The following is a 129,792-nucleotide window of genomic DNA, read 5'->3' on the forward strand; positions in this document are numbered from 1 at the left end:
AGAGGGCTATAGAGAGTGAGAGGGAAAAATAGAGTAAAGAGAGAGAGGACTAAAGAGAGTGAGAGGGTTAAATAGAGTGAGAGAGCTAAAGAGAGTGAGAGAGGGGAAAAGCTAAAGAGCGAGAGACTAAATAGAGTGAGAGGCTAAATAGAGTGAGCAAGGGCTAAATAGAGTGAGAGAGCGAGGATAAAGAGAGCTAAAGAGTGAGAGGACTAAATAGAGTGAGGCTAAATAGAGTGAGAGGACTAAATAGAGTGAGAGGGCTAAAAGAGTGAGAGGGCTAAAGAGAGTGAGAGGGCTAAAAAATAGAGTGAGAGGGCTAAAGCTAAAGAGCGAGCGTTTTAAATAGTGAGAGGACTAAATAGAGTGAGAGGGCTAAATAGAGTGAGAGGGCTAAAGAGAGTGAGAGGGCTAAAGAGAGTGAGAGGGAGGGCTAAAAGAGAGAGCGAGAGGACTAAAAAGAGAGTGAGAGGGCTAGAGGGCTAAAGAGAGTGAGAGGGCAAGAAAGTGTGAGGGCTAAATGGAAAGAGAGTGAGATGGATAAAGAGAGTGAGAGTGCTAAAGAGAGCGAGAGGGCTAAAGAGCTCAATAGGGCTAAAGAGAGTGAGAGGGGTAAAGAGAGCGAGAGGACTAAATAGAGTGAGAGGACTAAAGAGAGCGAGTGGACAAAAAAGATTGAGAGGGCTAAATAGAGGGAGAGGGCTAAAGAGGGTGAGAGGGCAAGAGAGAGTGAGAGGGCTAAATAGAGTGAGAGGGCTAAATAGAGTGAGAGAGCGAAATAGAGTGAGAGTAGTAAATAGAGTGAGAGAGCTAAAGAGAGTGAGAGAGCTAAATAGAGTGAGAGGAGTAAATAGAGTGAGAGGGCTAAAGAGAGTGAGAGAGCTAAATAGAGTGAGAATGCTAAAGAGAGTGAGAGGGCTAAAGAGAGTGAGAGAGCTAAATAGAACCAGAACCGGAATAGAGAGAGTGTAATACATTTAGAATAATCGACAGCAGGCTGGCCATTAGAACCATCTTACCCAACATGCCCTTGCTTTCCTCTGACAGACACATGTCCTTCTCTGCACTGGGCAGCACAAAGCCCACCACGAAGATCTCCACACCGTCCGCCATCAGCGCCAGCCCCAGCACAAAGTACAGCGTCCACTGGAACTTCCCATGGCCACACTCCTGCAGGATGGTCTCGTACTGCTGGGCCAACTCCTCCTGATCCTTCCTCCTCTCTGCCTCGAACTGGGCCAGGTCCCTGATCTGAGCTTGGGGGGCAATCCCGTCCACCGGTACCGTTTTTCCGGACTCTGCCCGGGGGATTCCCTGATACTCGCCCTCGTAGATCTCATCGTCTTCGTCGTGACCTTCCGTGGAGTCGCTGTGGCCGCCCTCGTCGTCGTTGGCCCGGCTGTCGTTGCGGTAGTAGCCGTCGCCATCTTGGCTCTGCTGCACGGGGTAGTCGTCATCGTCGTCCTCTTCCTCGAAGCGCTTGTACGAGCGCTTGGTGTACTCGTCGGCCATTTTGTCCACGCTGCGGCCCACCTTCTTGCCCGCCTGCTTCTTCACCACCTTGGCAATGTCTTTGGCGCCGCGGATGAAGTCCTGCCGTCCGTCTCGTCCATAGCCGTCGTCCATCTTGGCTCTGGCGGTGAGGTTGGTTGCTGCTAGGAATGGGTGATTTCAGGAGTGGCACAAGAGCATGGGTGTGAACTGGGGATCTCTGTGGATCTGGAATTCAGCACCACGGACAGCTCTTCTATCAGCTACAGCCAGAATATTTTCCTCCAAATTGAGACCTGGAATGAAAGAGAGGATTCTGTTAGAATGGCACCTCCAACAGTGTAAAGAAACTACGCAGCATCAACTGTCCATCACAGTTCTCACTCATTTTCACTCCAACTTCCAATCAAGAAATACAAACGATGGTGTTTCCATACTGTTCCAATTTTCACAAGAGTATACACCTGCGTCTGTACATGACAGCTGGCCGGGCACTTTAATTGGGAGGATGGGCTCATAATAACGGCTTGAACGGATAAATGGAATGGTATCGAACACATCAAACACCTGTTTGATACCATTCCATTCACTCCATTCCAGCAATTATTATGATCCGTCCTGCCTCCTGTACTGCACGTGCCACAGAAAGCCAAACTCAAGTGAAGTCAGTAACCACATGGAGGTTCTCAATACCTGTATTCATTATTCTCAGCCCACCTTATCAGACCCAATGTAATGTCCTTAATAAGTGGACATGGCAGCTTTAAGTAGAAAATGACAGAAGAGCTCTTGTTCAAACTCAGTGGCCTACATTGATTGAGTCCCAGTTATCTCATTGGTCTCTCCCAGCCCATCCACAGGTCACAGCATGGCATTTCCAATGGCTCTCGGCTTGAATCAAACCTTCAAGGGAACATACTGCTACGCTGACGGCCCAGTTAGGAGCACTGCAATTACATTTGTTCCCAGGAAGTCTATAAAGAGACATTATTACCTCCTGTCTGACAATCTGGAGAATGGGGTGATATAAGCCTATATGTCTAGCAGGTGAATGCGTTAATACGATGAGCTACAGTAGGCAATTAGGTAACACTACCAGTTTCTTTTGGGAGATAGCTTAGTCCTTCAGCGATATCACTTTAAAATCATCTTGTGGAATTCAGTGAACTGATGTGGCGTGGTAATAATGTTTTCTTAGTATGTCTAGTGTGGTCTAGTGTGGTCTAGTATGTGTCTAGTGAGTGTCTAGAGAGTGTCTAGCGAGTGTCTAGTGTGTGTCTAGTGAGTGTCTAATGAGTGTCTAGTGAGTGTCTAATGAGTGTCTAGTGAGTGTCTAGTGAGTGTCTAATGAGTGTCTAATGAGTGTCTAGTGAGTGTCTAGTGAGTGTCTAGTGAGTGTCTAATGAGTGTCTAGTGAGTGTCTAATGAGTGTCTAGTGAGTGTCTAATGAGTGTCTAGTGAGTGTCTAATGAGTGTCTAGTGAGTGTCTAGTATGTGTCTAGTGAGTGTCTAATGAGTGTCTAGTGAGTGTCTAGTGAGTGTCTAGTGAGTGTCTAGTGTGTGTCTAGTGTGGTCTAGTGAGTGTCTAGTATGTGTCTAGTGAGTGTCTAGCGAGTGTCTAGTGTGGTCTAGTACGTGTCTAGTGAGTGTCTAGCGAGTGTCTAGTGAGTGTCTAATGAGTGTCTAGTGAGTGTCTAGTGTGTGTCTAGTGTGGTCTAGTGAGTGTCTAGTATGTGTCTAGTGAGTGTCTAGTGAGTGTCTAGTGTGGTCTGGTATGTGTCTAGTGAGTGTCTAGTGAGTGTCTAGTGTGTGTCTAGTGAGTGTCTAGTGTGGTCTAGTATGTGTCTAGTGTGGTCTAGTATGTGTCTAGTGAGTGTCTAATGAGTTTCTAGTGAGTGTCTAATGAGTTTCTAGTGAGTGTCTAGCGTGTGTCTAGTATGGTCTAGTATGTGTCATTTGAGTGTCTAGTGAGTGTCTAGTGAGGTCTAGTGAGTGTCTAATGAGTGTCTAGTGAGTGTCTAATGAGTGTATAGTATGTGTCTAATGAGTGTCTAGTGAGTGTCTAGTGAGTGTCTAGTGAGTGTCTAGTGAGTGTCTAGTGAGTGTCTAGTATGTGTCTAGTGAGTGTCTAGTGAGTGTCTAGTGAGTGTCTAGTGAGTGTCTAATGAGTGTCTAGTGAGTGTCTAATGAGTGTATAGTATGTGTCTAATGAGTGTCTAGTGAGTGTCTAGTGAGTGTATAGTGAGTGTCTAGTGAGTGTCTAGTATGTGTCTAATGAGTGTCTAGTATGTGTCTAATGAGTGTCTAGTGTCTAGTGAGTGTCTAGTGAGTGTCTAGTGAGTGTCTAGTATGTGTCTAATGAGTGTCTAGTGAGTGTCTAGTATGTGTCTAGTGAGTGTCTAGTGTGTGTCTAGTGAGTATCTAGTGTGGTCTGGTATGTGTCTAGTGAGTGTCTAGTGAGTGTCTAGTGTGTGTCTAGTGAGTGTCTAGTGTGTGTCTAGTGAGTGTCTAGTGTGTGTCTAGTGAGTGTCTAGTGTGGTCTAGTATGTGTCTAGTGAGTGTCTAATGAGTGTCTAGTGAGTGTCTAATGAGTTTCTAGTGAGTGTCTAGCGTGTGTCTAGTATGGTCTAGTATGTGTCATTTGAGTGTCTAGTGAGTGTCTAGTGAGTGTCTAGTATGTGTCTAGTGAGTGTCTAATGAGTGTCTAGTGAGTGTCTAGTGAGTGTCTAATGAGTGTCTAGTGAGTGTCTAGTGTCTAGTGTGTCTAGTGTGTGTCAAGTGTGTGTCTAGTGTGGTCTAGTAGTGTCTAGTGTGTCTAGTATGTGTCTAGTGAGTGTCTAATGAGTGTCTAGTGAGTGTCTAGTGAGTGTCTAGTGAGTGTCTAGTGAGTGTCTAGTGTGTGTCTAGTGTGTGTCTAGTGTGGTCTAGTATGTGTCTAATGAGTGTCTAGTGAGTGTCTAGTGTGTGTCTAGTGTGTGTCTAGTGTCTAGTGTGTGTCTAGTGTGTGTCTAGTGTGGTCTAGTATGTGTCTAATGAGTGTCTAGTGAGTGTCTAATGAGTGTCTAGTGAGTGTCTAGTGAGTGTCTAGTGAGTGTCTAGTGTGTGTCTAGTGTGTGTCTGTCTAGTGTGGTCTAGTATGTGTCTAGTGAGTGTCTAGTGAGTGTCTAATGTATGTGTGTCTAATGAGTGTCTAGTGAGTATCTAGTGAGTGTCTAGTGTGTGTCTCGTGTGTGTCTATTGAGTGTCTAGTGTGTGTCTATTGAGTGTCTAGTGAGTGTGGTCTAGTAAGTGTCTAGTGAGTGTGGTCTAGTGAGTGTCTGGTGAGTGTCTAGTGTGTGTCTAGTGTGTGTCTAGTTAGTGTGGCCCCTTGTCCACATTTCCTTCCCTATTTTTTCCTTTTTCTCCACTCATCTCAGCCTTTCTCTATTACCCTTCTCCTTCCCTGTCTTCCTCCTCTCTTCTTTCTCCATCCTTCATCTCTTTCCCTCTTGTCATTCTCACCCCCTCCTCACGCTCATTCTCTGTCACTCCTTCCCTATCTCTGTTTCTCTCTCTCTCTCTCTCTCTCTCTCTCTGTTATTTGTGGGTAAGGATAATTGGTTCTCAGCTTCACTCTGTTCTCTCTGTTTTGTATTCCTCTCCTCGTGTCCCTATCGGCAACACTAACCTGACTGGGCTGTGCCGTTTAACCTCCCAGAGTCTCTCTGCTCCTGCTAGTCTCCAGAGATAGTAGGCAGGTTAAACCTTGACCCGGAGAACAAGGCCGACAGAAAAAAGGCCAGTCTAAATCTGGCAGCTGAGTGGTCTGCTCTTTTCCCTGCACCTCTGTCACCATTAACACGCACAGGTCTGTCTAATTTGTCTTACAGAGGAATACAGCAATACAGCCAAGGGAAACAGATGCAGTCAGATTGTCAGATTACTATACAGTATCTTTAGAGAGAAAGTGTGCACACTGTTCATTGAAATCCCAGCACAATATATAGCCCAGACTACTATACAACCTTAAAATGTGATGTTTCTTTAGTGAATACTAATTTGATTATCTCAGAAATGTGACTGTATGCTGTTAGTTTGATAATAACACCCATCTGAAATGGTGGTGTGTAGGAGACAGTGTGAAGCTGATCCCTTGATAGAGTGGTGTTGGTGCCCACTGTGGCTGCCTAGTGCTATTGGATTCTCTGGCCCTTTGAAGAGGAGGAGACACAGCAGGAGAAGAGAACAGGCCTCAGGGAGGATCCATAGACCATAGCTGAACCCAATGACCATGCACACACTCTGAAATACTGTAACAGTCCCCACCCTTCTTTGGTTAGTGGCCCCCCTTTTATCTGTTTTACAGTGCTCACTATTTTACAGTGCTATTTCAGCTAGTACCTGTTAGACAAGGGGTACTCTCTGGTGCTGTGATTCAGTACCTGGTACCTAAAAGGCACATACGTAACTACCAAGTCAACTGTGTAACAGGCTACTATTACAGCCTTACCAAACGGACTACTTCCTGTACTGTATTAGAAGTGTCCTGGTTAAGTAGCATGAGATCAGATGGGATAGAAACTGGAGGAGATGAGGGAAGGGGCTGGGGGGGGGAGCAGCTCACACAACAGACTGGCAGAGATCACTGAACCCAAAGGTCTTCTGGGAAGACTGGGTTTCCAAGAAACACTCACTTAGACTGAAAATGAACCCCGGAAACAACAGCCGCTATATCAGTCATCTATGACCTCTGTCTTTTCTACCAAGTCAATATAGCGTGGCTATATACAGGGGGTACCGGCCATTTGATTAGATGTTCAGGAGTCTTATGGCTTGGGGGTAGAAGCTGTTTAGAAGCCTCTTGGACCTAGACTTGGCACTCTGGTACCACTTGCCGTGCGGTAGCAGAGAGACAGTCTATGACTAGGGTGGCTGGAGTCTTCCTCTGACACCGCCTGGTATAGAGGTTCTGGATGGCAGGACGCTTGGCTGCGGTGATGTACTGGGCAGTATGCACTACCCTCTGTAATGCCTTGCGGTCGGAGGCCGAGCAGTTGCCATACCAGGCAGTGATGCAACCCGTCAGGATGCTCTTGATGGTGCAGCTGTAAAACCTTTTGAAGATCTGAGGACCCATGCCAAATCTTTTTTTTCTCCTGAGCGGGAATAGGTTTTGTCATGCCCTCTTCACGACTGTCTGGTGTGCTTGGACCATGTTAGTTTGTTGGTGATGTGGACGCCAAGGAACTTGAAGCTGTCAACCTGCTCCACTACAGCCCTGCCGATGAGAAAGGGGGCATGCTTGGTCCTCCTTTTCCTGTAGTCCACAATCATCTCCTTCGTCTTGATCACATTGAGGGAGATGTTGTTGTCCTTGCACTACACGGTCAGGTCTCTGACCTCCTCCTTATAGGCTGTCTCATCGTTGTCGGTGATCAGGCCTATCACTGTTGTGTCATCGGCAAACTTAATGATGGTGTTGGAGTCGTGTTTGGCCATGCAGTCATGAGTGAACAGGGAGTACAGGAGGGGACTGAGCACGCACCCCTGAGGGGCCCCCGTGTTGAGGATCAAATCAAAATCAAATTTATTTATATAGCCCTTCTTACATCAGCTGATTTATCAAAGTGCTGTACAGAAACCCAGCCTAAAACCCCAAACAGCAAGCAATGCAGGTGTAGAAACACGGTGGCTAGGAAAAACTCCCTAGAAAGGCCAAAACCTAGGAAGAAACCTAGAGAGAAACCAGGCTATGAGGGGTGGCCAGTCCTCTTCTGGCTGTGCTGGGTGGAGGATCAGCGTGGCGGATGTGTTGTTACCTACCCTTGCCACCTAGGGGTCGGCCCGTCAGGAAGTCCAGGATCCAGTTGCAGAGGGAGGTGTTTAGTCCCAGGGTCCTTAGCTTAGTGATGATCTTTAAGAGCATGATGGTGTTGAACTCTGAGCTGTGGTCAATGAATAGCATTCTCACATACAGGTGTTCCTTTTGTCCAGGTGTGAAGAGGGCAGTGTGCTGAGCAATAGAGATGTCATAATCTGTGGATCTGTTGGTGCGGTATGCAAATTGGAGTGGGTCTAGGGTTTCTTGGATAATGTTGTTGATGTGAGCCATGACCAGCCTTTCAAAGAATTTCATGGCTACAGACGTGAGTGCTATGGGTGGGTAGTCATTTGACAGGTTAACATAGTGTTCTTGGGCACATGGACTATGGTGGTCTGCTTGAAACATGTTGGTACTACAGACTCAGACAGGGAGAGGTTGAAAATGTCATGAAGACACTTGCCAGTTGGTCAGCGCATGCTGGTAATCCATCTAGCCCTGCGGCCTTGTGAATGTTGACCTGTTTAAAGGTCTTACTCACATCGGCTGCGTAGTACGATTCAATCTTAGTCCTGTATTGATGCTTTGCTTGTTAGATGGTTTGTCGGAGAGCATAGTGGGATTTCTAATAAGCTTCCGGGTTAGAGTCCCGCTCCTTGAAAGCTGCAGCTCTACCCTTTAGCTCAGTGTGAATGTTGCCTGTAATCCATGGCTTCTGGTTGGGGTATGTACGTACAGTCACTGTGGGGACATCGTCATCGATTAACTTATTGATGAAGCTAGTGAGTGAATTGGTGTACTCCTCAATACCATCGGATGAATCCCCAAACATATTCCAGTCTGTGCTAGCAAAACAGTCCTTTAGTTTAGCATCTGCTTCATCTGACCACGTTTCAATAGACAGAGTCACTGGTGCTTCCTGCTTTAATTTTTGCTTGTAAGCAGGAATCAGGAGGATAAAATGAAGGTCAGATTTGCCAAATGGAGGGCGAAGGAGAGCTTTGTATGTGTCTCTGTGTGTGGAGTAAAGGTGGTAAAGGAGTAAAGGTCCCTCTGGTTGCACATTTAACATGCTGATAGAAATGAGGTCAAACTGATTTAAGTTTCTCTGCATTAAAGTATCCAGCCACTAGGAGCGCCACCTCTGGATGAGCGGTTTCCTGTTTTCTTATGGCAGTATACAGCTCAGTGAGTGCGGTTTTAGAGCCAGCATCGGTCTGTGGTGGTATATAGACAGCTACGACAAATACAGATGAAAACTCTCTAGGTAGATAGTGTGGTCTACATCTTATCATGAGATACTCTACCTCAGGCAAGCAAAACCTCGAGGCTTCCTTAGATATCGTGCACCAGCTGTTGTTTACAAATATACATAGGAATTCGCCCCATGTCTTACCAGAGGCTGCTGTTCTATCCTGCCGATAGAGTGTATAACCCGTCAGCGGTATGTTATTAATGTTGTCGTTCAGCCACAACTCTGTCAAACATAAGATATTACAGTTTTTGAAGTCCCGTTGGTAGGATATATGTGCTTTCAGTTCATCCCATTTATTTTCCAGCGATTGAACGTTGAATAACAGTACGGATGTCAAAGGCAGATTAGCCACCCGTCGCTTGATCCTCACAAGGCACCCCGATCTCTTTCCGCAAAATCTTTTTTTTTCTCTCCTGCGAATGATGGGGATGAGGGCCTGTTCGGATGTTCGGAGCATATCCCGCCGACTCATTAAAACAAAATTCTTCATCCAATTCGAGGTAAATAATCGCTGTTCTGATGTCCAGAAGCTCTTTTCGGTCATAAGAGATGGTAGCAGCAACATTACATACAAAATAAGTCCCAAAGGCTTCCATTAGCAGATACTGTGACACTGAAACATGGTTGCATGTCAAGGTAAATTATTTAGATTGCATTGAATTGCATGTTAATATTCTCTACATATCATGTCCTCTCCTTGTTCGCTGCTGGGCTAATATAGGCCAAAATATTGTATGCGGATTTGCTTCATCCACTTCACATGGTAAAGTGTGCATTAGGTGCTACCAGAGTGGTACATAGAAACCTGATTTCCATATAAATGGCAATGAGTGAGATGGCCCCTACTGGCCCTTGAAATCCCTGCCTCTGAGTCAGACCCTATCTGCTGGCTACAGATGTAGGATCTTAAACTGATCACATTTTGTTGCTGAGAATTTTCCTGCACAGCATGAAATGCAAACTTGTAGTGTATTTGAGTTTTAAAACGGCTTTTAAAGTTTGTGTTTTCCACTTTGAAATTTCAGACTTGATTTGCCCTTACGAAAAAATGTATCAACCCCTACAAAAATGTCCATTAATGAATTATAATCCGCATAATAATTCACATTTCCTGTTGCTGTAGGATTACTTTCCTGCTGTAGCAAACTGGCTCAAATTAAGATCCTATATCTGTATGGCACGGGAATCCTGAAGCCATTGCATTTAAACCAGGGTCCATTGTACCACAAGCATCTTTCATGGAAGAGAAAGCACAAGAGAGACAATCTTCCATTCCTACTGAACAGAGCTTGATGTGCAGGTGGGAATATGAATTGTGGTAAAGCCAAAAGGCAGAAGCACTTGAAAAACATAAGGAGGTAAATATGAAATGGAAATCCTCCTGTAGGACCTTTGGCAGGTGAACACGAGCAGACATACAGTATGCATAAAACATGAGGCTTGCTGTAACAAGCAGGTTTCCCAGGAAGGGAACAACCCTGTGGTTGCATTACACATGGAGTTAGTGCGTAAAGAGGAGGAAGCTCAAGAATAGTTCTATATGCTGATTTGTATGCCAGCAGCCTCTCTAAGAAAACAACATTGAATACATTGAATCATTGCATACTTTGACAACAGTATATTCATTGGCAATGAGATTGGAAATGTGGGCTGAGAGGGAATCCAATGAATCCATGTTGATATGAATTATTTTCAAAGAAGAGAAAATTATATCATTTGAAACAGACAGATAATGTTTCAGAATATGTCGCCATGCAAAAAAACTGTCCCTTGTGCCTGCCTGTATTGGTGGAGGAGTTTCCTGCCTTAACATCATTAGTGGTTAATGGGCCATAGTTTACAAGGATCCTTACACAGAATGACTCTGTTGGGAGCTGTCTGCTTTGGTAAGACATCTCAATCTAGCAACCAGAGGACATATTTCATGTGTCGTCAGAGAAGATGAATGAGGCCCTCCCAGAGGACATATTTAGTTCTGTGTTTGGATAAGAATGCGTGCCACTAAAACAGAAGAGTAAAAGCTGTATTAAACCTCCCCCACTGAAATATAGTTACTCCTTACTCCCAAAAGGTCTAACCTCTGCTCCTGATCTTTAATAGTTTAAAAGGGCTATTACTCACCTACCCCATTCTAGAGACCCTGGTGTACCTTACTTTAATGGTCCACTGAGCTAGGCTATTCTGTAAAAGAGCTGCTCCACAACGAAAAGCATATTGTATCATCTCTTAGCAATCCAAGATCTTCAGTGCACATAAAACCGCCCACCTCTGCTCTTGGTCTAGAAATCTTGATCTTCACACAGCGCCTCAGTCAATCTTCTATCCCTCTCGGAGACACCAGCCGGTTGGCTGGCTGTCCTTTGTCTCCATGGTCACGACTTCAACACCAGGAGCCACTCACTACTAAATGCAATGAGCTAGCCATCACCATCAGATTTCTCTTTAACCATCCACCCAACTGATAGATATGAGTAGGTACAGATAGGCTCTTTAGCCTGGAATAATAAACCATTCTCTACTTGAGAGTTATGCTGCATCAAGTATGTGGCTGTTAGTACTAAAACAACTTGAACTAATCTGTGAGTCATGATGTGGGCATTTGGCCACAACAAGACAGCAAATCCGTTTGGAAATATGCAACAACAAAGGGCTTAATATACGGGATAAACAGCAAGAAAGTCGATAAGATAACAATGTAATGAGTTATTCCAAAGTAAAGCACATCTCCCATTGGGCCTGGCATCTTCAATGAAGTGTAAATTGATAATAAATTAGGTGTCCAAAGGGAGCCGGACCAAAACCCAGCTGTCGTTTGCCAGTGATGAAAGACTTAATTATTTAAACCTATTTCCTTCTAGTGAGCTGAGAGGATGCCAGGGGGTCAGTGGAGCTCCTCTCTACACCACACACGAAACCGGAACAGAGCAGCAGCTTGCTCACAATAAAAGAGAGCAGAGAGAAACAGGAAATAACCTACCCTGAAGCTAAGATAACGCTAGCTAGCACGTTAAAACTGAGGCAGTGCACTAAAGCGGAACAGCCTTTTGCTCTGGCTGAAGCTACTGTATTTGCTTAACTTAAAAGGCACTACCACGGCTAAAATACAGCTAGTAAATTTAGACTCGAGCACTGGGCTAGGCAACAGTCAACCGCTGAAATTGTGTGGGTCAATTTCCAATCAAATCATTGCGAATGCTAAGGAGCATTTGCTAAATGTGATACAACACTGTCAATTTCCACCCTAAAACCATTGTGCTAATAGTAATGGAGGAATATATGCCAAAGTTAAAGACAACAACAAGTTCAGACAGTTCTGTGCCAGAAGGGTATGTCACCATGGCTTAAAACAATTCTAGTTTAGTGCTAATGCTACCAGGGCTATTAATCCACCCAAGAAAGTTTATGAGTTGGAAAAACGATGTATGATAAAGAGAATACTAGAGACATAGGCCCAACTTTATGTCATGCAGTATAGGCCCAAATTTATGTCATGCAGTATAGGCCCAACTTTATGTCATGCAGTATAGGCCCAACTTTATGTCATGCAGTATAGGCCCAACTTTATGTCATGCAGTATAGGCCCAACTTTATGTCATGCAGTATAGGCCCAACTTTATGTCATGCAGTATAGGCCCAAATTTATGTCATGCAGTATAGGCCCAACTTTATGTCATGCAGTATAAGGTGTGAGACAATCAATAAAAGTCACAAGTCAATGAAAACAGATACAATGGAGTAGGCCCTATAACTCAATATAAGGCTTGCTTGCACAGTACAGTTGTCTGGCTGGCTGTCCAAAAGCCTTGTTTGTTTAATCACAGTACATGAGACCCTACATACCTTTTGGTGTATAAATTTGTACAGTAAGCTGTATCGATCTTTGTGCACAGTGTCTCCCTCTGTTCAAACAATGGAGTAAGGAGGGAATATGATGCTTCCGTTTCAGTCGACTCTCTCTGACTCCTCTGTTTACAGTTCACTGGAGCACAGATTGTCAGTCACTCTGCCAAGGACAAGAGTCAAGATCCCGTTACAAAATGGCATGAGTGGCTTGGGGAGTCTGTCAGTAAAAGCTAACTGTTGTCATATATCCTACTAGCAAGAAAACCCTTCCACAGAAAACCCACAACTGTGCTGAATAGGGACACTTCAATTTAGCCTTTGGCTACACTTGGATAAGCTAGGTGAATGTGCATATAAATCGGTCATTTAGATCCACTTCAAACAGATCTCCATTTGACAATGTGGGGTATATATCCACCAAAGAGAGAAATGCATGTGATAAAGGAGTGACATTTTATTCAGCGGAGGCTTTATAAACGTTTAGCGGAGACAGTGTTGCCGGGGAGAAGTCAGCCAGTAATGGAGTAAGAAGATGGATGACAGTAGGACTAAAGACACCAAACAGAAAGATAGTGCACTGTGTAGACAGGTCTCTACTCTCCTACTCTAATCATATCCTCCTGACTAAACTGTGGTTTGATGAAATCCCACAGATTCTGTATGTGGTAAGACAACTCAATTTACTTCCACGAGAGTATAGTTTGCCTCAACAATATAGTATTGTTTGGCTGTCCAATACAGTAGTCTGGCAGGTGCTTACATGAACTAGCTAATCAGGAAGATTATCCATAATGCTCTGGATGGAGTTTACAGTAAACTATGATTTGAGGACAGAAGAGTGAATGAGATTGGCTCTTCATGGATGTTTTGATCTACAGAGATTTTGTGACAGGGTACAAACAGCAGGGCTTTAGCATTGTGTCAAGGTTACACCTCTCTAGGGATGCATATACAGTTGAAGTCGGAAGTTTACATACACTTGGAGTCATTAAAACTCGTTTTTCAACCACTCTATAAATGTCTATGTTAACAAACTATATCGTTTTGACAAGTCGGTTAGGACATCTACTTTGTGCATGACACAAGTCATTTTCCCCAAAATTGTTTACAGACAGATTATTTCACTTATAACTGTATCACTATTCCAGTGGGTCAGATGTTTACATCCACTAAATTCACTGTGCCTTTAAACAGGTGGGAAAAATTTAAGAAAATGATGTCATGGCTTTAGAAGCTTCTGATAGGCTAATTGACATAATTTGAGTCAATTGGAGGTGCACCTGTGTATGTATTTCAAGGCCTACCTTCAAACGCAGTGCCTCTTTGCTTGACATCATGGGAAAATCAAAAGAAACCAGCCAAGACCTCAGAAAGAAAAATTGTAGACCTCCACAAGTCTGGTTCATCATTGGGAGCAATTTCCAAACTCCTGAAGGCACCACATTCATCTGTACAAACAATAGTACGAAAGTATAAACACCATGGGACCCGAGAAGAACGTACTTTGGTGCGAAAAATGTAAATCAATCCCAGAACAACAGCAAAAGACCTTGTGAAGATGCTGGAGGAAACAGGAACAAAAGTATCTATATCCACAGTAAATCAAGTCCTATATCGACATAACCTGAAAGGCCGCTCAGCAAGAAAGAAGCCACTGCTCCGAAACCGCCATAAAAAAGCCAGACTACGGTTTGCAACTGCACATGGGGGCAAAGATCGTACTTTTGGAGAAATGTCCTCTGGTCTGATGAGACAAAATAGAACTGTTTGGCCATAATGAGCATCGTTATGTTTGGAGGAAAAAGGGGACGGTTTGCAAGCCAAAGAACACCATCCCAACCGTGAAGCATGGGATTGGCAGCATCATGTTTTGGGGTGCTTTGCTGCAGGAGGGACTGGTGCACTTCACAAAATAGATGGCATCATGAGGAAAATGATGTGGATATATTGAAGCAACATCTCAAGAAATCTGTCAGGAAGTTAAAGCTTGGTCGCAAATGGGTCTTCCAAATGGACAATGACCCCAAGCATACTTCCAAAGTTGTGGCAAAATGGCTTAAGGATAACAAAGTCAAGGTATTGGAGTGGCCATCACAAAGCCCTGACATCAATCCTATAGAAAATGTGTGGGCAGAACTGAAAAGTGTGTGCGAGCAAAGAGGCTTACAAAACTGATTCAGTTACACCAGCTCTGTCAGGAGAATGCACCCAACTTATTGTGGGAAGCTTGTGAAAGACTACCCGAAACATTTGACCCAGGTTAAACAATTTAAAGGCAATGCCGCCAAATACTAATTGAATGTATGTAAACTTCTGACCCACTGGAAGTGTGATGAAAGAAATAAAAGCTGAAATAAATCAGTCTCTCTACTAATATTCTGACATTTCACATTCTTAAAATAAAGTGGTGTTCCTAACTGACCTAAGACAGGGAATTTTTACTTGGATTAAATGTCAGGAATTGTGAAAACAAAGTTTAAATGTGTTTGGCTATGGTGTATGTAAACTTCTAACTCCAACTGTACCTCCACTTCTAATCACACACTCTTTCTCTCTCACCCTCTCTTTCTCTAACCCTCTCTCTCTCACCCTCTCCCTCACCCTCTTTCTCTCACTTCCATGTTGGCGCTCTGCCACCTCATCCAACTACAGATGTCTATAATAACCCCCCCGTGTAGGTGTGTGCTACACTGTCATCACTCTAAATCACAATTGGAAGCAGACCGCCTTCATAAAAGGACATGTTTGTCTCAATGATTATAGACTGGACCTATAGGTTGTTAATTCCCAAGCATAATAGGGTGCAAACAGTACCATCTGCACATTATAGAACAGGTCTTTTCTGATGATGACACTTCAGATGATAGATGCCTTTTGAATTTAATAAGATAAGAAGTGTCCTTAGTTACAACCCAAAACAGATCAGGTCACCACCAATGAAGCCAAAGCCACTATCAACTCTCATTGGTTGTGTTTACACAGGCAGCCCAATTCTGATATTTTTTTTTCTAATATTTGGTCTTTTGACCAATCACATCTGATCTTTTCACATCAGATCTTTTTCAGAGCCAAATATAACAATAATGTGCAATTGAAAACCCACTTGTTCTTACATCGGTTCAAAATACCGCCTTCAACAAGGCAAAAGGAAGTGTCCTTTCCAGCTGTGGATCAGCTGTCGGTTGGCATGATCACATATCTTCCCTTGAGCTATGCTATTCTGGTGAGAAGACATGCTAAATGTTACAGCATATTAACTAGAACTTCCGAAAAGGTATGAATGAAATTAGCAGAACATAATAATAAAATTGATCAGAATTGGCCTGCCTGTGTAAATGCGGCGGCCATTGAGGATGACTAAGAGGTAACATAATAGAATATTTAATGGAAAAGCTCATCAACACCAAGTTACAGTACAATACTGCAGAGAGAGAGAGTGGCTTGGAGTCATCAGCAGCCTTGCTATAATCATCAGAAGTGTAGCTAAAGCAGCTCAGCTAAACTGCAGCTCCAGTGCATTATGACTCGTGCCAGTAATTGCCTGCTGATGTCCACTATTAATAAACACACAATCAAATGTGAATTAAATTGCTGGGAATTTCCGCATATATGATTTGAAGTGTTATGGTCCAAATGAATAGCAATTGGCTTCAGATTTACTGTACATGGTGAGGAGAGAAGACGCATGGCCATGATTAGTCATGGGGAAAACCATCAATATCCTTTATAGGTAGCTGCAGTAATCTTCATCCCTGTTTCTTCACTACCTGGGTAGGCCGACAGTATATTTAATTATAAGCTGGGTGGTTCGAGCCCTGAATGCTGATTGGCTGACAGCCATGGTATATCAGACTGTATACCACGGGTATGACAAAACATGTACTTTTACTGCTCTAATTACGTTGGTAACCAGTTTATAATAGCAGTAAGGCACCTCTGGGGTTTGTGGTATATGGCCAATATACCATGGCTAAGGGCTGTGTCCAGGCACTCTGCGCCGCACCTAACAGCCTTTAGTTGTTGTATTTTGGCCATATACCACACCCCCTTGTGCCTTATTGCTTAAATATACCTCAAGCAGTATCCAATGTATCAAGTTTCTGGTTGAGCCATATTTTCACACCATACTCCCAGCAAAACCTTGGCTTGCCTCAGTGTCATGTGTGCAGAGCACTGCATGTTGGGCCGTGTCAGTGCGGCCCACTCACTCCTGGCACACGTCTGGTCTGTTTGAAGTGATCCCCACAGGGTCCAGTCAACAAACCCCTATGTTGGCACCATTCTGTCCACCATGGTGAAACACATACACACTGAGGAGGATGTGTATCTAGTCAAGTCCATTTGATTGGGCAGTATTCTGTTCAACAGGAAGCACATAACCCCATTACACTTGGATAGGTATTACTATCAATACAGGTGTGTGGACCATAATCATCTCCAGTGTACAGTACACATCGAGCGAGAGACCAAATTCACAGTCTTGTGAGTGTCTTTTTTGCTTTCTATAATTTCCTCAATACCAGAAAGCGTGTTAGTGAGGGGGTAGCAAACAACATGGAATACAAATATCTCAACATCTGTTTGTAACAGACTAACTGCAATGGAAATATATGTCCTTCGAGAGACTAAATATTGAACTAAATGAGGAACCAGTGGTCCAAAACTAAAGATCCTATGAATATACTGTAGAATGCTCCTGGATGTGTGAAATGAAAGTAAACGTGTTTAAATTGGTTCCCCTTGGAGCGGGTGAGGTGCCGCTCTGAAAGACCAGACAAACCAAAACCTTTTCACTTCTAATTCGAAGAGAAAGTTGCATGAGTTGCAGTTTTGAGAATACAACATGATAGACTAGACAGTCTGTCTAGGTAATAAAGTCATTGCCCTCAAGGAATAAGTCTAGGTAGACAATAGAGTGCTCTGTTGAGGTAAGGCAGACAGGTAGAGAGCCTTGGAACTCCCGTGAGGACATACATACATGCTCGCACGCACGCACTCACACACACCTTTTAATTTGATGTCAATCTACCACAAACTGCAAAGAAAGGAGAGAAAAGAGTATCATATTTAAAAAAGAAAGTTGTGAAAAATAGGGAAGGGTGAGGTGAGGTTGTTACAGTAACTTTCAGAATATGATCTACTTAGATAGCTAAGTTATGACTCAGTTCCTTTTCCTCTCTTGCCGTAATTCAGATGTCTGCTGCTCTGGTCTGAGAGTCCAGGGGTGGCCTGGTATGGTCGAAACATCCATCAGTTATTGGCTGCTCTGGGGTAAGTGTGCAGGGGTTGCCTGGAGCGATCAAACACCCATCCATTATTCATGCCTGGTTTTCTGGGCACAAGGACAGGATTGCAGCGGCCAAGTCATCCCTCAATGATGATGTATGTTGAAAGTTTCCTCAAGTGTAGTTGCACAAACCATCAAGCGCTATGATGAAACCGGCCCTCATGAGGACCGCCACAGGAAAGGAAGACTCAGAGTTACCTCTGCTGCAGAGGATAAATTCATTAGAGTTAACTGAACCTCAGATTGCAGCCCAAATAAATGCTTCACAGATTTCAAGTAACAGACACATCTCAACATCAACTGTTCAGAGGAAACAGTGTGAATCAGACCTTCTTGGTCAAATTGGTGCAAAGAAACCACTACTAAAGGACACCAATGAGAAGAAGAGACTTGCTTAGGCCAAGAAACACGAGCAATGGACATTAGACCGGTGGAAATCTGTCGTCTGGTCTGAGGAGTCCAAATTTTAAACGTTTGGTTCCAACCGCCTTGTCTTTGTGAGACGCAGAGTAGGTGAACGGGGGATTTCTGCATGTGTGGTTCCCACCGTGAAGCATGGAGGAGGAGGTGTGGGGGTGCTTATTTAGAACTCAAAGGCACACTTTGTCAGCATGGCTACCACAGCATTCTATAGTGATACGCCGTCCCATCTGGTTTGTGCTTAGTGGGATTATCATTTGTTTTTCAACAGGACAATGACCTCCAGGATGTGTAAGAGTTATTTGACCAAGAATGAGAGTGATGGAGTGCTGCATTAGATAAGCTGGCCTCCACAATCACCAGACCTCAAACCAATTGAGATGGTTTGGGATGAGTTGGACCGCAGAGTGAAGGAAAAGCACCCAACAAGTGCTCAGCATATGTGGGAACTCCTTCAAGACTGTTGGGAAAGCATTCCTCATGAAGCTGGTTGAGATAATGCCAAGAGTGTCCAAAGCTGTCATCAAGGCAAAGGGTGGCTACTTTGAAGAATCTAAAATCTAAAATATATTTTGATTTCTTTAACACTTTTTTGGTTACTACATGATTCCATATGTGTTTTATTCATAGATTTGATGTCTTCACGATTATTCTACAATGTAAAAAATAGTGAAATCAAGAAAAACCCTTGAATGAGTAGGTGTGTCCAAACTTTTGGCGGGTACTGTACCTAGAAAGAGACTCAAAGGAAATGTATTTCTTCATTTGATTACATTGTGTCACTGCTGCCTGAACACTGCACTGGCTAGACCCTCCTGGGTTGGGCATTGCAGGGTGGAGGTATACCTGAGAGAGGATGATGAGAGGCTGTTCAGCAGGAGCAGCAAACAGAGAGTAGACAATATCTATTTATTTAGCTGTTCCTTTCTGTCCAGCTCCAATGCCCATGTTTGGATGTGCGTAAACACACTCCTTTCATTGCTCATATAGTAGCTCCACTTAACCAGACAGTATGCCTGGTTCTGCAGAGAAAGAGAGAGAGAGGTCCCCTCTGGAAAGGGCGCAGCCCAACATGAGTCACGTCATCACTGTCATCATTCCCTGGGTGGAACCTCAGTGTGCGTAGTCAACCTGGGCTCACTACAGCAGTCGGCAACACCATGTCAAACAGCATGTCATCCCAGCATCCATTTTAGTTCCCCACACTGCTATATGGATATTCAAAGAAAAAACAGCTGTGGATGCATTCCCAGTGCCTATAATGACAAAAGTCATTATAAGGATCTGTGGAAGTTGCCCTTGCTACAGAATAGTTGAATATACACAATATTGTACTATTTGAGAGGGCTTCTTCATGTCAGTTTTGAGAGGCAACAAGGGAATGAAATGGGTGATATATGCAGAGGGAGACAACTCAATGAGCTTGTATACCCTTCAACGATGTAACAGTCCATAGGTTTTAACAGTACAGTACTTGAATTGGATGTTGGTGGTATCCATGTCAAGGGGAACTACTTTGTACCACTCCTGTCCACCTTTAAACAGAGGCTCGGATTCTCTAATAGAAGCTATTGGCATTTGATTATACCTACTGTAATGCCTGAGTTGTAATGCCTATGTATGAAATAATAGATATGTAGAGGGTTTTTACCATTTTTATGGTCGTTTCATGACTCATAACAACAATGTTTTAGTTAATCTACTGTTTCAAACGTAGCAGCAGGTGTAGATGCTAACAAAATGATGCCCGGCTTTGAACTGAAATATGAGAAAATCGTGACTATGTGTGTTGGATTTGACAATTGTGAAAGGTTGGAGAGGAAAGTATAAAATGTCCTTGCTGGAGAAAGAATCTTACGAACAGGAAATTGCACACTGCAGTGAAACACCAGAGAGGAGAAGGTGATTTCTCTAACAGAACCCAATAATATACTGCAGGGATTATGGGAGGAGAAGATTATGATTCTGGGGACTGGGGTACTCTCGATGCAGATATCCTCACCACTGCATTCTGTAGAAACTATGGCAAGCTCTCCATTCTCAGTGTTATGCATTGGCTTAATACCATTTGTTGCTGTTGCAAATTTAGCCCATGTGAAGCATTTGAAATTGCTACTATACAGCGACAAGGTTTGCTCTTGTTTTCCTACTGCGTGCACTGAGGCTATTTGTTTTGCTACCGCTTTACAGTTTGGTTTACAACATTACATTCCTCTGAGGTAGATACCCCTTATGGCAGATTAAAAGCAAATGTGCTGTCAGTGGAAGACGGATGGTAATGTGTTTTGAGAACTCCGTCGAGACACAGAAAAAATGCATTGATTATCTCTCAGTTGTACAGTCAATCTATAAGAGAGTAGAAATGTAAAACACGTAAGTATGTATTTGACCGATGGACTGTGTTTCTGGGTCGCTAGGCGGTGATGGAAGTGGACTGTCTAAATTTACCAACACCTGCACTGATCAAGTGATCTCAGCGATATGTATTGGATACTGGTGGATGAGAATGAGTTGAATGTCTGTGTTGCTGGTCCACAGGCTATTTCAGACTGTTTTAGGGTGTGTTATGGTAATGCATTAAGCCACAGTGCTCACAGTGCTCACAGCCACCGCCGGAGTCAAGTTGTAACTTGTGACAAGGCTCATCTTTGAGGACAGCCCAGAGTACACCCTAATCAGCAGAGGTAGCAGGCAGAAAATAAGAACACCAAAATGTCCAGCTCCCTTCCCTGTCATCTGGCTAACTGTGGAGGCTGGAGCTGCTGTCGCATATCCATGATACTCTCCCTCTTCAATGGATAACCTCCATTATATTGTTATTGTACAATTAGCCCAACTCTCCCTTAGTATAGCCACCCAGAGCTTGATCCAGAGCCCCTTGTGTCTCAATACTTCCCCAGTTTGTCAAGCTTGCGGGTACTTGATGTACTTGATTGTACTTCTGTGCCACATCACTGCTCAAGGAGCCCAAACAGCCACTGTATTTAATGAATACTGCCTTTAACGCCACTTTACAACTGGCTCATCTGGCCTCAACGGGTTGTTGAACAAGCACAAGCAACAGAGGGAGTAATATCAAAACTTCAATGAATTATGCATTGAAGAGGAATGTATCATCATGGGCATGACTGTAACTGTCGCCAACCTGAACTGCCATGCCATTCTCAATGTATTCTGTTTGACTCTGTACTCTACAGTACACACACCTTTCAGAAGTAATCTCTCAAGGTTACACTACAATGAGTATTGCAGCATCAGAAGAGTAGTGAATCAGCCAAGAGTCTCACGGAGGAATTACTGCAAGGTTAGAGAAAAACATACATTTATAAACTCAACCAAAAAAGAAACGTCCCTTTTTCAGGACCATGTGTTTCAAAGAAAATTCTTAAAAATCCAAATAATTTCACAGATCGTCTTTGTAAAGGGTTTAAACACTGTTTCCCATGCGTGTTCAATGAAACATAAACAATTAATGAACATGCACCTTTGGAACAGTTGTTAAGACAGTAACAGCTTACAGACGGAAGGCAATTAAGGTCACAGTTATGAAAACTTAGGACACTAAAGAGGCCTTTCTACTGACTCTGAAAAACACCAAAAGAAAGATGCCCAGGGTCCCTGCTCATCTGCGTGAACGTGCCTAATTGGCTGACCACACTGCTCGCGTCGCAAAATAAATTTAGGAATCTATGTTATTCAATTATTGCACCCACACTGCTCGCGCGCGCCAACGAGCGTCTGCGTTGCCAAGGGCTAAAATATAAGTAATTCCTATTTCTGACGCAGATCGCGCTGCAAGTCCTGCCTCTCCCATCTCCCCATTGGATTATAGAAGCAGGTACCCACCTGCCATCTCCTCATTGGTTATACCCACGTGGGTAATTGAAAGACGAATTGTATTGCCGGTTGTCGTGGTAATACTATGAAAGTTTAGATGCCAATCACCATATAAGTTCAAAGATGAAAAGGCTTAGAAGGAGGGAGAGAGATGACTAGAAACGATTCAGTTGACCGTTTTATGCTTGGACTAATTGTCGGAGTAGTGCATTTCAGGTAAAATAACAACCTAATGTTTATATCCCAGGACAAATTAGCTAGCAACAGCAAGCTAGCTAAATAGGACAAATTAGCTAGCAAGTGCAAGCTAACTAGCTAAATTGCCAAAATGTTTAATGCTTTTCGACCTGTCCCCAAATGAATGTCATTGGTTCAAAGTTTGTTTTGATATTTAAACCTGCATGTCGTGATCGCGTTTGGTGTGACAACATAAATTTATGCACGATGGGACACGATGGGGCACGCACGCAGCCGGTATGGGTTCCGTGTTAAGTATGCTGCAAGGAGGCATGGGGACTGCAGATGTGGCCTGGGGAAAAAAATGCAATGTCCGTACTGTGAGACCCCTAAGACAGCGCTACAGGGAGACAGGACGGACAGCTGATCGTGTAACAACACCTGCACAGGATCGGTACATCTAAACATCACACCTGTGGGACAGGTGCAGGATGGCTGCCGAGTCACACCAAGAACACAAAATCCCTCCATCAGTGCTGAGACTGTAATAGGCAGAGAGAGGCTGGACTGAGGGCTTGTAGGCCTTTTGTTAGGCAGATCCTCACCAGACATCACCAGCAACAACGTCACCTATGGGCACAAACCCACCGTCGCTGGACAAGACTGGAAAAAAGTGCTCTTCACTGATGAGTCACAGTTTTGTCACACCAGGGGTGATGGTTGGGTGATGGTCGGGTGATGGTCGGATTTGCGTTTATCTTCGAAGGAATGAGCGTTACACCGAGGCCTGTGCTCTGGAGCGGGATCGATTTGGAGGTGGAGTGTCCGTCATGGTCTGGGGCGGTGTGTCACAGCATCATCGGACTGAGCTTATTATCTTTGCAGGCAATCTCAACACTGTGCGTTACAGGAGAGACATCCCCCTCCCTCATGTGGTACCCTTCCTGCAGGCTCATCCTGACATGACCCTCCAGCATGACAATGCCACCAGCCATACTGCTTGTTCTGTGCGTGATTTCCTGCAGGACAGGAATGTCAGTATTCTACCATGGCCAGCAAAGAGCCTGGATCTCAATCCCATTGAGCACGTCTGGGACCTGTTGGATTGGAGGGTGAGGGCTAGGGTCATTCCCCCCAGAAACGTCCGGGAACTTGCAGGTGCCTTGGTGGAAGATTGGGGTGACATCTCACAGCAAGAACTGGCAAATCTGATGCAGTCCATGAGGAGGAGATGCACTGCAGTACTTAATGTAGCTGGTGGCCACACCAGATACTGACTGTTACTTTTGATTTTGACCCCACTTTGTTCAGGGACGCATTATTATATTTATGTTAGTCACATATCTGTGGAACTTGTTCAGTTTATGTCTCAGTTGTTGAATCTTGTTATGTTCATACAAATGAACACGTTACGTTTGCTGAAAATAAACGCAGTTGACAGTGAGAGGACGTTTCTTTATTTACTGAGTTTATATCTGAGTCACCAACAGCCTTTGCAAGCTACAGCAGGACTTGATTGACATCAAGCATAACAAATGAAAGGGAGGGTAGTAAATACTGTGTCACTATTTGGCAAGCACTGTAACCCAATCCATAGGCCTAGTCAATTAGATTATAAACTGATGTAAATCACAAAGCATCTTCCAATCACATATTGATCTTAATAAATAGTGTGTTAACCAAATAAAATAAACATATATAGGCTATCATTCTATTGGTAAAGGCCATATTGTAGTAAAACCTATCCAAGGTGAGAACACACGGACGTAACAGTGATTGTGAATAAAGCATTGTAAAAGAGATAGGTAGGTGTCAATTGTTGTAAAATAATTTTACAATCAGATCGAATATTTTTCCCAGAATGCCTTTTCTATCAGGCCAATAAGTCAATCAGTAACCGTACCCTATCCATTCATAGACGCTGGGACAACCAGACGTTGCCTTCAAAAATCGACCACATGGGGTTATGTGTCATGTTTTTTAATGGCAAGGTCATTGTAGCAGAACTAACGCCACACTGCAATGACATAGAAAAAAAAATATTTCGTCAATTCGTTTAGTCCTAAACTAGACTCGTTCATCTACAGGTTCACAGAGCGCAAGGTCATTTATCGCGTTCTTCGCGTAATGAATAGGTCGCAGCCGTTTATGCCACTTCTTTTAAAAATTCAAAATAAACAGTCTACATATAGCCTATGTTAAAAACATTCACTGATGCTCAACAGTGTGTGCAGCCTATACCTTATAGTTCAGGTGAATATATCCAACCATCAAATCAAATGCAAGCAGTCCAGAATGGTGAAGGGGCGAGGCGAAGGTGAGAGTCATTATGTAAATCAACTTAACCATAAACTAAACTATGGAAGAGTCTTCACCACTATACGTACACCAACTGTCTATATTTAGCCAGGTTATGTCATGCTTGAGAAGAACTCAGTTTTCAATAGTAATAATGGCTAAGATGTGATAGCGCAGGGATGGAACTGGGATGTAGGTTTACATTATTACGCACGAGGCCACGGCTCAAATTTGGTGGCTTTCGAAATGCTATTCGTTCTTTGGAGATATGTTGTTTTTGTTGTAGAAACAGATGTATATCACGTGTATTTCACTCACAAACGTCGACTTCTCCTCTGTCTCTTTCACTAACAGGCTATTAAGGGATAGGGTGGGGGGTCATTTTCTATCGGTTGTGCGTTCTTGCTATCGCTCAAAATAACATCGGGAGCTCGGCGTGGACAGCCGTGGGAAATTATTGACTAGGCTATTTAACACAATTATTGCATTACTAGCCTAAATGCTCTTGATAAACATCGAGTATGACGAAATAAGCGTGAAATAAATGTAACCAAGACTTATAATCATCCTTACCTTTGGTAGAAAAGGTTCGCGTTTTTCCACTTGACCTTATTAATTAAGTGTATTTGTTTCTTCAGGTTGTCACTGTGTTCAAAAAAATATAAAGATGTTAAAATCCGGTCTATGAAAATTGTTCTGTGGTCACCTTCCCAGTTTAGAATACAACCTAACCCTGTTATGTGCACAAGGCTGACGTGGTACGACAGCGCTACCCTACCACACAGCATCCTTCTTGGAGCATCCCCCTCCTCTCGAGCATCCATCCCTCTCCTCTCGCGTACCCCATTCTCTTCAGAGAGGGGGTTCCTCTTTTGCTCCAGTGTGGACGTTAGAATGTCAATGGAGCCGTATGCTGTTTGTGACGTGGCATTCATTAATTCTTCAAACCACGGAAGCATTTGAAGACATATTATGATATAAGGGTTTTTTCGTTTTTATAGACGCTATAGATTTCTTACCAAACTGATATGGATTCGACTTAGATTTTCGCCATAATCACCAAATTGTTGAGGCAATGATCTGTGCACGAGATGTCTCTGTCTACACGTGCTGCAGCTCGTGGCTATAATTGACCATGAAAAATGATACTGTTTGATATGGATTTGGATGACTCAAGTGTTGTTTTTAATTAAAGCAGCACTGGCTTGAATTTAAATGTGTAAATCTTGTGTAGAACTGTGCTTTTAGGTATTTATTTTGGGTGTCATCTTGAATACTCATTAGGCTCAGTATCGACTTTAAATTAATACATGTGCAATAAAAGACTGATAAATCATTTGGGAGAAGTAAAAGGTGTAACATATTTTCAGGAAAGTTATTGCTGTAAATTAATCTGTAAAACTGAGATGGAGACACCTTACCACTGTGCAAACCATAAATTATAACACCAAAATAGACCAACATACACTACCAAACTGTACACTGCACCATACATCAAACCCTGATAGGCCTACCTATTGCCATGCCAACTGCAGACCCTCTCCATCATGATCTTATCAGACCAGATGAGTCCCTGGCCTTTAGCTTCAGGCCTTACTATAGTCGCCCACCACAGTCTATTTCAGACATGGCCAGCTGCCATTTGGACAGGTCCTACAGGCTGGTATCTATTGACCACAACAGTCCTACTCCTGTCTTTTCCCAAATCTCTGCCCTGATTCCACATTAAATTAGCCTATACCCTTTAATTCACAAAAAGTGAGAAGAGTGATTGATTGAAGCTGTCAGAGTGACAGGTCACATGACCATGATGTTGATGGGAACAGGACATCAGGACATCCCATAGTACTCCTAACCTCTGGTGCGCTAGCTCAGTCCCAGTTGGATGCTCAGTGCATGACTGGCATTGTTAGAATAGCTATATGGCTTCTCTTACACTCTTCCACCCACCCTGGCTGACATATGTGAAGAGTACAGTGCAACGCATCACTATCTTCCAATCATTTCCAGCACGGTTTGTTGGTGAGAGATCTGATTGGTCGGGGTCAAAAGTCGACAGATTAAAACTGTCTTGTTATTTAATCAGCATTAATGTGAGAGAACTGCATTAGAGCTCCAAGTGACTTCTCACTCGTAGCACGGTCCAACTTGGAAAGCATACTTGAAAAGCATACAATTAGGGTCAGAACAGAAGTCAGGAAATGGAACTCTCAGGGTGCTGTGATACCATCCCAGAATTCATTAGGGAGGCCATGCTGGTTTTAATGAAACACATTAAAAGATGTTTGGGGAAGTTGTGGTGCCTATTGCTACAGTAAACAAAACATGTTTCTATAAGGTCTTTATATGATTTTCATGTTGTGAAATTGCATGTTAACAATACTGTATTGAAAAGTGACCAAAATCTTATTTCCGTTACTATCTATAATACTTTAACTAAATTCATATTAAAATAATACTATAATCACTGTATCACTGCAACCACACACAACCCTGAGTAAAATGATAATCCTATATTGCAGTAGGTGCTTATAATGCCATACTGTATCTCACCTAGACATCATTTCCACAGATGGTCCAGACTCCAGTGTAGGGAGGCGCAACACCTATCCATGCATCACCCTCAGAGGAACCAGAGGAACAGCTGCACAAATTGCCCCTAAACCAGTCAGCAGATGGCTGGTGTGAGATCCACATAACTGACAGAAAAGATTACAATCTTAACAAACAAATGTGCTTGAAAGTTAACACTGCCCAGGCTAGGTAGCATTTCAAGTGGCCTACAATAGAATGATCTTCATTGCTATTTGCATCTATTTGACTAGTATTTGCCTGTTATTACATTTAATTTAGAAAAATATAGGACGGCATCATATCTTTGTACAATAACAAAAGTGAGCCTAGCCAGTGCTGGTTTACCAAGAACACCTCATTTAATTACAAAGAGATCCAATTTCCTGAGCACAATAGTGACATCATGGGCCAATATTACTATGCATTTCCTTCCCTGCCCTATAATTTCATACTTTATGATAAACATATAAAACAAATAATAGAACACTTGCATTGGAACCACTCTTTTTTTTCAAACATGAAGTTAAAACCATCGACCACAGCTGACGTTAAAACTCAGTGGGACAGTAAGACTTGTCAAAGAATGCTCAGGTATGTATCGCCACCCTGTGGCTACCTTGTGAAGTTATGTCTTCATGAAGCGATTGCCGCATCCTAATGACCCGATATTCCACATGAACACATGGCCCATAAAGAGAAAAACCCTATGCGCGTTTGAAGTCAGCATTAAATGAACGTATTGCTATATGTCGAAACGCCAAGTGTAACCTATAGACTTTCCATGTATGATAATAAATAACGTTAACGTCAATATCAACGGTTTTCATCGTTTTAGTCAAATCCAGTCTACGTCGTGTGCGCTTTTAATCTATCCTGATTACTCCAGCTGCTCTACTTCGTGTTCAGTTTCTGTTCGCGTGCCGTGAATACCTGGTGTCAATGTAACCTACTCTAGTTAGAGGAACATTCGAAAGCAATTGCCATTGTAACGTTATTAATTTTCTCTCACTGGAACTGGTACAACGATACTGCTTTATTATGCATTTTGGATTTGCCTAATTTCCATATTTAGATAGGGTGGTTTTAAAGACAACAGAGAGTGTAACATATGAAATAAGACCGACGCATAGAGGATGTGCCCCAGAAACCAGGTCGATGAAATATTGGCACTACCATGAGAGGAAGCGGTATGGACCTTTTATGGAGAATCTTAGCGGCTCTGAGCTTCGATTGTTTTAAAGGTTCGGCGTCTTCACAGAGGTGAGTGTGAGAATTTCATCAAATTTTCCCACAGGCAATGACCATAATTGTTTAATATCCCACAGTTTTTATGCCATTCTATATTACACTGAACAAAAATGTAAAGGCAACATGCAAGAATTTCAACAATTTTACAATTCATGTAAGGATATCCAGTCAATTGAAATAAATGATTTATGTCCTAATCTATGGATTACACAACTGGGAATACAGATACCTTAAAGGTAGGGGTGTGGATCAAGAACCAGTCAGTATCTGGTGTGACCATCCACACATCTGTCACAAAGTTGATCAGGCTGTTGATTGTGAAATGTTGTCCTCTTCAATGGCTGTGCGAAGTTGCTGGATACTGGTGTGAACTGGAACACGCTGTCATACGTCGATCCAGAGCATCCCAAACATGCTCAATGGGTGTCATGTTTGGTGAGTTTGCTGGGCCATGGAAAAACTGGGAAATTTTCAGCTTCCAGGAATTTTGTACAGATCAGAGTGCTACACATTATCATGGTGAAACATGAGGTGATGGTGGCGGATGAATGGTAAAACAATGGACCTCAGGATCTAGTCACGGTATCTTTGTGTAATTCAAATTGCCATCGATCAAATTCAATTGCATTTGTTGTCCGTAGCTTATGCCTGCCCATACCATAGCCCTACCGCCACCATGGAGCACTCTGTTCCAAACATTGATATCAGTAAACTGCTTGCCCACACAATGCCATCTTCCCGGTACACTTGAAACCCAGGATTAATCTGTGAAGAGCACACTTCTCCAGCGTGCCAGTGGCCATTGACGGTGAGTATTTGCCCACTGAAGTCGCTTACGATATCAAACAGCAGTCAGATCAAGACCCTGGTGAGGACGACGAGCATGTAGATGATCTTCCCTGAGACCGTTTCTGACAGTTTGTGGATAAATTCTTCAGTTGTGCAAACCCACAGTTTCATCAGCTTTCTGGGTGGCTAGTCTCAGACGATCCCGCAGGTGAATAAGCTGGATGTGAAGGTTCTGGGCTGGCGTGGTTACAAGTGGTCTGCGATTGTGAGGCCGGTTGGACGTAATGCCAAATTCTAAAACGACGTTGGATGCGGCTTATGGTAGATAAATTAACATTCAGTTCTCTGGAACAGCTCTGGTGGACATTCCTGCAGTCAGCATGCCAATTGCATGCTCCCTCAACTTGAGACATTTGTTGCATTGAGTTGTGTGACAAAACTGCACATTTTAGTGGCCTTTTGTCTCCAGCACAAGGTGCACCTGTGTAATGATCATGCTGTTTAATGCTGTTGGAAACTCTTTGTTAAACCAAAGCATATCATACACTATATATCTTACTGAAAATGCAATGATATCTGCAGGTATGATATGTGTTCTATTCAGGGTTGCTGAATGATAGTTTCTGTACTTATATGATTCTATTACATACCATTTTGCCACACAGCATTTGTTTGGACTAAATTGATTTTCAAGATTCTCAGAGTACCACACTGTACAGTCTATACACCCCCTACCTTTGCAATTCAGCAAACACCTTGTCATGCCTATTCCTGCTCCCTCCCTCAGGCGCTTGACATCACCGGTCTAATAAACACCGGCCCTAGCAATCCACATTGCGCAAACCTGCTCACCATCGTTAAGCACACCTGGACTTCATCACCACCCTGATTACTTTCCCTTCATATAGCCCCCCGTAAGCCTCAGTCATCAGGCAGTATAGGTTTTGGTCACGTTCAGTACACGAATCCTGTTTTGTATTTTCTTCATGTTTATTATTATTAAACTCACCTTCTGCGCCTGCTCCCTGATTCCCTACATATACGTTACTCACCTCTTACCCAGAGTCCAACCCTTAACTTCTCATCCCCTCTGTAGGTCTCCAGGCAAGCTGAGCTCCAGCCAGGCAGGTAGTCTGGAAAGCAGCTCCCTGACTGGCTCGCTCTCCTTGGGGCCAGACCTGCCTCACTGCCAGTGCTGCATTTCCTACGAAGCCCGCCTGAAACGCCTGTCCTGCGGCCACCTCTACTGTGACCCTTGCACAGACCAGATTGTCAACCTGGCCTTCGAGGACATCGAGGGCCTCTCTGATTACCCCTGCCCCATGTGCAAGTCCCTCCGCAAGCTAGGGGACCTGGGCCCCCCCTCTTATGGGTACCTGGGGACCCCCTCCTTTGGGCCATGTGGGACCCTGAAGCAACAGATGGCTAAAGAGCATGGGAGCAGGTGGGGGTAAAACTGAGGCAGTTTATACTGTACATCAAGGGGTGTGGGTAAAGAAAATGCATGTTGTCCCCTCTCCAGATTAAATACCGTAGGAACCATTTTGTCTTTTCAGTTATGTCTTTAGTGTTTTGATTTGAATATTTTAATGCACTGCCTTTCACTGAGATTGTGATCTGGTAACATGTGGTGGGGAGTGGCTCTGTCTTTCTTCTTTGTGTAATATGGTGGTGGAAATGAAACTTATGGAAGTGCATAACATTACAGATAAAGTCCATTTGTGTGCCATAACAAGAGTGGTTATTGCAGGGTGATTAAGCCAGATCAAAGATAAATATTAGATGTTTGTGTCAGAAAGTTCTTTATATTTATGTGTACTGATTATTATTACTAGACATTTGCACCTTATTTTTTATTTTGAGTGTACTTACAGCTTATGCATTTTAATTTAACTGAATTGTACAGTGCCATACTAGTTTTAAAGTGTTCAATATCATATCGTAAATATTTATTTTGCTAAAAAATAAAGTTTGTGAATTGTATTACTCTGCTTGAAGACTTGAATGATTGCAGTACATCATCATCTGGTCATCTGGAGTCCACGGCATGAAAAATGTGTCTTCCAGAGCTTCCTGTCCTCCATTGTGATCTCTGGCCTGACTTTTCTGCAGAATGGAATATGTTCCAGGATTCATCCGGTGGCATTGAGGAGTATACTACCACATCCGTCATTGGCCTTCATTAATAAGTGCATCGACGATGTTGTTCCCCAAAGTGACTGTACGCACATATCCCAACCAGAAGCCATGGATTACAGGCAACATCCGCACTGAGCTAAAGGCTAGAGCTGCCGCTTTCAAGGAGCGGGAGTCTAATCCGGGTGCTTATAAGACATCCTGCTACACCCTCCAATGAACCATCAAACAGGGAAAGCTTTAATACAGGACTAAGATCGAATCCTACTACATCGGCTTTGACACTCGTTGGAGGTGGCAGGGCTTGCAAACTATTACGGATTATGAAGGTACCCCAGCCACGACCTGACGTGAGCATACCAGATGAGCTAAATTACTTCTATACTCGCTTCGACGCAAGCAACACTGAACCAATACTGAGGGCGCCAGCTGTTCCGGATGACTGTGTGATCCATAGGTGATGTAAGACCTTTTTTAAACAGGTTATCATTGACAGATTACCAGGGCACATACTCAGAACATGTGCTGACCAGCTGGCAAGTGTCTTTACTGACATTTTCAATCTCTCCCTGACTCAGTCTGTAATACATGTTTCAAGCAGGCCACCATAGTCCCTGTGCCCAAGAACGCAAAGGTAACCTGCCTAAATGACTACCGCCCGGTAGAACTCACATCTGTAGCAATGAAATGTTTTGAAAGGCTGGTCATGGCTGAAATCAACATCATCCCGGAAACCCTGGACCGACTAAAATTCGCATACTGCCCCAACAGATTCACAGATGATGCAATCTCTATTGCACTCCACACTGCCCTTGACAAAAGGATCACCTACGTGAGAATGCTGTTCATTGACTACAGCTCAGCGTTCAACACCTGCGCTGCAGGCATCTTATGTGACCCAGGATTCACAGCTGTAAAGTGTGGTGATAGACTGCTTGATAGACAGCAACTTTGGTGTGGAGGTGGAGATCCCTGTTTTGGAAGACCGAGTTTCCTGAAGGCAGTTGATGCTTTATCCTATTTTGAATTGGTAGACCACCTCTGTCTTGGTGGTGTTGCTAGACGGTCTCATCCTGCTATAGACCCTCACAGCCGCTACAAGGACAGACTGAAGGTCTTTCAGAGTGTGGCCACGAGCACAGTCATCAGCATACTGCAGCTCAAGTACCCACGCCGTCAAAACCTTGATGGTTGCTTGGAGCTTTCTGATGTTGAATAGGTTTCCATCCAGCCTGAAGTCCACTGCAAACCCGCTGCTGTCCTCAAGCACATTATGGAGAAGCTGGTTGACACACAGGAGGAAGATGTTAAAGAGTACAAGTGCCAGCACACGCCCCTGCATACCACCGATGCTTACTCCAAAGGGCACTGACTCGCCCTCCTATGGCCACCCGAGCCATCATCCCATCATGGAACTGGCAAAGGATGTTGACAAATTTATCTGGACAGCCAAATTTGAGTAGAATGCCCCATAGTAGTTCCCTGTTCAGTGTCGAAGGCCTTGGAGAGGTTGACAAAGGCAATGAAAAGATTCTAATGTTGTTCACAGCACTTCTCCTGGAGATTCCGTGTGGTGAATATCATGCCGACTGTACTCCTGTTCTTTCTGAAGCTGCTTTGTGACTCTGTTGTTTACCAGCCTGTGTAACATCACCTTGGCCAGGACCTTGCCGGCTCAGCCAGAAGGGATATCCCCCAGCTGTTGCCACAGATGGATTTGTCACCCTTGTTCTTATAGATGGTGCAATGTTGGCATCACGCCACTGTTGAGGGATAATCTCCCAGTCCCAAATCTCAGTGATGTACTGGTGGAGCTCTCTGGTGCAGGAGTAACCTCCCTTCTTAGGTAGCTCTGCCGGGATGCTGTCAGCACCAGGAGCCGTATTGTTCTTGAGGGAAAGGATAGCTGATAACACCTCTTGGAATGTTGGCGAATGGTTGAGGTCTTGACTGGGTGGATGGACAGGCAGTTCTTCCAGGATGGAGTGGTCAGTAGGACAGCTTTGATTGAGTAGTGCTAAAAAGTGGTCAGCCCACCATCAGGATATGGTTTTGGTCCTTCAAGAGATTCAGACCATCAGCTGTTTTCAGGGGGATGATTGAGTGACTTCTAGGGTGAAGATAGAAATTGTGCATGTTGTTTTTGTCGGCCGACATTTGGATTTCCTGTGCCTTATTCATCCACCATTCGTTCTGCAGAGCACACAAGGTTGTTTGCACTTCCTTGCGCGATGCATTTGAACCTTTTATTTAACCTAGGCAAGTCAGTTAAGAACAAATTCTTATTTACAATGACGGTCTACCACGGCCAAACACTCCGCTAACCCGGGCCGCTTGTGCGCCGCCTTATGGGACTCCCGATCACAGCCGGTTGTGATACAGCCCGGGATCGAACCAAGGTCTGTAGTGACACCTCTAGCATGCCATTGATGGTGGAGGGTAGCAGATGTGTGGCTGTTGAGAGTAGCTCTGTGTGCTTTGCGCATATTGTCCAGTGGGGTTGTGATGGTGACAGTTCTCATCGAACCAGTCCTGATGTTTCCTACCTCTGTTGCCAATGGAGTGGGTCGCTGCCTGATCGAGCACTGAGCTAATAGCCACTTCAGGTCCATGGGGTCCTCTGCGCTCAGAAGAGGCTAAGTCTCCCTCAGCCTTTTAGCGAGAGGGCGAAGGAACTCGTCCCTTACTGCAGCTTTCTCAAGCCGAGTACAATGCAGAGGCCTCTTACTGGACTTCTGCAGGCGTTGGGGGGACGTATTCTCACCTGGAGTTTAGCCAGTATCATACAGTGATCTATCCAGCATTCAGCACCTGTAACAGTTTTACTTCCGTCCCTCTCCTCGCGCCTACCTGGGCTCGAACCAAGGACCCTCTGCACACATCAACAACTGCCTCCCACGAAGCATCGTTACCCATCGCTCCACAAAAGCCGCAGCCCTAGCAGGGTAAAGGGACTACTTTGTCTCAGAGCGAGGGATGTCACCGATTGAAAAGCTATTAGCGCACACCCCGCTAACTAGCTAGCCATTTCACACTGGTTACACACCCCTCATAGTATGTGTCAGCAGGACATCATTCGTGTCAGAATGTCTCACTATGACGTAGTCGATCAGGTGCCAGTGTTTGGAGCGTGGGTGCATCCATGATGTTTTATTTGTTCTTCTGCTGGATCAAGGTGTTCGTGAAAATGAGATCCTGCTCTGCACATAGTGAGCAGTCTGTTCACATGGGCGGGGCCTCTGAGTGAGCAGAGTGGTGTTCTTCTGACAAACCGTTCTTTCATTAAGAAGCTAAAAATTACATTTAATCTTCTCACAAATAGTTTCATATTGCACAACAATTCCATGTAAATCTGATAACTAGAATGTGTAGATTTTCTGAGATCCAGTTTATTTCGTCCTATCATCAGTAATCATGTCTCAGACGCCAACTGAACTGACATCATATTCATTATGTCCCAACGCATATTTTCAACTGTTTGAAGTTAGCAGTCTCGTGCCGTTCTCATTGACCTGGCCAACACCATGCCTACCCAGTACTCCACTCCATATCCTGTTGTTCCATCCCACCCTAGCGTTGAAGTCACCCAGCAGAGAGATTTTGTCATTCCTGGGGATGTGGTGAATGGCCACATGTAGTGACTGGTAGAAGCAGTCCTTTTACTCATTTTCAGATGGTAACGTTGGTGCTTATGCACTGAGAGGAGTAGTAAAACACATCTTGGCTAGGGGGATATGGAGAGACATGACTCTTTCACTTATGCCGACAGGTGTTTCGGTGAGGCTGGGTAAAAGGCTGTTCTTAATTGCCAGTCCCACACCATGCTGATGTTGTCCACCTGGAGAGTAACTTTCCAAAAGAAGGTGTAGCCTTCTCCCTCCTCTTTCAGGGAACCTTCATCCAGGTACCTGGTCTCGGGTGCCAATGATGTCAAATCAAATTTTATTTGTCACATACACATGGTTAGCAGTTGTTAATGCGAGTGTAGCGAAATGCTAGCGCCTTAGTTCTGCACAAATCAAAGCTGTTCTCTGATAGGGTCTATCGCTATTATCATCAGTGTCCAAAAGAGTTTTGATGTTCCATGTCGCCAGTTTCAGGGGAATTATTTTCGTTAGCATTTTTTGACTGCTGAGTAGAACTCCTGATAGGTGCGGGAGCCTATCCAGGATGGAGCGAGTGCTCAGTCACACAGGGGTCTGTCAAGAGCAGCTGCCACTCAAGTCCAACTGTTGGCGACCATAATAGTCATGTGCCGCTGGCGTGCATTGGTCTAATTAAGGGATCCCGGTGCATTCACTGCTGCCCCTGTCACCAGACACCCCAATGCCACCAGACTTTAGTCCGGTTTCCAGTTGATGACTTCACAGAGGTCAGAAGTGGATACCTGCGCAAAGGAAGCTATTTAAAGTGCCACTGATGGTGCACAATCCCCAACAGCACTGCTTCACTGTAGGTAGGTGAATTCCAGTGGCAAGGAGGAAAACCCAGGATGTCCGGTATCTTCCACAGCTGGAGGAGGCTGCCAGATGCCCACCTACCGCTCACCTCCAGCACTCTACTTTTCTCTCAGGGTGTGCTCCCCTAGCCTTTGTCGTACCAGACTAACCCACAAGGCAGCAGAGCAGTGGTTGATGGCTGCCAGGACGTGTCCACACAGAGGTGGGCCTGTACAGATGCATCTCTGCATTCCACTGCTGCTCTGAGATCCCCTGCCGGTTAGCCTGGAGTTTCAAGACAACCAGCTAACTGGAAGGAGGTCACAGACCTGGCAGTGTGGTGCCACGACAACAACCTCTCCCTCAATGTCAGCAAGACAAAGGAGCTGATCATAGACTACAGGAAAATGAGGGCAGAGCACACCCCCATTCACATCGACTGGGCTGTAGTGGAGTGGGTTGATGGCTTCACGTTCCTTGGTGTCTACATCACTAAGAACCTATCATGGTCCAAACACACCAACACATATTCCCCGCAGGAGACTGAAAATATTTGGCATGGGACCTCAGATCCTCAAAATGTTCTACAGCTGCACCATCAAGAGCATCCTGACTGGTTGCATCACCACTTGGTATGGCAACTGCTTGGCATCTGACCGCAAGGCGCTACAGAGGGTAGTGCGTATGGCCCAGTACATCTCTGGGGCCGAGCTTCCTGCCAAACAGGACTTCTATACCAGGTGGTGTCAGAGGAAGGCCCTAAAAATGGTTAAAGACTCCAGCCACCCAAGTCATAGACTGTTCTCTCAGCTACCGCAACGCAACCGGTACCAGAGCGCCAAGTCTGGGACCAAAAAGCTTGTCAACATCTTCTATCCCCAAGCCATATGTCTGCTGAACAGTTAATCAAGAGGCTACGCAGATTATTTGCATTGACCCCCTTGTTTTATTCTTATTTATTATATTTTTTTGCCCTCACTCTTGCACAGGCTCATTGTACACTCACTGGACACTAACTACACACTACACTGACACTCCAACACACACATGCATATTGACACCACACACACATTCACACTCACTACATACGCTGCTGCTACTCTGTTTATTATTCTATCTGCATGTACATATTACCTCAATTACCTTGACTAACCCGTACCGTTGCACATTGACTTGGTACTGGTACACCTTGTATATATCCTAGTTATTGTTATTTTGTGTCACTATTTTTCTGCAAATCTGCTTTGTTAAGGGTTCGTAAGTAATCATTTCACGGTACTGTCTACATGTCGGCGCATGTGACAAATATTAGATTTTATGATTTGGTTGCCAGAGGATCAGTTCACTAGCAGGGGTGTCCTTCTGCCTGTAGACATGGTCGACTCAAACACAGCAAAAGCAAGACTGCTTCCCCAATCAAAGCCCTGGATTAACACAGAGGTATGCGCTCAAATAAAGGACAGAGCTACCGCACACAGGGCTATCGCAGCCAACCCAGAGGCTACGACTAAGGACACATGTGTACATGAAGTCCCACTACGAGTCATCAAACGGGCAAAAGGACAATATAGGAACAGGGTGGAATCCTATAACACCAGCTCTGATGCATGTGGCAGGGGCTACAGTCCATTACAGACTACAAAGGTAGACCTAGCCGTTATCTATCCAATGTTGCCTCTCTACCAGACGAAATCAATGCATTTTATGCACGCTTCGACAAAAAGAACACAGGGCCCCCGCTATTCCAGAGGATTGGGATGGTGGGGTCTCATGCTCTCCGGGGCTGAGGTTTTTAATCTGGTCAACACTTGCAAGGCCAGAAGGTATTCCAGGGTGCGTTCTAAGGGCATTCACAGACCAGCTGGCAGGCATCTTCATGTTCAACCTCTCCAGTCTCTAATCCCTACATGTCTCAAGGTGACCACCAACATTCCTGTTCCCAAAAACTCTGAGGTTAACTTCCACAATGACTACTGCCCTGTCGCACTAACATCTGCAATCATGACGTGTTTTGAAAGACTGGTCATGGCACATCTCACCTCCATCATGCCAGACACCCAAGACCCACTCCAATTTGCATACTGCCCAAACAGATCTACAGACAAGGGCAATCTCAATTGCCCTCCCACCTGGACTAGAGGAATACTTGTGAGAATGCTGTTCATCGACTACAGCTCAGCGTTCACACCATAGTGCCCTCCAAGCTCGTTATATCAAGCTTGGGACCCTGAGAATGCACACCTCCCTCTTCAACTGGATCCTGGACTTCCTGACGGGCTTGACCCCAGGTGGTGAGAGTAGGCAAAAATACCTCTGCCACGCTGACCCTCAACATGTGGGACCCCACGTGTGTGCTTAGCCCCCTTTCTGTACTGCCCGTCTACCCACGACTGTGTGGCCACACACAACCAACTCTATCAAGTTTGCTGATGACATGAAGATGGTAGGCCTGATCACCAACAGCAATGAGACAGTCTACAGGGAGGTTGTCAGAGAACTGGCAGGGTGGTGCCAGGACAACACCTCTCCCTCAAAGTCAGCAAGACCAAGGAGCTGATCGTGCACACCCCCATCCACATTGACGTGGCCGCAGTGAAGAGGGTCAAGAGCTTCAATTTCCTCTGTGCCCACATCACTAAGGACATATGGTCAGCAACGCCTCTTCTCCCTCAGAAGGCTAAAACGATTTGACATGGCCCCTCAAACCTTTACAGCTGCACCATTGAGAGCATCCTGTCTGTATCACCATCTGGTATGGCAATTGCACTGCCTGCAACTGGAAGGCCCTACAGAGGGTGGGGCGGGGGCCCAGCACATCACTGGCGGCGAGCTCCCATCCATCCAAGGCACACATGCCAGGCGGTATCTGAGAACGGCCTGAATAATTGTCAAAGACTACTGCCACCCAAGACATGGACTGTTTTCCATGCTCCTTCTGGCAAGTGGTACAGGTTCTTCAAGGCTCAGACTAACAGAGTCCGAAACAGCTTCTATCCCCTATCCATAAGACTAGATGGCTAACTGGTCATCCCCAAAGCCAACACCTCCTTTGGTCACCTTTCCTTCCAGTTCTCTGCTGCCACTGACTGAAACTAATTGCAAAAATCACTGAAGTTGGAGACCTATATCTCCCTCACTAACTTTAAGCATCAGCTGTCAGAGCAGCTTACCGATTGCAGCAGCTATACACAGCCCATCCAACCAACTACCTACCTCATCCCCACATTTGTTTTTCTGCTCTTTTGCACACCAGTATTTCTACTTGCACATCCTAATCTGCACATATCACTCCAGTGTAAATTGCTAAATTGTAATTACTTCGCCACTATTGTCCTATTTATTGCCTTACCTCATTACTTCATTTGCACACACTATACATATTTTTCTATTGTGTTATTGACTGTACGTTACTTTATCCCATGTATAACTGTTGTTTTTTTCCGCACTGCTTTGCTTTCTTGGTCAGGTCGCAGTTGTAAATGAGAACTTGTTCTCAACTGGCCTACTGGTTAAATAAAGGTAAAATAAATAAAAAAAATGCTCTCCTTCTCCCACAGACAATGTACACTGACTGCCCATTCACAGGTCTCTACCCACTTTGATGTATTACTCCATTACGCTGCTGTCCATTGATTTCCATTACCATTAGTATTTATCCTGCTACTTGTCACTGTTACTCCTGTTTACATGTCTATCCTACCAGTCACTTTTCATGTAAACACACCTCAACCACTCCAGTACCCCTGCACATTGAATACTGTAAATACTTGCATTCTCATTCTTACTTGTATTTTTTTTTTATTCTATCATCTGTGTATTACTTTCATTACATTTTTGGAAAGAGCTCTCAAGGTAAGAATTTAACTGTACTGTTGTGCATGTGGCGTATAAACTTTGAAACTTGAAAGCAAAGATTTTATGAACTTATAATACAGTTTATTAATCAGGATCCTAACATGCTGATACAAAAAAAATATGTACATCTGGCAAATCATTTTGTCATTCGTACCAAAACAATTAAATATATAATAGTGTATAGATACAGGAAGTAGGGTTGCATGCAAAAAGGGACTTTCATTTTCTCTTTGTATAGCCAATGCCATTAGGGAATGTGATGGCCTTGTGTTTTTTCCATGGAAGACAAGAGCAAAAGTACTGGCATCAAATCCAAAAACTCAAACAACCTGATATTCACTAACTGATATCAAACAGTGTGCTGTGATATTCAAAAATGAATATTTACATCCCTTGAATAATTCAAAATGCTCTTGGACTGAGGCATAGGAATGACTGTAGGTAATGGAAGAGTGAGGATGTACACCAATGTAAGTCATATATATATAACCACCTTCAGCCTTTATATTTCATAATAAACACGAGACATTTCAGTGAGAAATACATTGTATGCCAGCCAGAAACCCTTTCATCCGATGTCACACAATACAAGTACTTCTCTGCATGTAAATGCTAGTTTTGTATAAACACACAGTACATCCCTGTAGCCTGAAGAGTGTTACAGTATATGGAAAACATGCCAGTGTATTTGCTGCTTAATATTCACATCATGCAAACAACAATCTGGCTGGACTGAGTAGCCCAGTCCCAATAGCTCACTGGGCTTTGAATGAAATGACGCATTTAGAAGTCCTTGACCTGAATGCTAGCTGCATACGAAACTAGCAGTCAGGACAAGTCGTGAAAAAAATACACTATTGAAAAAAAAAGTAGCTTACCTTAAAAAAAGCTACATATAGAAGAACCAAATAAATGGAAATTATAAATATGAACCATCAGAACTTATGGTTTGCACAATGACACCATAAGGGGGAAAAAAAGAGTAATACTCATCTTGGTCACGACCACTTAAGAATGTATCGTTAAATATTCTGAAATTCATACGCAACCAAAGTTGGTCAATAATACTTAGAACTCTCAATAGAGATGCACAGACCATAAAAATAATAGCACTTTTACAGCAATATTAACTGACCATGGTCATAATCTGAAAGACCGGGTTATGATACGGAGTTCACTACTAGCATGCAAGTATAAAGATATGGGAACAGTATCAAAATAGCTCGTGCCCTAAATTCCAGATCAAATTTACTGGACAAAATGCCTGGAGTTACAACTGCATGTTTGTTTTGTGTCGCCAATGTCGGTCCCTAGTGTTTACTTGGTGAACAGCCCTCTGTATTTTTCCTCTCAAGGCTGAGTTGGTTTTGGAACTGTGGGTTATTGTCACACAAAAGGAGCGAAGAGTCAGGACAACAGTCCTATTATAGCTGTCTTTTCAAGAATTAATGTTGTCACTCAGCTGAAATCACTATTCTAAAAACGGCTGAAGTCTGATCAATAGAAGTATTTGATTCCATATTTCAGCCAACGGCTCATTGTTTGTGCTCTCAGGTCATTAGCTTATCAATCATCATCAGCCCTTATTCATTTTGGGTATTAGCTTGCTGCTTTTAGAAACACCACAACTTTCTCAGGGAATGCTGACCAGACCATCAGTTTGGTGTGTCATATTCAGTAAAACAGACCATTTGATACAAGTAAAACAATCTTTCAGAGACATTTCAAATACTATTTGTGCTTTGCACTGCTCAATGCATTATTACTGCAGTTTAGTCTCTCCTCCCTGCTTAGTACATGACTCTCCTCATCTTGTTATGGCCTCAAAGCCCCTCAAACAGGCCTTGACAGGAAAATCCCATCAGGTTCCACCCAGAGATCAGGTGTCGGGGAAGGAAATAGTCTTGGAGGGTGTGTATAGGTTCTAGAGTGCTGAGCCAGGAGGAACAGTTTGTACCATTTGTGCTAACTGACAGCGGACACCCAGAGCTCAGGAACCCAGTGAAGTACCGTTGCTCTTGGGCAGCTTGGCATTATTATTGGGTGCGGGGAAATAACGCTGGTCTGGACGGGACTCTGAAGAGGATGGGTGGCCAAACAGGAATGTGTGCTTGCTGCTGTCTCTGGGGCCAGGTCTAGATAGAGGGGCAGAGGAAACTGGAGGAACCATGGGTTGGAGGTTCAAGACAGGGGGCGTGGTTCTGGAGACAACCGGCCCAGGGTGTCTGCAGGCTGGGAAGAGGAAGGTGCTATTGTTGGTGTTCTGGTTGAGGTTGGAGTCTGTCTGACGGGGCTCCAGGGTCTTGGCTGGGACTGTGTTAGTGGGGCTGGAGGCCAACGCCAGCTTGTCTCTAAGCTGCTGGACCTCCCAGGCTAGCTGTTCCACTGGGTGCTGGGTGGATGAGGAGATGGGGTGGGAGAACGCCTGAGGACACAACATGGCCAGGGTTTATGTTAGTTTATGACACCATCATGACTACAGCCATCCATGAGGAACTAATTGCAGTTTCTGATGTGACCAGCAAAAATTAGAAGCTTGTCCAGTAAAACATATAAAAATATTAAGTTTGATTTCTTACTATATTTTTTATGCAATACCTCTAGTTGAAATCCTTTTTCAGATACCGAGTTCAAAGTTCATTTTGATCTCCCACCTACATACCAGTAGAGTAGGCTATTATAAACATCCCCATGGCAACAGTGTTCTAGGCTCTGTATAGTAGTGAGAATGATCCTCCTTCCCTATGTACCTGAGCATGAAGAGCCCCACGGAGGTAGCAGTCTCTCCACACACCTAAGCAGGGCCCCAGGAGCAAGGGCAGCAGAGGCTCATAGGGGTCCAGGGGCCCCTGGAGACCCGATATGGTGGTGGTGTGGCCCTGGGGGAGCTCTGTGAGGGCCCAGGCCTTCAGAAGCCTCTCCAGGCCCGGCAGGTTCTCTGAGGAGGACCCCCCTCTCCGGTGACTCTTCCGGTAGACGCCTGAGCCCCCTCCGCTGCGCCAGGGCAGGAGGTTAGCAGAGCAAGAGAAGGAGCCCCTGGAGAGCAGGAACACAGAGCCTGGTGCGCTGTCACTCAGCTGAGAGAGGGAGGGAGAGAAGAAAGAGATAGGTGGAGATTAATACGTTTAAATATCCCTTATGTACCTTAAGGGTGGCAGCGTTGGGCCAGTAACCAAAAGCTGGCTGGCTCATACCCCCGAGCTGACAAGGTAAAAACCTGTCGTACTGCCCCTGAACAAGACCCACTGTTCATAGACGGTCACTGAAAATAAGAATTTGTTCTTAACTGACTTGCCTAGTTAAATAAAGGTTAAATTAAAATAAAATATATTATGAAACATGTTGCAATACTGAGATCTACCACACGGAGGTGCAGTGGGCTTGTGCTCTTCCCTCATCATGGCCATTAATATTTGTGTGTTTGTGTGTGAGCGGGGTGGCTTTTGTAAGACAAGAGCTCATTAAAATAGCAATAGAGTTACTAAGCACTCTAACATGAATGATCAAATGCATGATTTGCATTTACATTGTGCTTTTCACACTCCTAGCGTCTGGCTGTATCCCCCATAACAACATCCTCTCTCTCCTACCCTGTGTGCCTCAGGGTTGGTGTTGAGGTTGCCGTTGAATAGGGGCTGTGGCAGGGCGGGCAGAGACACTGGCTGGGTGAAACGTTCCCGTCTCTGGCTGCTGTACTGCAGAGCCCAGTCCCACACAGGGGGCAGAGGAGGGTCTGAGGGATCCTGGAAGGAGCCCCTGGGTACCACATCTCTCCAGCCGTTCACTGGAGTGTAACTCTGGGATAGATTCTGGGAGAGACAATAAGGGATGGAGGAAGAAGAGGTGAGAGAACAGTGATTCGTCTGATTCAATCTGAGCTCATTCAAGAGTTATCGTTGAAGACAATCTGAGCTGATGCATGTGTGGGATTGAAAATGATGTGGACTCGCCTCGCAAATCAACCGCTTTAATCTAAGATGGTTTACAGAATTACGACTTTGAAACAGTTATTTCCAACTTTTTCCATGTTAGCCTTGGGTAGCATACCTACAGTGTATCTTGTTTAGTACTACAGCTTCAGCATTAGCGGTGGTGTTGCTAAACAGTGGCCTACCTGTGAGCGTTTGCACCTCTCCCTGTGGCAGTTGGCCAGAAAACTGCTGAAGAGGGGCAGGTGGAAGCTGTCATGGAGGGCCAGCAGGAAGTCCCCTGTCAGCTGGAAGCGGGACGGGTACTGGACCCACAGCTGCCACGCACAGTCCAGGAAGAGCAGGAACACTGGTGCCTAGTGGGGACAAAACACAGGGTTAAGAAAGATGGGAGATCACCACAGACAAATGACTGGCATTAAACGCTGTGTCCTAATGCAAATAGTTTCATTTCCTTGCTCTTTTTCCTCCATGACCATTGATAGGCGAGTTGACTGATAGGTGACAGCTTATCCTCTCACCTCTTCCTTGTCGCTGTCCCTGTGGTAGTTGATGCGGTTGAGGAAGCGGTGTCCGGCCATCACCCACTCCTTCTGCACCAGACCCTGGAAGCCCACCCTGGTCCTGCAGTGGGGGTCACACATCACCTGCACCAGACTGGACACCACACAGGTCATGTCCCGGTCTTCCGCCTCTGCACACAAGAGGAAATAATAATCATTTGTAACTGAACACAGTAACAGAACACATATTCAGGGCTCAGATATCAGAGGATAAGAGAAGTATCCACAAAATAAAAGATTTGAGAAGATGCCTTGTATAAAAAAAACAACACAACATGACAATCTAAATGCCACAGTCTCACATCAGCCCTTTCATTCTCACTTTCATCCCCCCCCCCCAATCCTCACAGAACTCCCAAATCCCCACATCTGGTTGGCAGGTTTTTTTTATGTTGGCTGGGCCTGTCTGAAAATGCCATTGGGTAATTTCTCCAGTCATTTACTTGTGTTCAGGACACTGTCAGCTCTGTGGTTTTAGGGGGGTGATATGCAACCCTCTTCTCTAAAAAGCCCACTTGAGGCTGGCCAGGCAACACAACTCATATGGGGGGAAGGGAAATCACAGAGCAGTAGCAGCCATTGTTCATGTGATACAGAGTTCTGTTGACTTTTCAGTCTGTGGTGGCTACCTTATCAACAGACTAGGATGGACTCACAGCCCAATTATATGTGTCAGTACAAGGAGTCATGTAATAATAATGTATGAACATAATTGTATTTAGTCAAGAACGTCTGTAGCTTTGCCATAAGACTGTTCTCTCTCATAATAGACTGTAATATTACACTTATCTCTCCAAGGCTGTGGTCTCCAGCCTGGGTGCCAGACTATTTATGTTCAACATCGCTAGTTCGCTACGTCCTTGCCTTGTGTGGCAAGACAACCACAAGCTGGATAAAACAGAAACAGACAGACTGGCACCCACCTTGAACTTCCAACACACTACAGTAAACTTCCACAACTAAGTGAGCCAGTCAGCATGACAATATGGTACACTATCATAACACAACCTCACCAGACACAATAGACTTACCACCTGCTGCATTAGTGTCCTAGTAAAGTAGTGCTTCTAAAGTACGAGCCTCCTTCAGGGTAAGCCCTAATGCCGCTTTAATGAGGGATGCAGCGTGAATAATAAATGAACGGATTGAATATTCGGTACTGCTTGGCCCTCGACACGGGACTCACCTTGAAGCACCACGGTCAGGTGACCTCCGCGGAGCAGACAGGCCACCTCAGCAGCTTTCCTCAGACAACACCTGGGGTGGGAGCAGAGCAGCATCCTAATCAGGCTAACGCTATGCTACTATCACAGTTATAGCTAGTTTAAGCACATAGATGTTTCAACATCCACGTGTGTAAGCCTGTAAAAAAAGCTATGCACTAGGTCTTGGTCTACTGTGTAGATATAACAAGCTCCAACACTTATTGAATATATGAGAGCTACATTCAACATCCATGTGTGTAGGCCTATTAATAGCCTCATGCTAAAGGTATGTTAGAGCATTCCAAATCTGCTTACAGCTAATGTAACACAATAAAGCCACATATTCAACCAGGGCTAGGCTAATGTGCTATAATGGTACATTCATACTACATCAACATTGAACTAAAGGCTATTCACTATCATTACTAGGTAGACATAAATAAATCGACCAAATCAATGTAGGCCCAGCACATTTTTTAAAGATAATTTATTGCATTGATGAGAAGCCAATCAGGACCTCTCACCTGGTGTAGTCCAGCCAATGGGTGCTCTCCAGCGTAGACAGCCATTTGTCATCTGGCACAGACACAGATGTGGAGATGTCTGTGGACCAACACAGAAGACAAAGAAACCTTGTTCATGTTTTTGTCGAAGGAGCCTTATTATACATAAATTAGGGTGGGGATTTGTCAAGTTAAGATATACTATTGCACCTGAAATATTTAAATAAGATCCATAGCTCTACATATCAAATGAGTTTGGTTGTAAATACATATCTTCTGAAAACATATTGTTTAAGTCTTACATTTTTTTTTCTCACAATTGTTAAGGTAGTTCAAACATGACATGATGAGTGAGGCTCATAGATTTGTGCGGCTGTTGTCTATCCAAATCCATCAGCCTTGTGAAGCGGTATCACACAATAAACCAAACAATGTGAGAGCCATGGGAATCAGTGACCTGTGGTGTGCCCTGCCTTGACAATGTGAACTCCACATCAGCACAACAGAGAGGGTGTTGTCTAGGAAACTAGTTGTCTCCTAGTTTAGATAAACAGTCTCTCATAGCTTTTTTGACTTCTCACAGCATACAGGAAGAAGAGTCAGGAAAAACATGCCACCATCACATGCTGCTCACATATCTTATAATTTGCATATCGCTACATATTCGTTGCCAAACCCACTGGATCCAGGTAATCTATAAGTCTTTGCTCGGTAGCCTTAGCTCAGCTCACTGGTCTCCATAGCAACACCCACCCTTGACACACGCTCCAGCAGGTATATTTCACTGGTCATCCCCAAAGCCAACACCTCCTTTGGTCGCCTTTCCTTCCAGTTCTCTGCTGCCAATGACAGGAACGAATTGCAAAAAGCACGGAAGCTGGAGACTCTCTAACTTTAAGCATCAGCTGTCAGAGCAGCTTACCGATCACTGTACCATACACAGCAAATCTGTAAATAGCACACCCAACTACCTCATCCCCATATTGTTATCTTTTTGCTCTTTTGCACCCCAGTATCTCTACTTGCACATCATCATCTGCACATCTATCACTCCAGTGTTAATGCTAAATTGCAATTATTTCACCTCTATGGCCTTACCTCCCTAATATTCTACATTTGCACACACAGTGCATAGATTTTTCTATTGTTTTATTGACTGTACGTTTGTTTATGTGTAACTCTGTGCTGTTGTTTTTGTCACACTGCTTTGCTTTATCTTGGCCAGGTCACAGTTGTAAATGAAAACTTGTTCTCAACTAGCCTACCTGGTTAAATAAATACATTTTATTTAATTTTTTTAATGAGTAGTATACGCCAGTGGTGGAAAAAGTACCCAATTTTCATACTTGCGTAAAAGTAAAGCTACCTTGAAAGAAAATGAAATAAAAGTGAAAATCCCCCAGTAAAATACTACTTGAGTAAAAGTCTACGAGTATTTAGTTTGAAATGTACTTAAGTATCAAAAGTAAAAGTATAAATCATTAAACATTTCTTATATTAAGCAAACCAGACAACACAATTTTCTTGTTTTTATTTATTTATGGATAGCCAGGGGCACAGTTCAACACTCAAACATAATTTACAAATTAAGCATTTGTGTTTAGTGATACTGTCAGATAAGAGGCAGTAGGGATGACCAGGGCTGTTCTCTTGATAAGTGTGTGAATTAGACAATTTCCCTGTCCCGCTAAGAGTTCAAAATGTAACGAGTACTTTTGGGTGTCAGGGAAAACATAAGGAGTAAAAAGTACATTATTTTCTTAGGAATGTAGTGGAGTAAAAGTAAAAGTTGCCACAAATATAAACAATAAAGTAAAGTACAGATACCCCAAAAAACAACTTAAGTAGTACTTTAAAGTATTTTTACACCACTGGTGTACGCTTATATGAGGGGGTATACATTGATTTATTGAGGATCTAACTGAATCCAAATCTGTAATTTCAGGAGGTAAATTGGTGTCTGGGGTCTTGTCATCTGAATGTGATCTCTGCTAACCTACCATCTCTGTCTCAGTAGCATTGTAATGGGAAGCACATGGAAACAGATTAACACCACTTTAAGTCCTCTATAAAATCTGCATGCCCACTGTCCCTCAGGGCTAGAGTGCCCCTCCATAGATGCGGTGTAAAACGTGTGCTAAAGCGAATTAATTTGTCAACAAATAAAAAAGACAGCACGGGAGAGGCAAGGGGAGGGCTTGCCAATGAAACTGGCAACCACAATCAAATGTCTATCAGGCTATCATGTGAAACGAAAACAGAATACACTCCTATGTTTAAATTCACTGTAGCAACATTTTGACAAACGTTTTATCCAGTGTGGGACTTTGTCAGGTACATTAAAACACACACCAATACACTTGTCTTTCCAAAAAGTGCAGATGATTTGTACTGACCTCCCAGACACAGAGCCCGTAGGCGGGTGTGTGCCAGCTGTATGTCTGTGGGTGAAGGCATCTCGTCTCCCAGCTCCACCACCACACATAGAGACTGGCCCCCAAACAGGATCAACTCCAGGTTCCTACAGTAACACCCCACAGGACAGACAGACAGGGACCCCTAAGCATTATTCTCTGTGATTAGACATGTCACATTCCATTACTTTGTAACCATAGCCCAGGGCTAGTAAACTATCTTGCCCCCAGTCTAAGCACTGTCTCAGACATGCACAAGGAATAGCATTCAACGATAGCCTGCTAACCTGTCCCATCTCAGGAATGGCCAGGTAACATGTACATGATTACAGGTTAGTTTTGACTTAAAAATTCTGCTGTGAAGCAATAGCCTTTGGCATAAAAACAAACAACAACAGTATTACTATGTTAATCTCTCTCTCTCTCACACACACACACACACACACACACACACACACACACACACACGCGCACACCTGATGTCATCCTTCTCATGGTAGATGTTGTTCTGGAAGCTGGCCATCCGTAGCAGGTCACTGCCCCGAGGATGTCGCCAACACCAGCGCTGGACGACAACAGTAACACAGATTTAGACACAACGTGATCACAATAGTAATGTTTTTTTGTTCTGAAATCCCTGTATGAGTTCTTAGTGACCAGGGCATGAGATTTTAAATGAGTTTTCTGACATGACTGATATTGTGGGGTCATATGATGAGTGGTAGAGTTCTACTTACAGGATTGACTGATATTAATGAGTGGTAGACTTCTGCTTACGAGATTGACTGATTGATGAGTGGTAGAGTTCTACTTACAGGAATGCGTCCCTCGTTGAAGTGGGCAAAGGTCTTCTTCAGCTCAGTGTCTAGAACTTTCTGAGGGACCACGTTGAACTTGGGCAGACTGACGTGAAATAGGAGAAAATTACATTAACCATTGCAAGTTCAATGGGCATTTGGGCTAGGATACTGACTATACACCAGGAGCACAGTGTGAGCAGGCTTCTGTTACAGTCCAACACTAACAGGACCAGAGTGGGAAACTATATCATGTATTTTATATTTTCCACTAATAAAGTTCCATACAGGTGAACCACCAGGAAGCGTCAGATGGTGGGTGTATAGGCTACCTGGTGGACATCTCAAAGCGGTCATTGACAGAGCTGACCCTCCAGCCGCAAGCCCCGGTCCTCTCTAGCTCCTGCTCCCAGTCCGACAAACTATCAAACCAGTTCATCTGGGCGTCACGCCTACGGTTGCTTAGAAACTGCTTCATCTCTGGGGGGGAGAGGAGGTGGTGGAGAAATTTAGCTTTCCTTGAGAGAAGCTTTCCTTGCCACACTGAAACATTGGTTATGCTGATTTGATGTGTATCACTATTAATACATTTTAATATCAAGTTTAAAGCTGCATTATGTCACTTTTTGGGCAACCTGGCGAAATTCACATAGAAATCGTGTTATAGATCTGTCATTCTCATTAAAAGCAAGTATAAGAAACTGTAGATATGTTCTATGTGTGCTATTTCTATGGTTCCCGTTCTTAAGTATAGTTTTTGTGTCTTTTACTTTCGGTTTTGTACACCAGCTTCAAACAGCTGAAAATACTATATTTTTGGTAATGGAAAATATATTTCACAGCGGTTTACATGGTACATTATTCTCGCCCCAACACTTGCTTGTTTTGTCACATAAATTGTAATTAGGGGAACTATTAGAATTTTAGCAACCAGGAAAGGGCTGAGTGATTTCTGTATAGTGTATCTTTAATGCTATTCTATTCAGCTAGAATAGAATGGTTGTAGGTCAGGGGTTTGCAGTTGTTTGGTGTATAGACCTGAACACATCCTGACCACACTTGAACCTTTGACAGGGTTCAGCAGGGTGATATTTCAGATAGCTTAACATTAGAACTGCCTAAGAGCTAGCTGGATGTACCCTGGCCAGTGTAGCGTACCGTAGTATTGAATAGCATTACATATTAGCATGGTGTATAGTAGTGGCTCATGTTTATGTATACAGTGTGTTCTGTCCAGTCAGATATTCACTGTAATGGTGAAAACCAAGTTACTTCTTAGTTGGCAGCTACATGTTTTATATTTTGTGTCTGCACCTGTAACTTTCAGTTGAATATATATATATTTATTGGATATTTCAAACTGTATTAACAAATCAAAAACTGAAAAATTGGGCGTGCAAAATTATTATAGTTAATATAGCGCCACCTTTTGCTGCGATTACATATATGTCTATCAGTTTTGCACATTATATGTTTTATAAAAGGGAAAAAAATGTTGTTCTTTATAAAAGGGAAAAAAATGTTTATTTTTGACTGAACTTGCTTTATGTTTTGATCATTGTCTTTTGAGAGGTTACGATGAAATGTTTTGTCCCATCATATGTTACATATACATATACATATATACATATATATATACATATACATATACATATATACATATACATATACATATATGGTATATATACATACATATATATACATATATACATACATATACACACACACACACACACACACACATATATATACATACACATATATATATATATATATACATACACATACATACACATTCATATATATATATATATATACATATACATATATACATATATATACCTCAGCTGTAGATCTCTGCAGTTCATCCAGATGATATGGGCCTCTTGGCTGCACTGATCAGTCTTCTCCTTGTATAGCTGAAGGTTTACACAGGTCTTGGTAGATTTATGATATATACAGTGCTCCTTGGGATGTTTACACATATCCAAACATATACATATCGGACCTGCCTGGTGTGTTCCTTGTTCTTATGATATACGGACCTCTGAGACTATCACAGTAGGTGCATTTATACATGATTACATATTTATCACATCATTTAGGTCAACATTGGATCATTATCCTCACTGAACTTCTATATGAAAGTAAAGGGGCTGAATAACACACAGTTTTTGATAGTTTGAAATACAATAAATGCCGTTACTTATGATTGTGTTACTTGTTGTTGATTCTTCACACAGTTTTATATCTTTATGTTTGAAGCCTGAAATGTGGCAAAAGGTTAAAGTTCAACGAATATAGCAAGGCACTGTATATATACATATATATATACATATATACATACATATACATATACATATATATATACATATACATATACACACATATATATATACATATACATATACATATACACATATACACATATACACATATACATATATATATATATATATATATATATATATATATATATATATATATATATACATATATATATATACACACACACACACACACACACACACACACACACACACACACACACACACACACACACACACGTACACACATACATACATCCATACATCCATACATATATATATATATAGATATATATATATATATATATATATACAGTATCATATATTTTTTTTAATGTTTGATGACATAAAGATACAACCTTTTTACCATGTAATACAATAAAAATACAATAATACAGTTTCTAATTTGTATGTCTAACAAACCCTTCCAATGCTTTCAATATGTGAAGAGCTTCAGTGCACTATATAAAAACAGCATGTTCTTTATTTTGGGGGGATATTTGAGAGCCAGAGAGAATACCTGTAAGCTTGAGATTTTATCAAGGGCCTGCCTGCAATAGGAATTATTTCCAGCCCCATAACCCGTCGGACAAAAATGTGTGTGTGTGTGTGTGTGTGTGTGTATTTGTTTGTGTGTATGAATGACTCATGAAGAAATTATTCCAAGTATCTGTATGACCTTTAAAATACTTTAGTTATTTGTACTCAGAATGTACTCTCTTCAATGTCACTTTTTTAATAACGTATTCCAGCGTGTGTGTGACTCACCAACACTCCCCAGGGCTGCGTTCTGGAAGGAGAGGACAGTCCCTGGCTTCAGAGGCTGGTAGGTCTTGGCAATGGTGTACGTTATCTGAGGATGAACAACAAGACTCAGTCTGCTGATCAGCATGACAAAGTGCATCAGCTTTCAACATAGAGGGAGACCCTGTAAGCATGATCACAATGACCTAGCAGACACATCAGTTTATCTAATCACAGGGTAAATGCTGCATAATAGCCATTTGACTCAAATCACAACCCTCTGAAGTCAACCTTCAAATAAGGAGACGCTGGGCATGCTACATGGTAATTAATATAAAATGTGCTTTAAAAGGTAATTTTGTATTTAATCACAAGGACTCGTATACTAAAATATACACACACATGCTGACATAGAGTACAGTGCATTTGGAAAGTATTCAGACCCCTTGACTTTTTACACATTTTGTTACGTTACAGCATTATTCTAAAATGGATGAAAATGTTTTTCCTCATCAATCTACAGTACACACACACACTACTTCATAATGACAAAGGCACATTTATATATACATTATTTTTTACATTAACCAATCAGGCCTTTATGGTAGAGTGGCCAGACGGAAGCAACTTCTCAGTAAAAAGAACATGATAGCCCCTTGGAGTTGGCCAAAAGGCACCGAAAGGACTCTCAGACCATGAGAAAGAAGATTCTCTGTTTTGATTAAACTAACTCTTTGGTCTAAATGCCAAGCGTCACATCTGGAGGAAACCTGGCACCATCCCTACGGTGAAGCATGGTGGTGGCAGCTTCATGCTGTGGAGATGTTTTTCAGCAGCAGGGACTGGGAGACTTGTCAGGATAGAGGGAAAGGTGAACGGAGCAAAGTATAGAGAGACCCTTCATGAAAACCTGCTCCAGAGCAGGGCTGTTACGGTGACCGTATTACTGCCACACCGGCATTCACGAGTCATGAAGGCAGTCAGTCAAATTCCACGTGACCCTTTCGTCACGGTAATTGGGTTTCTCCAAGTTTTGGCGCATCAGAGCTTGCTAACTGCCTGCTACTCAGCACTCTATTGTCCCTCTAATCACTCTGCCATCAATGCAAATGTAATCGAAAATATAATCAAATTTCCCACCTATATGTAAAGACAAGACTAACATCAAGAATAGTCTGATGGGTGACAATATTAGCCGATCACTTGAGAATTTTATATTATCACTTGTGAATGACGCCCAGCTTAAGACAAGAAACAAAGCCTTTTTTGCAATTTAGTCACACACCTCATGTAGCCTAGCCCATAGGCCTATATGTTTTGATAAGGTTTGTGCCAAATAACTTGAGGAGATTAAGCAGATGAATCCGCTTTACAAGGGGCATAGAGCAGTGCGTGAGTTTCAAGTTTGGGGAAGATAATTTTCACCATATAAATCACCTTTATAATAAAAGCATTACATACTTATAACGTGAATACATAGCCTAATAGTTTATCAACATTTTAAGCTAAACATTCTGATCTGATTAGCCTCATTGCGTAAAAAGGTATTTTTGATGCTACTGGTTGTATTAATTTGGGATCTATCACATCCCACCACTGTCCAAGACTATGTTTGGAAAATGCATTTCTCGTCAACTTTTGTACTATGGGGGATAGTAGATTGACATTGGCTTGTGCTTTTGCTATTCGTTATGCCTACTCATCTTGTTGGCTGACGAAACGCAAATGTGGACAGTTCTTCCAATATCTTCAATATGCGACTCGGAATTGGATAAGGACGCCTGCAGTTGCGAACCCGATGTGTCTGTCTTCACTTGTAGCCTGTGAGGAAGACCTGATGTGATGGAGAGCCATGTGAGTGAGAGGTGCTGTTGAGCACACAGCATTCAGGGACTCTAATGAGAGAACACAGCACTCTAATTGTTATAAACTCAGCAAAAAAAATGTCCTTTCACTGTCAACAGTGTTAATTTTCAGCAAACTTAACATGTGAAAATATTTGTATGAATATAACAAGATTCAACAACTGAGACAAAAACTGAACAAGTTCCACAGACATGTGACTAACATAAATGGAATAATGTCTCCCTGAACAAAGGGGGGTCAAAATCAAAAGTAACAATCAGTATCTGGTGTGGCCACCAGCAGCATTAAGTACTGCAGTGCATCTCCTCCTTATGGACTGCACCAGATTTGCCAGTTCTTTCCGTGAGATGTTACCCCACTCTTCCACCAAAGCACCTGAAAGTTCCGGGACATTTCTGGGGGGAATGGCCCTAGCCCTTATCCTCCAATCCAACAGGTCCCAAACGTGCTCAATGGAATTGAGATCTGGGGACTTCGCTGGCCATGGCAGAATACTGACATTCCTGTCTTGCAGGAAATCATGCACAGAATGAGGAGAATGTCTGGTGGCATTGTCATGCTGGAGTGGCGTTGTCATGCTGGAGGGTCATGTCAGGATGAGCCTGCAGGAAGGGTACCAACAGAGGGAGGAGGATGTCTTCCCTGTAACGCACAGCTTTGAGATTGCCTGCAATGACAACAACTCAGTCCGATAATGCTGTGACACACCGCCCCAGACCATGAAGGACCCTCCAGCTCCAAATAGATCCCGCTCCAGAGTACAGGCCTCGGTGTAATGCTCATTCCTTTGACAATAAACGTGAATCCGACCATCACCAATCAGTGAAAAGCACATTTTGCCAGTCCTGTCTTGTCCAGCAATGGTGGGTTTGTGCCCATAGGTGACGTTGTTGCCGGTGATGTCTGGTGAGGACCTGCCTTACAACAGGCCTACAAGCCCTCGGTCCAGCTTCTTGCAGCCTATTGCTGACAGTCTGAGCACTACTGGAGGGATTGTGTGTTCCTGGTGTAACTCGGGCAGTTGTTGCCATCCTGTACCTGTCCCGCAGGTGTGATGTTCGGATGTACCAATCCTGTGTAGGTGTTGTTACACATGGTCTGCCACTGCGAGGATGATCAGCTGTCCATCCTGTCTCCCTGTAGCGCTGTCTCACAGTACGGAAATGGCAATTTATTGCCCTGGCCACATCTGCAGTCCTCATGCCTCCTTGCAGCATGCCTAAGGCACGTTCACGCAGATGAGCAGGGACCCTGGGCATCTTTCTTTCTGCGTTTTCAGAGTCAGTAGAAAGGCCTCTTTAGTGTCCTACATTTTCATAACTGTGACCTTAATTGCCTACCGTTTGTATGCTGTTAGTGTCTTAATGACCGTTCCACAGGTGCATGCTCATTAATTGTTTATGGTTCATTGAACAAATCAAATCAAAGTTTATTTGTCACGTGCTCCGAATACAACAGGTGTAGACCTTATAATAAAATGCTTACTTACAGACCCTAACCAATAGTGCAAAAAAAGGTATTAGGTGAACAATAGGTAAGTAAAGAAATAAAAGCAACAGTAAAAAGACAGTGAAAAACAGTAGCGAGGCTATATACAGTAGCGAGGCTATAAAAGTTGTGAGGCTACATATAGACACCGGTTAGTCAGGCATGGGAAACAGTGTTTAAACCCTTTACAATGAAGATCTAAGCAGTCATTTGGATTTTTACAAATTATCTTTGAAGGACAGGGTCCTGAAAAAGGGATGGTTCTTTTTTTGCTGAGTTTATTTAGCCCAAGAGCACAACGTCCACTGGCTGCAAAAGGCATGGATTTTGTTAGGGGGCATTACGGCCACACAAAGGGGATGCTGCCGGGAAATTCTAGGCATTATCAAGTATTTGTCAAATTGAATGAGAGACTGATGAATTGTGTACAGCCTGCTCAAAAAACAAAGCAGAGGGGCCTCCCGAGTGGTGCAATGGTTTCAAGGCACTGCATCGCAGTGCTAGCTGTGCCACTAGAGATTGAGGGTTCAAGTCCAGGCTTTGTCGCAGCCGGCCGTGACTGGGAGACCCATGGGGCGGTGCACAATTGGCCCAGCGTCGTCTGGGTTAAGGGAGGGTTTGGCCGGCAGGGAAGTCCTTGTCCCATCGAACACTAGCAACTCCTGTGGCGGGCCGGGCGCAGTGCACAGTCGCCAGGTGTACGGTGTTTCCTCCGACATTGGTGCAACTGGCTTCCGGGTTAAGTGGGCATTGTGTCAAGAAGCAGTGCGGCTTGGTTGGGTTGTGTTTGGGAGGACGGACGGCTCTCGACCTTCGCCTCACCTGAGTCTGTACGGGAGTTGCAGCGATGAGACAAGACTGTAACTGAGACAAGACTGTAACTACCAAATCATTATTAGAGTCGAGTCATGCAGCCTTACAATTAATTAAATTTAAACATATAGCCCAACATTTTTTAGAAAAACTAAAGTTAAATGAATAACTCTAAATTAGGCATATAGGAGTACCTATTTCTTTGTTAACTGCTCAATACAGAATAGCCACATGTGCGCAGTTTCTCAAATCGTTATGTGAAAAAGTATCCTTTCTACTTTATTCAGCTTTGTTAAATTTTATTCTAGAAAATGATATTAAATAATGGCACGGAATTCTAAGCAAATCCTGTCTGCTAAACTAACTAGTGTAGCCCACAGCCATATGGCAGAGCCAGATCAGGACTTAATATAAGGACATACATGGATTTATTGTGAAGGTGTAGGCTATATTACATGGATTTATAAGACTTTATAAAATGTAGACGTTCCAACAGTCTGTATCAGTGGCTTGTAGGCTATGTGTGGAGGCTAGGAGTTGCTAAATGTGTTTATGTTAATTAATGGTAAATTACCATGAAACCGGCAGTTATTTGCTTGACAATCACTGGCTGATGAAATTTAGTGACTGCCACAGCCCTACTGCAGAGCGCTCTGGACTTCAGACTGGTTCGAAGGTTCCCCTTCCAACAGGACAACGACCCTAAGCACACAGCCAAGACAACAGAGGAGTGGCTTCGGGACAAGTCTCTGAATGTCCTTGAGTGGCCCAGCCAGAGCCCGGACTTTAACACGATCAAACATCTCTGGACCTGAAAATAGCTGTGCAGCGATGCTCTCCATCCAACCTGACAGAGCTTGAGAGGATCTGCAGAGAAGAATGGGAGAAACTCCCCAAATACAGATGTGCCAAGCTTGTAGTGTAATACCCAAGAAGACCCAAGGCTGTAATCGCTGCCAAAGGTGCTTCAACAAAGTAAAGGGTCTGAATACTTATGTAAATGTGATATTTCCATTTTAAAAACCTGCTATTGTGTGTCGATTGATGAGGAAAAAAATAATTTAATCAATTTTAGAATAAGGCTGTAATGTAACAAAATGTTGAAAAAGTCAAGGGGTCTGAATTCTTTCCGAATGCACTGTATACACGCATGCACACACACACACACATGCAGAAACATACACACGCAGACACATGCACACGCACAGACACAAACACTACCTCCACAGCCTGTGTGTCGGGGGTGAGGCGGTCGAAGAGGAAGCAGAGAACACGCAGGTCCCGGCAGTACAACACCAGCTCCTCAGGAGTGAACTTCAGAGAGGAGCTAGCCGTCACCAGCTTGGTCCGGGATGGGCCCACTGCAGCACAGAGGTTACACAACAATCTTACAGTCAAAACCCAGGTACACCACTGATGGTTCATAGCCTCAGCTTCCTGTGTCAAGCAGAGTCTAGAATTGGGTTTAGGATATTACCACTGTTTATTATTTATATCATTCATCAGATTTTCTTTTACAAGTACATCTCGTGGCTCTCATAGAACAAATGACTTTGGGAGCACGACAGCCTAGTAGTTGTAGAAGCCTTACCAGCTACAACCTTCTCAATGGAGGCCAGGGCCACGTCATGATCCCCCAGGAGAACAGGGTCTGCGTTGTCCTACATACGGAGGGTTAGAGGGATGGTACAAATATAGGTCAGTTTGTCTGATCAGGATTTTTCTACACCAATGAATGGATGGTCTGAAAACGTTTGATATGATGTTGTTGATTGTGATGATGATTACGCCCACATACCTTCTTCTAGCAATAATACGGCATCATTACTACTTTCCTACTATGATAGCAGGTGAGCTGTCCTTCAACAGTCCATACTCAGAGCTAGTCCAGTACTCACATCAGGTTTGGGGCTGTCCTGAGGCACAAAGGCCACTCTGAAGTGGGTACAGAAGAGAGTGCCAGACAGCCATCCGCCCCCCTCCTTGGCAGTTAGCTTCTTCCTCACCAACACAGCCCTCTGGAGCACACACTCTCCTGGGGAACACAGACAGGGGGTTTAGGCTGGAGCACACACTCTCCTGGGGAACACAGACAGGGGGTTTAGGCTGGAGCACACACTCTCCTGGGGAACACAGACAGGGGGTTTAGGCTGAAGCACACACTCTCCTGGGGAACACAGACAGGGGGTTTAGGCTGGAGCACACACTCTCCTGGGGAACACAATCAGGGGGTTTAGGCTGGAGCACACACTCTAGGGAACACAATCTGCTGGGAACACAGAACACAACAGGGGGTTTAGGCTGAAGCACACACTCTCCTGGGGAACACAGACAGGGGGTTTAGGCTGGAGCACACACTCTCCTGGGGAACACAATCAGGGGGTTTAGGCTGGAGCACACACTCTCCTAGGGAACACAATCAGGGGGTTTAGGCTGGAGCTTACTGAACATAATACAACAACTTTATTGTCCACAGAGTGTTTCAAATGTGCCTGATATGAAACACAATTTTAGAACATCATGAGAGTTTCATTGTCAAGACTGAGCATTCCAAGGTAAAGTGATAAATTGTGCAAAATACCAGAATGACTGCTTGTTTGAGGGAAGGGAGAGGGTAACGTTGAGTGCTATGTATCACAGAAATGTGAATGAAAATAAACTTCAGCATGGAGTTTATCAAGGGGCTGGGAGGTGCTATTTCCTCAGCTATGTCAGCCACTGAACGGTTGAGTCAAGCAGATGTAGTTGTCTGGCATCCAGGTCCAGCTTGGCATTTGCCTCATATTTCTGATCACATTGACATTTCACATACACATAATTAAATATGGTGTGTGCAACCAATGTGATTACAGGTCTACTGTACATAACAGTTAGCATAACAGCCCTCACATATAAGACCTGTCTCATGTACCGCAATCACAATTCACCAGCTTGTGATCGGGCTCCATAAACTCAAAATCACTGAAAACGGGTTTCAGAAAAGGTACTCAGTCATTTTCTCTCTAAGATGCAACATTCAGCTCTCTTTTGTCCTTCCACACTCTGAATTTGTATCTATTTCCTTACCTTCATACCAATATTTCAGCTCAGCCTGTCTAAGTAGCTATCAGTCTGCATCAAAATGTCCGATCAGGTCTGGATCTACTGAAAGAATGGGAAAAAATTTCAGTCTCTCAATGTGCAAAACTGATAGAGACATACCCCAAGCGACTTACAGCTGTAATTGCAGCAAATTTTTTCCCATTCCTCCTTGCAAAACAGCTCGAGCTCAGTGAGGTTGGATGGAGAGCATTTGTGAACAGCAGTTTTCAGTTCTTTCCACAGATTCTCGATTGGATTCAGGTCTGGACTTTGACTTGGCCATTCTAACACCTGGATATGTTTATTTTTGAACCATTACATTGTAGATTTTGCTTTATGTTTTGGATCAATGTCTTGTTGGAAGACAAATCTCCGTCCCAGTCTCAGGTCTTTTGCAGACTCCATCAGGTTTTCTTCCAGAATGGTCCTGTATTTGGCTCCATCCATCTTCCCATCAATTTTAACCATCTTCCCTGTCCCTGCAGAAGAAAAGCAGGCCCAAACCATGATGCTGCCACCACCATGTTTGACAGTGGGGATGGTGTGTTCAGGGTGATGAGCTGTGTTGCTTTTACGCCAAACATAACGTTTTGCATTGTTGCCAAAAAGTTCAATTTTGGTTTCATCTAACCAGAGCACCTTCTTCCACATGTTTGGTGTCTCCCAGGTGGCTTGTGGCAAACTTTAAATGACACTTTTTATGGAGATCTTTAAGAAATGGCTTTCTTCTTGCCACTCTTCCATAAAGGCCAGATTTGTGCAATATACGACTGATTGTTGTCCTATGGACAGAGTCTCCCACCTCAGCTGTAGATCTCTGCAGTTCATCCAGAGTGATCATGGGCCTCTTGGCTGCATCTCTGATCAGTCTTCTCCTTGTATGAGCTGAAAGTTTAGAGGAACGGCCAGGTCTTGGTAGATTTGCAGTGGTCTGATACTCCTTCCATTTCAATATTATCGCTTGCACAGTGCTCCTTGGGATGTTTAAAGCTTGGGAAATCTTTTTGTATCCAAATCCGGCTTTAAACTTCTTCACAACAGTATCTCGGACCTGCCTGGTGTGTTCCTTGTTCTTCGTGATGCTCTCTTTTAACGGACCTCTGAGACTATCACAGTGCAGGTGCATTTATACGGAGACTTGATTACACACAGGTGGATTGTATTTATCATCATTAGTCATTCAGGTCAACATTGGATCATTCAGAGATCCTCACTGAACTTCTGGAGAGAGTTTGCTGCACTGGAAGTAAAGGGGCTGAATAATTTTGCACGCCCAATTTTTCAGTTTTTGATTTGTTAAAAAAGTTTGCAAAAATGATTGTGTCCCACTTGTTGTTGATTCTTCACAAAAAAATACAGTTTTATATCTTTATGTTTGAAGCCTGAAATGTGGCAAAAGGTCGCAAAGTTCAAGGGGGCCGAATACTTTCGCAAGGCACTGTATCAACGCCAGTCATATACTATTCCATGTCACACTCCAACATATTCTCATCAATATACTGTACTTACAGTTGAAGACGGAAGTTTACATCCACTTAGGTTGGAGTCATTCAAACTAGTTTTTCAACCACTCCAAAAATGTCTTGTTAGCAAACTATAATTTTGGTAAGTCAGGACAACTACTTTGTGCATGAAACAAGTGATTTTTCCAACAATTGTATACAGACAGATTATTTCACTTATAATTAACTGTATCCCAATACCAGTGCGTCAGAAGTTTACATACACTAAGTTGACTGTGTGTTTAAAAGGCTTGGAAAATTCCAGAAAATGATGTCATGGCTTTAGAAGCTTCTGATAAACAAATGTACATAATTTGAGTCCATTGGAGGTGTACCTGTGGATGTATTTCAAGGCCAACCTTCAAACCCAGTGCCCCTTTGCTTGACATCATGGGAAAATCTAAATAAATCAGCCAAGACCAAAAAATTGTAGACCTCCACAAGTCTGGTTCATCCTTTGGAGCAATTTCCAAATGACTGAAGGTACCACGTTCATCTGTACAAACAAGTATAAACACCATGGGACAACACAGCCATCATACCGCTCAGGAAGGAGACGAGTTCTGTCTCCGAGAGATGAATGTACTTTGGTGTGAAAAGTGCAAATCAAACTCAGAACAACAGCAAAGGACCTTGTGAGGATGCTGGAGGAAACAGGTACAAAAATATCTATATCTACAGTAAAACGAGTCCTATATAAACATAACCTGAAAAGCCACTCAACAAGGAAGAAGCCACTGCTACAAAACCGTCATAAAAAAGCCAGACTATGGTTTGCATCTGCACATGGGGACAAAGATCGTACTTTTTGGAGAAATGTCCTCTGGTCTGATGAAACAAAAATAGAACTGTTTGGCCATAATGACCATCATTATATTTGGAGGGAAAAGGGGAGCTTGCAAGCCGAAGAACACCATCCAAACGGTGAAGCACGGGGGTGGCAGCATCATGTTGTGGGGGTGCTTTGCTGCAGGAGGGACTGGTGCACTTCACAAAATAGATGGCATCATCTATCATCATTGAAGCAACATCTCAAGACATCAGTCAGGAAGTTAAAGCTTGGTCGAAAATGTGTCTTACAAATGGACAAATACCCCAAGCATACTTCCAAAGTTTTGGCAAAATGGCTTAAGGACAACAATGTCAAGGTATTGGAATGGTCATCACAAAGCCCTGACCTGAAACCGTATAAAACATTTGTGGGCAGAACTGAAAAAGCGTGTGCGAGCAAGGAGGCCTACAAACCTGACTCAGTTACACCAGCTCTGTCAGGAGGAACGGGCCCAAAATTCACTCAACTTATTGTGGGAAGCTTGTGGAAGGCTACCCAAACATTTGACCCAAGTTAAACAATTTAAAAGGCAATGCTACCAAATACTAATGGAGTGTATGTAAACTTCTGACCCACTAGGAATGTGATGAAATAAATACAAGCTGAAATAAATAATTATCTCTACTATAATTCTGACATGTCACAATTTCTTGAAATAAAGTGGTGATCCTAACTGACCTAAGACAGGGGATTTTTACTAGGATAAAATGTCAGGAATTGTGAAAAACTGAGTTGAAAAATATTTGGCTAAGGTGTATGTAAACTTCCGACTTCAACTGTATGTGTCCTCATTACACTTCAGATGCATTTTCCAATCCAAATGCATGACTTATCTTCTGGGAAGGGATGTATTGGTGCATATTTACAGAGCCTTTTTTAAATGTCAATTAAACTTGCAATTTAACCTGCTCTTGTCTAGTCCCATGGGATACAGGGCTGATACAGCTTTGACTATACAGCTATCAATATTAGTCTATTACCATGTTATTACGCCATAATGTGTTTACGCCATGTGTTTAAATGCTTAGGAATTTAAAGGAATGATGAATTTATGCAACATATTTTAAAATCTGTTTGTAATATTTTGTTGATGCTTGAAAATAAAAACTAGATTCCAAAATTCTAGAACAAATCTTCCAAAAACATGCACTTTTCATCCATACAGCTCTCTCACATCTAAACACACAGAGCACAAAGACACACCCTCTTTCACACATCAGTGAGACAGCACATTTGTAATGCTCTCTCCCAGCAAAACAAAGCCTTTGCCAGCTAGACTTTGGTTTCCATGGCAACAAAGTCCAGGACAGAGTAGAGGGGGAAAATAGCCTTTTTACCTCTTGCAATGGAAGTGTTTGGCCAGACACCATCATGGTGGAGAGAATGTTTTCATTTTCAGCTTTTAGAACAATAAAAAGGATTTGGTGGGTTGTTGAAAGGGCTCAATTCCTTCAAAACTAATTTTAAGGAACTGAATTCCTTCAAAAATAATGTTGAAAGAGGAAAAAAAAGGGAATAATTCAAAAACATAACTGCACAAAGCATACCATTTTTGGTAGAGCTCAACCTCAGACAGCCAATTAGACCTCGGTTGAGAGAAGATTTTCAGGGATACCAAATTACAGAAAAACAGGAAATCGTAATTTAACACATCAAATGCTTGTTTATCCTATGAGAAAGGGAAGTGTGGCTGTAATCAAGGTCTTCACAGCTAACGCTCCAATACTTTGCCCATTGCACAAGATTAACACCAAAGCCTGGCAAAAACTACAAAGAAATCTTCAAAGGGTCCCCCAGCAAAGCCACAAGATCTTTGGGGTGTGTGAGCTGAGGACTGGAATCAAGCAAGGCACTGTGATTAGGCTATGTTTACGCCGACTTCGGTCTTATGACGCCGGATCAAAGTCACAAACTCTCAACACAAGTATTCCCTTTCTAAAGTCCCAGACATATAGCTACAAATTCAACTCTTGAACCAGACGCCCTCCGGACACTTTAGGTTTTAAACACAAATGAGCCCTTGTTTCTAGGATTGCCTGTTACTCTGTGGCCAATCAGGCTCAGTGGGATTTGCGTGCTCCTTTTAATGGCTCCCCGGATGCAACAGTGCTGAAGACATGTCTTAGGCATTGTGGCTCACAGACATGAGAGAGGGGACAGGAAGTGTCTGCTTCTGGTTTGACTGTTCTGGACTGGAGAGTCTGCAGGTGGTTTACATTCCTAAAACATGGGAAGCTGAGGATTGAGTCACTCAATACTCTATATACAGTGACGCTGTTTATAAGATGACACGAGTAATTTAACAGTTTAAACAGTTTTACTTTCGTCCAACAGAGTGCAGGCCCCACACACACCACACACACACAAAGCTCAAGTGCCTTTGTCTCTCTCTTTTTCTAACCCTCCCTCGCACACAAAAACACATGTACTCACATATGCACTCAGACAAACACATACACATGCACTTTCAAACAAACACACATAAACTCTGGAAAATCCTCACTGTGGCTATATTTCTCTTTGTCCATTGGTGTTCTGCCAGTGGATTGAACAACCTGAGAAATCGGCCAGAGAGAACACAGCTGAATGTGATATGAACCAAATGCTCCATTTTCAATTTCATTTGTTTCCAACCACATTTGTTCTCCATTTTGTTCCTATGTGTGTGCAGAGGAGATGTTTCTGGCCCTCTGCTAACCAATGGGAGAGAACAAGACAAAAGGTTTACCAGAGCGGTGTCATGAAATGTCTGATGAAACAACACACACAGCTTTGTTTTCATACATTTACAGGACTTTTTGGGCAATAGAAATGTATTCCCATTCAAAAATCCTATTTTGCCTACCCCTAAACCTAAATATAACCCTAACTTTTACCCCAAACCTAATAATTAAGCCTAAATATAATTTTAACAAAATCCGGACATGAAGTCCTGACTTTTCAAAATGTTTCTGGTTTTCCTACCTTGCCAGGACATTCTGGTGACCTGTCAAGACATTGTGGTTGTGACAATGTAGGAAAACATGTATACATATGCACACACACGGAATGCACAGAGCTCTTCACTACTTCTTTAGGTAGTTAGTGTGCTATCCAAATTGAGCTCATAAAGCATACAATTGTATATTCTTCAGAGATATTGACCTGCTCTTCTCTTGTCACTCAGCAAGGCCAGCAGTGACAGTCCAAGGATTGACACCAAACCAAATCCAGTGTAACATAAGCACATGGATCAGGGGATTGTGGTTATGCTCTGAGGAGGGTCCTGTCCACTTGGCTTTGTCTGTGGCTCTACAGTAGGCCCTTCATATTCAAAGGGTACACGATCTATCTTTCCACCCATAGCTGTTTGTGCTGCCCTGACCCATTCACCCCCTGGAGCCCGCTCTGGTTTCCCCTGTCCTGTGTCCGAATGTTATCTGAGAATGTGATGAATGGCACGCAGGGTTGTATAGTATACAGTACACTGAGGCCTGGGACTTTTCCGACTGTCTGTGTGTCTTTGGGATGCTGCAACGTGAGCCCTTTCACCCAGTTTGCTTCCACAGATTCCCCATTACCTTGTGTGGTGCATCTGTGAATGTGTGTGTAGCACATTTTTCAGAGCTGAAAGTCAGTTTCCAACATGAGAGAACTCCTTCGCAGAAACTATGACAGTGTTTCCAATTCGGATGAATCCTTTCTGCCTTAATGTGAGGCAGATTTCCATGACCAGATGTGTTCCAAATCTGCCGTGGCAGGACACAGAAAATTGGTCAGAGAAAGGGATGTGAGAGCCGGAGAGAAAGAAAGACAGACGGACAGAATTTCACAGTCACACGATAACAAAAACAACTCAGAATGGGTCCACAGTGACCCTCAGACAGACTGGGAGAGTCTGGAAAGAATGAGACAAAAACAGTTTCTGAATCAGACAGAAAAAGTGAATGAAGTGGGAAGTGAGGGAGGAGGGGTGTGTCTAGGTCAGCGGTACAAGGTGGAAGTGAGAGCTGAAAGTGAAAGGGACAAGGAAACACACACACTGCTCCCACAGAGGTGCTGTGAATAACTGCTGATATGAATCGTTAGAGATTAGCTTGGCTCTGGAGGGGCCCTGGCCTGCCAACATTCCAGTTGGAAAGCTCCTGATGCGGCGTGCTGCTGAAACTGAGATTATGAACAGGGGCAGGGGCCTGCAGCACTTCTCTCCACAGTACACTGACAACACTGTTCCCAGAGGCTACAGTACAGTAGCTTAGCACTAGGATTTAGTAAGAAAACAGAGATACAGATGGGTGCAGTTTCAAAAGATGGACTTGCCTAAAGAGATGTGGCTGACGCTGTGTTTTCAGACCCACATGTTATGATACGCGTATGATACTGGATTTGTCACATGGAACTAGCCTCATATTCATCAGTGCTCTTCAGTCTGGGTCTTACCTGGTAAGCAGCGCAGTCCAAACATATCTCTCCCCCGTGCATTGACACCACTGTGACTTAGCATCCTCTCCTGCGGAGAGAACAGAGAACAGGCCTGGTGTTATTACTGCATCCCGTCAAAAATAATAAGAGAACAAACACTAATGTGATTTTGCTTCAACTCAAGATTTTCTTATTGACCACATTCCCCAAAACCATAGCCAATCCCACAATGCTCCATGATGACTCTCAGTTTCCATGTTTTATTAGTTGTTTTGCTCTGTACGGTATGATTTGATGCGGTCTCGAAGTACTTCAGGCTGTTCTGCTAGCAGCATAATCCAATCCCATAGAACCGCAGGTTGCTATTACCGGACTACTGGCTAGCTGCTAGCACATATGGGCCCATTTAGCCTGAGCTCCCACCCACCACAGAAGACCATTTACACAGGGTAGAAATCACACAATGCACAAGACATAGGCCTAGGCATTGAAAAAAGGAACTGTTTGTTCTGGTAATGACTACTCTGGCAGTCCAGTATAGAGACATGGAAATTGCTATAAAGTATACAATGAATCTTTATGGTACTGACTACTCACTCAGCAATTCTTCACTGCCTACAAGGCCAATGTTCACAAACACGTTACATTTTTGCTGCAGTTTAGTCACATATTTCTTGGCTTGCGAACTAAAAACAACTTACTATAATGTGTGACAAATACTCTTAGGCTACTATAACTCTTGTGACACACACAATGTAGAGGTGAAGTGAACTGTGTGCTAACATGCTAATGAGAACGTATGACACACTTCAGGTTTCCTTTAGATTGACAGGGGCTAAAACCTCATGAGAACATTAAACAAAGATAACCTTTGCTCCTTAAACAGGTTGTAAGTTCCACTCATTCATAGAATAGTTGTTTGCCTTGTCTGTGAAATGCATATGCCCAACTGACCATATCAACAGTGGCCTCAGCTCAAGAGCACTCTGCTAACATTAGCATGATGCTAGCATATAATGCTAGCATAATATGCTAGCCTCATGCTAATGTTAGCAGAATACTCAAGTGGCTGAAAATGCTAGAGAATATGGAGGAGCTTAAGTAACTTGTCAACAATAACAGAACTTGCACATCTGAATAATAGTAGTATTGGTTTTCAGCTTCTTTCCCATCATCAAATCACACAGATTTTAAATTCTTGCCACAGCAGTTAGTGTGAGAGAAACCCCAACCCCAAACTGCCAACCCCCCTAACAAAAACCTCAAAAATGGGCTCTAACAAAAATCAAAAAAATAGGCGAACAGTCCTGACTTTCTCAAAACAGAAGATGAAGTCCTGGGTCATACCAAGACATCCTGGACAGGGTTATTGTTCCACCAATTTTATTGACTCAATCCTCCGCCCAAGACCTGAGTTAGCAGAAGGGCATGGTGGATAAACAAGCCAGTTTTTAAATTACAAGGGAGAACACTAAAACTTTACAACGTTCTTGGTTTCTGCTCACCAGCAGACCATTGTTAATTTGTTTTCTTCTGGCTTTTCAACTCATTTGTTTTTCCATTGTTTCAGCACCAATTCCCCATTTATAACTCAAACACCCACAGCTGCATTGCTTGCTCTTTTTCTGAACTTATTTTGATATTTAGATCTTGTTTTATTTTTTTTTATCTGAAACTCAGTTCCTATCATCAACCCTTTTGGGAGTTATCAATATTAACAAACTCTGTTTCTGTGCCTTGGGATTGTGTTATAGTCCGAAGTTCAGTAAACATATTTGGATTCCAACAGCAGAAATTCTCTAAACTGCTCCACCAGCTAAAACTACATTTGGAGGCTGAGGAAGAATAGAGTGAAAGCCTATCAAATAAACTACAACAAAATGTGTCATAACATGAAGAGTAACTGCACTAGACAAAAGGTAGAACAAGTCAGCAGGTAGATCAGATAGGAGAGAAGGGCGAGGTGAATCTGTCTAGACGAAAATGACTGGAACCCTAAATCGGTGAGGGAGAGGAAAAATCCCAAATTAGAGTCCTAAATCCAATTCACCCCCAAAAATGAATAACCACATGTCCAGGCTCTGTTTCTGCTGATGATTCACTCCTCGACTCTCCCTGAAGTTTCTGGCTTTTGCGTGTGAACTACTCGATCACTCTTTCCCTCCCTCCTGCCCTCCTTCCCTTTCTCCTCAGGGAGTGCAGCCAAGGCCCATTGCAGTTTCCATTGCTCATGGCTTCCCCTTGCCACTGCGGGCAGACTTCTTCTGCAGAGGAGAACATACCTCCTCTGCCCTGAAATAGACCAAACTTACTGGTGGAAGGAAAGTGGCAGTCTAACACCACATAAACCTCACACTGTAGGTTTGAACAACGTCCCTCGCCAACAAGGGGCCTGTGTGTAGCTCAGGTAGTTAGATTTTTACTAGTTAGATCATTAAAACACACTGTTTTAACATGTGGTGCTGCTGTAGAGGGAGGTTAGCCTGGCGGTTTATGTGGTATTGTTCTTTTCCTCACATCAATAAGCAGGTTTGTGGCATTGCCGTAGGGGCTCTAAAAAATGTAAACAAGGATGTTGGGTCTTTTCTCTAAACATGGACTCGCTTTGAAGTGTTTTACCTCTTGCCCCATTTGGAGCAACTCCTGAAACATAAACCAGACAAAGTTGTCCTGAAACCCAAAACCGTTTCTGTCTAGCCGTGAGCCGTGGCTTTGCTTTAATGCTGCCTCGTTTCTTTTGCTTTCAAGGACCGTCTACGACAGTGTAATACATTTGCTACAACATAAATAGTCACATCACACACTTTATTATACCGAGAGAACAAAACCCCAACGACAAAACAATGAAAGAGATCCCACACTGGAATAGACTACTGAGAATTCCAACTCGGAATGTACAAAAGACAAGGAAGGAAAGTGATTGAAACATATGAGAAAATATGAATGTTTTAATGAATCGTAAATTCATATACCATTACCCACTTGCCCTGCTTAAAATGCAGCTTTGAACCACTAGCTTACTCTACAGCCTGCAGAAGCAGTACTATAACTCCCCCTATGGAATCTAATGTGCCCACAACTCTCCATATAAATGAAGGTAGAGGGACTATTTATAGTAATGCCTAAGGCGTCTTGTCCTTAAATCATTATAACGACCTCAGCACAGACTTGGTCTGCAACAAACACTCATTAACTGCCCTTAATGATAGTCCAAATGAGTTGCTGTTCATGGTGAGACATTTTGCATTCTAATCTTCTTGCATATCGCTCTAAATTAATCTCTGTATCATCTAGTCTGAAGGAAAATGGTTGTATACTCAATGATGCACTCGCTGTGTAAGGAGGGTTCAAAGTTCAATCAGAGGGTGTGTGTGGGGCACGTGTGTGTCAGAGGGTGTGTGTGGCAGTATGTATTTCAAACTTCTATTTGTCACTGGTTGTGCATGTGTCAGTTCATAGCATAAGTATGTCAATTTGTAGACTGTAATTACAGGACAGGTTTCAATAACTTGTGTTTTAAATGTGCCTCTTGTTTAACAAACATTTGTGACTCCAGCAACTCATAAACATACAACTCCCACATTGGGTGTTGTCCAAAACATTCTAGACACTTGAAATGGACAGAAACAGGCTACCATCCTTGTTTCACGCTTCCCTCGGGATAGCAGTATTGGTTAATAATCACCCAATGTACAATCAATAAATCCTTGAAAACAAGCATACATCTTGTTTACTAACGACAGACGGCATTGTTTTGTTCAGTTTCCGCATGGGAAGCACCGCCAGTTCCATAGCTTGTTTCAGGATCGGAGGCCCTATGGGACTGGGTGTGTGAATACCATTTTGGCTCTCTTTTATGAGCCCTCATGGATCTCCAGCCACTCTGAATAGAGCTGAGCCCTCTGACATTTTCACTACTGTGGCACTTGCATTGTGTTGTGTGGTTGACTGACTGACTGCTTCCAGATTCTAGCTAGCTGAGGAGCCAGAATGTGAACAACTCCAGGGAGGGGAAAGACAGAGTGTGGGGAAACAACAAGCCTGGACTGTAATTATGAACAGTAACATGCAAACCTCCTTATAACCCAACCAGTCTGCATGTGATGTGAAATGGATGGCAGGACTTTGCTTAACCTTATGTCATATCTCAATGGTAACTAATTTGGTATTACTGTACATAGCCTACATACACAAGAGTTACAACACTTATTCTACAAATGTAATTTGGTTCAGTATTGGGACCAACTGTAACCTACTTCTTAAATACAAAATGTACACGACAAAGGTTTCAGATCCAGTGTCAACTCATTCCTATTCAGTGCGTTTCTAAACCTCAACACTTTAGTGGAAGTGAAACCAGAGTGTATAGGTGTATAATATTCAGGACATCACCATATGTTAATCTGCAGCCACATTGCAAATGTTTATTTCCAAGATGGCTAAAAGAAACTGCTATTTCTGTTAGGCACTTATATTCAAGAACTCCTGCTCCTCAGGCTGCTGTTACCATGGCAACAGTCAGATGTTGCGCTAATCACCCCCACTCCACATGTGAGCAGCAATGCTTGAGGGTGGAGTTGAGGCATCTGTTATCGTTTCCCCCTGCGGCTTCTCAAAATAACCAAGAGCTAAGCAGCTCAGAGCGCACGAGCACACCAGCATAAAATTCAAAAGAAATATCTAGGCTATGACCATCACTGTAATAAATCAGTCTACCAATTTTCACCAAGGTTCTTCAATTTAGATTGGGTTTTAATTGTATTGGGCTTATAGACATGTCCCTCGGCCCGAATGTGTTCACACAGACAGTCTTCCACGCAATGATGTTCAAATCTCTGTAAATCTGCATGGCTGCTGCCTTTACAAAAGACTTTTCCCAAAGACGGGCGTGACAAAGCATGTTCACTGACATACTGTAAGTAAAAGGTTGATCCCTTTGTGGTGGTATAACAGACCCATCCAGAGCTCCACCACAATGTGTCCTGTGCAAAAAAAAAAAATTCAAGGCCACAACACATGAAGGATCTCAGAAATAAACCTGAATGTTAAGAAACCACAGGTCTCTCTGAGGTTCAAAATAAATAAATAAATATATATATAGGCTTTCAGTGAAAGTGTGTGATGGTAGCAGCTTCCTGTATGCTTGCTTCCTGGCCACCCAAGTTTAGAATCAAGAGGTGCTGCTGAAGAGTAGTTAGGAGTTATTTAAGAAAACAGGCATCACTATGCATAATGATCCAAGGTCTTGAATATGTTGACTAATCCCACTTGTCGTAGTCAATTTATATTCCCACATATCATTATTTTCATATAATATTGTACAGTATGCAACTGTACAATCAGTCTTCTGTCTGTGGAATGTAGGCTACCAAACCATTACTGTTTCCACAAGTAATACAAAGCAATGTTTCATAGAATTCGAGACATTGTCGAATTAGTTGGACACATTGTAACTAACCATTCTGATCACAGCAAGATATCTAGGTGGAATCTACATCTGTTTATATAGTCCAACGATGGAACAACCGTATTTCAGTTCATTATTCTCATTGGTAGCTAAAGTTGACCCACGGCAAGCTACATTTTAGAACACGAAAAAAATCCAACATAATATTAAAACATTGAGTCGAAAGCCTACCTTTATATCTGGAACCATCTGTCTCACTTTGAACGTGGTTTTGGATCCCGTTAACATTTTCACGTCCAATACTCAACTCTCGAGCGAAATATAGAAAGTAGACCTTAAGAAACGGTCCACTTTCTTCGAATGACAGCGAGACCCTGCATCACCGGTTTCGAGAACAGAGGTGGTCTCTGAATTAAAAACTAATTTCGTTCCTTTCACGGTTATCATTGCCGAAAGAATCCATGTATGTAGGCTACTGTGTAGTGCACGCCCCACAAATGTACCGCCCGTCAGGAATATTTGCCTATAGTTGTTAGTCACTGGAATGTGTAAGAAATGTTTACTTCTGCTTGTACCCATTCCTCTCATTTCCATTTGTTGATTCCCTCGCCATAGTTAAAATGACACACCAGTGAAAAAAAAGCAAGTGCAGTTCAGCCTCTTAAAGGGACAGCAGTGTAAAAAGCATCTAATAGGATCCCAATTTTTCACCAGTAGATTGTACTTCAATAATAGTCCTGCAAATTAAGCCACTTTATTTGGGTAATCAAGGTCTTGGTTAGTTGAATGAAGTGTCACAACACTGGGACTAAAGCAGTTCAGTTCTTCAGGACTATGAAGAACACTGTGCTATAACATTTTGAATTTAGGAAAGGTAAGACAGACAGTATGTAGAGCTTTTGAAGTAGGCCTAGTTTTATGGAAATGGAGATGGTTCAAATGGGCCATTTAATAGGTTGTTGAATACAGGCCTATACACAGATGCACATATATTTCTAAATACAAGTGTTTTGCCTCCAATGCTAAATTAAGTAATTTGTAATTGACAAGCTGATTCACTGAAATTAAGAAATATAGAACCAGCCTGAGGTAGAGATAAAAATGTGATCGTGTAGTCCCATCGTTAACTTCAATATAGATACTTAACATCAACAGCCCTATAACATTTTACAGGATCATACATGCTTATAAAATAGTTGTAAATCATTATTCCCGTGTTACTAATGCAGAATGAATTGGATGTTGCATTTGTAGTATACTGTAAAATGACTCACTAAGTATTCAACTTCTCGCCTACCTTGAGAATTTCAAACGAGAATGGAAGCAACGATGTAAACAAGAAAATGCCATGAGGATGACTAGGCTTAAAGAGCACAGAAGCAAAAAACAACTATTTCAAATTCTAAATAATATTACCAGTAGTAAACTCCCTACAAGATACAAGCCCTAAAAAAGGCACCCATTTGCAGGCGTTAGTCTTAACACAGGCCAGTGATGAATATGAGTGATACAGTACCTGCAGTTGATCCTTTGGTAAATGATGAGCGTCTGAGGTACGGCTGCACTGTCATCTGAACTGACAATGTAGAAAGGTAGTACTGCAGTAATGCAGACAAATGCTATTGGAAGAATATTCCAGCGGGAATGTATGGAAGAAATTCCTTTTGATGAGCAAATAGAAATTCTAAAATGGATAAAGTACAGTCTGTCCCTCCTAACAGCCAGGTGGGGAGACCGTGTCCTGGTGGACGAGCTATAAATCCAAGCCTCGTTCTACCACATGGGACCCTATTCAATATTACATAAGGGTCTCCAATTTCTCTAATACATAGAACAGCTTCAGACACTGTCAGCTGCATCATCTGGGTGAAAGTTACTACTAATGTGTAATGCTGTAACAAGTTGTTTCTAATACATAAAAACAGCTTTTGCTGTTTAATCAACCAAGCGAGAGAGAGAGACTTGAGTGTTTCAACACAATTGATAATTGACAATATAATAGTTTTGAACATTTATATCTACTGGCTGGCGTCAGATGTAGATTGATTCTAACAATGTGTACATCGATTAATGTAAATCGCAGTTAACCCAGAACTAAAATCTGGTGTCATTTGGTCAGATGGTCGATAAATGTACTGGACTACGGTACCATTTATGTTTAAGAAGTCTGGCCACGAGAGATTTCAAATCAATGGTGTCACAATTATATCATCCTTAAAATCAAGATAATACCAATTCTCACCCTTCATCAAACAATTGTACATCCAATGATTACATTGAAAAACAGACAATCCCTTTTCAATACATCTCTGGAATACCTACCATACATTTGTAACCCCCCCAAAAAACAGTCAGAAACTGAGTAAAACATTTGGATTGCCACCATGTTGTTGAAATACAAATGAGAGTTTATTCAAACAGTGCAAAAAAATAAAAAATAAATCAGATGTTCTTTCCATCCAGATTGCACTGTCACAGCCTCTCCTCTCCAAACATGAAAAGAGAAAATAAAATAAAATAAAAAAAACCAGGACAGCCCAAATCAGCTCAAAATAATGCACAAATTTGGTTAAATGGATAGTAATTTACATGCAACAGTTCCAGTCCCATGCAACTACAGTATCCCATGTTCATGTTGCTGATGACTATTTTGTCCCATAGAAATGAGAGAAAATGTACAATATAAAAATAATGGGTCAGTTACTTTGTAAAACAAATTCAAAGCCATCTAATTCCTAGAGAGGGATTGCAGCAAGAGCATAGGTTGAAAACACCAACAATCAAGTATTGAATCATTACCGTAATGTGTTAGCATTGCATGGATTGGTGGTGGAAAAAAATACACACATAAAATTCAAATAAAAATAAACAAATAAAAGCCAGTCTGCTTGACACATAAGTTCCTCAACTAAACATTCCAAAAAGAAACTTCTGAAAAAAACAACAATCTTACTATAAATATATATTCTGAAATCATATCGTCAGGTCAGCAATGAGGAAACTAGTTTGCTAATGAGAAACCTTTGAGTTTAGGAGGCTCTTTTGTGATCAACCTTGACAGCCAAACTGTCCATTTTGGTGAATACTGACTCCTCCATAAACTCAGGCTATTACAAGCTTATATTCCACTCATTTTTAGCATCCGTCAATATAGATTATCTTTAAAAACATTGTAAAACTTTGGGTTTACAAAAATAACTTCCAACATATACAACCTCGCTGTCATTTGTTTTTGTAATACAAAAATGTTTGCAGTCTAAGTGAAATGTTCAAGATGTTGTCTGTAAGCCATCCAATTCTTAATTTTTTTTTTTTTGAGTTGATGATGTAAGCTAATATTATTACATTGAGAGGAGAAAGCACACACACACCCATTTCTTAGTTATCCCTCTTTCCATTAAAGATGACCTCTTGTTTGTGCCTTGTGAGCTGCAATTGTTTTGTTGCAAAAAGGTTTCATACAGCGTAAGCACACACACACACAGAAATATTGTTTTGGATATAGCATAATGGTATTGTGGGGAATGGTTGGTTCCAATTCAAGAGGACATGCCACCTCGAAGTCATGGAGCATCCCTTGAAGGATGACTATTTTGAGCCGCATGTTTGAACTACCTCTCAAAAAGACAAACATTACTTAAAGTCCCTCATACCCATGGCAAATTGTATTTTTGGAAATGAACTCAAAACTTAGTACCCTTGAAAATTGTTCTCATTTGTATTTTTGGTTAAGTAGGGCATGGAAACTTCCAGGAACAGGGAACTCAAATACAAGAGCGCCATCCATTGGGCAAGGCAGTGAATTGCATACAGATATTCTCACACCATTGTGCTTCAAGTGAAAAGACTGAACGGCTGTTTATCAAGTCAGGAAGATTGGTCTTCCTCATGAGTCTACATGGCTCATTGGTAATAACACGGCTTGGGTGAGAAAGTGTTAATACATTGGTGATGAGATAAACAATCAATTCCTAATCTGCAAATCATTGAGAGTAACAGACCAAGACGGTATCTAAAAAATGTGATATGTTCCAATCTCCAGAATTATTATTTATATATATTTTTTTACATTTGATCTCTAAATCGCTTTATGAACTACGAACAATGACTCCATGTCTGGATGCAAAATGAAAATAATTAAAACAGGGGCTTTACACTGAGTAGGGTACAAAAATACCAGAAGAGAAACTGCAGCAAAAACAAATAGTGTACATCTGATGCACATTTTGTAAAACATACAAACAAGACTGTAATGCCACAAGAACAAGAGACTGAAAAAGGCAACAAGGAAATAGAGTTAAACCACAACACTGGCACCAAAAAGCTGTACCCATGGTAACTGAATCCTTAGAGAAGGGGTTCTAGCCCATGCATCTGCCCTCCCGCAAGTAGAGGTGGCAGTGTCTACAGTTCTGACATGACCTAAGGACAACATAACAGTCAGATACCTTCAAAACGGTAACAAAATGTCTACGGACATTAGGAAAGTGCTTGAATTTGTGCAGAAAGAGGTTAAGCGACAGGGGTCAGTCACTTGTTTGGAATCAACACAATGCCCTCAATAGGACTTGAAGGGGAGTTGGGTTAAACAATCCAACTTGTTTTGAATCGTATCAATGCGGTGTCCATGGCAGAAATTACAGGTTTGCCATAAGTAGGTTCACGAAAAGTTACATGAATATTTAGACCAAAGTAACACAGCGCTATGGACGAGATTCCAGAAAATACCTGTTACCTTTCTCAGCCACAAGAGAAGCAGAGACTCATTGACAGTTACAATGTAAGTAGACAATGTTACAATGGACAGTGTCTTTTTCAACCAAAATGTGAACGTTTACCAGTTTAGCATATACTGATTACCTTGAGGTCGAGCTGAAATTGCGAGGGGAGTTTGTGTTTTGAATGCCGGTTTAGTAGTGTTGGATGACCCTAAATGTACCAGCATATTATTGAAATGCCTCATTTTCATGGATCTAAAATGACGAAAACAAGTCAGGAACAGTAAGATTATAGCAATCTTATTAAATACTGTATATTAGTCATTCGTAATATCTACCACAGTACTCTGCCATGTTTGTTCTATAATTGATACTGGGAGACATCTAAAAATGGTAGAAGTTTTAAAATGTACTTGATTGACATCTGGACACAATATGGTTTGGACACAATGGTGAATTTAGATTGGATGGTTACTTGGCCATAAAAGGCATCTTAAGGGTGGATAGGGCTATATGTGTGCCTGTTTCTATTTGAGATGAACTTGTATAGAGGGGGTCTGTTGCATTCTGGAACGTTAGCAGCACCAATGCAGCCCAAAGAACAGCAACCACTGTAACATAATACTGTAGTTTCAATTTGCATTACAAGAGAAAAGAAACCCAACTACTCATCAGGAAAGAGCTCCGTTCATTCCCAAGTCATACATGAGCACCCGGTATCAGTAATGCCCTAGGCTAGTCCGTCTGCATACATCTCTAACCCTCTGGTTGAAAAGACTAACAAGACATCGAAGGGCTGATTCGTATGTTAAAATACCACCAATTTACAGGGCCAAATATAGGTTGTCTCCACATATAGAGGAGTGATAATCAAGAAGTTTCAGGTTGTGCTTGTGCAGTGTTAGTTTGTGTGTGTGTGTAATGTGGATGTAATGTGGAGTGCGTGTATCGCCTGCCGTATACATTCTCTCCACCAGGAGGAGACAGTTGCGAGGTGACAAGGGGACAAAGCGGAGGAGAGCCTGAAGTTTCTCACACACACACACACACACAGCCTGCATAAGAGCCACAGCAAATGTAAGACAAGTGCACAGTCCTATTGTCTAACGCCCGCCGCAGCAGCCGCCAGCCACCTTCTCTCCAGTCACTGTACCGATCCTGTCCAGGACGCTCTCCACACACAGTGTTGCCTTTAGCGAAGGAAGTGATGCGAGGGCCAGGCTCTGTATCGTCCTATAGCAGGAAACCTCATCCATCAGTTCCCTTGTGGTTGGTGGCCACAAAGCCAGTTCTGGTCAGTATGTCCGTTCGTTCAGAACCTGTGGATGGCCGGCTCCGTTTCCCTCCTCTTCAGCTCCTCTCGGTAGCAGCAAGAGCAGTAGTTGCCCGTCTCAGGGTGTCCGTAGTAGTTGCAGCTGGGCGTCCGGCAGCGGCTGGACTGGAGGCTGGATAGGCCTCCTGCGCTGCCCAGGGAGTAGTGCCTGACCGGGAGAGGCCCGCTGCGAGGAACATCAAGGCCAGAGCGCACTTCCCGGAATCCGTTAGTGTAGCCCCCGCCTACAGGCTCTGAGGTGGGGTAGTCTGGAGGGTCGTGCTCGGGGAGGTACGAGGGTGCGAAAGAAGAGGGGATGAGGCGAAAGGGGCTGAGGGGTACCGGTGCCTGTGGGGGTGGTACTGGGGGTGAGGGGGGCCCTGCGCCATGGGGCAGTGGCGGGGGAGGGTGGCGTAGGAAGGCAGACCGGGATAAGACGAGGCTGGGGAGCCACCTGCAAGCTGGCGCCGCGTCTCCATGTAGCCATGCATGTGTGGGTGCTGAGTAAGAGGGACGGGGGCCGGGGAGGGCGGCTGATCCATGAAGGTTGACCGGGGGATGGGCACCACGCCAGAGTAGAGCGAGGGGCTGAACGAAGACGACTTGAGGTGGTTGAAAGTGGGCGGTGAGCTCTCAGCCGGCTCTTCTTTCGGTTCATAAGTGCGGTAGCCCACCTCTGTACCCATCGTTACCTCCTTCTTGGGCTGCTGGATGCCATTGGTGCTTCCTTTCCGCTCTGCCTCTCTCCGCTGCTGCTCCTGCTCTACCCGGAAGCGCTCCTCAGCGTCAGACAAGTAGCGCTGGATCATCTCCTCCTGGAAGGGCTGGCGGTTGCTGGTGGTGAGCAGGCCAGCAAAGATGAACTTCCTCTCGCCCTGCATGGCCGCCCGCAGGATGCCCAAGCTCGCCTTCACGTCGGCACTGTACTTATATGGGTCACACTCTCTGCTTCCGCCACCCGTGCCATTCTGACGCTCGCTGCCCGACGACGGTGAGCCCTTCCCAGAGTCCTCGGAGGCATGGGCCGAAGGCGAGCTGTCCTTGCTGCCTTTCCGCCCCCTCAGCGAATTTTTCTTCTTCTCTGTACCCTCCTGCTTGGCTCCGCCTCCTCCTGCATTCTTCCCCGTCATCAGCCCGCCCACATTCTTTTTCAGCTTGCTGCCCAGGCTCTTGCCGAAGCTGCCCAGCTTGTTGGCCACAGAGTCAGCCCTCTTCTTGTCTTTGTCTTTCTCCTTCTTGGTCTTCTCCTTTGCCCCCGTACCAGTCGTCAACGTTGCCGAGCTGTTACTGGACGAGCTGGAGGAGGAGGAGCTGTTCTTGGTCGACACACCTCCACCTGCGCTGGCCGCCCCTGCTGTCGTCATTGCATCCCCGTTGCCGTTGGAGCTGCTGCTGACAGACTCCTTGTCGGATTCTCCTGAGTCGGGAGGGGTGCGGGTGTCTTCTCCTGCAGAGGCGGTGGGGGACTCGGGCTGGGCCAAAGGTGCCTGCTGAAAGAACAGATACACCGATGATGAATTATAGGGAAGAGAAATTTCATTTTAAAAAGAAACAGGGAGCAGGTTTGAGTGACGCAGAGAGCAACAGAGAGATTAAGAGCAGGAGTGAGAGGTACAGATGACTCAGTTCAGAAAGCTTCTTTTCCATTTCTATAAATTCTATTGGAAAATGTATGCAATAATTGGAGAGGGTGTGACCTACAATGAAGACGTCACTCTAGTTTACACAATGGACAGCTATAAAAACGGTCCTCTCTGCCAAGCCCCATAACCATGACAACCGAAGATCTAAAGGTAACTCCAACATCCTCATTTTTATTAGAAAGGCCTAGAAAACCTCACAGATCTTCAACAGCGATCCTTCTATTGCTACTTCTGACTAGAGGTTAACGGTGAAATTGCCATGAGGTTGAGATTCCTTTCTAACTCCCCGGCATTAAATTGGAATGCACAAAAAGGCCACTCAAACCATTTAGTGTGACGTCATTTTATGCGTGGTTTGTTTTCACATGGTATTTGTGAAGCAGAGGAGAAATGACTACAGTCTAGATCAAAACAGAAAATTACAACCCACATAATAACAGAAACCCACACAGTTATGTAACACTGTAAATAGCTTGTCTACATTTAATAGCTTTTAATAGCTTTAATAGCTTTCAATTTAATCATCCATTACAACATGCTAAAAACATAACCAGGTAGGTAGCATATGATCTAAGCTTCACATTCAGAAACTATTTGGGGTTCAGGTATGCCATTGTTAAAAAATGATCTGCAACCAGGGCTGAACCCAAACCAGCACTTAACTCAAATGATCACTTAGTCTCCGATTGACATCAACGCATGACTGAGGGAAATGTGTTAAGAGTTAGGATTCTCCGTTAGTGAATGAGAACACAAAATATACCTCACAGGGCAGGGGCAGCCAGGTGACAGTCATGTAGCTGTGTAGCAGCTGGAGCTTTGCTTCCAAGGACAGGGTCACACTGAGGGAGGAAGACAGACAGGTCAAAGTTCAAACGGGGGGGTGAAATCGCCTCGTCATGCCCCTAACAGTAACACCATGTTGGGTGAAACATTTAGAGAAAAAGGCTGCTTCCCAGAATATTACATGCATCATTTAGAGAAAGGAAAATAAGAACTAGGCTACATAAGTGATGTCTGGTAACATGTCGGTTATTCAAACTAGGCTAATAGCGTGGCATCTGTTCAAGTCTTGAGCCCCAAACGGCTCAGCTGAAACTATGTAACCTTTCATAATGCAGAAATAGTATACCGTGTCAGATATGTAGCCAACATGAATGCATAATTGTGCAGAGCTGGAATACTAACGACCCCATAATGTTTCTATAATCCATTTTCAGACAAACTTCAGAAAGTATTCATACCCTTTGACTTATTCCACATTTTGTTGTGTTTCAGCCTGAATTCAAAATGGATTAAATAATCTCACCCATCTACACACAGTACCTCATAACAGTATACTACAAGCTTTTTAGAAATGTTTGCTAATTTATTGAAAATGAAATACAGAAATAAGTATTCACACCCGAGTCAGTACATGTTAGAATTATCCTTGGCAGCGATTACATCCATGAGTCTTTCTGTGTAGGTCTCTAAGAGCCTTGCACACCTGGATTGTACAATAATAGATTATTGTATTCTTCAAACTCTGTCAAATTGGTTGTTGATCATTAACAGACAGCCCTTTTCAAGACGTGCCATATATATTCAAGCCTATTTAAGTCAAAACTGTAACCAGGCCACTCAGGAACATTCAATGTAATCTTGGTAAGTAACTCCAGTGTATATTTGGCCTTGTGTTTTAGGTTATTGTCCTGCTAAAAGGTGAATGTCTGCCAGTGTCTGTTGGAAAGCAAATTGAAGCAGGTTTCCTTTCTAGGATTTTGCCTGTGCTTAGCTCGATTCCATTTATTTTTTATCCTAAAAAACTCAATAGTCCTTGCCGATGACAAGCATACCCATAACAGGATGCAGCCACCACCATGCTTGAAAATATGACGTGGTACTCAGTGATGTGTTTGTGATGAGTCGCCCCAAACATAACGCTTCGAATTCAGGACAAAGTTAATTTCTTCGCAGTTTTACTTTAGTGCCTTACTGCAAACAGTATGCATGTTTTGGGATATTTTATTCTATATTTTTATTCTGTACAGGCATCCTCCTTTTCACTCTGCCATTTAGTTTAGTATAGGGGAGTAGTGCTGAGAAATTGTATGAAAGTTGTATTATTAAATAACTAATTGACCAATGTTGGTTCAATTATTTGAAATACATTTTTTCATCCCCCTGTGAGCTCAATGCACACATTGCAGTTTCTCTAGAGATAAATCCGATCCAGCCAGAACTGTGCGATGTAGTAGTGAGCTGAAGTTTCCAGCTGACAAATATTTTGGTTCTTAAAATGTGGTAATTAACACACCTGTGTGTTCTTTGACACTATATAAACTAGTCACCCCGCAGTGTTTGTCATTACAGCCTGATCAAGACAGCTTGTCTGTCGAAATGTTGGATTTTAGGTTATTAAATTATTGCATTTGAGCTCCTAGAGTCTGGGGCTCTCCTTTCATTTTTCAAGTGTTCTATTCCCTTAGCCAGCACCTCGCCTAAATAGGTGTGAGTTTCTTTCGCCTCTAAATTGATTACAATGATCATAAACCATTGCACATCTACTTGTCGGTCTGTGTTTCTTTTATGCCTGCTACAGAAGAGAAAAGAATGCTTGATCGTGAGGGGACAGAAAGCAGCAGTTGCTTTGCTAGTCATCTCTACCTGAAAATACAGTAAACAGCAGTCATAAAAGAATGCCTTATTTACTTTGGAGAACTAAAAAAAAAAAGAAGGAAAAAATGCATTTTTGTCTGACCACTTAGGCAGCAGCTCTACAGAGATGAGGACTTGGAATGAAATAAAGCCATAAAACAAATGTAATATGCACAACTGAAATTTTGAAAGTAATGTGAATAAATTATGGTTAATAAATTCAGCAGTAATGGACAGTCACTACCATCATGGGACTCATTCATTGTTTTATTCTGTGTTACAGCATTCAACCCAAATAACCGAAAAACAAGATTATTTTTTAATAATCTAACCAAACGGACCTCAAAAGCACCAATCGCTCAGCACTATTGTGGAGCTCTATCACTACTGTCCGAAGTTCTATCACAGCCATTAAACTTTAACTGTTTTAAAGTCACCATTGGCCTCATAGTGAAATCCCTGAGCGGTTTACTTCTTCTCCGGCAACAGTTAGGAAGGCCGCGTGTATCTTAGTCACTGGGTGTATTCATACATCGTCCGAAGTGTAATTAATAGCATCACCATGCTCAAAGGGGTATTCAATGTCTGCTTATTTTAATTTTAAAAAATATATCTACCATTAGGTGCTTTCTTTGCGAGGCATTGGAAAACCTCCCTGATCTTTGTGGTTGAATCTGTGTTTGAAATTCACTGCTCGACATACAGACCTTACAGATAATTGTATGTGTGGGGTACTGAGATGAGGTAGTCATTCAAAAATCATGTAAACACTATTATTGCAACTTGTGACTTTTGCACATTTTTACTCCTGAACTTATTTAGGCTTACCATAACAAAGGGATTGAATACTTACTGGCTCAAGACATTTCAGCTTTTCATTCATTAGTAAAAATGTTTTAAAAAATCATTCCACTTTGACATTATGGGGTATTGTGTGTAGGCCAGAGACAAAACCTCAATTGAATCCATTTTAAATTCAGACTGTAACTACAAAATGTGGGGAAAAATCAAGAGAGTGAATACTTTGAAGGCACTGTATTAATTCCATTTAAGTTATTCTTGTACACCATTCCAGTTGAAACAGCAAATCTTAATCCAATGGAATAAATATCCAGCTATTTTTATTTCAGGCTATTTCTGTATTCCCCTTGTTCCAATCATAGAAGGCATTTAGTCCTAATCTCACTCTCACTGACAAGCATTTCTCTAATCTGGTGCAGGGGTCAATCCCTACCCACAGACACTAGGTCCTTTGAGGACAAAGTGACTGTGTGTGTTTTTGGAGAGGGGGTAATGCAGAACCAATTTGAAGTGTAATGATTCAGGTCATACCTTGCCAACATGACATTGTCTGTGTCATCCTTGCCCCATTCCCAGTCCTTCCCAGGGTCCACTGCAAAGTGTACAGGCAGCATTTTGTGTTCTGAGTCAGTGAGAGGGATCACAACTGTGGGGGGAGAGGGAGCAAAAATGATCAAAGTCAAATTAAAGGCATTCTTTCATCCAGCAATTGTCATTCAACTGATTCAAAGTAGTAATTAAAGAGGGACTTTAAGGGAGACCCAATTTCACCTCGGTTTTCCTATGCCTCATTAAGAAAATACAACTGAAAAGACAAGATTTGTGTCTTGGAGGCGTACTTTGATGTTGGTCATGGGGTAAATTCATAAACACTGGCAATCTACTCCAATTAGTACTCTGGTTTGAGAGTCCCAGAATGCAGAATAATTGATGAATTTACAAATGACATACACCCAGTTGACATGTTTCTGTAAAAACCGGCAATTTTTTTTAATTTTTTTTATTGTTGCCAGTATAACATTTAGTCACAAACCCTTCTAGATAAGAGAACAGTATAACCAGCTCTTCTAGGGTGAGTAAAATGGTCAGAGGAAGGTGTTCTCTCATTTGTGTCTGGAAGTAGCTAGCAAGCTAGCCAACTTTAGCGTCAGTGTTTGACTGATGTGAGATCAGAATGCTACTCTTCAGTCGGAACGTCAAGTGAGTGTTATTTTACGAACAAACACTGCCAGTCAAGGGAATTACTTGAATTCAAAACCGAACCTTCAAACATCAGAGATGTCACAGGTAGCCCTAATCTCAGACTTTTTCATTTTAGAAAAACATTGAAGTCCAAATTTCTTTTTTTTTTTTTTTACACGTTAGTCAATTTTGGGACTATGATTGATGTGCAGTTCCTCCAATTTCCACTTTGGTGAGGTGTAGTCTATTCAAGTGGCCCACTTCACTATGAGACGTGTTGGCGTGTTGTAGTAGGCTGATGATGGATGCGTTAACATTACCTTGCTCTTTGGATCCACCCTTCTGCTCCATGGAGACGAGGGCAGAGAAGTGGGCCTGGTCGTACGCAAGTACTAAGGGCGAGCGATGGCACTTGGCAGCTGGCACCTCCAGGGGCAGATAGATCCCTCCGAATGGGATGGGGGCAAAAGCTGGTAAGGGAAGAAGAATACCGTTTAGCATAAAACATCACAATCCACTACAACACTAAAGTTCATAAAGCACAGCTTATGATGTAAGGCAGCCAATTAGTAATATCAAAATGCATCTTCCTACCCTCTCCTCCAGAGTCCCTGAGCATGGTGTCTGCCACCACTACTATGGGCCTCCTCAGGACATGGGCCAGGACGAACACATGGAACTCCTCCAGACTCTCGTACACAGGCTCCTCTGATGACTCCGTCCTGCACATAGGAAACAAATGGGGTCAGATCAGGAAACACCCAGGAAGTGACATAGGCAACCACTATCTAACATTTTCCTCTCACTATTTTAAGTCTTCGTTCCAAAACAGAGGCTCATGAAGGGCCGTAACTTCATGTGGTATGCCTCAAACTTAATATAATAGTATACATACTTAACATAAATAATGCGTGTGAGAGATGTCCAAGACAGGTCTTACCCATTGCTGCCATAGTGTATCCTAGGTTCACTGGAGGCCAGTTTTAGCAGCTCATTCCACTCCTTCTGCCACTCCTCCTCTGTGTACACCAGACCAGACTGTGGACACACACACTTCAATACACTGAAATGGAAGTTTGGACTGTAAACAATCCCTTGGACTAAGTTTCACATGGATCCATCCTAGTGAATTCCCCACCTCTTTATTCTGCATGGTCTGCTGCCACCTCCACCTGCGTCTCAGCGACTCCCTCTCCTGGCCGTGGTCCATCAGTGCATATAGAGACTTCCGCAGCATCAGGTCACGGTCATGAAAGCCCCACATACCTGCAAGGCCGTACAGACACATAGTATAAACAACACCATCGCAAAGAAAGGAAAACCAGTGGTTACATCCAAACCTTAAGGTAAAAGGCAAGTTGCTTGATGTGGGAGTTCTGTTCTTAATTAGCCTAAGCTGCCATTATGGGCCTTAGCTTCAGGAATATCACAAATAAAGCCCCATTTCTAAGGATGGATTACAAGGCATTTTGCATACAATGCTTACACCTCAATTGGGTCCTAATTAATTGCTCTGGGCTAAGCCTCTCCAGCAGGACACTGCCGCTTAGCTATAATGTGTATCACAATTATTCAAGGGCTTACTTTCAGCTAACAATGAAGCTCTCATCATTGGTTGACATAGGAGAGTATGACCTAACACGTTAGATTTGGATCTTGTTTGAAAGGCTATGACACTCACCCAATGACGCTGCATGCAACAGACAGTTTCCGTCCCCACTCGTTGCCAATGGCAATAGACTCTGACAGTTAGGTCCCACCCGTGTCCACCAATTGAGTCGGCCTTAATGTAAACAGAACAGTCACTCGCGGTTTCACTCACACTAAAAACAATTCAGAACGCACGTGTAGTACTGAGAAACTACGGTGTAGACAGTCATCTACACAACACAATTAACAAGATTGCCTCAGAAGTGAATAAAGTAATTTATTTGCAATTAATGGCAGCAGTGGACCCGTGCAGTTAAACTCACCAGCGTGCTCTAGGGCCACCATCATAGATTGCTCAATGAGGTCCCTCTCGATGAAGCCGCGGAAGTCGTCCCGGTACACAGTGAGATCGGGCAGCTGGAATGTGCACAAAGGCGTGTCCAGAAGGGGCTCACTACTACAGTTGCCAGTACTGGAGACGTGTGACCGTGCCAGGGACACAATGGTAGAGCTGGCATGGGAGATGCCTCTCGATAGACGCTTCTCTGTGGCTGCAGAGGGTGGTATCACAAAAAAAAGAGGAGTTTAGGTTAATTGTGGGAAGGGGTGGGAAAGAGAAATTGGACAAGGGGAAGGCTGACTTGAGAATTGTCAAAAACAAAAAGTGAATTAACAAAACAAAAATAGGGTTCTGGTTTATCACAATGAGGAGAACAAGAGGACAACAGATAAGTGGTTGTGAGTAAGTGACATTATACCCAAAATATTATTTTACACTTACCACTGTTCTCACCTTGCAGCACCTCCTCTTGACGGTGCAGAAGGGGCCGTCCCACCCTGGCCATCTCCTTCTCCGGGGCTGGGTACGTCCTCTCCTCAGAAAAAGAGTACGACAGGTTCCCAGCATGCACCTGTCGCAGCTGTTCAAAGTCACTGAGGGCGGCGGTGAGATCCCAGTTCTTCCCTGCAAATGAAAAGGACAAGTCATACCTGACCAAAAAAGCCAACGCATTTTATGAAAGTCAGATCCACACAACACTCATTAGTTTAAATATTTACCATATGTCAACAGAACCATAGCAACTGTTATCGTATGTAAAGGCCTCTGACACTTTCCGTTGCTTGAGTAAATACTTGAATTTTGAGCACGTCTTGTCTCTCACTGCCGTATAGCTACTGCAGTGCATTACATTCTTAACCCATATTCGTATCTGCAACTTGTGCTGCTGCTAGGCAACAAGAGTTGAGTCTCTTCTGGATTTAACTTCCTCCTTTTACATGATAGCTTACCTAACCAACAGCTACCAAAAGCTCTAACTGGGAGGTGCACTGCTCAATTTATACCTCTCACTAGCAGTTGGCCATAAAACCATATATTTTACCCCAGAATGCCTTGCAACTCACCCTCTAGCAGGTCTCTGGCTAGTCCTGGTTCGGCTCCAGTGGAACGGACAAAGTCGGACAGGACTGCGTCCATATCCAAGGTCATGTGATCATGAATTTACAGGGCGGCGGGGGGGCATCAGGGCAGAGAAACTCAGGGGATCCGCCCTCCCCAATAAGACCACTGGACCAAGGGGAAGGGGGAGAGGGGCTCTTCAACTTGCCTTACACGTCCAGCCAAACCTGAATAGAATCAAAAATAAGCAAAACGGATGAAAATGTAAACCTGAATTGGCATCAAACTATGATCCATTTGTACAGCATGCAGGTACTGTGGAATGTTATTGGTCCAGGAAAAAGGATTCAAGTGTGTTAAATGTAATCTTATTAACAGCTAACACACATAAAAAAAGATAGAACATAATCCCACTGACCCTTTCATAGTACCCACATGTAAGCCTGTTTTGGTAAAGGGCAATATCTCTGTGGAAAATAAGATTCCTGTTGACCCCTATGCCTGGCCACATCTCATTCACCCATGACCACTGTTGTGGTAGGCTGCTCACAGAGCTGTTGAGCAAATTAAAAAAGGTGTTCACATTTGCATTGAATCATAGCAACAAAATAACATGTTGGGATGATGCAAATGGGTCTCTAGGTTGTTTTCTACCTACACAGCACACTCTGAACGACAGTGCACAAAGAAGTCTCATTTAGAGATTCAGCACACAAAGGGTCTGGTGTACTCAAACAATGACTGGGGTTCAGAAAAAGTCCAAAACTACAGCAATCCATAGGCAATAGAAAGCACATGACTGAAGAGGCATAACTGAACCAGGCAAAATGTCATGTTACTATGGTAACAAAGGTTTTTAGAGTAGCAAATAGCAATGATGACCCCCCCCCATCGAGACTGGGGAACAATACATTTTCTACAGATGGGCTATTGAAAGGAGATATGGAGAGGGCAATCGATACAAGTGCAAGGACAAATAGAAATGTCCCTGACAGAAATAAGATAGATGTTGACACTAGAAGCCTCAGTCCATAAGGCAGCTAGTGTTTGGCTGTAGCACTGTGCCAATATGTGACCTATAATACGTCAAAATATAAAACATGTAAACGGTTGGTCCCATGTTTCATGAGCTGAAATAAAAATCCCAGAAATGTTCCATACAAAAACATTATTTCTCAGATTTTGTGCACAAATTTGTTTACTTCCCTGTTTGTGAGCATTTCTCCCTAGCCAAGATAATCCATCCACCTGACAGGTGTGGCATATGAAAAACATAATGCCACAGATGTCTCAAGCTGAGGGAGTGTGCAATTGGCATGCTGACTGCAGGAATGTCCACAAGAGCTGTTGCCAGAGAATTGAATGTCAATGTATCTACCATAAGCTGCCTCCAATGTCGTTGTAGAAAATTTAGCAGTACGTCAAACCAGCCTAACGACCGCAGGACCTCCACATTCGGCTTCTTCACCTGCAGTATTGTCTGAGGGGGAGTGGGGGATGCTGAGGAGTATTTCTGTCTATAATAATGGCATTTTGTGGGGGGGGGGGGTCTGATTGACTGGGGCCTGGCTTCCCCCATGGCTACACCCCTGCCAGTCATGTGAAATCCATAGATTAGGGCCAAAATAATGTATTATTTCAATTGACTGATTCGCTTATATGAACTGTAACTGAGTAAAACCTTTGAAATTGTTGCATGTTGCGTTTAGATTTTTGTTCGGTAAAAATATCGGAATTGAGATTATGCTCTCTTTTGATTATGCTCTCTAAAGCAGTACTTTAACATCCGTTGGTAACCTAGGATAGGGTTGGGCGATATGGCCAAATTATTATATCATGGTATTGAAAAACAAAATTGACGGTATGACAGTATTTTATGTTTTTTAATAATAAAAGTTCTAAATTTGCTTTATGAGTAGTGCGTGACCCTAGGGTGGCAACACATACATTCTAAGTGATTTCAATGAGTCTTTTTTCCTCACCTTTATTTAACCAGGAAGGCCAGTTGAGAACAAGTTCTCATTTACAACTGCAACCTGGCCAAGATAGAGCAAAGCAGTGTGACAAAAACAGAATTATACAAACAACGTAGTCTCCATTCTGATTGTTTTATACTGTTCAATTCAACTTCAACCCAAAAAGAAAATCATAACTTTCATCAATTGAGATCATTTCTACACTGCCATGTAGGGCTGCACGATATGGGCAACCAATGTGGGCCTTATTTTTTAACCAAATGTTGCAATTTTACTTGCAATTTAGAGCAAAACACTTGGGTTAACTGTTGGAATCATGGAAATAGAATGTATGTTCTAATTATATAGTTGGAATATAATAGTGGGCACTTTAATACAGTGTTGTTTGACATAAAAACAAATGAAAATGCCAGGGAGGAAATATTGTGACAGGGTAGGAACTAAAACGCTGATAGGTGTTTCCTAGGGGACCCTATAATCATTGGCTACATTGAATGATCTCTTAGCTACTTCATGTAGCTAAAATATTCTTGATTTGCGTTCACCTCTTCAATTTCAAAGATACTGTTGCACAAACAACATACTGATATAGGTCTACACCATCACTGGTTTTATCTAGCTGTATTGCTAATTAGCTTCCGGTTGCTCTTACTCAGTAAATGTATTAGCTAGCTAGCATTAGCATTAGCGGCTAACAAGATTGAAGAACAACTTGCTAAAAGTGACAACTGCATCATTGTCATCAACATCAACATTGTTGCATATGCTGCATTGACCATGCAGACTGGACGCAAGTGTCTAGTGGTCGAGGAAAAACAAATGCGCTCCTTGAGTGGTTAGGCCTGTCTGGAAAGTGGCATAGAGAGTGGAGAGAGATGACTCAAGTAGCAAAGTACAATATATAAAAATGTACGTTAGACATTACGCATCCCATTTAACAAACCAAACATTCAAATACCGTTATAGAAAGTAAAGTAAAAACCCAAACCGGCCTGTGCATCAATACGGTATATCGCAAAAAACGGTATACCACCCAGCCCTACCATAGCGTACTATATGGTCAAATGTTCCACGTCTCATGTTACGGCTTTGAGGTACTAAAGTTCAAGCTGTGAGTGGGACTACCATCCTTGTTACCTGCAGTCATCTAGCCCCACCCATGCCTCAGCTCATCCACCCTCTATTCTTGCCTCAGCTCTGACTCAGTGAATTCTTCACCACCGCACCTGATGAATCATGTTTTGTTTTTTTAAACACCCACCCATTTAACACCCATCCCCCTCTCTCGCTCTCCCTCTCTTCTTGCAACAAAGGCACACTGGCAGGCAAGAGAAGAAAGTCAACAGGACAAAAGGTCTTTCTAAACCAGAGTATTTCCAGTGCCCTCGTTCCAAAGTCGGCCACAAAAAAAAGCCTTCTCTTTGCAGGGTCTCCAACACACTTGCTGTGTAGAAATGCACTCTTGTTCACATATACACATTACATCAAGGCTATGTTCACATCGCTTGTACTAGTCTTTTCCCAAAGCAGCTGTAACACACAGCTAGGAGCTGTGGATAGGAGCCAGCCTACCCTTCAACAAAACTATACAGTGCCTTATGAAAATACTTCCACTTTTTGTTACGTTACAGCAATTATTCTAAAATTGATTAAACGCCAACTCAATCCACACACAATACCCAATAAGGACAAACCAAAAACAGGTTTTTAGAAATGTTTGCTAATTTACAAAATATATATATATATATATATATATATATATATATATATATATATATAAACTGAAATATCAAATCTACACAATTCAGAACCTTTACTAAGCAGTTTTGACAGCGATTAGTCTTCTTGGTACAACACTACAAGCCTGGCATACATGTATTTGGGGAGTTTCTCCCGTTCTTCTCTGCAGATCCTTTCAAGCTATGTCAGATTGAATGGGGAGCGTTGCTGCACAGCTATTCTCAGCTCTCTCCAGAGATGTTTGATGGGGTTCAAGTCCAGGCTCTGGCTGGGCTACTCAAGCCACTTCTGCATTGTCTTGGCTGTGTGCTTAGGATCGTTGTCCTGTTGGAAGGTGAACCTTCATCCCAGTCAGAGGTCCTGGGCGCTCTGGAGCAGGTGTTCATCAAGGATCTCTGTACGTTGTTCGGTTCATCTTTCCCTCTATCCTGACTAGTCTCCCAGTCTGTGCCATTGAAATACATCCCCACAGCATAATGCTGCAACCACCATGATCCACCTTAGGGATAGTTCCAGGTAAACTCAAAGCGGGTTGTCATGTGCTTTTTACTGTGGATTGGCTTCCATCTGGTCACACTACCATAAAGGCCTGATTTGTGGAGTGCTGCAGAGATGGTTGTCCTTTTGGAAGGTCCTCCCATCTCCACAGAGGAACTCTGGAGCTCTGTCAGATTGACCAACAGGTTCTTGGTCACCTCCCTGACCAAGGCCCTTCTCCCCCCTTGCTCAGTTTGGCCGGGCAACCAGCTCTAGCAAGAGTCTTCGTGGGTCCAAACTTCTTCAATTTAAGAATGGAGGCCAGTGTCCTTGGGGACCGTCAATGCTGCAAACATTTTTTGGTATCCTTCCCCAGATATGTGCATTGACACAATCCTGTCTCGGAGCTCTATGTACAATTCCTTCGACATCATGGCTTGGTTTTTGCTCTGACATGCACTGTCAACTGTGGGACCTTATATAGACAGGTGTGTGCCTTTCTAAATCATGTCCAATCAATAGAATTTACCACAGGTGGACTCCAAGTTGTAGAAACATCTCAAGGTTGATCAATGGAAACAGGATGCACCGGAGCTCAATTTAGAGTCTCATATCAAAGGGTCTGAATACTTATGCAAATAAGCTATTTCTAAAAACCTGTTTTCACTGTGTAATTATGGGGTATTGTGTGTAGATTGCTGAGGATTTTTTATTTTATTTAATCCATTTTAGAATAAGGCTGTAATGTAACAAAAACGTGGAAAAATTCAAAGGTCTGAATACTTTCCGGAGGCACTGTACATCTGTTGGCAAGAGGCTGTGTGAGTATACTCATCATTCAAGAGAGACAGGAGTTGAGTGGACAAGTACTTCTGGCTCTGGTGGTAGGTTAGTGTTTACACTAGTGAGAGAAGAAAAAGCCAGCAGGACAATATCTCCCTAGGCCTCCATACAAAGCCTCTTGTTGTGTTGACTTTCCTGCATCTCATAAAGATAACTTTGACATGATTAGTTTGAGAAACACTATTACACCTACTGCTGGGAGTTGAGCGAACTAAGTCCAACAAATAATGATGTATCAACGGACAAGCTAGTGCCAATGCCTGCTGGTAATGTGTCGCTCTGTGGACAGAATGGACCCAACAGACCAGTGAAAGGACTTTGTTATTACCAGCCTCCAACATCATCCATTCCTGTGGACGCACTCAGCTTCTGACGCATCAACCAGCAGGAGTTCTTGACAATGAGGTGAGAGCCACAAAACTAGGGAAGGGTCCCACTAAATTATTAGTTGATGGCTGCTAGGGGTGATTAATCGACAAAGACAACAAATTGATGTCAATATTGTGTCTGCAAATATTGACAGCAATGTAAGAGAACAGGGGTTGAAACTAAGTCAGAATTTCCCGAAAATAGTTTCAATCCTGTTTAGGTTATGTGAGAGACACCCAAGCGATGACCTGACTAGCATAATGGCCCTGCTGCCAGCACAGAGCAGTCAGTGATGTGTGCAGGCCGGCTAGGCTTTTGTCTTGAGAGGTTACATAATGGAAGCTGCTGCTAGCACGTGGGTTCTGACCCTGGGAGAGGCCTGGATCACTGAAGCAGACATGAAGAGGTCACCATGGCCTGCTGCAGCCATTGTGTGGGCCCATGGAAGATTCATGGAGGTAAACAAGGGATGGAGAGACAACCTCCATTACAGTATAGGCTTCCCTTAAGGGAAACTGCAGGCAAACCAAAACAGAGACTTCCACGAGACTGAGAGAAGTCTAATTTAAGCATGTGAAGACAGGCCTACTGCAAGTGACTTAGGAGAAACGAGAGTTGAGTGTAAGCACAATCAATTCGGTGCTAATCTGACTTTGACTAACAGGTTAGTAGAAAGCTAATGTCAGCAACCCAGAACCTCTGGCCAGCTACTCCATTAGATTATGGGTGGAGGACGGGGAGATGTTGGACTAGTGCGAGAAGCGGATCCTGTTTGGCAGCTTCCCACCCCAACCTCACTCTCTCTCTCGCTCTGCAAGCCTTGGAAAGTCTATGGGCCAAATACACCCCCCCATTCTGAAATTCAAAATAATGCATGGGCAGGTGTAGGTGAACCCCCTCAAAAATTGTGATTCTTCTAAACAAACAAGTACACAAAATAAGCACAACAGAAGAAATGTTCCACACTATCCGTCATATCCCAGTCTCCTGACAGACATTTGAAATGTTTTTGTTGTCACGAGACTAGTACAAACCTAAAAATCAAACACTGAATCAAATAAACATAGAAAAAAAAGATAGTGCTGCTTGACACATTTTGAATGATAAATTGGACCCAAAAGGGGCATGGCCTGAAATCATGACACTAAATTATTAGTCACTGAAACAGCAGAGGCCTCCTTGGCAAGTAGTTTGAAGCCATGTTGGTCTAACACACAGCTACATAACCTGGGGGTGAGCCAGCTAAAACAAGAGAGCTGCCACCCCAGCAGCTGAGAGCCACAGAAGAATACTAGAGATATCATTCCAAACAGGAATAGGTATATAGAACCATTGCTTTAAAATTAATCAGATATTATAGGAAGTGATCTAGCCTAAGATAAATGTTTAGCACAACAAGACTAGGTTATAGCCTAGTTATTAAGGGCGGGACTGCTCCAAATGCTTTGTCATGTCACATTGTGTAATCATGTAGGGTCACTCAATATGACCTACATTACTTAAGTAGGCATACACCAAGACCTAGATGTGTTTTTTACACTTGCTCCACTATAGGCCTAGCAGTAAGAAAACTTGCCCCAACTAGGCCTACAAGATATCTTGCTCCACCAACTTCCATCAAGCCTGGACAAGAAATTAGGTCCAGCTGTACAGGCACCCTTACATGATAAATCTGCATTGCCTGTGGTAGCGCACAGGGGGAGTATCAAATAAACTGGTAGGCCTACTGCTAAAGAAAGATGCACAGGTCTGGAATAACTGATATTTCAGAATTTTGGTGACCTCTGCCAACCCTTCACATAGTCGTATTCAGAACCTCATGAAGCAAAAAGACCCCATTTTGAGGCTATTATTAAAGGGAGTTCAACTTCCTGATTTGGCTTCGTTTACAGGCTTGGTCATTAAATGCAGCAGCCATGACTGAAGCCAAAGTAGAGTTGTCTTGGGGGGGGGGGTTCTTTTTTTATTTAACTAGGCAAGTCAGTTAAGAACAAATTCTTATTTTCAATGACTGCCTAGGAACAGTGGGTTAACTGCCTGTTCAGGGGCAGAACGACAGATTTGTACCTTGTCAGCTCGGGGGTTTGAACTTGCAACCTTCCGGTTACTAGTGGGTGCCTTGTGTGTGTTTTCCCACGTGACAAGCGTTCGTACATAACTTGAAACAGTCTAACCAGGTATTGTGTCTTGCAGTTGCCTAGGCTAGTTAATGCTAGCCAACTTCTTTCACCAATTAGCAGGCTGGTGTGCAACTGTGGCAAAGTTGGTTTGACATGGGATAGCCTATTTCTGGGGCTAGTTAAGCACCATCAATAGATTGTGCAATGTAAATGGGACAATATTTTCATGTTGCAATCTTTTAGTTGTCTCATTAAAATACCTCAATATTTGTATATGCACTTTTACAATCTATAGTACGTTTGAGGTTAATAAGGCTATGCACAATACTGCCCCCTTTGGAGGAATTGCGTGCCCATAGTAAACAGAAAAAAAATCTGTCCAAAATTGCTAATATACGCATATAATAAAAATTATTGAATAGAAAACACTCTATAAAGCTTCTAAAACCGTTCAAATTATGTCTGTATGTAAAGCAGAACTCACAGGGCAGCCATTCTCCCAAACTCTCTCTCTCATCAGGAAAGTTACCCCAACTTTGACGTCATCGCCCCCACCCTTCCCAACCAGCTACGGATCTGGGATCAGTTTCTGTGTCTTCAGCGTGCTGTGTTCTTTCAATGGGGCGCGTAATGAAGAAAATCCCTCGAGCTTAGACCGGTTGGCGGGCAAAATACTGAAGTGTCACGAGAATTTAGCTGCGCGTCAGGGCGCAATTGAAGACACGGCACTCTTTTTTCCACATCGTCTGAGGAGAGTTGCGTTCTTTTGTTTGAATCGCTAATTGTTTTGTACGTTAATAACATCCTAAAGCTTGATTCTGCACTTAGTTTGACCAGTTTAGTCGACATATAATATGTCATTTTGAAGTTTTGATGCGCAACTGTTCGTGATCAGAAGTCCTTTTTGGTGCATTTCACCTGAAGCTGTTAGCATATGCTAATACAAAGACAAACGAACTGAAACCAAACGTTATATTAGGTAAGTATGACTCCTTCCACTACATTCTGATCGAAGACCATCAAAGGTAAGGGAATATTTATGTTGTAATTTTGTATTTCTGTTGACTCCAACATAGCAGAGAAATATTGCTTATGTCTGAGCGCCGCCTCAGAATATTGCCTAGTGAACGAATTCTGTAACGTTAAAAATAAATGTAACACAGCGGTTGCATTAAGAAGCAGTGTATCTTTCTAACTATATGTAGAACATGTATATTTAGCCAAAGTTTATGATGTGTATTGCTGTTATCTGGCGTTATCTGGCGGAGCTATTTATAACTTCTCCGGACATTTCTGTAGCATTTTTTGAACATGGCTCAATGTAAACGGAGATTTATGGATATAAATGGCATATTATTGAAAAAAACATAAATGTACTGTGTAACATGTCCTATTACTGTCATCTGATGAAGATTTTCAAAAGGTTAATGAATTATTTTTATTTTAATCCTGCGTTTGTGATTGTGCTTTTTGCTTGACAATGTGGCTACATATTGTATGTGTCCTAGTGGTGGTTTGATATACATATGTGCTATGTTTTCACCGTAAAACATTTTAGAAATCTGACTCGCTGGGTAGATGAACAAGGTGTTTATCTTTCATTTGAGCTATTGGACTTGTTAATGTGTGGAGGTTAAATATTTCTAAGAATATTTTTGCATTCTCTGCGCCATCTTTTGAGTTGAGCTTGGGGGGGGGGGGCCTTGGGGAACGTGTACCGTGAAGGCGTTAAGTCATTTTAATTGGGAGCTACTGACATTAAAATATTGTCCCATGTAGGCCTACATTGTGTAATTTACTGATATCCCTATGGGGCTAGTTGGGAACTATCCAATGTGAAACCAATTTGACCATAGACAATACGATGGGGTCGCGTGCAGCTACGCATTCCGAATTGAGGTTTCACTTGGGTGCTGCCAGCTGTGGACAGGATTGAAATAAACCTAACCCAAGGAAAACGGTTACAGTACCCTTTATTTTTTATTTAAAACTCACTTTAAATCTCAGCTTTGGACAAGACTGACTATATGACCAAATGAGAATTAGCTTTTTATGGGCAGTCATTCGTTAGAGTCAGCCCTCTATGCATCCTTACAAAATGAGAGGGATCTGCACTTCCGGTGAAGGGGGAGCAGGGTTGTTGGATGTCACTAGTGCACAGCAGAAGGACTTGCCATTTCATGTTTGGCCCACTAAGTCATTCATCATCTGTAAAGTGAGGTTCATTTTTCACTCGAGAGGGAGAGCAGCTAAAGCCTGAGGCCCAATATGAAAACAGTACGGCTTGCCACTGTACCGTACCACCTGAAGATACTCAGGCTTTAAAATTATATTGTTCCATTGTCATCAACATACCGCCTTAAGTCAGCCTTTTCCAAAGATGGACAATTGGGTTGTTCTATTCCCATTTCATCCTGATGGATGACCACATCTCTAAATGTGTCAGTTCTATTTTAGTTTAAATCAACGTTTCCCTGTGATCTCAGTGAGTGTGAAACACCCTCTCACCACTGCAAAAATCACGAGTGATAATATATAAAGGGCTGATAAGACAACAGAGGCTGTGTGAGTTGCGTCAGCAATGATAAATGTTGCCCAGTGGTAGGCCCATACCCCTGGGCTGGAGGAAAGGTGAAGAGGGGTTAGGAAGTGGCACAGTAGTCCAAGGCACAGCAGCTCAGAGATGGCCAAAAACGCTGGAACAACAGCTTAAGCTATTTGGTTAGACTGATTTATGAACTTTATGAAGTGGCATACCAGACTGTCAACTATAGCCTGATAAGCTATTACTGTACTTGGAAACCCTGTATCGCATAAGGCTAGCCTAATCACAGCTTTAAAAGAAAGAGCAAAATCTTATGAACATGTAATAGCCCCAAGCCTTCCTTGTTATGTACTAATAATCCCTCATTCTCAGCAAGTCAAATGTACCAGAGATCAGTCAGAAATAGGATCAAGAGATCATAAAGTGACTAAACAGAGTACAGACACTTCACAACTAGAGGAAGTCAAACAATGGTGTGATTACTGACTGAAGCGGAGCCCACTTGCTCATTACATAACTGCACCGCTACGTCTGGGAGGCCGAGCTTGTCTGGCAGAGGAATGAAGTCAAATCAAGACCCTTTTCCCAGTTCCTCCTGAGCTTCAGAATACTGCAACTACAGCTAAGCATACCGCACAGCAGCAACGGTCTTTGCTGTACAAGTCAGCATAACGCAGCTCAACTGAAGTAACCTACTTCTTGCTTTGAATAGCTGCAGAAACATGAAAGGAAGGAGCCCTGGACAAAGAAGCACAGTCCCAGACCATAGGCTACACACTACAAGGCAACAAATCGCAGGACATCATAAGAGACAGAGCTGTCCAACATTAGCCCAATGTCATGCTACGCTAAGCAACGTAACACCATGGGAGTCAACACAATGCAAATTATTGAGTGCCCATTAAACATGGCGCAGGAACACAGCAATATCTGTGACCAGACAGGAGCCGAGAAGACACAAGCCCATACTGTAGTTTCTGTTCCACATCGCGCCTTTACAATAATCTATTTTTTAAATATTAAATACTCCTGTTCTGCTAGCAAATTGGTGTATTGCTAATGGTACCGTCAATGTTTTGTCCGTTTGGTTAAGTAAATGTGCTTAACCAGTTCAGGTAGGGAGACTAATGTCTCCAATTTTCAATGCCTTCCAGCTCTTAGCCAAATCAATATTTAATTGGAGTTGGACCATTTTCTCTGGTCAAAGAACATTTGTTTAAGCTGGTCATTGGAGAACAATCTATGAAATGCACAATTTGAGCTGGAACATTTTCTGAGATGTCAGCCAATTGAACCATGAAAACTACTGATTTGAGTTTATTAGTGAAAAATTGGTTTTCCATAGCAAAGCAAGCTTTAGTTTGGTGTCGATGGCACATACAATACAAACCGTCATTATGTTACCAAACTTTGCATCTGTTCTATTCTCCCTTCTCCAAATCAAGATCTCAAAATCTGGTAATGCAACAACAGTTCGGGTAAACAAAGGGTTGTTACTTGTTTTCCCTTCGAATTAGGCCAGGTCTTTTGGTCATCATCTATTCATTCATGAACTCAGAGATTCCAGTCTTGATCAAGGCTTGGACACCAGCTGAGGTAAGCTGTGCAACTGAATACAAAGGCACACTGCTCATGCGCTAACTGAAAGAGAAAAGGGGGAGAAAGAGATAGTGCTGATGTCAGAGATTCCATGGGATGACCACCCTCAGAGAGGGCATGTTGCTGGAGCCAGGGCTTAGAGATTTCCAGTCATCACCCCAAAAAACTGCCCCTTTCACCCTTCCTCTCGTCCACACACACCTGGCTCAGCTCGTCAGCACCAACTCTTTAGCCCCCAAAATGCCTCAGATAAAACTAGTCCATGGCAGACTAAGCAATATTAGCATACATCATTTAATCTATTTTGTAAGAACATAGCTAGAAGTTCACATCAACAACATCCCATCTGAAGGAGGCTACAAAACAAAGTGGCATCAAACATTGAATGGCATAAGGGGATCCCACATGTTGTCTAAGCCTGCTGCAAGCATTCAGTAACGCTTGATCCCAGTCTTCCCTCACTCCTTAAATACTCAAGCTTCTCATTCCATGTGATAGCTAACTGTCGACCCTGTATGTTCTAATGTGAAAAAAGGAGACTATACGTTTGTATGGTTTGTTACCACAGCTAGAAACGCATACAGAAAGCCAGCCACTTATCTGCAAGGTGCCAAAATTACAAGACTTTTCACAGCCTAAAAATACCCCTCCATAATCATGAAACAAACATATCACCTCCCGACTGTGCAAAGTTTTTAAACAGCAGACAACTGAAAGAAAACAGAGGCGGGGAAACAGACAAAAAGTTCCGACGAGCAAACAAATCAGCTAAGCTATGTCTGCAAGTGTCATGGCTCGGAAGCTTGTCTACAAGAAACACAAAACATCCCTAACAGGCTTCTGCTCGCTCTCTCCGGTGTATCTGCTGAATTTCAATGGGTAAATGGGTTATGCCACCAGTAAGGTGTGCAGTGTTCTCTGACAGTGTAGGACTAGCTACTGCAGGCTTTTCAGTAGCAACTCGCAGTGTAGGCTAACTCCAGTAGGGTACAGTAGGGTTACGGGGTATGTTAGTCGGTAATTTTTTGGGCAGACAGAGGCATGATTTCCTCCTTGACATGCATGGCAGTAACTGCCAAGTTCAAGCAGTTCAAATGTGCAGAGTAATAGCTTTTCAGATAAACTGTTTATCAAAGTGTCTGAGAGCTGACGTCATGGCTAAGCCAAGCATTTTGTGGCCGAGGTCTCAACAAAGTTTCACTTACAAACAAACGGTCTTCCTCAAGTGAGGAAAAGGATGTCTCAACTCCTCCCCCCAGTTCACGGTTGGTGGTGGGGGTCATGTGCATATGGCATGGAGTATTTCAGAACAGCCCGTTCTCTCCTCTCCTGCCACCATGCTCCATTGGGCACTTTATTACAGCTGCCCAGTGCCTGGCTTCAGTGGTAATCCTGCCCTGTGCACAGGGCCTGTCGCTGTAGTCAGAGTCAGTCATCAACAGTGAAGCAGTGCTAATTAACAGCCACTCATAGCAGATGGCTTCAGATGGGGATGTGGGATGCCGAGGCAGCAGCCAAAAGTACTGACGCCCCTGACATATCCTCCGACCAGTGCTGTGTGCCATGCAGTGTCGTGCCATGCTGTGTCATGCGGTGCTGACCCATGCCATATTGTGCCTTGCTGTGCCATGTAGCAACCTGTGAGGACACAGGGGTAGTTCACAGAGAATGGTCGCAGAAAGGGAGTAACAGGACAATTTACGAGGGCATGTTTGATTTGTGTGTGTTGTAATGAGACTAGGCCTACACTTTGTCCCCATCTGCTTACATGTCAATGCTCTTCAATGCTGTAGATAAACAAAATAATATAGCTTGATTCTGTCAGTTGCAGAGTGCGAGCAGAGCGCTGCTATGCCATTGAAGGACTGCAGCAGAATTGTTTAGTTGGACTCAGGGAACAATCTGCCCTGGTTTCAGTATTACCGGAGAACTGCCAACCTAAACTCAGCACACCGTGGGCGGTAACTCCTCATACGGCACTAGCTGCTTTTTATTGATGTCTTTGTGCAGAAATGCCAGCTTCTGCATCGTCCGAACACAGCTAGCCTATTTGGATAAAATTGTGCAATAAGGCACGGGGGGGGGGGGTATATGGCCAATATACATGGCTACGGGCTGTTCTTAGGCACGACACATCGCGAAGTGTCTGAACACAGCCCTTAGCCATGGTATATTAGCCATATACCACAAACCCCCAAGGTGCCCTATCGCTATTATAAACTAGTTACCAGTGTATTGGGAGCAGTAAAAATGTAATGTTTTGTCATACCCTTGGTATGATATACCACAGCTGTCAGCCAATCCACATTCAGGGCTCCTCTAACCACCCAGTTTATAAAAGCAATTAAACCCTATGGGGTAGGGCAGTAAGAGGCATGAGACTGAGTTTTAAAATGTTGACCAATATTTGCTTTCCCCAGTAGCTTAACATGCAAAGGCCATCAATGTGGTGTAGATGCCAATGATACTTCACAAAAACATGGTTTGTTGTGGGTATAGAACAATGAGCTAAGGCTTACATAACTCACATTTAAAAGGGTGGGAGTTAGCTCCTTCACGCATATCAGATATTTCTTAGAAGCAAACCTGCATCTTTGGCTGCACTGCTCTGTGGAAACAACCACAGGACTAAACAAGAACAGTACACATCCTGACCATATTACAAAACCTGTAAATTAAGTCAAAGTAAAAATCCTATAATAGATTTGTTATGTATATATATTTTTAAGGAGGCAACAACAACCTGCTTGTTCAAAAAACACTGAATACAAAGGTCTTGATATTTGCAATTGTTCAAAGACCTACTACCATTATGATCAGAATGGGCAATATCAAAGTTAATATCTTGAATTTTAAGTCTCCCATTGACATTAGCTTAAATTATGATTAATGCCGAGTTGCACCTGTGGATCTCAAGTCAGAATACTGTCAGCCCAAAATGAATGGTAAATTATCTGTTTGGCTGTGATATAATTAACTTATTTTCAACATCGGGTAGGCCCATCCTATGTATGTGCAAGGTCCTACCGAACCTGTAAGCAGTCCGTGGCTAGGCTAACGGCAGCGGTTAAACAAGCATTAGCAGTGACAGGCCTGGGCATTAATGCTCATGTGAATCCCCACGTGGTGCTGGCTTAGCAGTCAAGGCAGTGCGGTGGCTTTACGTCACCCTGGGCGAGAGGCTCCTCTCCTGCAGGGATAGGATTACTGCTGTTCTGTCTTGGATCTAGAGTGGAGAGAGTGGGAAGGACTGCTGTTGTGTTGTAGAGGCAGGGTGAGGAGCCAGCGGCCCTGTGATCTTACCATGGCTTCCTTCCGGGTAGAGGGCCCAGTCATGGGGGATTGTAGATCTTTTTTTATGTGAGAGGGCAAGCGATTAGCCTCTGTACCCATTCACCCCTCTACTTGGCTATACCCAACAACCTTTTGACCCGGTTGGCACATTCGTAGAGCGATGCTGAGATAATATTGGGGATGCTTCAGAAAAGCAAAACTGTGAGCATGTGTCCCATTGTTTTATATCAGAACTCAATGTTTTCAACATCCTTCAATCATACCACAGTGATGCCTCTGAAAAGAGTTGGCATAGCAAAGTTGAGTACAAAACCCCCACATAAAATGGTAAAATAACCAGTCAGAGTATCCCAAAGCATTGGGCACACGCACCCAGTCTCTGGTTGAACACAAAGGAGGTAGGTACTCGGTAGGGACGTGGGGAGAGGCCGGGGTGTGATTGCTGATGCATGGTTTTGAAGGCCTCGCCACCCTGACACAAACAGCCCTGGCTGCTGTGTCAAAAGGCTGGCAGGCATCCAGGCACGCAGGGGTGGGAGGGGCTGAACAGGGTTTTTATGAGTCGCAGTCTGGGTGCACAGGATCTCAGAGACAAGCTTCCTATTGATCGCCCCTCTGCTGAGGAATCATGGGGATGTTTTTTCTTCCAAAGCACATCTGGTACAGTCTTGTCTGGGCCATGATGTGTGCTGGCAAACAAGGATGCAGGGGTGCATGGTGGTGGAATTCTAGATGTCTCACATGTCATGGTTATAAAGTCTTATGAAAATGTATGGAGGAGACTATATGTACTGTGTAAAGCAGTAATTGTGACCACCAGAGCGAACCTGAAGAATAAATCGTCGTCGCCTAATTAGAGAATTTCTTCACGAAGGGGGGCAGGATGTGTCCATTCATGTTAACGTTTACATTACATTTGACATTTTAGTAATTTAGCAGACACTCTTATCCAGAGCGAATTAAAAGTTAGTGCATTCATCTTAAGGTAGCTAGGTGAGATAACCACAAACAATATTGCAGTCATAGTAAGAAACTACGCCTAAGTAATCCCGGTTAACCCAGAACTAAAGTCATGGCGGAATTGGTCAGCTGCTAAATTAAGTTCTCCCAAAATGATGAATTGCCCATTTAGGCCACCTCTACCCTATTATTTTCAGGAGTCCAGGTTAACTTTGGTAACCCAAGGTCTGACCTCCTTGATGACAGCAACGAAATGCCTATGTTGGCTGGAACATTAAGCTGGCAACAACCAGGGTTGAAGGGGTGACACCTGCATGCATGGGGATACTAAAAGCCTAGATCTGCATTGCATACCCTGTAGCATTTGGTCGCGGTAGGACAGATTACAATCCTTGAACACAGAGGCAATAAGAGACGCAGAGTCATGCAGTTGTCCCACTAACCTGGAGAAGCACTCAACTATTTACTTATTAATCTGACCTTGTTTGTGGGGGTAGAGGGATCCTATGGGAATAGTTTTAATCTACATGGGCCTGGCACTGAAGCTGACACTGGATCCTTGAAACACACTCTTACTGAACAGCTGTTTGGGGGAGCCCAGCAAGAGACCACTTTAAAATTGTATCTCTAGACTAGGTGTTGCTGCGGCAGCAGGGTTCCACACTGAAATATAATATTCAGTCTCTCCTACCCCACAGAGACAGTTATGATGGCTAAAGCCAACCAACACAATGGTAGGCTAAATGCCTGCGTTAGAGAGAGATGAAGAGGGGGTTTAGCCTTAACTCATAACTTCACATATGTAACAATTCAGAGCATTTATAAACTGTACAGTGACAAACCATTTAGACTTTGAGAGAGCTTTGAGAGAGTGCTAGATAAGGAGAGTGGAAAGGGGGAAAGGATCCTAAAGGACAAATGGATGGGACTCTGGGTTTTTCTCTCCATAGAACTGTTCGAATAAGACATGAGTGCTCACAAGGGAACTGCACACAGAACTGTCATGTGTGGATGACTTCACTGTGCGTCACACATAGGCTAAAGGACACCAATAAACTAGACAAGCACACCCTGAAAACTTCCACAATGCTCAACTGGTGATAAAACATAGAAGCAAATTATGACGTCACCAGGTCAATAGGATAATCCCTTGCCTTGATGGATTATGGTGATAATGCTCTCTGTCATCAGTGTCATAATTCTCCCACCTGTGATTCAGCCAGCCATCCAGTTTGACATAGTGTAGTGTTTATAAATCTCAAGGAAATTTAGAGGCAAAAAAAAACAAAAACATTTGAATGTTGGTGGAGAAGCATGAAATATTGCAAATTTAAGCCATGAACCACAGATTTTCCATGTTTCATTGTCAAGTGTCAAAGGGCTCTATGCAAAACAACTAGTGATCACTGTCAAACAAATGCCTTCAGAACACCATTTTGTTCTATGTCATGCTGTTGTTTAAAAAAAAAAAAAAAAAAAGTAACATATTTGACATTTACTGCTGGATTAAAACAGTCATTCACAGTGTCTTAGTTGTACTAGAGAATCTCAATATCACAGAGGGACACTATACAGTCTCCCCAAAAGATGGTCTCAGGTGTTCTGTGTAACGCTGTATGATCAATGCGCTCCTTGAAAAAGGGAAGACTTGTGTAACGAAGCCTGACGATGCAAACTTGCACTCACACCCTAGCAGTCTGCTCAATGGGGAACACTCCTCTTGCCAGTTAGCTCATCCATTTTGCCTTTCAAGCATCCCCCTGCATTGCCTTTGAAATGAGTAGAGGTGGGAGGGCTAGATGCATTTCTTCCTCCCACTGCAATAATAGATCCCTCAGAATTTCACTGTGCTTGTGCGCTCCCTCTGAATTCTACCTGTACTACTATAAAGGCATTTGCTGCATTTGTTTCCTTTCTCTCCCCAAGCGGTATGCTCGATCGACTAGTGTTTTAATGCAAATGGTCACAACTTTTAAGACAACCACATGGTCTTGAGTGAGAATTTTCTTGCCAAATCACATATTTCATAACTCCCAAAATGATGCTTTATCTGGCAATGATCATGGTATGGTATAATGCATAGCGTACTTGTAGTGGGTGTAAGACACACATGGGTTCAGGTCGAAGTGCATACAAACAGCAGTCAGAAAGCTGCAAGGAAGGTAGAGTTGCTAAGGTTTAGACTACCCTCATTTCTTCTAACAATGTGCCTTCTTACATAATGAATCAGAGAGAAGGACGTGTAGGCCTAAGAAGTGAAGAGCATGTATCTGTCCTACTTTTATGTTGCAGGATGTCTGCCTATACCAGACTACAAGCAAACAAAATCAATTGTAAATAAAGAGCTGACTAATTCAAGTCAAAGTGTTATGCTACCCTTTCATTGTAGTGGTGTTGGCAATGGCGCAATGCATAGTTTACATAATGAGTAGAGGTCTTTACATAAACATATACACTGTGGAGCTGCCAAAGCCTATGTCACTGGTTTCAATCGTCAGGGAAGAATATTAGTGACCCACTGAAATGTATTGTCAATGTTTTACAATTAACTAAGCAATAGCCTAAATACAGGCCATCATTAACTCTGGGGCAAATAACTATAAAGCAGGAGTCCCTTGTATTGATATAACATTTGATACTCTCTGCATGTCTATGGGTTTACTTTAAAACGTTAATTATAGCAAGCAACCGGGCTACGATTTGCTGAATATTTCACCAACAATTGACTGACAGAGGCCTCCCGTTTGAAGTTGCTCATTCCTTAAATGGATTCATAGACCTAACGTTAGATGGGGAGAGAATGATACAACAAGGCTAGTTGTATGAGGGTACAAGGAGAGAATATAATGGCTAACTAATCAGCTAACGTTAACTAGTTAGCCCAAGAATGTAACGTTACTAAAGGAGCCGACTGGTATGTGTAAGTCGTCTATGAATGGGCTAAGCGTTAGCTAGCTAAATTTGTTAACGAACTTAACGTTAGTTAACTAGGCATCGTACATATTCGTCCTATCCTTCTCTGACTAACTAGGTAGATGGGCAAGAAAACTAGCCAGCTAGCTAACGTTAATGTTAGCAAAGTTATCCTGCACGTAGTTAACGCTAGCTAGCAAGGCACAGTAACCGAAGCAACATTGTTAACGCGACATATTGCTAGCTAGCCCGTTACTACGCAAGTTACGTTGATAAGTCTAGCTAGCTAGTAGCTAAATGGGTTATAAAGCTGGGCTGACTAGCTAACGTTAGCTAGGTAACTTAGTTAGCTAGTTCATGTTTTAGCCGTCTAGGAGTCTCCCACTTAAAACTTCCCATTTAATGAGTTAGCGAGCTAGTTCCTTCCAACTCAACAAAAAGGTTCATACAAAGCCAGCTACGGGTCGTCCTGTCCAAAATGTTGCCAGCGAGCTATAATGTTACAAGCTAAAGTCGTTAGCAAGGATAGCTAGCTAGCAGTTGAGTGTCCCTTGTCTGCTTACCTTGAGCGGCTTCGCAGATATTTCTTTCATCGTCCCATAATGATCCTCCTCTCGACAAATATTGTGAAAACCAAGTTTATTAGACCAGTTTTTCCTGACTTTGAGCTAATACGGAGGTTGCAGTCTACAATTAATCCAAACCAAGACTCAACGACAAAGTAGTTTCTTACTTACAACAACAACAATGTCAACCAAGGCGCTTCTGAGTCGGGCCAGCTGAGGTAGCCAAATGATGTCGACTGCCAATCGCGAAACAGACTGATGTTGACTGACAATCCAAAACACCAATGACCACACTATATTTTTTGACTGAAACGTCCCAGTGTAGCTAACGTCAAATGGAAAAGGGAGAGTGGGGGAACCTTCATACGCCGATTGGCTGCAGAGAAAGGAGAGGCAGGCAATCGATTCAAGACTCGGGATGGGACGGGAACTGTTCCTTCGATGAGGTCATCTGGGTGATGTAGCTAATGTGAAAACTTGTGCCTTCAGAAAGTATTTATACCCCTTGACCTATTCCACATTTTGTTGTGTTACAGCATGAATTGGGTTGACTCTGGGCCAAGAGTGTGGTGGAGATTGAGGTTCACTAGAATAAGGATAATTAAGGGAACGTTTCTGTGAGCAAAGAGCCACAAAGCCAAAGTCTCACCTCCCTAAATGGCCTCCCATCGCTCAGCAATCAGATAACTGTATTCGACATACTAAACAGGACATATTTGGGAAAGGTCTTTTGTAGCAGAAGGAAAAGTAATGTACATGATCAAAACTCTTCAAAACAGGGGTTTGGCTCAGATTTTCAATAGCCTAGTAAAGTTGTTTAAAATGTTAACATTTAATTTATCTTCAATATTTATAGAGTAATGTTGAAAACTAAAGATATGTGTGATTATAATACTTTATGACTATATATTTGTAAAAAAAAAATCGCCCTTTTTATGAACTCTAAATATACAAAAAAAGTATTCATTTTATGAATTGAACATACTAAAACCTACATTAGATATATAAAATCAGTATTTTTTTACAAAAACACTGCACTAATTCAAAACTGATTAAATGTTTTTTTCTCACCTATGTACACACAATATACCATAAATGACAAAGTGTAAACCTGTTTTTAGAAATGTTTGCAAATGTATTGAAAATTAAATACAGGAATATCTCATTTAAATAAGTATTCACACCCCTTTTCTATGACACTCCAAATTGAGCTCAGGTGCATCCAATTTCCTTTGATCATCCTTGAGATATCACTTCAACTTGAATGGAGTCTACCTGTGGCCAATTAAATTGTTTGGACAGGATTTAGAAAGAAACACCCCTGTCTATATAAGGTCTCACAGTTGACAGTGCATGTCAGAAGATTTTGAGACAAGACAAGTGTTTACACTGGGCGCTGAGTCGAGATGGCCTGTAAGATGGTGGACAGGAAAAAAAAGGAGGAAAGTGGAACATATTATGAGTAAATATGGAGTGGGGGATTTCACAAGCCTTCTGAAATATCTGATGAAGGAGAAGATGGTGGGCAGAGAAGGAAAAAAAGGAGAAAGGTGTCATTTTTTGAGTGAATATGGAATAGAAGATCACACGGAACTTTTGTAAGAGCTACAGAAGGAAATTGAGAGTGACGAGAGTGAGTATTAATTAAATGCGGTGGCCGGTGCAGTGGTGACCGCTGAAAAGGAACTGAGTGTAGAAGGAAGTGATGTTGTGAGGAAGGTTGCCATCAAGTGGAAAAAGAGGGACATGTGCTCCGGTAGCTCAGAGATGGAACCTGACAAGAGTGAGGGTGACGCACCTGTGGTGAGGACTGCCAAGTTCGTGCCTCATTCTGATGATGACAGGGATGATTCTGTCCCAGTGGGAGTGAGATTTGTGGAGAGAATGGATCCTTGCATTCTAGCTGATCCATATGTGGTGTCAGGTTGGGTGGAGAAGAGGTTGGAGACTTGAGTTGGTGAAAGTAACTCGAAGTGGACTTTATTATGTTTCTAACGTCCAGATGGCGGGCACACTGGACTACGGTACTAGGGACAATAACTGACTTGCTTTGCTCTTCAGAGCAGGGGGCCGTGGCAAGGAGAGATAATGTGGGTAGCATTATGTTTTGAGGAAGATCAGCTTTAATGGAAGATTCCTAGTGTCTGTGACGCCTGTCATTTGGTGTGATGCAGACCCAGTGGAGAGCACGGTGAAACGGAAGATGTCTGCCCTGCTGAGATTTGAGGCAGAGTCTTTGCCTGACAAGGTGAAATTAGGATGTGTTATTTCGTGAGAGCTTTTATTTCCGAAAATACTACAATGTTTAAGGTGCCAAGCTTATGGTCATGTTGCAGCAGTGTGTAGGAGGGAGATTCCTAGATGTAAGAAGTGTGCAGGAGGTAATGAGATGAAGGAATGTGTAGTATCAGTGGAGAAAGTAATATGTGTAAGCTGTGGGGGTGCCCATGGGGCTAGAGATCGGAGGTGCCCGGTGAGAGAGAGAGGTTGCCATGTTCAGAGTAGTATAGAAAGTGTGTATGCTGGAGCAGTGAAAACAGTGGTAGAGGAAGATCGGTACAAGGTGAGGGATCCTGAAATGATTCCTGTGAGTATGCAGAGACCAATAGAGAGGGCTGGGAATAATATGTGCTTCAGTAAGGTGGGTTTTTAGCATTCATAGCATTGATTGTCAACTGTACTGTATAACTGGAACATAAGTCACAGAAAATTGAGGTTGTTTGGTGGCAGCTGCAGCGAAGAACTTGGGATTTGAGGTTTTACTGCAGAAGATTTGCAGGGGATGTTGAGTGGTAGTGTTCTGTTCTCCCAGGATGTTGGCCTCTATTAGGATCAGATAGGGTTAAGTACTGGAATAGGGTGGTGTTGTTTTTAGTGAGTGCTAATAGTTGGCAGGGTTATTTACCTTTTCTCCCAATTTTGAATTACCGGAAGTTAATGTAGGTTGGCTGTGACTGGCCTCACACTCCAGTACATGAGGTGGTGGTGTATGCACCTAAAAGTTGGATGCGACCTGCCAACCCAATCCCAATGAAGAAGAAGAAGAAGAAGTGCACCTCTGAGCAGTAACTATACCTTGACGTTCAAGGAACTGTCCGTAGAAGTCCAACATATGTCGCCACTGGTCTCATAACAATTCTGTCATTCAGGGCAGATGAGTTAGTAAAGCCACGTACAAACATGGTCTCTTTTTTGCTTTCTTGAGTAAGACAGCTAAAAAATGAAAGTGTTTCAGCCTAGTACAGTTCTTTCTGAGGTGGTGGTGCTGCCAGCAGATAAAATGGAGCATACCGGTTGGTAATGTTCTCTAGTTGTGCAGTGATTGGATCAGTGTCTTGTCACTGACACCATGTCAACGCAAAATCTACGGGTAGAGCTTGAAAGTCAAGCCTCCTGGGTGCTGCCAGAGTTACATTAGAAGTGCCCATCCAAGAAGGCTCAAGGTTATTGGCCACAGATAAAATTACGTCAAATCATGTTATATCTACCATAGCTTTGATTGGATTGATCATGTCAACGTCATATTTTCAAAATCTTAGCTAGCAAGCTAGAAGTCGTCATCATGAATCAAGTCGACAATCTACTGGCAAATCCTTTTCAATCCTTGTCATATGAAGAGAGATAATGAAGAGAAATTATAGATAAAACTTATCAGTGCTCATTGGCCATTGGACATAACATTACACAAGTTGGAAATCACAAATTCAACAATGAGTGGTTTGGAAGGAATCAGTGGGTAACTGCAAGAATTGCAAAGCAATCACTAGCCTGTTACTCAGGGGGGTGGGTTTGTGGTCCAAGTATGGGTTTAAGGGTCTCTTTTCCAAGCATAAAATGATAAACATTCAACATTGGCCATACTGTCAATCCAGCATGACTTCTGCTTTGCTCAAAACAACTAGAAACTCTGAACTGGGAAATCTCAGACTTCAGTGAGTTCAAGACAATTGGGAACTTGGAAGAATATGAGCTCAGACTGGGAAAATACATTTTCTCTGAATTGCATGACGGAAATCTGGCCTCTTTCTAGAGCTCTGACCTGAAGACCACTGACTTCATCATGATTCAACCTTGTTGTCTTGAAAGCACCATAAATCCAGAGAATTTCAGAATTTGATGATGTTTGATGACAAAATTTGCCCATGAAATACAGCCACCCCACCTTCCTGTTCAAGTGAGCACAACATAACAAGGTGAGTCCAAACATGTATTGTGTGATGCTACATAAATTATGTAATATGCCAGGGAGATATGTATACTGTAGATAAGAATTAATACAAAGTGTATTTTGTGTAGTAAGCTGTTAGTAGCCCATGTGCCTCACCCTAATAATTTGGTCCCTTTTCCCTTCATAATTTAGCCAACTGTTCTGACTTGTTGGTGCACCTATAGCCTGTTTTAGAGAAATGTCATCATTGAATATTATAAGAGCTTTCATTGTCTGCTTAAATACCCCCTTTTATTTATCCTACGGTTCTGACTTGGTGTACAGGGAGAATACTGAAAGAACGAGCAATGTTCTGAATTCTGTTGCTGTACATTTCAAAAGTGCTGATATATAGTTGTATTGACTATGTTTGTACTGGCTCATTAATTTCTTAATCGAAATTACGGATTGCCTCTAAGAGTCCCCTTATGCCATAGTGTGTACATCGCAATTGTCAGTAAAAACCACATTTGTTTAAGCAAGTCAGCTATCTTAGCTATGTTTTTTTTAAGTTAGTAAATGAGGCTGAATTAACTGCTTTGCTACCAGACAAGGCTCTGCTGATAGCCAGGTGTAGCAGTGGTAAGGTGTTGGGACATCTTTATGTAGGCCCTAACAGTTTGTGGGCACCGTTTGTCACCGTTATAGTGCAATTCATATATTTTAGTGTTATAGAGGCTTTGCAGGCATGCATCCAAAACATTTTTTTTTTGCCCCACCAATATTTACATGCTATAATCGTCACTGGATGATGCATATAACTGGGGAAGGGAATAACACAATTTCTACAGTGTTGAATGTTTCTAAGAACACAGTGGTCACCATCATTGGGAAATGGAACAAACATGGAACTACCCAGACTCCGCCTAGAGCGAGCTATCGGACCCAACTGAGCAACCAGGCAAGAAGGACCTTTGTCAGAGAGGTGACCAAGAACCCAATGACCACTCTGACAGAACTACAGAGGAGTCGATGTGTTGAATTCAAACGATCTTCTGACAGGTCCACGACAATTTGCCATTGTTTTCACTTTAAGAAAGGCATTTACTTTAAGAAACACATTCATTATCCAGATATAGCATAAATTACTGATAAAGATTAAAACGTTCTGCCAACACAGTAAATAGACCGGTAGTAAGTAACATATTTGACCGTATGGGCTGCAGTATTGCTGTGCCGCAGCATGTGCTATAGGAGCGCGACATCATTGCCTATTTAAGTCAGACCCAATAAAAAGGCAGGGCATATAAACCCAATAATCTATTGATGAACGAAATATTAAACAACAATTTGTGTTTTGGCTACGGTGGCCTAATGCCAATAGTTACAAATTATACAGCAAATAAAGGGCTTTATTGCCGTCATAAAAGATGAAAGGAGGCGTTTTTAGGCAGAGTTTTAATGCTCATTCACACAAGCACAATTTTACCACAGGTCTGATTTATAAAGGAAACATGTGTATGTATGGCGTGCGCCAAGTTTATGAACGTCAATATTTGTACCTGCAATGACTGGCGCAAGCAGAAATTTACGCAACTGTTTTGAGGCCCCTGGAGATTGAAAAAAGGCACTAGAAAGACTGAGCTCATAAGACAAATGTAACTCTGACCTGAATTCAAAGTGCTATGCAGAGCTCATCACCTGTTTAACACCATCCATACCATGAAGCATTGTGGTGGCAGCAGCATCATGCTGTTGGGTGGAGGAAGGGTGCACTGAAACTCTTCCCTGTATATTTATTTATACTGGTATCACAGTTGCCAGTTTAATACTGTCATTTTGCTTTACAGCAGTGATGCTGTAATATAGTTTACAGTACTATTTTCTTTACTGTAAAACATATTACAGCATCCCTGCTGTGAATTTACAAATACAGGCAAATCCTTGATGAGAACCTGCTTCAGAGTGCAAACAACCTTAGGCTGGGGCAAAAATGGGCATTCCAACAGGACAATGACCCTAAGCATACAGCCAAAGCAATGCTGGAATGGCTAAAGAACAGGAATGTGAAAGTCCTTGAGTGGCCCAGCCAAAGCCTAAACTTGGTTCCCATAGAAAATCTGTGGAAAGACTTGAAGATTGCTGTTCACCGCCACTCCCCATCTAACTTAACAGAGCTGGAGAAAATCTGCAAGGAAGAATGGGAGAAGTACAAATCTGATAGACATACCCAAGTTGACTCAAAGCTGTCGCCACCAAATGTGCTTCTACTACAAACTATTGACTCAGGGGTGTGAATATTTAAATTAGAAAACATTTCTAAAAACTGATAACATAGATAATTAAGATCTTTTATTTGCATAATTTGCTTATGTGAGATACTTGTCATTAGAATGTATCCTATTGGACTATAGTGTTGGCAGTTGCACTTTTCCCTCAGCTGGGGCTCAGTCACCTGGGGTCCAGAGAGGGGAGAGGTCAGGCTTGTCTTTCACATGTCCCTGGTGCTATGCGGAATATCAGAAAAGGAAGAGGACAGAATGGAACATTGTCTTCATATGTGAATGTGTCTTTACCTATTCTTAAACCATGTGAAGGGATGGCATGAATAATGGGGAACAAATTACTTGTCTCCACAATGTCTGTGTGCTTATCCTGGGATAGTGTATGACCTCGAGGCTCATTCCCCTCAGTGAGCTTGTCCAGGAGTGGGGTCAAGAGGGGGTTTACTTGAAATGGGAGTATTGAGAGTTGACAATTGAGTTATGCCTTGGATGAGGTAATGGTTATGTGCTATGAAGTACCAGGAACGAGATTAGAACCTCGTTTTAGGGAACAAACTGAACGATAATTTATAGCGAATGCAATCTGGCTATGGGATACTTCTCTCAAGTAAAAGTCTTTCTTTGTGAACAGTTCCTAAGATCTGTGATTCGTCATGTAAGTTGAGAGGGGTGTATCTTGGCTATAAAAGATCTTCATACTTTTCTGTTGGTACGTTTCAATGGTTCATTCGAGATAGCGCATCATTGAAAGTCAAAAAGGTCAATATACCACGGATAAGGGCTGTTCTTATGCACGACACAAAGCAGAGTGCCTGGATAGCCCTTAGCCGTGGTATATTGGCCATATACCACAAACCCAAGGTGCCTTATTGCTATTGTAAACTGGTTACCAATGTAATTAGAGCAGTAAAAATACATGTTTTGTCATACCTGTGGTATATGGTCTGATATACCACAGCTGTCAGCCAATCAGCATTCAGGGCTCAAAACACCATTTATAAATATAAATTCAACAATCAATGACTTAGTTTGTGTAAGGAAATCAGTCAATTGAAACATTCATTATGCCCAAGTCTATGAATTTCACATGACTGGAAATAAAGATATGCATCTGTTGGTCAGATACCTTTCAAGAAAATAGGCCTCACAATAGGCCGCAGGATCTCGTTACGGTATTTCTGTGCATTCAAATTGCCTTTGATAAAATGGAATTGTTTGTTGTCCGTAGCTTATGTCTGCCCATACCATAACCCTACCGCCACCATTGGGCACTCTGTTCACAACATTGACATCAGCAACCTGCTCAACACACCATACATGTGGTCTGCAGTTGAGCTCGGTTGGACATACTGCCAAGTTCTCTAAAGTGACATTTGATAGAGCTTATGGCAGAGAAATTATCATTCAATTATCTGGCAACAGCTCTGGTGGATATTCCTGCAGTCAGCACGCCAATTGCACGCTCCCTCAACTTGAAACACCTTTGACATTGTGTGACAAAACGGCATATTTCAGAGTGGCCCTTTGTCCCCAGCACAAGGTGCATCTGTAATGATCATGCTGATTAATCAGCTTCTTGATATATCACACCTGTCAGGTGGATGGATTATCTTGGCAAAGGAGAAACACCCACGAACAGGGATGTAAACATTTGTGCACATCATTTGAGAGAAGCTTTTTGTGCAAATGGACACTTTCTGGGATCTTTTAATTCAGATCATGAAACCAACACTTTTACATGTTGCATTTAAATTTTTGTTCAGTATAAGTATACACACACACTCCCCAAAAACATTTACCATGCTAACATAAATGACCACGGCACACACAATACACTTAATGTTTTATTCCCAAGTAATACAGAAAAAAAAGCTGCACAAATGCCCAGTTTCCCAAAAACATTAAAGAGTATGTTCATCATTAAAACCAAGGATCCTATGGTTATAACAATGAACTTTTGGGAAACAGGGCCCAGAACACAACCAAATTAAACCTTGAAACAGAATAGAAAGATCCATAAGAAAACACATACCACTACTTAAAAACATTTTTTTTTAAGCAACAAAGTTTCACTGATCATAGTGCATTTGGTGTTTGTTGTTTCAGAAAAAATAAAATAAAACGGCAGCCCTGCCATTTTGCTGGAACAACTAATAATTTTGTCTCTAAAGCACACTTGTCAGGACCATTTGCAATTTAAACCGATTTACCATAGAGCCATCAGTGAAGTTAGCACTATTACAAAGTACAAATGTAATTAAAAAAACAACCCTTTCAAGAGTAGATGACAACAGCCCTTGCTCGGAACTGGGGCTACGCTATGTGAGGGAATCAACGTCGTCTCCTGTCTGGACTCCTGCTGCGTCTACGTCCACCACCCCTGTGGGGAACAGAGGAAAGGTTTTAAATCAACAAAACCATTTAGAACACACAGGACTACAAATGTACACACGTAAACCTACACTTGAATCAGTAATTTCTGTTTTTTTAATTCAAGTTAAGCCACTGCACCCATTCTGTTCCACTCTTTATATAGACCCAAACGAGTCACATCTTATACTTGTGAAATGGAGATAACCAAGTGAAGCCCTTAGCTCTGGGTTTGCCCACTTGTTTAAAGTGTTCTCGCAGTTCCAAACTCTTACAATTATCCTCCACACAGCAGAATACTGCTCACTCTATGACACTCACCTCCTCTTGCTCTTGGGTGGTCCTCTGACAAAGCCCCAGTCCACACTGATAGGCTGGCCCATCATGTCCTGGCCATTCAACCCTTCCATGGCTGCCTGGGCTTCTTTGTATGTCTCATACTCCACCAGCGCATAACCCTGTGAAAAGGGTTGATGAGCAAATACATGAGTCAGTGATGAAAGTCAAAAAAATAGCCATATTACGATGATAGGGCTTCCCCTTCTTGTCGTAATTGTCGCAGGTCAATACGAGCACCTCTGAACCCAGACTAAAAATCACAGGAAACCATACTGCAATACAGACATGGTAGGTGTCACTGTATTCCTAATTACCCCATAATGTAAAATGGCAGATTGGTGTGATTGAAATGCAGCTAGTTCTTAATTAAACAGGCTTTTGCGTCATCGTGCTAGGTAGCTAATGCTAAAGCAGCCCATTGGATTCCCTGAACGTGTGATGCTTTGACGTTGAGATGAGCAGCTACAGGAAGTGTTGCCCTGCTATAGTCCAACCACACTACTTAGTAACCAGTTAATGATGGTACAGATATTGTTGGAATGCTAATTTCAGTGGTGGAAAAGCACTTAATTGTCATACCTGGGTAAAAGTAAAAATACCTTAATAGAAAATGACAAGTAAAAAAAGTATCTTGTTTTAAATGTACAGTGGTGGGGGGAAAAAAAGGTACTCAATTGTCATACATGGGGTAAAAGTAAATGCTATACATCAAATTCCTTACCAAGCAAACAAGCTGCACAATTATTTAGTTTTTTTCAGTCAGGGGCACACTCCAACACTCAGACTTCATTTACAAATGCAGTATTTGTGTTTAGTGAGTTCCCCAGATCAGAGCCAGTAGGGATGACAACGCGTTACTATTGATAGCTGCGTGAATTGGACCATAATTCTGTCCCGCTTGAGCATCCAAAATGTGACAAATACTTTTTGGTGTCAGGAAAAATTGGAGTAAAAAAGTACATATTTTCTTTAAGAATGTAGTGGAATAAAAGTTGTCAAAAATATAAAGAGACAACCCCCAAAAAATATTTTACACCACAGCATAATTTTAATGTCTGCTCAGCTGTAAAGCCACAAAAGGCCCATTGTCATTTGTCCATGTCCAGTGTATTGTTGCCATCTTGTGGCTTAAAAGAGCATTGCACAACAGATTACACATATATGAAACTTACAATACTAGCCAGGCAAATGAATCCTGTCAAAACAAATCCTAATTTAAAATGTGCTGTGTAGATATGGGAATTGGGCCTAACCTTGAGGTAACCTGTTCTTCGGTCCAGGTTCAGATGTAGGTTCTTGATCTCTCCAAACTCCGCAAACTTGTCGTGGATGTCCTCCTCAGTGGCCTCTTCATGTACCCCAGTCACAAAAAGGATCCAACCCTCCACAGCTGAGAGAATCAAAAGACAAACATGTCCGTGTTAAATAACTGCCTCTATGGTTAACTAGGGATACCACCTGCTTATAAACACAATATTTAAATTAAACTCATATTGTAATGAGCATTTGAAACTTGGACAATGTACAAACCACAGTTTCAAATAAACACCCCATTCAGAAGTGCTTCGTTGTATGTCTCATACTCCACCAGCGCATAACCCTGTGAAAAAGGTTGATGAGCAAATACATGAGTGGGCACCCTAGGTTCATCATGGCACTTACATCTCTGAGGACCTGGCTCATCACCATCCTGCTCCACAGTATCATAGTCCTCTCTCACTCTGGACCTTGCTCCCTCCTCTAGCACAGCAGAGAACAAAGGGAAGAAATTGCATCATGCATCCCACCTAAAACAATCGTACACTGTCCATATACTATTGAAAAATCGGAGAAGCAGAATACAGCAAGGTTAGGAGTCAGAACTGCAGTGGTAACTCACCTGAACCAAAACCTCGACCCTTTCTCCTCTTTGCCTTCTCTTTTAACTTGTGGATGCTGTCTGGGGAATGAAGACATTACAGAAACACATTAGTGAACTGAAAATGATAACTACTGACTTACCTAGAGTATAACTAATAAATTGCCTAACGCGTTAGTAAAAGACAGCTAGCTACAGTAACTATACAGAAAACATTATAATAGCTAACGTTTAATAGTAATAATAATAGCTAACGTTTAATAGTAATAATAATAGCTAACGTTTGTAAACCGTGACCCCAAATTAATTAGCTAGCTTAGTGTAGTAACGTTTGCTAAAGTAGATTGGTCACATAAATTGAAAGGGTGTTAGCTAACGTTATTAACAGTAGTTATGATACGTTAATCTTTGGATTGGTGTAGCTAGAGGTAAATCTAGCGTTAACTTTCTAACGTTCGTTAGCGCACATGCTAATCACCATCAATTTACAATAGTCGACACAAGAAAGGCTGATTATGTAATTTGCAAGTTATTAACACTGACCTCGTAGTTTCCAAACAAATGTATTGTCTACATAGCTATCTTGGTGTTAGTTACGTTAGCCAGATAGCTTGCTAACGCGTTAGTTCACAACCTAATCGCCATATTTAACAATGCCAGTTCTGTTATTGGTGTAAGATGGGTGGCAAATATACATATTCGCTGGCTAACAAATATTTTCTAAACGAACTAGGCACAATTCAAAAAGTTATTACCAACAATACATTAGCCAACTAGCATGTTTGAATGGCTGCAAGGCCCAACAGGCAACACGCATCCACGATTTACGGATACTATTCACTCAGTTAGCCGAAAATTTCCAAAATACGCATTTTTAGCGAGTCCATAGTAAGCAAAAAACAACACCACAGAACTACTGTTTCATAAATTTTACCATCACCATCCTCATCCATAGCAAAGTCCTCGCCTCCCGCTTCATGAAGATCTAGTACGTCAGCCATGTTGTTAGCTAATGCGCGTGAACGTAGACGATACCCAGGAAGTATCCCTGCCTGGTGTGTATTCATTAGTTGGATTCCGATTTCTAAACGTTTCGTCTGTTGCTAAACGTTTTGCAGCGGAATACTACTAATGAATACACCCCGGTTGTCAGAAACGGCATAGAAAGAATATAAATGGAATCCAATATATATTTAGAAATGTGAAATAATGAAAACTGAATGAATACATTAATACATGGGCATGGGTATGTATTGGTCCCACTGAATTATTTGTCAGTTAGCTTATATTTGTCAGTTTATATTTAGTAGTTGAATTTCATAGATGCAAATGTCAGGTAGCCATGCAGTTAAGATCATTGGGCCAGCAGTAAACGAGCTGACAAGCTGAAAAAATATGTCGATATGCCCTTGAGCAAGGCATTTAACTCTAATTGCTCCTGTAAATCGCTCTGGATAAGAGCATCATGCGTTGACATGTAGGCCGGAGCAGGGACAGCACAACACACATCACAACATCTTGGGAAAAGGTCAGCAAAAAAATCAAAATAACCTAGAGAGAGATCTTCCTCAACAAAATAGGCTGTGCCTTTCTGTAAGAAAGTTGCTGAAACTACCAATCTCAGCACAATCTTTTCACATCAGCCTACGCAGTGACTGCTCTTTTCTTTGCCTGCACTGTGCAGAATTAGCTAAACATTGCATTCCCTTAAGTGAATCATAAACGTCATACAAAGAAAGATGCAGAGATTGAAAAATAATGAAAGAACTTGAAAATACAAAAACGACTTTATCCACGAGTTGGAGGAGGGTGATATTTATGACAAATTGTTCAGTCAACATCTTGGGCACATGTGAACGAACTATTTCATATCGGGATCTCTGGTCCAGCCAATCTAATTTCCTGAGATAATTGCATTGCTCGGAGAGATGCATGCAAAATAATGAATGAAGTCATATTACATTTTTTAATGATGGTTCTTTCTAATCATATTCATTCATGCAATGTGCAATTTATATACAGTATATCTTATGTATTTCCAATGTGTTACATTTAAGATCATCTTTATATCAAAGAGGATCATTCTTGCTGTATGTACGAATGATAATATGTGTCATCATTACCTTAGATTACCCAGTAGAGAAAGATAATCCAACAGTACAGAAAAATCGGGACGTTGTCCACGTTAAACTGTAGCATGCGACTATTGGAGCACATACCAATATCTCTGTTCTCAATCTATCAACTGAACAGGAAATGTTTGCTCTTTTGCTGACTCCAACTGACCTAAACCAAACCATAAAACAATGCAATTCCCATTTGTTTCACATTATAACCGAAATGGATGTCCACAGGAATAGCAAGTTCATATACAAACAATGCATCTACCATTCCCCTGATGTGATGGGTTTATCCGAGGCCCTCTGTTTTTGCCTGGAACTGTAACAGTGATAATGTGCAGTGAGGCAATCGCTGATAGACAGATATTACTGTTCTAAGGGATGTCCGACCTGTAAAGTAGAAAAGGCGTTATCAGTCATGTTACTATCAGTGTTTTTCTACGAAATGTGTGTTTCATGGCTGTGTAATAAAGACTAGCTATTCAGGAAGTTATTTGAATTGAACATTTCCAAAACTTTTGACATAAATAGCATCCCCTTTTCAGATGATTGAGAACTCATTGACAACAGATGCCCTTTTCCAATTATTGAATTGTAATTTCAGTTTACTGTATCAGCCAGACGAGAATTTACTTCCTTCAATTCGAATGGACCTCAACCCTGGTTAACATGCACAATACCAAGCTTCTCTTATTTGTGTTGTTGGGAGTTACTGCCCCAAAACCAATGTTATTTTTCTATAAAAATGCTAGCTCTGCCAATCATTTAGAAAACGAGTTGATAAAACCTCAAAACATTGGAAACAAATGAATGAGGGGGGAAAACAAAATGATGCAACTTCCAACTGCCGTATAGTTGAACCCAAATTAAAAGACGAGGGTAACCTAAAATGCATACCCAAATCATTTTAAAAAATGGGCGTCTTTAGTTATTTCTTGAAAAGAAATGTAATCTATTAATGATTGCGTTAAGCCTACACAATGAAGGGATGACAGGATAGGTTGGATTGAATGTAACTTTTTTATTCAATCAGTATTATGTGTTTTAACTGTGGTGCAAGTACTTTATCTCGAACCCAATCAATACACACATTTGGACTTTGTGTCATTATTGTGACAGGCAACACATCAAGGTTCATCAGCCAACACTACACATTTGCACATTCCACCTCAGTTCACTTCCTTACATGTAGTAGCCAATAAGAATTGGGCCAGGCCCCTTTTCTCCAGCAGGAGCTATAAAACCCCTTGGCCCCAGACACAAGGTACCGTTAGGTCCAAGAACCCCCAGAAGTAAAGGTAAGTCTTCCATGGTTTTCTCTGTCTGATCCCAATGTCTCAGTATATTGGTTTAACGCTTCCAAGTGTAGCCTCATATTTATTGTGTGTATACAGAGTGTTGAGTGTGTATTTTTGTTAGTAGTAGCCTCAAGAGAGATACATCTAAGTACTGTAAAGTTTTCATTTATGACTACATGGTTAAATATGATACCAATTTCTACTGAGATCTTAATGTGGTAAGTTTCATCACATTTACCTGGTTTCACCAGGATAAGTGCAACTTCTGAAAGTGAATAGATTATCTTAGAGTGTCAATTGCCATGTAGTGTACAATGTTGCATCTGAAACTTCCTGTTGTCGTCCTAATCCTCTTGTCTCCTCTCCTGTAGATCCACCTTGCCCATTAGCAATCATGAAATTCTCTATCGTCGCTGCCCTTGTTGTTGTGCTGGCCATTGGTAAGAATTCATTACACAAATTGTTCCGCAACAAAGAAAAATCTTTGACTTTCTATTGTAATCTGCATTTATACCTAATACTACTCATGAATAGTAATTGAGTAACGCATAACTGCTAAACAAGGTAATTCAGAGGATAAATATGTATTTGCAAATCAAGCCTTTTACTCCTCTGCTCATCTATAACCTCTTCAATCATAACTACATCCATCCTTGTTTTCTGACTGAACACAATACTGTGTGTGTAACTAAGTGGGTTTTCTGTGTGTGTGTGTGTGTGTGTATGACAGGCTGTGAGTCCAGTTCCCTGGTGAAGCGTGACATCCCTGCTGAGATCGAGACTCTCACCAAGTACTTCCAGGACACCATTGAGAAAGTGAAGTCTCATGAGCTGATCAGCCAGGCTCAGTACGTCACTGACCACAACACTCTTCCAATAGAATTTAATATAATAGAATACTTCTCTTGAGGGGGGATTTTATTGCAGATCAACAAAATATGTACCATCAACTCTGTATGGAGTTGAATCTCTTCACGTTTAAGATATCAAGTCATTCTAAATAGATCACTCATTAAAATTGTTACTATTCATTTGATTTATTCGTAACATTGTACTTGACAGGGATATTACCTTTAAAACATGTCTGTTTTCACATCAGTACCATAGAGTCGGCTTTAAAGCTAGCTTGCTCGCTGAGCTTACAGCTGTTGGAAAACGTCTCTCTAAGTGTGTTTCTTTACCCATAGGGGTTACCTGGAGGAGGGTAAGACTCAAATCACGCCTCTGACCGACAAGATCCAGGAGCATGCTGAGAAGATCCAGGAGCAGATGAAATCCTTTGTCAGTGACATCGAGAAGCAAGTGCGTCCCATGGCTGATAAACTGCAGGCCCAGTTCAAGCCTCTGGCTGATGACTTGCAGGCCCAGATGGAGCAGCTCTTCCAGACCGTGGTTGACCAAACCAAGGCTCTCCTCCCCCCCCAGTAAAGCTAACGTAACATCCCCATAGCTTGGGTTCACTTTTGGTTCAGCCCAGACCATAGAAAGAAAAAACCATCTCCCCTCTGACTGTTTCACCTGCGTCAAGTCTACCTCACTCCTTCTCTTGATATCACCAATAAAGGGCATGAAAGGTGACCATTTTGTCTGTGATTGTTTTCTCTATGGTTCACATGGGCACATTGCAGATTAAATGAATGCACTGTGTACTGCTGTGTAATTTATTGAAGGTTCAAAGTCAAATTATTGGGTTGAAATTAGATACATTTCTGGGTGGAATTTGATGGGAAGTGCTTATTGAAATGCAAGTCAATATTTGTTTTTGATATACTGACTTTTGGGCCACTCTATCATATAGCCTATAAGCAGAGTTGGGTAGGTTACTTACTAAATATAATCCGTTACATAAACCGTTACAGTTACTAGTTACCTGTAAAAAAAAAAAAAAATCCGTAATTTTGGATTACCCATACTCAGTAATGTAATCGTATTACTTTCCCCTTAAGAGGCATAAGAAGACAAAAACGATCCATCAAACGCATTTGGTGTGTCATCATTGTGGTCCCTGATTCATGGTCAGACTCGCTCAGGTGGAACAAGCTAAATTTGCGCCTTTTTTCAAGGCTGAATTGAATGTCATTGAGAACAGTAAAAGGGTCAAACAAAAATGTTTCGCAAGCAAGTAATCCAAGGAGTAATCATCTAGTTTTACAAATGTATCTGTAATATGATTATATCATTTTAGCTGGAACTACTTTTGTTGTAATCAGATAACATGATTACATGCAATCAGTTTCTCCCCAACCCTGTCTATGAGCCCGAGTTGTTAATATTCTTTACATGTAATTTGAATTGGATGGAGTTTAGCATCAGCTCCATTTAGATTGTTACATTAATGTCATTGACTGTGGCCTAGGCCAACTACACACACTCATTAATGCATAGAATGTCCAAAAGATGACAATGAAAATCTGATCTGATTGAGGAGATAAAATGGTGAAATAGTTTTGCTTGTCCTTTGTCTTGATGATACCGTAGCTCTGTTGAATTGACTGGGTAATAGGGACATGCTGGGACTACAAAGTGCATAGAAAAAGAAAAGGTTACAAAAACTCAGGAAAATGCACTAATATACAGTCACGGTTACATTGTTAGTAGGCTATAACTGATTTACACTGTGGACAGGGCCCCTTGATGTCGCGGGAAACCATCATCCGTGATCCGATCCATGCACTCACGGCAGACGTGGTGACCGCAGGGATGGCGCCAAAATCTCCAGTGTCGAATGAGACTGCAAAGCTGAAAGTCGCGCGGCACAGTTGTGCATCCGAGAAGCCTGACATGAGTGACTTCAGAGGAATAGCCCACCACGTAACTGAAGGAGGTCAAAATAATAATATATACAGTATATTTTGATAGTGCAATTCGTAGGCTTTATCATCATCACGACCTCACCATTACATTCTTAAACACTAATCATACAGAGTATGACCGTTTGTAGTCCTAAAAACCGGAAATAATTTACCTCTGGTTCGTTCAGCCATAACTAGGGGCAAAATAAATGGGGAAAGAATAGAGTTTTGGAATAAACGGCGAAAATAAGGTCTGAGGTTAAAACAGTTTTATGAGATCTTATAGGTTTTGTTCTATGTGTCAGTCAGTTAACATGAACTTTATGAATTACAAAGTCTTTAAATGCATTAAGTTTTTAAAAGTTACATAAATGCTTAAAAATTAACAAAAAGTGATGTTAGCTGATGAAGATTATCTCATAGAACAAAAATGTACAAGATCTCCTAAGCCTGTGTTTACCACAGACCTTATTTTCGTGTTTATCCAAAAACCCTACAAAAACTCCATTCATTTTCACATAGGCTTTGTTCAATGAACCATGGCAGAGTTAGTGCCTACAAAAAAAAACGTCATCACAATTGCTCTCTATATCACCACCACCACCTTCTTCTTCTTCATCATCGCTGTCATCAAAAAAAAGGCTGTTCCTTTCAACCAATCAGCATGCCCGAATGGACATTTGGGATGCTGATCCATCCCACTTCAGGCAGAGCAGACACTAGACTAGAGTGTTGTCCGTGCATCCGCAATGTTCGTTTATGGCTTCAAGGTCATCATCATTGATATAATAACCTAAATATAAATTCATTGCAGTTTTAGATGGAAAGTTTGCTGATGTTTTGACAGACCAAAATTGACCTCATTTAAATTTGGTGTAGGCCTGCCTGTCTGTTGTATTTTGTCCTCTCAGTTGGCAACAAGGGAAGATGGAAAACATCCCTCTCCAAAATCTCTGCAGTCCCTTCCATACTCTCATTGCTTTGAAAAGTCAATGGAAAAGGGTGAACATCTCTGAAACTGAACGAGACAAAGAGTTAAGGAATGAGGCGTGGTGTTTGCTCAGCCTCGACTTCAGCTTCGCAGATATTGTAACTTGAATATAGGCCTGCCTACCTACAGATATCTCCATTTTAAATAGCAAAAAAATAAATAAACGACACTACATCATAATGGAGAGATGGTTGCAATCTGGAGAATGTTGTACATCCTTTAAAAATAAGAATACGCATGTTGATATAGAACCTGCATATTAGGGCTTTTTGTCTCAAAGCAATGAGGTAGACCATGCCTTGTTGTCAATTTTGACACATAACAACAAAATCACTAGTCTTCCACACAGCTATGGACCCTTAAGATGAAAGGCTGCATGCTTTATTGGTTTTAGAAAATGAAACTCACATAGAGGCACACTGTGTGTGCTGTAGCAACCCAAGGAATCAAATAATCATTCATCAAGTCAATGTTGGGTCTGATTTGGGAAAAAAAGAATGTGTGTACTTCCTCTACTCTCATTATTAGCATGATGGCGGTGCATCTAAGTGTAAACAATAAGTAGGCGTATAGCCCTCTTGAATACACTATGCTCAATGATTTGATAGCACGATCTCATCGGGCTTCACTTTACTTTATCCTTGCCTATTCAGTTGCCAGGCTACAAGATATACTCAAGGTGGCCTCCTTTAGCTAATGTTTAAAAGACTGAAGGATATTTTCAGGGAACCTCAGTCTCCTTCCTGTACTTTCTGTACTCATAACAAACGTATCAGTCAACATCAGATGTCAGTGTATGACAAATGATCTAGCGACCACTGTTACGAAGCAGCAGCAGCAGTACAGATGTTTATCAGACCTTTAACTAATGACTGCATGTCTCATGGCATGTCTTTTCATAAACTCACAGAACATTTTATAACTGCTCAATACATTTGGTAACGCAGGCTTCATACAGAGGGTTATGAAGGCATATGAGGGACGTGAGGCTTAACAGATGCTATTTCCATAGTGTTAAAGAGACAGTTGGTGGTGCCACCTTGCTCTACAGCCTCTAAGACCCTGGGGTGGTAGTGGAAGGACAAGGCCAGGGTGATGTAGGTAGGCACACCAGCTGGATGGGGAGCCAGTGATAAGCCCCAGAGATAACTGGGTATCTGGGCACACTGTGTCCCACAAAGGTTGGCACATGCAGTTACTGCCATGTAGTTAGGCATAGAGAGAACCCCTAAAGATAAACGGTGTCTTTGAGGTTCCCTTTACATTAAAAAAAAAGTGTGTTACTTTTTTCAATAACATGTGCATTAAGTTGGATTTGATTTGTACTTATGAGACCCATTTAACTTTTTTATACTGGAAAAATAGACATGAATAGCATAACAAAAGCAAATGGTCATGTTTGTGTATGATGTGATGATCAATCAATTTATTTAGCTATGTTCTGTCTTAATAACCATTAGAATCACAACAAAAAATGTTTCCCCTTACCTGTTGATGTTGCCCACTGAATATGGGGAACATCAAGGTAGCATGTATTATGTATGTACTGTATTATTCCCGAGGGGTTTTTCTCTGTTACTGTAGGCTGGTGAGTGATTTGGGAAAAGACTCCTTGTGGTGCCACGTCAATTTCCAGAATGTTGAGGTTATTTGTAATCAGGCAATATTTTAGTTCTGGGTTAACCAAGATAAATGTTTTTTGACATCTGAAGTCTGTCTGTGAGGTATGAAATATGATGTGACATATCTAGCTGGCATGTGGCCATTGTGTTACTGTTTGGACTCCTATAACACACATATTGACATTAACACATTAGACACATGTAGTTAATGCCTAAAATCTAATTCAGCTATTTCAAAGTTCTTGCCTATTCTATACTGGCATAGGCTCTAATCTAATGCATATTCTCCTCTGCATATTAAAGGCTATACTGCATGTGCATTATATTTATAGGGGATTCCATCACATGTACAGGTCCTGTTGAGTAACTAAATTGTCGCAGATGTGACAGGAAACACATTTACAGGCAATGTTCTGCAGTTTGATCCTGTATAACAAAATAAATAGATTGATATAATTTCACTACACAAGGAGTGTTGTGTGTGTGTGTGTGTGTGTGTGCCTTTGATAATATGCTCTGTGTGTCTATAGTCTTTCGAAGAAAAAATATATATTGTATGCCCGTGTTGTCCTTCCTTAAATCAAGGAGAGCTAGTTAGACACACAGATTTTATTTTTGATCTAACACATCAGATGAGTATGAGGTGAAGGATCCTAGATAACCCAGGAGCATATAGTGTATAGAGACATATGGCACTGATTCAGAGACAACCCATAGTTGACTTTGATTATGCAGATAAAAAAGAGCAGGTTAACATGATACAATGTACCATTTAAAATCATGACATGTCAAGATCAAAAATCATCCATACATCCATACGCACCCACATAATGACAGGACTACTTTCTGCCCATTAGCTAAATGGAAGGTACTCACCATGTTTCAATTTAGGCACCTCGAAGGGTCATCCAGAAGGGCTTGAACTGCGCGTGGAAAATGGCGAACCCTGACAGAAAAGAAACGGTGGCCTATTATGGGAATCTGAAAGCACTTAAGAATTTGACAAAAATTTGAGAAAAGAGAGGAAAATAAGAAAGCACTACATGGAAGCCACACTTACAGATGGTTTTGGGCTGTAAAGAGTGGGACCAATCCAATATCTACAGTTCCAAATGCCTTGTCTTTAAGAAGAGTGCTGCATGCTTTGGTGTCTGAGGAGTAAGGACACAGACTGTCTCAATAGGCAGTGGGGAATACTGATGGATATGTTTTTGCTGGCATGGGTTATGTTTTTTACTCAAAGCTGACAGACAGACAACCCCCATGCACACAGGTGCTAGCCTATTCAAGGGAATTGTGTAAAAATGACGTCACTGAAAATCTGCTCTGAAAGCCTTTCAACATAAAAGTCCTTCCTTCCACTTTGAGATGTTCTACAGTACATAATTTTTTCTTTCTTTCTTTCTTTCTTTCTTTCTTTCTTTCTTTCTTTCTTTCTTTCTTTCTTTCTTTCTTTCTTTCTTTCTTTCTTTCTTTCTTTCTTTCTTTCTTTCTTTCTTTCTTTCTTTCTTTCTCTTTCTTTCTTTCTTTCTTTTTCTTTCTTTCATTCTTGTGTCCTTACAGAATAATGTAGTGCAATTCTATACAGTACACATGTAGCAGCAACATATATTCACACGTATATAGTCACCGTACAAAAAAAACCCGGAATATTTGTTTTCACAATAGTTGCTATTTTCTGGGAATTTCTTAAAAAACAAATGAAATATATTTTTCCCAATTGTCTGATGTTCCTGTTTTTATGTTCCTGTTTTTCTTCTGTCTCTCCAATGCTGAAATACCACTTTGTGAAATTACAGTACAATTTTGAGAAGTAGACACAGGCAGTTAGCAATATAGAAATAGAATGGATAGAATGGGCTTGGAAGCTCTAACCCTGGTAAACTCAAGGGTACACTCAAAATGGCTGCCTGCTATTGTGATTCAATATTTCCCATGGTAATTTGGAATATTCTATCTACCAACTGATGCTGGATTGCCATAGTAATCTAGAATGTTCATTTAAATGATGCTAACTGATGTGGTTCATGCATTGGAATGTATTTGTTGTAATGTCAGTTGAGTTGTCTCAACAAATCATCGCACAGACTGAAGAGTACACTTCCTGCTTTTACTTCATGGCATGGGTCTAGGTTGAAGATGACAAAGGTTAAGACAAGATGGCTACAATATCCCTTTGCAACAATGGGGTCAGCTACTGTATGCTAGTGAACAACAGCTCTGGTAGCCTAGGGGTTAGAGCGTTGGGCCAGTAACCGTCAGGTTGCTGGTTTGGATTTCCCAAGCCGACATTGAGAAAATCTGTTAATGTGCCCTAGTTTGGTCCAAGGGTGCCATACTACTATGGCTAAAACTGTAAAATGAAATCATAACTTGTCCCCTAACCTTTTATCTTCAAACTAAGCATGGGTACACTCAAAATGGATCTCAGTCCACCCGTTATGCCATCATTGACTTGAATAGGGACGTCCGTTCTGTTCATTCTATTTCTACGGTTGGCAATGCATGTGCATAGCCTCAGCAACAATGGAGTGCTGGCCTTGGTGATGGTTGCTAGGCAATGGAGGAAATACAATGGCCTCCTTGGAAACCAAAGGCCCTTAAGTGGACTAAAAGGAATGAAATCACACAAAAAAATGTATTGATGAGGAAAACAGTGATGCTGTGAACCTTAGAGTAGACATAGAACAACATATTACTGTGCTGTAGCACATGGGGTAGACAGACAAGAGTAGGTACCTCTGCAACATAAGTTGGACTTGAATTCTAGTTCCACACAAACCCGTATGGCTTTGGTTCCATGTTGGCTAGACTTATCAATCAATCAAACATACTAATCAATCTAATAATCATTACATGTCTGGCTGGCTCTTGTGTTCTGTCTGTCTGTGATTCATGTAAGATGTCTCTTGATTGACTAACATTTCTTAGTCTAGATGTGGTTACTGCAATAACAACAATCACGTTACAAATAGGGGCTACCAGTGTAAACGTCAGTTGATTAAAGAAAATAAAAATATGGAGTTGGTTATCACTGTTGTGTAATCTGTTATTTCCTCTATCAAGTCACATCAGATCTTTACATGATCAGGACATTCTGTTTAGGATGAGGACTGAATGAACCAATTGATCCACATACAAAACATTTAATGATCCTTGTGTATTTTAGACAGGCATTGACGATGTGTACATGTGAAGGGGCTGAGGCTAGAGTGCAGTAGGTTTTATTCATGTGGATGTTTGGTTTGGCTACAAAATGGAAGCAAATTAGAGAGCGATCTTAAAAACAGCAGCAGTCCACTTGGGCTTGACAATAGTGCTTCTGCTGTACAATATTGTTCTTTTTGTGTGGCTAGATGAAACAGGTGCACTTTGCAAATGGTTGACAGCGGGAAAAGAGTATTCCTAGCATGTATTTTTAGGAGCTAGTTTGTTGTCCCCTTATGAAAATATGAAGAGTTCTCTCATTTAAGGAAGGTGTATGCAACTGCAGAATAACCACATTATATGTCCATTGTCATGAATATATTGATTTGCCTCAATTGTAATCACACATCAATTATTATCACACAACAAAGCCTACAGGGTTTTTTCTAAGATCAAAAAGGAGATTAGGTGGTGAGCTTGGCAGGAGGTGTGGCAATGGGTGTGGTCGCGGTTTTAAAGCTCATTTCCTGCGATTTAACATATTCTGCCTTGGAGCTGAAAGTATTTTGTTGTTTTACATAAAATTTCCTGCATTTCTATGCATTTTGCCATGGCTAGTGCTGCATTTTTATGCTCAAACATAATAACAAAATATATACTCCTGAATTCATAGTTTTGGGAAGGTTCAATTCTCCCTGACTGTCTAGCTTTCATTTCGATGAGTTAGCTCTTAAAGACTATAGTATGCAAAAATA

At 42.4% G+C, this 129,792-nt stretch overlaps 5 protein-coding genes across 6 annotated transcripts in view; 1 reads left to right on the forward strand and 4 right to left on the reverse strand.

Annotated features, from left to right (window-relative positions):
• LOC135522277 (synaptic vesicle glycoprotein 2A-like) overlaps nucleotides 1–25,185 on the reverse strand; it is a 48,510-nt gene extending 23,325 nt beyond the window's left edge. Inside the window, exons 1-2 of the mRNA XM_064948381.1 lie at nucleotides 24,982–25,185; nucleotides 1,020–1,787 (exon numbers count right to left, since the gene is read on the reverse strand). Of these exons, the coding sequence (XP_064804453.1) occupies nucleotides 1,020–1,626 (607 nt within the window). The 5' untranslated portion in view covers nucleotides 1,627–1,787; nucleotides 24,982–25,185. The remainder of the gene's footprint in view (nucleotides 1–1,019; nucleotides 1,788–24,981) is intronic.
• Nucleotides 25,186–39,459: 14,274 nt separating this feature from the next.
• LOC135522279 (myotubularin-related protein 11-like) lies at nucleotides 39,460–71,937 on the reverse strand. The gene is made up of 17 exons (XM_064948383.1): nucleotides 71,553–71,937; nucleotides 65,933–66,002; nucleotides 57,997–58,133; nucleotides 57,690–57,759; nucleotides 57,320–57,459; nucleotides 51,956–52,040; nucleotides 49,193–49,340; nucleotides 48,879–48,966; nucleotides 48,540–48,628; nucleotides 48,046–48,170; nucleotides 45,671–45,749; nucleotides 45,128–45,198; nucleotides 43,900–44,072; nucleotides 43,564–43,734; nucleotides 43,040–43,258; nucleotides 42,200–42,526; nucleotides 39,460–41,874 (listed from the first exon to the last, which is right to left on the reverse strand). Exons 1-17 carry the CDS (start codon nucleotides 71,607–71,609, stop codon nucleotides 41,440–41,442), a joined length of 2,484 nt encoding a protein of 827 aa, XP_064804455.1. The 5' UTR covers nucleotides 71,610–71,937; the 3' UTR covers nucleotides 39,460–41,439.
• Nucleotides 71,938–73,708: 1,771 nt separating this feature from the next.
• Nucleotides 73,709–106,269, reverse strand: LOC135522280 (OTU domain-containing protein 7B-like). Its single transcript, XM_064948384.1, is given in 13 exon segments — nucleotides 73,709–77,707; nucleotides 77,710–78,841; nucleotides 79,758–79,836; nucleotides 82,967–83,081; nucleotides 83,938–84,087; nucleotides 84,212–84,339; nucleotides 84,558–84,655; nucleotides 84,756–84,883; nucleotides 85,299–85,400; nucleotides 85,591–85,818; nucleotides 86,061–86,231; nucleotides 86,672–86,893; nucleotides 106,066–106,269. Coding segments are annotated over 12 exon segments (2,772 nt in total). The 5' UTR covers nucleotides 86,757–86,893; nucleotides 106,066–106,269; the 3' UTR covers nucleotides 73,709–77,351.
• Nucleotides 106,270–114,331: 8,062 nt separating this feature from the next.
• On the reverse strand, nucleotides 114,332–118,110 carry LOC135522281 (RNA-binding protein 8A). Of its 2 annotated transcripts, none has more exons than XM_064948386.1 (6): nucleotides 118,008–118,110; nucleotides 117,089–117,148; nucleotides 116,872–116,949; nucleotides 116,463–116,599; nucleotides 115,192–115,328; nucleotides 114,332–114,880 (listed from the first exon to the last, which is right to left on the reverse strand). In XM_064948386.1, the coding sequence occupies exons 1-6, from the start codon at nucleotides 118,066–118,068 to the stop codon at nucleotides 114,832–114,834; spliced, it is 522 nt and encodes a 173-aa protein (XP_064804458.1). In that variant the 5' UTR covers nucleotides 118,069–118,110; the 3' UTR covers nucleotides 114,332–114,831. The 2 variants fall into 2 exon arrangements, with proteins under 2 accessions (XP_064804458.1, XP_064804457.1); XM_064948385.1 differs by having other exon boundaries at nucleotides 118,002–118,106.
• A 2,283-nt stretch (nucleotides 118,111–120,393) lies between these two features.
• Nucleotides 120,394–122,132, forward strand: LOC135522282 (type-4 ice-structuring protein LS-12-like). The gene is made up of 4 exons (XM_064948387.1): nucleotides 120,394–120,485; nucleotides 120,857–120,925; nucleotides 121,216–121,333; nucleotides 121,673–122,132. Exons 2-4 carry the CDS (start codon nucleotides 120,880–120,882, stop codon nucleotides 121,911–121,913), a joined length of 405 nt encoding a protein of 134 aa, XP_064804459.1. The 5' UTR covers nucleotides 120,394–120,485; nucleotides 120,857–120,879; the 3' UTR covers nucleotides 121,914–122,132.
• The last annotated feature ends 7,660 nt before the right edge of the window (nucleotides 122,133–129,792 follow it).

Source organism: Oncorhynchus masou, chromosome 30 (assembly GCF_036934945.1).
Source record: "Oncorhynchus masou masou isolate Uvic2021 chromosome 30, UVic_Omas_1.1, whole genome shotgun sequence".
Taxonomy (NCBI): domain Eukaryota; kingdom Metazoa; phylum Chordata; class Actinopteri; order Salmoniformes; family Salmonidae; genus Oncorhynchus; species Oncorhynchus masou.

What these genes read in the sequence shown, in the direction of transcription:
- LOC135522279 (XM_064948383.1), bottom strand. Translation starts at nt 71,609, where the DNA reads ATGTTAACGGGATCCAAAACCACGTTCAAAGTGAGACAGATGGTTCCA. An exon ending in CATTGGCTGGACTACACCAG is followed by an intron (nt 45,199 to 45,670) that starts GTGAGAGGTCCT and finishes CTCCCACCCCAG; the next exon opens with GTGTTGTCTGAGGAAAGCTG. An exon ending in GGGACAGCGACAAGGAAGAG is followed by an intron (nt 43,735 to 43,899) that starts GTGAGAGGATAA and finishes TGTCCCCACTAG; the next exon opens with GCACCAGTGTTCCTGCTCTT.
- LOC135522281 (XM_064948385.1), bottom strand. Translation starts at nt 118,068, where the DNA reads ATGGCTGACGTACTAGATCTTCATGAAGCGGGAGGCGAGGACTTTGCT. An exon ending in GGGTCGAGGTTTTGGTTCAG is followed by an intron (nt 116,950 to 117,088) that starts GTGAGTTACCAC and finishes CTGCTGTGCTAG; the next exon opens with AGGAGGGAGCAAGGTCCAGA. An exon ending in CCACCCAAGAGCAAGAGGAG is followed by an intron (nt 114,881 to 115,191) that starts GTGAGTGTCATA and finishes TGTTCCCCACAG; the next exon opens with GGGTGGTGGACGTAGACGCA.
- LOC135522282 (XM_064948387.1), top strand. Translation starts at nt 120,880, where the DNA reads ATGAAATTCTCTATCGTCGCTGCCCTTGTTGTTGTGCTGGCCATTG. An exon ending in TGTTGTTGTGCTGGCCATTG is followed by an intron (nt 120,926 to 121,215) that starts GTAAGAATTCAT and finishes TGTGTATGACAG; the next exon opens with GCTGTGAGTCCAGTTCCCTG. An exon ending in GAGCTGATCAGCCAGGCTCA is followed by an intron (nt 121,334 to 121,672) that starts GTACGTCACTGA and finishes CTTTACCCATAG; the next exon opens with GGGTTACCTGGAGGAGGGTA.